General features: G+C 34.1%; 1 protein-coding gene and 3 pseudogenes across 2 annotated transcripts; 1 reads left to right on the forward strand and 3 right to left on the reverse strand.

Annotated features, from left to right (window-relative positions):
- Positions 1-15585: 15585 nt before the first annotated feature.
- On the reverse strand, positions 15586-90901 carry LOC143405656 (UDP-glucuronosyltransferase 2B31-like; annotated as a pseudogene).
- On the reverse strand, positions 22009-22770 carry LOC143406378 (UDP-glucuronosyltransferase 2B31 pseudogene; annotated as a pseudogene).
- Positions 90902-91757: 856 nt separating the features above from the next.
- On the reverse strand, positions 91758-92502 carry LOC143405657 (UDP-glucuronosyltransferase 2B31 pseudogene; annotated as a pseudogene).
- Positions 92503-103537: 11035 nt separating this feature from the next.
- Positions 103538-124266, forward strand: LOC143406336 (sulfotransferase 1B1-like). 2 transcript variants are annotated; one of them, XM_076865060.1, is made up of 8 exons: positions 103538-103726; positions 107781-107967; positions 108238-108366; positions 112239-112336; positions 117014-117140; positions 117811-117905; positions 118850-119030; positions 122148-124266. In XM_076865060.1, exons 2-8 carry the CDS (start codon positions 107820-107822, stop codon positions 122258-122260), a joined length of 891 nt encoding a protein of 296 aa, XP_076721175.1. In that variant the 5' UTR covers positions 103538-103726; positions 107781-107819; the 3' UTR covers positions 122261-124266. The 2 variants fall into 2 exon arrangements, with proteins under 2 accessions (XP_076721175.1, XP_076721174.1); XM_076865059.1 differs by having other exon boundaries at positions 107784-107967.
- The last annotated feature ends 17176 nt before the right edge of the window (positions 124267-141442 follow it).

Here is a 141442-nt window from a genome sequence, read left to right on the forward strand (position 1 = left end):
CTTCATCACTGAGCAACAGCCTTATCCCCTTTTTAATTTTGATATTGCCCCACTAAGCTGCCCAGGATGGACTCAAATTGGAAATCCTGCCAGCCTTTCTGAGTAGCCGGGATTTATAGGTGTGTGCCACCACACCTGGCTTCATCGTGTTTTTAAAAATGGTTCTATCTAACCTTAGAGTTTCCAGTTAAAAAGGGAATGAAAATATGAACCAATACATATTTTGAAAGTATGTTTAATAAGCATGTCAGTCAATTTATGTTAAATTTAGCAAGTGTACTAAGTACTTCCAATGGGACATTTTTGGGGAGATTATAGATACAAAAGAATCTCTACCTTTAAAGATTAATTTTCATATGGAGATATATATTTATGGACAATTGTGACCATGAATTTGGATGGTGAAGCAGGATTGATTGGAGAAATCAATGGGATTTTAAAGATGCTGAAGATAAAAAAGGGGTAATGGGACTGGGAAAGGAGTGTAGATGAAAGTGAAATTAAACTGTTAGGACCAGATTGCCTGAAATTATTTGCTGTGATTTTACTTCCCTTTACGTAAAGTGATGCCTTGGAAAATTTCAAAAGCAATACCTGTTGAGATTTTGATAGTAATACACATTGTCTTGAACAAATACTAAAAAGTACAAAAAAAAGTCATAGTCTCACTTTCCATTCTAATTTACATAGGTAACCGATGTGATGGTTTCCCCTTAGATTTCTTTCTAAGCTTATATAATCATTTTATGCGTATATATAAAAAGTTATAATCTCACTTTCCATTCTAATTTACATAGGTAACCGGTGTGATGGTTTCCCCTTAGATTTCTTTCTAAACTTATATAATCATTGTATGCATATATAGTTATGTTTGTGATACATATGGCATATACAGTCATATACCACATTGGGATACTTTGGTCAATGATGAACTGCATATATGACTCTGGTCTTAAGGTTATATCACCTGGCAAAGTTGTAGTCATCTTAGTTCATGTAAATACTCTTCATGATGGATCACACCATGAAGAAATTGCCTGATTGCTTTTTTTTAATCTATTATAAGCAACACATGAAAATGAATATATTTCTACACAAAGATTTTTTCCACTCACATCTCTTTGTATCAAAATGTCTTCATTCATACAATGATTCTAGGGCAGTTAGAGAATTTTCCTGTCAGAACAGTGCTAAAATAGATAATCTTGTACATGTATTTTTATGCTTACACTTTTTGTCAGGGAGAGATCTAGAAATGTGGTTTGGTCATTTTGCATTTTGACAGAATATTGTCAGATTGTCTTCCAAATAGTCATACAATTTACTAGCAGTCTGTGAGCCTTGGTAGTTTACTATGTATAGTCTTTATCAGCATGGGAAGTTATAAACCACTTAAATTCCTGCCAACCTGACAGAAGCATAATGCTTTTTGTATTTATTTGCATTTCCCTGATTTATAAATTTGAGTATTTTTCCCACAAATTTAACCATTGATATTTCTTTTTTTTCTGATAATTGCCTTTTTCTCATTCTTTGCTCACTTTTTATAATTTGTATGTATGAATGACTGATATGGATATTGATTATTGGTTTGCAATATGTGCTGTCAATGTTCTCTACTAATGTATGGATTGTCTTTTTATTTGTTTATGATATCCATGTAAAAGTTTGCCTCTGCTGGAAGCAGTGGTCCATACTTGTAATCTCAGCAACTGGGGATGTTGAGGCAGGAAGATTGCAAGTTTGAGGATAGCTTCAGTAATTCAGCAAGGACCTAAGCAACTTAGCTAGACCCTGTCTCAAAATTGAAAAAGAAGTTTTTTTAAAAAAAGCCGAATATGTAGCCCAATGGTAAAAGCACTCTTGGGTTAAATCCCCAATACCCTCCCACCAGAAGTTTGAATCTTTAATGCAAATATGTAAATTGTTATGGTTTTTTAGGATTTGTACTATTTTCAAGATTCTGAAAAGTGTTCTATGGATATTTTAAAATTTAAAGTGTATTAACATTTAAATGTGAAATCCAGTATGAAACTTGTTTTTATGATGATCTGACATAGGGATCTTATTGAATGTACCCTAACTACATCTATAAATATGGCAATTATGTCTCTATAAATGATTTTAGATGCCCCCCCTGCTTTTTACATATGCAGTTTCTCATGTGGGTTTAATTTGGATGTTAGTCTGTTCATTGATGTGCACATCTGTTTCTATACCATCGCTACAGTATATTAATAGCTATAGTTTATTAGGATGCTCTTCAGTTTCAATGTTTTTCTTATTTTTTTGTGAATGTAATTCTATAATAGCATGTGTAATTCTTTTGTGTCTCTTGAAAATACTTTTATTTTTAAATAAATGCATTGAGCTCATAGAATTATTTAGAGAGAGTAACTTAAATGTCAAGATTACTAATCCAGGTAATTGGTATATCTTTCCAATTTTTCACATCTTTATGTTCTCAAGGAAATCTTTTTTTAACTTTTATTCTATATAATTCATACATTTTTGTAGTTATTTTTATTTGCTCATAGTTTCTGTTATTTAGTGAATTTTTGTAATATTTTAGGTTTTTTTCTAAAACTTAGGAAATTTTTTCATTTTTTAAAACCACATATATTTAAAGGCATGCAACAGAATGTTTTGGTATGTATGTATATATAGTGAAAGGATTAGTAAAGCCAATTAACATTCATCATCTCACATAATTACCTTTTCTCTGTGTGATTAGAGTTCCTCAAAATCTTAGAAAATTTTCTGTATACAATAAAATACTCACTATGGTCCTCATGCTGTACTTTAGATCTCTAGACTATATAACTTCAATTTTGTACTCTCTGACGTACATCTTATTTCCCATCAACCCCCCCCACCCCCGCCACCACCTCCAGTGACCACTATTCTATTGTGTTTCTATGTATTAGACTTGTTCTTTAGATTTCTTACATAACAGATCATGCAGTGTTTTTGTGTCTGGCTTATTTCCTTTAGTGTGTCTTTCATGTTTTATCCATGTCACAAATGACAGGATTGCCCTCTTTTAAAGAGTAATGCTCCATTCTGTTTGTGTGTAACAATTTATCCAGTCCTTTGTCAACCAACATTTAAGATGTTTCCATACCTTGGCTATTATGAGTAATATTGCAGTGAGCATGGAAGTTCACATATCTCTACAAGGTGCTGATTTTATTTCTTTTGGTTATATAGTGAGAAAGGGAGTAATTCTATTTTTAATTTTTTCAGGAAACTTCATGATCTTTTACATTATGCTTGTACCAAATTACATTCCAGCAGTGCATTACACACCTTCACAAACTCTTGATATCTTTTGCCTTTTAGATAGTAGCTATGTAACAGGTGGTATCACATTTTGGGTTTTGATTTCCCTGATGATTAGTGAGGTTCTGCACCTTTTCATGTACCTGTTGGTCTTATTTATGTTGTCTTTGGAGAATTTAGGTCCTTTGCCCACCCTCTTTTTTTTTTTTTTTAATTGGATCATGATTGTGAGTTCCTTATATATTTTGGATATTAACTCTTATCAGGTTTTAATTTTCTTCTGTCCTATAGGCCACCTTTTCCTTTTGTTAATTGTTTATTTTGCTGTAATATAATGCCACTTGTTTATTTTTACTTTTGTGGCCTGTGCTTTGGTGTTTTATCTAAAACATTGTGAAGATCATTGTCAAGGAGATTTTCTCCTATGTTTTCCTCTTGGAGAAGTGTTTTTTTTTTTTTTTTTCCTGCATTTATTTTTTTGGGTAAGTAATTATTAGTGTAAAATTTAACTGGTTTTAGTGTGTTGATATTGTATTCTGCAACTTTATTGAATTACTTGAGCTTTCCTGTGTGTGTTTTTTTTATATTTAGGATCATCTCATCTGCAAATAGGAACAGTATTTTCCTTTATGATTTTAGATGCCTTTATTTATTTTTTCCTTGTCATTCTGCTCTTGTTAATACTTCCAGTACCATGTAAATAGAAGCAATGAGGGTAGGCATTCTTGCCTTGCATTGAATCTTAGAGGAAAACCTTTCAGTTTTTTCATTTATGATGATGTTAGCTATGACCTTTTCATATATGGCCTTTATAGGAACTTTCCACCTTATATCAATTTGTTGAAAGATTTTTATCTTGAGAAATTGTGAACTTTGTTCTCTGCATCTAGGGGATGAGCATGTGGTTTGTATCATTCATTTTGTAAATATAGTATATCATATTGACTAATTTGCCAGGCATTAAATCTTATTTGCTTATACTATAATTTTTTGGCATGTTGAATTTGTTAATATTTTGGGGGTTAGGGTTATGGTGGCTCATAAAATGAATTTGGATTATTTCTTCTACCTTTTTTTTTTTTTTTTTTGAGAGCGAGTTTAAGAACTGTTGGTATTAATTATTTTGATGTTTGGTTAAACCTAGCCATTAAATCATCTAATCTTGGGCATTTCCTTGTTGAGATTTTTAATTACTACTTCAGTCTCTTTGTGGTTTATTCAGACTTTCTGTTTCTTCTCATTTCATTCTTGTTTATTTTCTAGAAATTTATTTCCTCTAGTTTATCCAATTTATTGACATATGTTATTCATAATAGTCTTTAATGATCCTTAGTAATATCTCCACTTTTGTTTCTGATTCTATTTGTGCATTCTCTTTCCTTTAAGTCTCAGTCTTAACTAAATTTCAATTTTATTTGTCCAAAATCTAACTCTTTTGTTAATTTTTTTCCTGCAGTTTTCCTGTTTTCCTTTTGATTTCTTTGTTCTGATTTTTACTGTTTTCTTTCTTCTGCTAAATTTCATTTTATCCCTCCCCTCTCCCATTCTCCTTCCTCTAGTAGAATCTGTTAGTTTATATTTGATTAGTTCTTTATGCTGTCCTATCCTTCCTTCCCCCCTTTATTTTACTCTACCTTCTGCATATGAGATAAAACATTTCTTGGTTTGGCTTATTTGACTGAGCATTCTTTATTTCCATCCCATTTACTGGCAAATGCCATAATTTCATTGCTTTTTTTTTTTTAATGAATGAGTAGAACTCATTTTATGTGTGTGTATGTGTGTGTATGTGTGTGTGTAACTGCAATTTCTTAATTCATTCTTCCATTGATGGGTATCTGGGTTGATTCCATAGTTTAGCTGTTGTAAATTGTGCTGCTGTAAACATTGATGTGGCTATTTCACTGTAGTATACTGATTTTAGATCTTTTGGGAAAATACCCAAAGAGTGGGATAGCTGGTGGTTCCATGCTAATTTTTCTGAGGATTCTTCATACTGCTTTCCAGAGTGGTGGTATTAGTCTGCAGTCCCACCAACAGTGTACAAGTGTACCTTTTCCCCCACAACCTCATCAGCATTTATTGTTTGTCTTCTTGATCTTTGCCATTCTGACTGGAGATGAAATCTTTGTGTAGTTTTGATTTGCATTTCCCTGATTTCCAGAGATATTTGACATATTTTCATGTATCTGTTGGCCATTTGTGTTTTTTCTTTTGAGAAGTTTGTTTAGTACTTTTGCCCATTCACTGATGGGATGATTTGATTTATTGGTCTTAAGTTTTTTGAGTTTTTTCTGTATTCTGAATATCAGTCCCCTGTCAGAGGAGTAGCTGGCCAAGATTTTCTCCAATTCTGTAGGTTTACCTCTTCACGCTTTTCACTGCTTCCTTTGCCGTGCAGAAACTTTTTAGTTTGATGGCACTTATTGATTCTTGGTTTTATTTCTTGTGTTTTGGAGGTCTTATTAAGGAAGTTGGTGCCAACACCTAAATAATGAAATGTTGATCCTGTTTTCCTCCTGAAGTTGTAAAGTTTCTGGTCTAATTCCTAAGTCTTTGATCCACTTCAATTTGAGTTTTGTGCAGATTGACAGAAAGGAGTCTAATTTCATTTTTCTACATATAGCTATTCAATTTTTCCAGCACCATTTGTTAAAGAGGTGATATTTTCTCCAAGATTTATTTTTGGCACCTTTGTCAAATATCAAATGGCTATATCTATGTAGATTTGTCTCTGTGTCTTCTGTTCCTTTGGCCTTCATGTCTATTTAGATGTCAGTGCTTTTTGTAATTATGCTCTGTAGCATAATTTCAGATCAGGTATTGTGGGATGCCTCCTGTGTTGATTTTCTTGCTTAGTATTACTTTGGCTATGCTGGGTCTCTTGTTGTTTCAAATGAATTTAAGAATTGTCTTTTGACTGATTGTTTGTAATCCTGTAAAGAATGTTATTGGTATTTGATAGGGATTTCATTGAATCTGTATATTGCTTTTGGTGGTATGGGCATTTTGAAAATATTGATTCTGCCTAACTAAGAACATGGGATGTCATTCATTATTCCCTCAAACTAATATGTATATATCCAGTTGCTTATTTTAAAACATAATAATAAGTTGATCACTCATGAATTATTATTTTTTGTTGTTTTGTTTTCTTTCTTGGGGATTGAACCCAGGGCCTCACATATGCTAAGAAGGGCTTTACCACTGAGAAATTTTATTTTTGAGAGAGTTCATTACATTACCAAGGCTGGTCATGAACTTGTGAACCTCCTGCTTATAGATCACCAAACCTGGCTCATGTATTTTTTTTTTCTGTTTTATAGTTTACTATTCATTTGTTGGTGGTGACATGATTGCATGTTTAAAGTTTAATGAAAAAAAAGTAATAGTGTATTTCTTTCTTGTATATTATTATCTATATTATATTTTGGATATTATGCCTTTTATTTTATTATTAGTTTCATTAATGATTATTGCTAAAATGAATTTTGTCATAAGAAGAGTTCTTTTTTCTTTTTTCCATAGTTTTTTTTTATTGCTGCATTATAGTTGCACATAATGGTGGGATTTGTTGTTATATATTTATACATGCATACAATATAACTATATATAGGCTAATGTCATTCTCTAGTATTCTTTTTTTCTCAAGTTCTAAAAAAAGATTTCCAGCTTACAAAAACAACTAATTAAGTCTTTGTTCCATCCAGTTGTTTAAACATATATCTTGTCAAGCAAAAAAAACCTTGCTCTTGGTTTCTTTTATTCTTGGTGATTTACAAACTTTATTTTGAATTCAAAGGCTATTAAAGACAAGAGTTTGAGATCTTTTGGACATATAAAATACTTTCTGTAGCATAGGATCTCACACAATATTAGGGGCTTTTTTTTTTTTTTGCGTGTGTGTGTGGGGGGGGGTTGGTTGGGGGTACTGGGAAAGGAACCAAGGGAAACTTACTATGGAACTACATCCCCAGTCCTTTTTTTGTTTTTAATTTTGAGATAGTATCTTACTAAATTGCACAGGTTTGCCTTAAACTTGCTATCTTCCCTGCCTTAGTGTCCTGACTTGCTGGAATTGTAGGCATGCATCACCATACCCAGTCGATATTTGTTTCTTGATTCCACTTTCAATTCATTTTTTCTGTGTGGTATAAGATCCTAGGTGTTGAAGTAGTTGGAACTCCTATGAGGAGATAAGGTTAAGCAATGAGACCTCTTATATGTCACAGAAAGAGGGACATCTACAATACAAGGTAATGTCTACATTATAATTCAGAGGAACTCAACTTGGCTGGGTCCCACTTGTCGGTCTTAATTAAAGAGAAATAGTCTCTTCTTTAAATTTGTCTTATTAATCAATTACAGTGGTACATTTAATGAAGTACTCCAGCATATTCAAAAACTATGTAAAAATATCTTTTGTCTTTCTACTTAAATATTTTATTGGGTTGTATAGTTTTGGGTAGGTAGCTAGTTAGGACCATTCAGAATTTCTGAAATAATATTTCCATGGAAAAGTGTTTTGTATATTATGAAGGGTGAACTGTAAATTTCCATGCTGCACAAAGAGCTTGACTAAACCCTATGCTAAGATGCATGACCAAAGTTTAGCCCTAAAGGTGACCTCAGTTGCCATGCTGAATATTTGTTCAAATGAGATTCAACCCAAAATATACAATGTCCAACCCACACTCGTCAAGCCATTTCAGTAAATTTTTACTTACCACTTCCGAAATTTTCCGTTTCAAAAATCCTGAAGAAACTTTTTGGTCTCCCCTCTTCACTTAACTATTGTCTCATTTTGCTTCCTGTTTGTTCTCCCTTTAAAAACCTCAGTGGCCGTTGTCTTAATTGGAGTGGAATTCAGTTTATACAGGAGTCTCTGCTGCTACAAGAATCAGAATAAGATTTTTCATGCCATTTTTAAGTAGTGTCATGCTCTGCTTTGCTTTGACAGGAACATGTTACACTCTCATTTTATTGAAATAGTGTTTCTGAAAACACAGTAAAAACATCAGATTTACGATCGTCTCAGATCAATAGGCTAAGTAAGGCTATCACTAAGGCTCCAGTGAGTCTCATAAGTTACGAAATTACACTTCAGGATTAAAGTAGATTTATTTGAGGATTTTTTAAAACTTTGTTTTAATTAGTTACATATGACAGTACAATGACCTTGACATCATACATTTGAATCAGATGGGATATAATTTCTCATTTTTCTGAGTGTACAGGTTGCAGAATTACATTGGTCATGCAGTCACGTATATACACAGTAATAATGTCTATTTCATTCTACTATCCTTCCTTTCCCCCCATCCCCTGCCTTCCCCTCCTATCACTCCTCTCTATGTTGCTTAATGTTGAACCAAGAGTGAAACATTTGGGAAATCAAGAGGGCACATGTCTTGGAAAGCTTGAAAGATAATCTTTTCACCCTTTGAAAGTTGGTTGAATTAAGTGGAAAGGTCTTACCTATTAAGTCTAGTGACCTCAGTTCTATTTTATATTTTCTTGTCTTCACAAACTTTTGAATCAAACAACCATTTATAAAAAGAAGTTACAATCACAACTTCAGTCCACAGCAACATTGTCACATAGACTTTTTTGGCTGTAGGTTGCTGGTTGTAGCTGTTTGCCTCCTTTGTCAATTCAGAAGACTTAGATCAAGGGCCTTTAAAAATCAAATGAGATACACACTATAAGACACTAAAAGGGGCAAGTTTTTTTTTTTCTAGAAAACATACATATAAAACTGCATTACAATTGCTTTCATATTTCAGAGAAGGAAGCGCCTAAGACCACTGTGAGGAAAGTGAAGGCTACATGGAAGAGGTAATATGTGACATGAGACTTGAACAATGAATACAAGATTAGTAGATGAAAAAAATGGACAAGCGTATACTGGTAAAAGCAACGTGCAAACAAAAAAAATGCTTCATGTTAAACTGCATTCTTTTAAAGAAATAATGAAGTCACTGAGTATTATAGTAGTGTGTACAGGGAAGTGGAATAGGATGGTGCCAGAATCAGAGGAAGGATAAAAGCTGTTCCATAGTGTCAAGTGTTATGACTTCATGATAAAGATTGTGAATTTTTTTCCCCATAGAAAATAAGAGTCACAGATAACAAAAAGGGACATCTATTTTTCAGTGGCATTTGAAATACCCCTACAGTACATAGAAGGGGTAGGTATAAGGTTTCAGAACAAGGAGATAGACATTCCAGGAAGTTTTTGGAGAATTCTTTGTGATAAGTAACTACATTTAAAATAAGGAATTTGAACTCTGGTCCTAGGGAATGTAAATGTGTATAAAGAACACTAACTCTTATAGTTTATATTTCCCCCATTGAATTAGAAAAATAATTATAAAACGTTTAAATATTCTTTTTGAGGGCTGGGGATGTGGCTCAAGCGGTAGCGCGCTCGCCTGGCATGCGTGCGGCCCGGGTTTGATCCTCAGCACTACATACAAAGATGTTGTGTCCGCGGAAAACTAAAAAAAAAATAAGTATTTAAAAAAAAAGATTCTTTTTGAATTTTCTATTAGTAAATATTCAACAAATATCTTTCTCTTGAACTATTATCAGTCCGATGGTGTTATGTTTTCAGAATTTCTAGAGAATTACAAAGAATAATTTTGGGGAATCTGCTTGTAAAGCAGAGTATTGGGTCCTAAGGTATCTGTTATCTTGCCACCAAATCTTTGATATGACCAGTTAAAGAAAATATCTTATTATTTGAGTTGAATTTCAAGTTATAGTATGTTAGAATTCTAAAGATATTAAGAGGGGAAAGAGAGGTACTAGGGTCAGTACAAGATATAGTCCATGCTTGTATAAGTATGTCAAAATGGATTCTACTGTTGTATAACTAAAAAGAACCAGTTTTAAAAAAAAGAGATCACATAGTGAATGCACTTAGTATGACAGATAAGGGAATGAGTTTAAGATTTTTACAAGAACTAATGAAATTGATATAAATGGAAATATTCATAGTTCTTATATGGATTGAAACCAGGGGCACTTAACCTAGAGCCACATCCTTAGCTCTTTTTATTTTTTATTTTGAGAGACAGGGTTTTACTAATTTCCTTAAGGCCTTGCTAAATTGCTGAGTCTGACCTTTAACTTGCAATCCTCCTTTTTCATCTTTCCTAGTTGCTGGGATTACAGTTGTGTGCCACCATATCCAGCTCTCTATTTTTATATGTAATCATGGTGTGGAATACAATCTTAAAACTTCATGAATAGAACCGTACGCAAATGAGATTATCAATGAAAATTTTGAATATTCAAGAAATTGTTAGCCAATCATTTTAACTTCAATGCAAAAAAACTAAACAAAAATTCCAATGGTTTACACATTCATTTTGCTGTATATATCTATTTTGTGGGGTAGCTCTCATTTTCCAAATTAAAAATAACTTGCTTATTTTTTCTGAGTGACGGGAGAGAGTTTACTTGTGCCTGCTTGTTCATAAGTTAATTTATTATTTTTAAAATTTTAATTTACAAATAAACTATTAGACAATAGGCCACCTGTGAGAACAAAATTAATTCTGTTTAAAAATAACTTATTTTTAGAAACAAATTACTAAACGGTAATTCTAAGAAAAACTGTGAAAGTGACAATTTTTGATATAAATATAGTGTATTAATATAATTTTTTGGTTTATAAATCCTTGAAATGTAAAATAGAGCCCATTTTAAAATTTATAAATAATACAGCTATTGGAAAAAAATCCAATATTATCTTGATGCTAAATTTTATTCAACTGACATTTAACAATTAATGATGTATTACATAGGATTAACAGTAATAATAAGCATGGTTCCTTATTGCCAAGATTTTTTTTCTGTATTTTTTCCCCTGGTACTGGAATGGAATCTAAGTCCTTGAGCATGCTAGGCAAGCACTCAATCACTGAGCGGCATTCCCAGCCCTCACCAAGACTTTTCTATTCCAAGTACCAAAGTGAGGTACTGATGATTTTGGAATTCCCAAGCATTCCTATTAAACTGGAGGATCACTTATGAGTGATCAATTTATATTTTTATTATGTGAGTGTTAAACTATCTTCAAATCTAAACAAAAATTGGCATATGTAATTAGGAGGGGGTATCGTAAAGAAAACTGAAAAATAGCAAATACCTAAAGACTTCAGGTGTAGGTATCATTAAAAAATAAGTTATCACTATATTTAACAGTGAGGAGCATCTGATCTTCCCATGCCACACTTCTATAAGACTTCTTATTTTCTCTCCTTCCTTAATAGGGGAACATGTAAATCTGATGGGTTAGAAAGAGTCCTATAGATCCACATTTTACCATGTACAGGGTCTATCTTACAGGCAGAATCCTGTCTCCACCATTTCTCTTACATCATTCAGTTTTAGACATTGGCAGGTCCAAGTCCAGCTTTCTCTAAAGCTAACTGACTGGGCAGGACCTAAACTCAAGAATCTCTAAATAAGCTTCTGAACAGCAAAATGTAAGTAATGTAAAAGTGGCTAGGATTACTGATCAATCCTAAAGAGCATGATATAATTCAGTATAATTTTCAACATTATTGGGCCAGTGTTACAGTCAGATTTTTGGGTACTGTGACTAAAAGACCCAACCAGAACAATTTTAGGAAAGGAGAAGTTTATTTGATGGCTCACAGTTTCAGAGGTCTTAGTCCATAGAAGGCTGGCTCCATTCCTCAGGGCTTGAGGTGAGGCAGAACATCATGGCAGAAGAGAGTGGCAGAGGGAAGTGGCTCATATAATGATAAAGGAAGCAGGCAGAGGTCTCTACTTGCCAGATAAAAATATGTACCCCAAAGCCACAACCCCAATTCCCACCTCCTCCAGCCACATCTTACCACTTCAGTTACCACCTAGTTAATCCCTATTAATTCACTGATCCAGTTAAACCTCTCACAACCCAATCATTTCTTCTCTGAAACTTCTTGCATTGTTTCACATGTGAGCTTTTGGGGGAATCTCACATTCAAACTGTAATAGCCCGTATAATTACTCACCAAACTTAATGCTTTTCTAATAAGTTTCTAAAGTATACAGTGCTATTATCATAGCATGATAATCCTGTAGGGGAAAGGGCAAATGTCAGGGCAGGTTCTTGTTATTTTTGTATCGGCTTGCAATACCTGTATCCTACCAACTTCACACTGCACCTACAGTTATACTTCTTTTTGAGAGTGATGTTAATGACAAAGTCATTATCAACCAAAACCACTCTTATTTTGACATGTGTCATGTTGTAGGAGTCTCTGTATTTTTTTTAGAGTGACTTCTGAGATAATATTAGAGCTATCATAACAGTTCACCTTTTACTCTGGAAATTTCTATAACCAGACTCTATAGAGGGTAACACTATTAAGGTACTTTGTCTTGAAACTTGGGCACTGAATGGTGCATTGACCCTTTCTTCTGACATGTTACTGTTGACCCCAGAGAAATCTGGACAAAATCATTTTCTATGAAGAAAGAATTTGCTCTTCACAAAACAGCCAAGCAAACACTATTGAAAGGATTTGCCTTCCAACTTCTCTATTCTTCCCCTTCAGCTGTCTTTCTCCACACATTCCCTGGCAGCCACCATTATAATTTCTATGAATTTTACTAGTCTAGATGCCTCAGGTAGGGGGAATCAAATATCTGTTACTGACTTAGTTCTTTTACTGCAACATTTTCAAGTTTCATCTGTATTGTACCAAGTGTCAAAATTTCTTGCCTGTTCAAGATAGGTAACATTTCATTGAAAAAATACATATATAGTATGAATATTATATAGTATGTATATGTCATGTTTTGTTTGTTGATTTATCTGTAGACAGTTTTTTTTACAAATTTTTTTAGTTGTCAATATTTATTTATACGTGGTGCTGAAAATCAAAATGCCTTACACATTCTAGGCAAGTTCTCTACCATTGTACTGTGACCCCAGTGCTGTAGAGACTTTTGTTGCTTCTGCCTCTGGCTTTTGTTATTATTACTAGAATATGACTGTACAAATATCCTTCAAGACCTTAATTTCAATTCTTAAGGGTATCAATTTAGAAGTATATTGCTAGCTTAAATGGTAATTCTATTTTCATTTTCTTGAATGACATCCATATTGTTTTCATTTTTTCCTATTTTTTGATATGCCTAATGAATTCCTTTGGACAGAAATGTATGAAATTGACTTCTTCACTGTGTATTTGTGGAAATGTTTGTGTGTATGGACAAGCTAGAAAAGAAATAGCATTATTATATAGCATTTGTATGTGGGAGATACTGTTAGAAAATGTTGTACTCACATTCTTCATTTATGATATTAACTGCCAATATACATTCTTGGAAAGGGGTCCCATAGCAGGAATTTCTCTCTCTTTAATTCTCTGTAATTATTGTTCTACTAAATCACTTGGTATCACTCAGAATACTTGCTGATGATTATTTTAGTTTAGTCATTAGTTTTCTTTTCTTTCTTTCTTTTTTTTTTTTTTTGGTACCAGGGATTTAACCCAGAGATACTTAACCACTGAGCCACATCCCCAGCCCTTTTTTATTAGAGACAGGGTTTCACTAAATTGCTGAGGCTGGGTTTGAACTCTCAGTCATCCTGCCTTGTCCTCCTAAGTTGCTGCTGGGATCACACGATGTGCCACTGATCCTGACTATTAGTATTTTCTTTCCTTCACTATGAACACTAAGTAAAAGTTAGTTATGATTGAAATGACTTTATACTTGTTTTGCTTAATTATATAATCCTTTGTACTTATGTCATGAAAAAGGATTAAATGTTTCCATATAAGTGTTATGGAAGGTAATGGGACAATATGCTATTGAGGAAAGAAAAGAAAATTTGACATTTTCATTTAAAATATGTGTTATAGAGTAATAATCATTTTGAACTACCACAAGCTTACTGAATTTTACAACATACTTGTGAGGTAGCTAAGTGACATTGTCTTGTTTTGAAAAAGTAAACACGTGTGCATATAAATTGGGAAGGAATGGAAATTCAGTTAAGTGTTCTTACTATTTCTACTACCAGTTCTACATTATCACAACCATAAATGAGAGCTTACATCTATTTCCAAAGACTGAATATGAGAATAAGTGTAAGCAGATCTTTCTGTTTAACTGGTTAAGAGGAAAAGAGAATGAACTTGTGAAACCAAAGACATTCCCAAATAGTTCACTGTTATGGTAGGAAGCAGGTAGGAAATAATATACTTCTCATCAACAAACCTTCCCTAGAAGTTACTTCAGCAGGAAGAAGATAAAAATCTTATCAGGTCCTGAAGAAGAGAATTGATGCTAAGGCTGGATGTATAAGCAGCACTTTAGTCTGCCAAAAACAAAGAGAAGGGTGAATCTTGACATATGATTTTTAGTATTGAATACCTTGTTCAGAAAAAATTAACACTACAAAATTCTACACCCAAATGAAGGTAAGGCAAACTGAGTATTTGGCAAATCTATGTTGATACTATAACTAGACCTTTGGAAGTTCTTGTATCCATGAATAACTTGTGAACCACAGTCTAGCTCAGTAAATTAATATTGTATAACCTGTGAATTCCAGCAGTAATTTTTAATAGGCACTTATATATCATTTTTATTTTTCACCATCTTCCTTTGTTCTGAAATATTTCTCTTTTTAAAATTTTTTTATTTGTTTTAATTAGTTATACATGAGAGTAGAATGCATTTATGCACTTTGATATATCATACATAGATGGGATATAATTTCTCATTTTTCTGAGTGTACATGTTGCAGAATCATATTGGTCATGCAGTCACATATATACATAAAGTAATAATGTCTGTTTCATTCTACTATCTTTCCTATCCTTACATCCCCTCCCCTTCACTCCCATCACTTCCCTCTACCTAATCTAAGGTAAGGCTATTCTTCCCTAGTGTTCCCTGCCTTATTATGAATTAGCATCTGCATATTAGAGAAAACATTCAGCCTTTGGTTTTGTGTGATTGACTTATTTCACTTAGCATGATGTTCTCCAACTCCAATCAATTACTGGCTAATGCCATAATTTTATTCTTTGTTAAAGCTGAATAATATTCCATTGAGTATGTATACGGCGTTTTCTTTTCCCATTCATCTATTGAGGGACAATAAACAAGTGGTATATCACTGAAAACTAAGCTGTGCCTTGATTAGGTAAGTTGTGAAAAGTAGTTTTGTCACCAGAAGAAAGAGCCTTGTTGACAATCTCTTCTTGTGAAAATGAACTGGAGGAGGCTTATCTGTCAGGACCCCAGCTTTGGGTCTAGGTAAAACTATGCTCTTTTTTTCTTCTTTCCTGTTTTAGCTAACTTCTGGCAACAAAACAGACAACATTTAGTGATGATGAACATCACAGCTGCCACATAGGCCAGCAGGAACCCAAGCACATCCAAAGAGTAGTACTGGAACCAGGAAAGGTCATGAGCAGCAACCGGAGGTGTTAGCTCCTTTGTGGCGCATGACAAACTCAATCCAGAAGACAGCTCGGTCCAGAGGCTTCACTGGCTGATCATGGTGAATTCTTAAGAGCCTCATAGCATTTTCTTTATGTCTAAAGGACAAACCATAAGACACCAATATTTAAAGCAAGTTAATTTGCATAAGTATGTTAAGTCTATGAAAAATTTTTAGAAATTTTCATAAAACTGAATGAAAAGAAGTGCCATAGAATAGCCATAGAAGGGCCAGTTTGGTGACACAAGCCTGTATCCCAGCTATTTGGGAGGCTGAGGCAGAATAACAAGTTCAAGGCTAAGCCTGGGCAACTTAGTAAGACATTGTCTCAAAATAAAATAAAAAGGGTTGAGGATATAGCTCAGTGGTAGAGCACTTGCCATGAACAAAGGCCTGAGTTAAATTCCCAGTACCACACATGCAAGGAATAGTCATATATTTTTGTGAGTTTTTGGTTAGATTTTTGTAGAAAGTTTAGTTTTTAATTTGGAATTTTCTTATTGACAAATATTCTCCGAAATAAAAATGGAAGGCTGATTGAGAAAATAAATCTCTTGCAGCAAAGAAAATGATAATAATTCATTCTAAGCACTATAAATAAGACAGTGCAATTGAGATGATCATCTTGAAGTCTTTTAAGAGCAATTGTGTCGTAGTGTGTGAAATGACTTTCAACCAATCTCTGTTTTCACTCTTTTTTTAAGAGAGAGAGAGAGAATTTTTTAATATTTATTTTTTAATTTTCTCTCTCTCTCTCTCTCTCTCTTAAAAAAAAAAAGAAGAGTGAAAACAGAGACTGGTTGAAAAGTCATTTCACACACTCCTTATATTTTACTTTGAGAAAGGGTCTCTTTAAATTGCTGAGGCTTGCCTTGAGCTCACAATCCTCTCTCACAAATCACTGAAATTATATGCATGAAATAATATGCATGGCCAGCTGCAAAAGCTTGATTGAGACTTGAAATCTTTTATCTCTTTACTCATAGCCTTTCTATGTAATTAAATTAAGCATATCTTATAAAAGTATATTGTGGGTTTTAAACATCCAGTCTGAAAACCTTTTATCTCTTAATGATGTAGTTAATAATTAATGTAGATACTGATATATTCATATTTAAATGTACCACCTTATTTCACATTTTCTTTACCATTTTTCCAACTTGCATTATGTTTATTTTTTTCTTATCTGCTTTTAAAGAATTTTTAACATTCAAATGTTCTACAAATTTCTTTTTTGATAATACATTGTCAAGGTATTCCTATAGGTGATACTTAAATAATGAGTATTGGTAGTCATAATCAATGCTGACTTGATACTAGAAAGCTAAGCACTATACATTTTACAGAACTATTTTTGTTGGATCAAGGGAAAATTTTACTATAACAGATATTTTATAAAAATTGAAATTATTTGTTTTCCAAGTGCATCATTAAGAAAGTGATGAACTCATCTATTCAGAATATAAGAAAATACATGCAAATCAAATATCTCATGATGAACGTGTCTCCATAATAAAGACTAACTTAAGAGGACAAATAACCTAATTAAGAAAGGATTTAAAGACTAGAATTATTATTTCTACAAAGAACAAACATGAATATCTAGTATGCATGTGAATAACCATTCATTTTAATCAACCTGTGAAATGCAAATCAAGATCACAGTGAGATACCACTTCATAACCACTAGGATGGATATAATAAAAAGAAGTCACATGGGCCAGGCATGGTGGTGCACGCCTGTAATCCCACTGGCTCTGAAGGCTGACACAAGAGGATTATGAATTTAAAACCAGCCTCAGCAGCGGTGAGGCACTAAGCAACTCAGTGGTGAGACCCTGACTCTAAATAAAATACAAAATAGAGCTGGAGATGTGGCTCAGTGGCCAGGTGCCTCTGACTTCAACCCCCAGTACCTTCCCCCGCCAAAAAAAAGACAGATGATGGCAACTTTTAGCAGTGATGTGGAAAAATTGGAACTCTCCAACACAGCTGTTAGAAATTAAAAATCCTGCCACTTGTTTGGCAATTAGATTGGCATTTAAATATTAACATGAAGTTCTTATGTGAGGGAGTAATGCCACACCTTGGCAATAAACAAAAGAAATAAAATTTTTTTTCATTGGCATTTCAGATAGAACTATTGTAGATCACAGGATAGGTGTAAAATTGTAGAAATAGGCAATAACGGACAATCTAGGAAGTGACTAAAAAATTCTCTGTGAGAGGTCATTACCCCTGAAATATAGATTCTTGGACTATGACCACAAAGAATGCGAATTTGTATAATAAAATGCCCCCAAATTTTCTTTATTTGTTTTCCCTCTAGGACTAAAAAGAAAATTTTTAAAAAATGGGTTATTTTGAATTTTTCTTAATAAATTTTTATAAGTTTATTTTCTGTTGAACTATTATCTTTCTGATTGGCTATTACTCATGTTTTTGAGATTTGTTCTCCTGAGTCTTACCAAGAAGATTATTCTAGGGAATCCACTTGTAAATTCAAATATTAGGTCCTAAGGTAGCTGGTTTCTTGCCATCAAATCTCCATATGACTTATTAGGGTATAGCAAACCTCTTATAAGTTGAGTTAAATTTCAAATTATAGGATGTTAGAATTTTAAAGAGATGAAGAAAAAAATCACATACTTAAATACATATTCTATGAAAGATAAAGAAATGAGATCAAGAGACAATAAATAATGTGATCTATTGAAATGGGGATGTAAATAGTACATAATTTTCCTGTATTTTTATATTTAATCAAGGTCATATAAATAGTAGCTTTATATAAGGAGAAGCTTAGATAAATGAGTTTATCAATATCAAATACAAATATTTAAGAAATTGATAATTATAATCTAGAGGATAATATGTAAAAAATTTCTAATGACTTACATTTATTTTGTTTTAGAAATATATATTTGATACTAGTTCTCATATGCTAAATTTAATATTAACTTTTGTCTTGATATGTGAAGTTTATCTATAACCACTTTTTTCATAGGTTATTAGTATTTGGACCTTGTAGGGTCACAGTTTTAATGCACAGGATCCCATCTGCATCTATTCTCTTATACCTTCCTTCTTGAGAAATTAATAGGGCCACATCCACTGGAGCAGACTGGTTTGTTTCCTCTCAGTCTCCTTGGTTTGGTGGATACCTAGACTCAGGGTTGGTGATCCCTGGACTTCCTTTCTGTACCTAGCATCATAAAGAGATCATGAGTAGGCCCCTTCCAACATATAGGGGGAGAATCGAGGCCAGTATTACATAGGATAATGATGCTGTATGATGCTATTCAGACTTTTCATTACCTGCCATTGCTATGACACTGAGGAAGTTACTGTCTAATATTTAACTCCATGCTGATTATGTCTGTAGTGTGTACTGTGTCCTCAGAAATTCTGCAAGTTAATGGAGGAAATGATAGGGCAGAATTTGGAGATTACTGTGTATCTACCTGCAAAACTCTTTTAATACCAAGTTCATATTGCATCTGTAAAATATATTTCTTTCTGAGCACAATGTTAATGCCAAATGTTGTTAATCAAGAATATGCTTCATGCAATTTTAGAATTTTCTGTGTATATTTTGTTTTAAAGGTGATTTCTGAAAAAAATTTGCACTATCAAGACAGTTAACCTTTCACGTTGAAAAGTGATTCTATAATAAGAACATTTACAGAGCTTAAGATAATTAAATAACTACTTATTCAGTAGTTCTCTACCATTAGGGCACTTTATCTAACCTCTTGTGGAATCTGGGCAAGGGTGATGCAATCACACTGGCCCTTTCTTCAGTCATGTTATTGACCACTGACACCACAACACCATTCTCTCCAGAGCTCTGGACGAAGTCTTCCATTTCCTATAAAGGAAAGAATTTGTTCCATCACAACAGAGCAAAGGCAGAACACAGACTATTGTAAGGTTTGGTACAACTATTTAAGGAGAGAAATCAAGTATTAACAGCAGTTATGTTTGGCTCTTTTAAAATTAAGTTAAATATACATAATGTAATAAATAGTTATAACCATTTCTAAAGGTTTAAACTTCTGTAGTATTCTACATGCATATATTTCACATTCTTTTGCAAACATTTTTTATTTTTTACAAAGGAAATTTGTATAAGTTAAGGACTCCTGGTTTCTTTTTCCTCTGGTCCATTGTCTACCATATTTCTACTTTCTGCTCCTATGAAATTGATTAGTCAGGTATTTATATCAGTGGATTTATAGTAATTTATTTTTTGACAGACTTATATTAGTGTAATTTTTTTAATATTGTAGCATGTGTCCCAATTCCTCAAAGTTGTTAAGGCTTAGTGATATTTTTATGTACATTTTCTTTATCAATAAACCCTTTAAGGAATACCTAGGTTGTTTCTACCTCTTCACTTCCAGGAATAGTTTTATGATTGTCCTTGGTTCAATACCTTGTCGAGGTCCTTCAATCAATTCTTCTACAATCTATCTAGAAGTGGAATTGGTAAATCATTAATTTATTTTTAATTCAGTATTGGGGTGTGTGTGTGATGAGCCATCCATGGGTTGTGTGTGGGTCACTGAGCATCAAAGCCTAGTGGATAGAAACATCTAGTGTCTGGGAATGACCAGTGGACATTTTCTCTGGTTAATTGCCCAAGGACAGTCTGTCCTGCTTTGGCATGGTCCACACAGCACCTGAGATGGGTGTGGCCTGCCAATATGTCAATCAACCTGCTGACTGGAAGACATTACAAAGCAAGACTCCTCCCTGAAAACCTTATTTCTGCCTTTGATATACTCCCTTAAATAAACCAGTGTATCCATCTTTCTTTTGTCCAGTTCCAGTACCCAGTAGACTAGATCTATCAGGGTTCTGCTTAATGTAAATATATTTCTGACTATTTGTGTTTGTTCTTCACTAATTATTTGAGACGTTAAGTTTTCTAGTGGCTTATACCCTCCTCATCAGGGTATAAGAAGAACCCCCTAATGAGATACTGGCTGTCACTCCCATTATGTGTGTGTGTGTGTGTGTGTGTGTGTGTGTATGTTTCCAGAATTTGAATCTAGGGCCTTATGCACGCCAGTCAAGTGCTTTTCCAATGAGCTACATCCCCAGCCTGTTGTCTTTTTTAAAAAAAACTGAATCACTTAGTTTTGTTGGAGACAGATTTCTTATATGAAATACATTCCCTTTATTATGTATATATGCAAGTGTATGCATATTTCTGTGTGTGTGTGTTCAAACATGAAATGAAATAGTCATTACAGACTAGTGAGAATGTTTTTCTCCTTGACCAAATGCTTGTTGTTCTTTCTGAAATTGCATCCCCTACAGGAGCTAGCTTTTGTGCCTCTTCTTTGCAGTTAGTATTTGGGTATTCTTCTTTGTATTGTCAAATTGAGAATCCTCTAAATTTGAGTCTTGTTAAATTAGTTTAACTAGAATCTGCCAACGTTGATATCTAATACTGTGTATCTAATATAAGATATTATCAGGTCTCTCAAACTCCTCCTAACTTAGATATCACACTGGCCTGCCTTTAGCAACTATCTTGTTAGGTCAGTGTGGTCAGAATCCTGGCAGCCCTTTATGTTTCCTCTTTATAACTTTCTATCCACTGACCCTTACCTTACACCTTTTCTCTAAATATATCCTTTGCCTTGTATTCAGAGTTGAACTTAGTTTATCTTTCTACAAAATCCAGTTGCAATGGTGCCTACACTTAGTGTTCAGAACCTAATGAAATCTGCCTTACTGCCTTTAATGTCAAAGTGACAAAATAATTGAATTTATAAATGAGGGAACTAACATAAAGATATGGAGACAGTTTCCTCAAAACTACATAGATGCTTATTCTAGGAATCTGTGGAGGTTCTTAACCTACATTCTACACTCATGAAGATATTTAGTGACATTTATAATTATTGCTTTTGAAAATGAAATAATATGGATAAAATAAATGATAATAAATGTGTTGACTGCCTAGGGAAGTCCTTAGTGGCTTTTTTTTTTGTGTGTGTGTATGTGTGTGTGTGTGTGTGTGTGTGTGTGTGTGTGTGTGTTTGGCTTCCTGTTATGTCCAAAGATTTTAAACTGAATCAACAATTTAAGCTTTTCCATAGTGTTTTGGCTTTGATGTATTATTGTGATAAAATATTTTTATTTTATCACCATACTTTCAAAAGATTAACTTCTCTGATTTCATATTCCTTCAGGCTCACCCTCAAAGACATGGCAAATTTTGGAATTTATATTGCTTTTAGAAAATAGGGCTTACCTAAAGCTTCACTGTAAAACTGATTCCACTTCTTCTCATTAAATGTTGGAACCAAAAATCAAAATAAAGCACATACAGCATGTTTTTTATCCACTCCATGAATGTCATTTGATCACTTAATTCTGACATAAGAACAGGCACATAGGAAGGAGGGAATGAAAGTCCTGCACTATGTTTTTCATACATGTAGCCAAAAAATGAATGGTAATTCGTGTACACTCGCTTTTTTTTCTTCTTTTAAGTAGCTCAGCTAGCAGCTCGCCACAGGGACCAAATGCATCTGCAAGAATGACATCGAACTTGGATCCACGTAGTTTTGTCATAAGATTCTTGTTGAAAACTACATCTTTACAGAGTGTCTCAAAGTATTCAGAATATTCCCATATTATTTCTTGCAACAGTGAAAAGTGTGTCCAAATTGATTCTTTTGGCAGCTCATAAATCAGTTTTCTTATTGCTTCAATGTAAAAATCCTCCAAGTCATTTCTAGACATTGCTGTGGGGTAAGACTCAAATTTAATAGCAGATCCTTCTTCAACATTAAAAGAAAAGGAAGCTGAGGATTTCAGAACAGTCACCTCATAAGCCCTCTGGACTAGTTCATCCAATATTGTCTTTATATTGATCACTGGCTGTATTCCATTGGCCACACAAGCACCTTTCCACAACTTCCAGAACCAAAGTGACTACTCAGCTGTAACAGAAGCAAAACTACAGTCATTTTCGTAGACATCCTGGTGAGATGCAAGGCTTCCTTTCACACTGGATTCCCTCTGCTCTTGCTGATATCCAAGCAGAAATCATTAGTTAAAATGTAACTTGTACACACCTAAGTAAATACATACACTAACAGACAGAGTGTCTGACTGCCAAGTGGGAAAAGCAGATGGTAGATGACCTCATGTCCCTGTGTAGATATGCCATGATTCCTTTCTGAGTGCTTTCCTGTAGTTAAGAGTTGATGGCCTTACACATATGTGTCACTTATGTTATAGTTGAGGTGTTAGAATAATGTAAGAACAGTGGCATGTGACATGTTACTTTTGTTTGCAGCTTCTTTGTACAGAAGCAGAAATGTAGTCATGATCCTGGTGAATCAGCATTTGGGGATAACTTCCTTCAATGGATTTTTTTTTTTTTTTTGGTGTGGTGGCAATCTTGTTTTCACATAAATCACATATCATACAATTCAGCAATAAGCATAAAGCTCAGTGGTTCACAGTACTATCTCTGAATTGTAAACCCACACTGAAATCAAGATTCAAGCATTTTAGCGTCCTGGAAATAAGCCCTATGCCTCTACCCATTCTCTTTTTCCAGTCCTAGGAACCTCTAATATACTTTTTGTCTCTCTATAGCACTTTGAAGGGACTAGTATCAAAGCTATCTAGGTACAGATTATGAACCATTTACCATTATGTTATACTGACTCCATTTCTTGGTAATAGTTACTTTCAATGTTACATTTTTTGACTCCCCTTTATATACCTCTGTATTAACTGAAAGAGTATTTCATTAGTATAATTAAAAATATGTCAATTTAATGTCCAGGTATCTATCACTGTTTAACAAATTACCCTCAAATGTAGAGGACTAGAACAGCAACTTTTTTGTTGTCTTCTTTCATAGTTTGGTTTGTTGACTGGGCTCAGCAAGGTGGTTCTTACACAGGCTTTCTTAGGTGCATATAGTCCTGTGGTGGCAGGGATGTAATCGTGGAAGATCATTCATTTACTCATCTGGTGATTGTCAAGAAAAAGTCAAACTGATGGTGGGTTGGAACAAGTGGGACAACTCTCTCTTTCTCCATAAAGGGTCATTTATCGTGGGGGGCATCTGTTCTGACTCAGATTCTATAGAGAATGGAGGATTGAATAAGAGAGAAAGGCACAAACAGAAAAAGAGCACAGGGACAGAAACTAAAGACAAAGAGAACACGTGTTGTCTTTTCTAATAGTCTTCAAAAATAAAGTATGTTACTTCTACTATATTCTCTTTGTTGAGGGAGCTACAAGCCTTGCTAAAATTCAGCCAGAAAGTTCACTGAGAGGGGACATGGTTTGTTGAGGTTGTCAGAGTATAATCATATGTCAAGTCACCACAATTTTTTGAAGTCACTAACAAAGGTCACTAGTTACTATAAAATGCATTAAATATTGATATTAGAAACAAAGTAATTTCACAAAAATTGTGTGAATTTAGAGTTTTACAGGTAGAGAAATTTAATGATATATTTATTCATAGATTTTTTGTAATATTTTATTTGTTTTTTTAGATATATATGGCAGTAGATTGTATTTTTAATGTATGGTATATAACATTCTAATAAAGACCCAATTATTGTCATTGTACATGATGTGGATACATGTATTCATATATGAACATAGGAAAGCTGTGTCTGATTCATTCTATTGTATTTCCTATTTGCATCCTCCTCCCTCCTCTTTATTCCAATGAACTTCTATTCTTCCCTCCCCCAGCTTGTTGCGTTTTAGCATCTGTATGTTAGAACATTTGGCCTTTAGTTTGTGGGGATTTATTTATTTCATTTAGGATGATAGTTGCAGTTCCACCCATATACTGGCAAATGCATAATTCCATTCTTCTTTATGGCTGAGTAATATTTCATTATGTGTATGTGCCATATTTTTTTGTATCCATTCATGCGTTGAAATGCACTTAGGTTGGTTCCCTAGCTTTGCTATTGTTAGTGAGCTGCTATAAACATTGATGTGGCCGAATCTCTGCAGTATGATGATTTTAAGTCCTTTGTGTATATACAAAGAGTGGGATAACTGCATTAAATGGTGGTTCCATTCCAAGTTTTGTAAGGAATATCCATACTGCTTTCCAGAGTTTTTGCACCAATTTGCAGTTCCATTCACAATGTATGAGTGAAACTTTTCTTCTATATTTTTGCCAGCATTTATTCTTACTTGTATTCTTGATAATTGCCACTCTGACTGAAGTGAGATGGAATCTCAGTGTAGTTTTGTTTCTAATTTCTAGAGATGTTGAACATTTTTTTATATATTTGTTGACCAATGTATTTCTTCTTCTGTGAAGTGTCTGTTTAGTTCCTTTGTCCATTTATTAATTGGGTTTTTTGTTTTTTTGGTGTTATTTTTTTTTTTTTTGTATATTCTGGAAAAAAAATGAAATGTGGAGTGATTATCTTGGCATTTTTAAAGAATTGTGTCTTCTTGGTGAAATGCCTTCTGATCAGTCCCTTCCACTTCTCTTCTACCCCCTACGTTCTAATTTCTACCTAGTAGACAGAAGTAATTTTTAATATGTGTATCCAATTATGTTACTATCTTTCTTAAAATTTCCATCTGGCTTCTTACCGCCATTAGAATAAAATCCAAACCCATTCTGGGGCTTGAAGTTTCTAATTGGTCAGACAACGGCAATGTTTTCTGCTTCATTTTGTCCTTGCTGATTCTGTCTAGGAGCATTTGTCTTCCTCCCTTTCCCTGATGACACCAAGTGTATTCTCACCTGTACACCTTCATACTTTAAGTTCTCCCTATCCCTTTCCTTGGGCATCCTTCCCTGCAGCACCACAAGTCTTGCTCACTTGTCTTGATTGAGGTCTTGGCTTAAGCATCACTTCTCTGAGGTGTGTTTCCAGGTCATATTAGCATGGGAGCCCTAGGCATTCCTTCTATTAGTTTGTGTTTATTTTTTGTATTTGTTTCCAAATATTTTAAAATACAAAAAATATTATATTTTGTATGATAAACCCTAAATTTAAGTATAAAATACATAAAAATTTCACATATCCTAAGTGACCAGCTGGACATTTCACAATTAGCTTGGTAAATATGGCGGACCAAGGACAGCAATGTATCTACCAACAGGATCATGATACAGAATATCCCTTCTTCCCAGAAGCACCCCTGCTCATGAGTACCTTTAGTCACTACTACCTTCCCCAAATTAATTATGATCTTGACTTTTAACACATAGCTTAGTTTTATATGGCTATATATTGTCATCATATGGTATATTCTCAATTGGGCCTGTATTTTGGGTAGGAGCTGTGGTGTAACTCTATTGCTACATTTTATTTATAAAACTATTATGAGTTATCTCATTGTTTTATATATAACAGACATTTGAGTAGATAACTTTTTTGCCACTTGTAATAATTTTGTCATAAAACATTCTTGTAAATTTCTTTCTTCTTTTTTAGTTAACATTCTTAAATATTTCTTTTGGATATGTACATTTGAGTTTAACTAGTGAAATGAAAGTTCTCATTAAGATGTTTGTTGACTCTGAATTACTTAGAAGGATATTTCTTAACTTCCATATTTTAGAAATTCTAAACATTATCTCTTGTGTCCACTATCTTCTTCTTGGTAATGTAGTTTTAAAGTGATATTCTGCTTAGAGATAATACTGCCAGTAGCAATAATGAATGCTGAATTATGATAGCCATGATATCTGGATACTACACATTCCACAATATTTTTTTTTTTTTGCTTTGGAGAATGGAAAAGGTTAATTTTTAAAAAAATTATTTTATCAAATACCATGCAGGACATTTTAATGTGCTTGAAAAGATATCATAAAGATTTTTATATCAATTCATTTAGAATGGTAGAAAATATTTACAAATCATACATCTGCTAAGAGGCTTATATCCATAGTCTATAGAGAATCACTACAATCAATAATAAAAAGACAATCCTATTAAAAATGTGTAAAAAATGTGAATTCATATTTTTCTCAAGATACTCTATTAATTGTCAATAAGAACTTGAAAGAATTTGCTAAAGCCATATTGGAAATTCAAATCAAGGCTACAATAAGCCATAATCTCCTGTCCACTAGAAAGGTTATGATAAAAAAGAGTAGATGATAATGTGTTAGCAATTATGTAGAAAAATTACAACCCCCTTATATTGCTGATTGCAATGAAAAGTTTGTAACTGCTTTGGAAAAAATTTTGGTATACCTTATACCCATAAAGTTCCCATATGTGTACAAAATGGACTCAGAGATTCCATTTGTATTATGTACCCAGAAGAAATGAAAAGATATGATCACACACACACACTATATATATATATATATATATATATATATATATATATATATATATATATATATATATATATATATTACCAAAATTGGGAGCAACAAAGACATCCAGAATGTATCACATTAATAAATGGCATGTGATATATCCAATCATAAAATATTATTCAGGGAGAATAGAAATCAAATTCTTATGTATGGTACAACATAGATGAAATAAAAATATGCTAGTAAAAGTAAGTAAGTATAAAGAAAATAATGGGATTGGTATGTTTTGATGAAATATCCAGAAGAGGATAATTGATAGAGATAAAACATAAATGATGATTGTCTAGGACTAATTTCAATGCAAATTCACATGTCTTTTGGTGATAAAGTTTCCTAAAATTATAGTGCTATGAAAGTTTCATAATTCTTTAAACATAGTAAATATATTTGAATTTGAGTTTTCTAATTTAAAAAGGCAAATTTTATATATGTGTGTTCTATATCATTAATGAACTCTGATAAAATAATTATAATAATAAAATAAAGATTTGAGTCAAAATTTAGTTCCAGAAATTTTATTTATATAATTAAGACATTTGTCATATTTATTCAAATTCATTATTCTTTCTTCATGTAGATTCCATCATATTTTAAAAATTACATCCTTATTGCAAATAGCTTGTATATATGGCAAACATTTTATGTATGCCTAGAAAAATTACACTAATTGATTACCCATGTAAATGATGAGGTCAATGCAACTTTGAAATAGTTACTATAGTTGAAGTAGACAACAGTTCTGAAACACTAAATTTCATCTGTTTGGTTGCAAATACAAACAGATTTCACATGGCTTAAATCACTTAAATTCTAGAAATTAGCCTCTAGAAATTGTCTGAAATTCATACTCCTTGATGAATAGACAATCCTTCTATTAATAATACCTAATGACAAAGTTGCTATACTCATGAAGGATTATTAATTTCACGCTTAAGGTCTTGAGAAGATCTGCACTTGGCCATGTCCAATCTAATAGCTTCTCGCTTGGCCTTCACATAAGCAATGTTATCAGATAATATGCAAACAAAAGAATGCCCACCATAGGGATCCCATGGTAGGTCACCTCACAGATGTAATTGGTTCAACTGTGAATTATAAAAGTTTTTGTTTTTGGATGACCTAGGACTGAGTGAATGTCAACAAAATTATTAATTAAAAGTCTTAGAAATGAAATGAGAAATGTGAGTAAAAGGGACTAAAAGGGCAATGCATTTTAGATAATAGATTATTTTGGGTATGATTCCACTTTGACATTTCTATCATGTCTCATAGGATGAAGCACCTTCATCTACTGGAGAAGTAAATGAAAGCTACATGGAAGGAGAGGTACATGACTTGAGACTTGAAACATGAACACAAGATTTTAAGTGGAGAAAATAAATGAAAAATTGGGAGTTAAAAAAGCAGCATGTGCCAATAAAAAATAAGTTAAGGAGGGCATGTCAAGACATTTTCTTACAAAGAAGTAGTGAAATCATTGAATTTAGTATGTAGCGCGCCCCAAGCAGCAGGGAGTGGTGGTGGTGGGGTGCTTGATTAGGAGGAAGGTGAGGATACACTTCATATGAAATATGTTAGTTATCACTTCATGATAAAGATTCAGGTTTTATGTTCATAGAAAATGAAGAAACACTGATAATAAGAGCTATTTTTTATTATTTTAAAATACTTTTAAAATACTTTAAAATACTTCTTTTAAAATACTTATTTTAAAGTATTTTAAAATACTTCTTCAGCAGAGGAAAGTGAAAGTTGTAGAAATATCAGACAGAAAATCTAAAAGTTGATGGAAAAATTCTTGGAGAGAGAATTACTTCTGAAATAAAAATACTTAAATTCTGGCCTAAAAAATATGACTGAGCATAACAAAATGACATCTTTTTTTGAATTTTTTAATATTTATTTTTTAGTTTTCGGTGGACACAATTGTATTTTTATGTGGCAAGCACACTACCACTTGAGTCACATCCCCAGCCCACAAGATGACATCTTTTTATAATTGACCCTTTCCCTCATCCTTAGTACTAAAAGAAAATATAAAGAAGTTAGGTTTCAAACCCTGGGGCACTTTACCTGAGTGACATCTTCAGCCCTTTTCATTTTTCATTTCCACAGGGTTTCACTAAATTGCCTGGGTTGACCTGAATTTATAATCCAGAATTGTTGGGAATACAAGTATGAACTATCATGCCAGACTTCATATGAGTGTTTTAAATAACAAGTGTTCAATAAACATTTTTTTTCCTGTTGAACTATTATCATCCTGACTGGCTGTTCAAGTTTTCAGTATTTATTCTCGATAGTCTTACCAAGAAGTTCATTCTGGGGAATTTCCTTGTATAGCTAAGTGTAGGTTCTTATTGTATTTGAGTTCTTGCCATCAAATTTCCATAGAACCTATTAGGTAAAGACAAAACCCATTCTATGACTTATAATTTAGAGAATATTTGAGTTCTAAAAACATTGAGAGATCATGAGGTTTAACACCTGACACATAGAAAAGAGGACAGGAGTTTTTGAATCATAAGAATTACTAAGACTGAAGTAAATAGAATATTTACATGTCATGAATGTCTCCATAATCAGTTGAGTACTTAATATAATCTATTCATATATAGTAATTAAAAATGTGATGATTAATGACAAATTCAAGTGCTTAAGAAATTGCTGTCAAAATGATTGCTGTGGATAAAGGTAATAAATTACTATTAAGGTATATATTTATTTTATGTATTTTATTGTAACTCTCATTTTCTAAATTTAATAAGACTTGTTAATTCCTTTCTGAGTGGTATGGGAAGGAGTTTACTTATATCTACTTGTTCATTTAGTTGCTTATTATAATTTGTCTTCTTTTGATATACAAAACAAGTAATGCTCTTAGATATTTGTGAGAAGTAAATGAATGCTAATTAGGAAGTACATATAATTTGTTTTGGTTTCCAAATTATTAAGCACTAATCAAAAGAAACACTTCAACTGGTAATGGTGAGTCATAACCTACACTTTTATTACTCTAGTTGAAAATTCCTTAAGTGTTGAAAAGAAGAAATCATTGATAATTTGTAAATAAACACACACTATTTAAAAAAGTAAAAAATTGTGATGTTGCTAAATTTGTTTAATTGTTAGCAACTTGAATATATACCACAAAATCATGATAGTGGTTAGGAAGAAGGTCCAAGTTATTTTCATGTCCAGAGTTTACTGTACTCTTCTTTTTATTCTTGAATTTTTAGTGGTGCAGGATAATTATCAATAATAGTGGGATTTGTTGTTACATATTCATACAGATACAAACATAAATTTGGTTAATTTTATTCCCTAGTATCTCCTCTATCCCTTCCTTCCTTTCTCCCACAAGCCCCCTTCCTCTTTTCTTCTTGTCTCCCTTTTATCTTTCCTGAGATCCTCCTCCCCTTTTTCTTTTTATCTCTAAATTTATACATATGAAAGAAACATACATATATGACCCTTGACTTCATGAGTCTGCCTTATCTTGCTTTTAATATAATGCTTTCAATGTCTATTTCCCTATAAATAACATAATTTTTGCTCTTCTTTATGGCTGAATAAAGCTACACACACACACACACACACACACACACGTAATATTTTCTTTATCCATTCATCTGTTGATGGCCATCTGGGCTGGTTCCATATCTTGGCTAATGAAAATTATGCTGCTATAAACATTGATGTGGCTATATCACTATAATATGCCAACTTTCCTTCTTTTGAATCAATATCCAGAAGTGGGTCATATGATGGTTCCATTCCTAGTTTTTGAAGAATCTCCATACTGCTTTCCAGAGTGCTTGCACTAATTTGTAGTTCCATCAAAAATGCATAAGTGTATGTTTTCCCCCACAACCTCACCAGCATTTATTATTGTGCATATTCTTGATCATTGCTGTTCTGACTGAAGTGAGATGCAGTCTTATTGTAGTTTTGATTTGCATTTCATATGTTTGATGAATGTGTATTTTTTATTTTGAGAGAAGTCTGTTCAGTTCTTTTGCCAATTCATTGTTTTGATTATTTGGGTGTTTTTTTTCTTTTTTGGTACTAAACTATTTCAATTCTTTATCTATTCAGGATATTATTTCCCTGTAAGAAGAGTAACTAGGAAAGACTTTCTCTTATTCTGTAGACTCTCTCTTCATGCTCTTGGTCATTTCCTTTGTTGCAAAGAAAATTTTAATTTGATGACATCCCATTTATTGATTCTTGGTTTTATCTCTTGAGCTTTAGGGGTCTTACTAAGGAACTTGATGGCTGCAACAATATGGAGTTAGAGGGTTGATCCTGTTTTCTTTTAGCAATTGCAAAGTTTCTAGTTTAATTCCTACGTCTTTGATTCACTTTGATTTGACTTTTGTGGAATGTGAGAGGGCTCTATTTTCATTTTTCTACATATGCATATGTACTTTCCCAGCATCATTTGTTAAAAAGGCCATCTTCATCCAACATATATTTTTGGCACATTTGTCAAGAATCATGACATATATGGGTTTGTTTCTGTGTCTTTTATTCTCTTCCATTGGTGCCAATGCCATGCTATTTTTTTTAAAACTATAGCTCTATAGTATAATTTGATCAGGCAATATGATGTATTCAGCATTGCTCTTTTTTGCTCAGGATTACTTTGGCTATTCCAAATGAATTTTAAGACTGCTTTTTCTAGTTCTTTGAAGATTGTCATTGGTATTTTGATGTGATTGCCTTGAATCTGTACATTGCTTTTGGCAGTATGTCCATTTTGACAATATTAATTCTGCCTATTCAAGAATATAGGAAGTCTCTTTGTCTTCTAAGGTCTTCTTTAATTTCCTTCTTTAGTGTCCTATACTTTTTATTGTAGAGATATTTTACCTCAGTTTTTTTTATTGCAGAGATATTTTACCTCATGTTAGATTAATTTATAAGTATTTTTTTAATGTCACTGTTAAAGGGATGATTTTCCTGAATTTTCTTTCTCAGCAGAATTGCTGTTGGAATAAAGGAAAGCTATTAATTTATGAATATCTATCTTTTATCCTACCACTTTGCTGAATTCATTTGTCAGTTCTGGAAGTTTTCTGGTGGAATTTTTTTTTGTATCTTCTAGATATATGTCATGTCATCAGTAAATAGAGATATTCTTTTTTAATATTTCTTTAATGTTCTTCTTTTGCCTGATTGCTATAGGTAAAGTTTCAAGAACTATATTATTTTTTATTGGTTGTTCAAAACATTACAAAGCTCTTGACATATCATATTTCATACATTTGATTCAAGTGGGTTATGAACTCCCATTTTTACCCTGTATACAGACTGCAGAATCACATCGATTACACATCCACGTTTTTACATATTGCCATACTAGTGACTGTTGTATTCTGCTATCTTTCCTATCCTCTACTATCCCCCCTCCCCTCCCCTCCCATCTTCTATCTCTACCCCATCTACTGTAATTCATTTCTCTCCCTTGATTTTTTTCCCTTTCCCCTCACATCCTCTTATATGTAATTTTGTATAACAATGAGGGTCACCTTCCATTTCCATGCAATTTCCCTTCTCTCACTCTTTCCCTCCCACCTCTCGTCCCTGTTTAATGTTACTCTTTTTCTCATGCTTCAAGAACTATATTAAATAAAATTGGTGAGAGTGGACATCTTTTTCTTATTTCTGATTTTAGAGGAAATGCTTTTAGTTTTTGTCCATTCAGTGTGATATTGGCTTTCAGTTTATCATCTATAGCCTTCATAATGTTGAGGTAATTTCCTTATATCCCTAGTTTTTCCAGCATTTGAAAAAAATATTGTTTTAATTGTTGATGAATCTTTATTTTGTTTATATGGCATGCTGAGAATTGAACCCAGTGCCTCACACATGCTAGGCATGCATTCTACCGCTGAGTCAGACAACCCCACACCCCTTCCAGCATTTTTAACATGAGTGGATGCTAGATTTTATCAAAGGCCTTTTTTCTGCATCTATTGAGATAACCACATGATTCTTGTCCATAATTCCATATATGTAGCAAAATATATTTATTGATTTACATAAATTGAGGTAACTTGGAACTCATGGGATGAAACCCACTTGGTCAATTGTATTTTATCTTCTTGATGTATTTTTGAGTATGGTTTGCATACTACAGTGATACAGCCACATTAGTGGTTTATAACAGTTCAGTTAACAATAACACACACATAAAATACACACATATTCGTTATATTTAGATAAACATGAGACCAGAGTGTATTTTGATATTATACATACAAGGAGTATAAATTATTCTAATAAGGATTTTGTTCTTGTGGTTGTACATGATGTGGGGTTTCACTGGTTGTGTATTCATATATGAAATAGGAAAGTTATATCCAATTCATTCTACTGTCTTTCCTATTCCCCTCCTCCCTCCCTTGACTTCATTGCCTTTTATCTAATCCAATGAACTTTTATTCTTCCCTCCCTGATCCTTGTTGTGTCTTAACATCTACATATTGGAGAGAACATTCAGTCTTTGGCTTATGGAGATTGGCTTATTTCACTTAGTTTGATAGTCTCTAGTTCCATCCATTTACTGGCAAATGCCATTATTTCATTTTTCTTTATGGCTGAGTAATATTCCACTGTGTATATGTAATAGGTTTTCTTTATCCTTTCTTCTGTTGGAGGACACCTAGATTGGTTCCAGAGCTAAGTTATTGTGAACTGAACTGTTATAAACCATTGATGTGCCTGCATCACTGTAATATGATGATTTTAAGCTTTTGGTTATAAAGCAAGGAGCGGGATAGCTGGGTCAAATGGTGGCTCCATTCCAAGTTTTCTGAGGAATATCCGTACCGCTTTCCAGAGTGATTGCACCAATTTGCAGTCACACCAACAATGTTAGTATACCTTTTTTTCCCCTCATCCTCATCAACATTTATTGTTACTTGTATTCTTAATAATTGCCTTTCTAATTGGAGTGAGATGGAATCTCAGTGCAGTTTTAATTTGTATTTCTGTAATTGCTAGAGATGATGAACATTTTTTCATATGTTTGTTGATTGTATTTCTTCTTCTGTAAAGTGTTTATTCAGTTCCTTTAATTGTTGGGTTATTTGTTTTCTTGGTGTTAAGTTTTTGGTTTTCTTATATAAACTGATGATGAATGCTCTATTTATTGAGATGCAGGTGGCATAGATTTTTTTTCTCCCATTCTGTAGGCTCTTTATTCATGTTCTTGATTATTTCCTTTTCTGTAAAGATTTTTAGTTTGATACCACCCATTTATTGATTCCCAATTTTACTTTTTGTGTTTTAGTAGTCTCGGTTAGGAATTTGGTTCCTAAGCCAACATGATAAAGAGTTGGGCCTAACTTTTTTTCTATTAGGTTCAGGGTCTCTGGTCTAATGCCTAAACTCTTGATTCACTTTGAGTTGAGTTTTGTGCAGGGTGAGAGATAGGGGTCAATTTCATTCTGCTACATATGGATTTCCAGTTTTCTGAGCACCGCCTATTGAAGAGAATATCTTTTCCCCAAGGTTTATGGCACCATTGTCTAGTATGAGATAACTATATTTATGTGGGTTTGTTTCTGTGTCTTCTGTACTGTTCTATTAGTCTTCATGTCTATTTTGGTGCCAATACCAAGTTATTTCTATTATTATATCTCTGTAATATAATTTAATGTCTGGTATTGTGATGCCTCCTGCTTCACATTTCTTGCTAAGGATTGCTTTGGCTATTCTGGGCCTCTTAGTTTGCCAAAGAATTTCATGAATGCTTTCTTCTTTCTATGAAGAATGTCTTTGGAATTTTAATTTAAATCTGTATAGCACTTTTGGTAGTATGGGCATATTAACAACATTAATTCTGTCTATCCAAGAGCATAGGGGATCTTTCCATCATCTAAGGTCTTCAATTCTGATTTTAATTATTTCCTGTCTTCTACTGCTTTTGGTGTTGATTTGGTCTTTTTCTAGGGCTTTATGATGTAAAGTTAGGTTATTTATTTGGTGAATTTTTATTCCTTTAATGAATGAGCTGAATTTTCCTCTTAGAACTGCGTTTATAATATCCTCAAGATTTTGATATGTTGTGTCACTATTCTCAGTTACCTCTAAGTATTTTTTTTTTTAAATTTCATCATGAATTTCTTCAACTACCCATTGGTCATTCAATACCACATTATTTAGTCTCTGTGTTAGAGTAGCTTCTATTTTTATTTTATCATTTATTTCTAATTCATTCTATTATGATCTGATAAAATCCTTGGTATTATCTTTTTTTTTTTTTTTGTATTTGCTAAGAGTGGTATTGTGGCTTAAGGTATGGTCTGTTTTAGAGAAGCATCCATATGCTTCTTAGAAGAAATTATACTCAGTCATTGATGGATGAAATAGTCAATATATTTCTGTTAAGTCTAAACTATTGATTATATTTTTTTACTTTCATAGCTTCTTTATTTAGTTTTTGTTTGGAAGATCTCCCAAGTGATAAGAGGGACTTGTTAAAGTCACCTAGTATTACTGTTTTTTGGTGTATTTGATTCTTGAAATTTTGAAGTGTTTTTTTATATGTATGTCAGTGCTCCATTGTTTGGGGCATAAATATTTATGATTGTTATGTCTTGTTGATGTATGATTCCCTTATGCAGTATGAGTAGCCTTCTTTATCCCTTCTGATTAACTTTGGTTTGAAGTCTACTTTATCTGATATGAGGATAAGGATCCCTGCTTGTTTACAAGATCCATTTGAATGGTATGTGTTTTTTCCCATCTTTTAATCTTCAGTCTGTAGATGTCTTTGCCTATGAGGTGAGTTTCTTGGAGATGGCATATTGTCGAGTCTTCTTTTTTAATCTAATCTTCCAGTCTGTGTCTTTTGATTGATGATTTTAGTAAATTTACATTCAATAATATAATTAAGAAATGATTTTTATTTCCTGCCATTTTGTTTAATTACTGGTTTTTCATTTGAATTAGTTTCTCCTTTGATTTCCTATTATTTTTGTGGACTCTCTCCCTTTGCTGGTTTTTGCTTTTATTTTTCATTTATTCTTCATAAAATATTTTATTAACTATGTTTTTAGTGAAGGCTTTCTAGTTATGAGTTCTTTTAACTTTTATGTATCATGGAAAGTTTTTGTTTTATCATCAATTTTGAAGCCTAATTTTGCTGGGTACAGTATTCTTGGCTGGCATCCATCTTTTTCAAAACTTGGTATATATTATTCTAAGACTTCCTATCTTTGAGAGTCTGGAATGACAAATCAGCTGAGATCCAAATTGGGTTTTCTATAAATATGACCTGTAATTTTTCTCTGACAGTCTGTAAAATTCTACCCTTATTCTGTATGTTAGGCATTTTTATAATAATGTACCTTGGTGTAGGTTTGTTGTAATTTTCTGCTTGTGGTCCTGCATTTGATTTTCTGTTTCATTCTTAAGATTTATGAAATTTTAAGGTATTATTTTATTGAAAATGTTGTAAATTTTGTTGGTTCATATCTCTGAGCCTTCAACTATTCCAATAAATCTTAAATTTGTTCTTTTCATTATCACATAATTTTTGGAAGTTCTGTTCATAGTCTCTTAATATCTTTTGTCCATGGCCAACTTTATTTTCAAGATTACATATTTTGTCTTCATTACCTGAAAATCAGTCTTCCAAGTAGTCTAGTCTGCTGGTGATGTTTTCCAATAAATTTTTACTTAGGTTCATTGATTATTTTTTATTTTATTTTATTTTAAAAATTTTCTGTCTCTTTATTGAAGTGATATTTTGCTTCCTGTATTTTCTACCTTACATCATCTTTTACCTCCCCGATCAGTTTAACTATGAACATTCTAAACTCTTTCTCTGACATTTCTTGCACTGTGGTGTTGACAGATTCTGTTATTGAAGTATCTGGATTGGTTTGGGGGCAATTTGTTCCCTTGCTTATTCATGTTGTTTGTGTGTCTACCCATCTAACCATTGGTTTTGAGGTAGCAAGTTTCTACCCTGTGGACTTACTGTGTCCCTGAAAGTTTCCAGTACCTTATAGTTTAGGGAGAGACAGGTTAATATCAACAACCAATACAAACAATTTACACCATTAAATCAAATGGGTCTTGCTATGAAAGCTATAATGTTGATTTTTAAAATAATCATAAATGATATGATCAGTTATTGCCCATGGTAAAAACAGTAAGTTCACAAATGTGTTTACAATTTCAAGGGGTGAACAGGGATAGAACAGAATTGATATAGGATGTGATGATTATGAGGGTAGAGAAAAAAAAGATGTAAAAAATTAAAAGGAGAGTGTTATGGTTTGAATATGAGGTGTCCCCCATTGTCTCATTGTGTGAGACAATGCAAGAAGGTTCAAAGGAGAGATGACTGGGTTGTAAGAGTCTTAACTCAATTAGTGAAATTATCCCCTCATAAGGGTTAACCAAGGGTAGAGATAGGGTGTTGCTGGAGGAGGTGGGACTTTGGAGTGTGGCTTTGGGGTCTATATATTTTGTATCTGAAGAGTTGAGTCAGTCTCTCTGCTTTCTGATAAAGATGTAAGCCTCTTCCCTCTGCCACTTCCCTCTGCCATGATGTTCTGTCTCACCTTGAGCCCAGAGGAATGAAGATGACTGTCTTTGTATTGAGACTTCTGAAAACTGTGAGCCTTCAAATAAACCTTTCCTCCTCTAGGATTCTTCTGTTCAGGTTGGTCCTTTAGTTGCAACAGTGAAAATTCTGTCCAAAATAAAGAGTGAAAGAGATGTCAGTAGAGATTGGCTGTTAGTGAGGAAACGAGAGAAAGAGAGTTGAGAGAAACAGATAAGTAAGAGAAAAGACATATAAAATAAAAAATAATAGAAATTTAAAAAATGAAAGAATATAAGAGCAAAATAGATATCTACTAATTAAACATCTTTGTCCTTAAATACTGATTTATGAAAATTAACTGCCTTCAAAAATGCTAGAATTGAGAATAAATAAAAAGATATAAATCTGAGTAAGTATCCACTTAAACATAGAGTTCATTAAGAACAAAGAATAAGAGATGGGGGTGGATAGGAAAAGGTTTATATATTCACGAGATGAATAGGGCAAACTCAGAGAAAATGTAAGATGTGTTAATGAGGGTGGAGTAGAAAAAATAGAAATAAAAAAATTAAAGAAAGAGTGGCAGAGAGAACAATAGAGTTTGGCTGTTAGCAAGAAAAAAGGCAAAAAGAGAAACAGAATTGTGAAAGAGAGAATAACAAATCAATCTAAAATACACTAATTAAAATCTTAACCCTCAAAAAACAGCATGAAAACATAATTACCTTCAAGAAATGCTAAGAATATTAGAGCAGAAACAAATAAATAACTGTCCATCATGCCGCTAGAAAATCCTATTGCTATTTTATTGGTTTAGTCAGGCCTTATCTCCATCAGGACTCAACTCACTGTTCTGTGTCTGTGAATTTTTTCTACTCCATGGGTGAGAATGTGGGGAACTTCCCGAGATTTTATTGCATTTAATGAATGATGACTGTATTACAGAGTGAAGGATTAAAAACAAAGAGCTACTATTAAAGAGGACTGATTAAAAAGACTGGGACACAATACAACATTATTGGTAAAAAGCAATAGGTAAAGAAAAAAGAAAAAAGGGCACTGGTGTTTCTATTAGTACCATTTGAAGAGTTGGTGAAGTGGATCATTTGACCAACAGGGAGCCTACATGTGGCAAAATCTACTCTTTGTCTCCTAAATGTTCTGAAGAAAGAGACTAATTACTTATTTTACAAATCATTGATTTCAGTGACAATTTCCCCAGAGATATGAAAAAATCATGTTTCTTACTAGAGAGATTGTGATCTTGACTAAAGAAATTTGCAAGCAGGGTGTTGGTTTCTTTTTTCTTCTAGTCCCTTTAGATTTACCAAAGCAAGGAAGAGAGCACCTCCTCTTTGTCATGAGAGTTAGTCTCATCCTAACCCTGAATAAGGGTTTGGGGGTTGGTCTACCCAAGTGTGATGATACTTTAAAGAAAGACCTAATATTTACCAATGATTTTTTTTTAATTTAAAGAAGATGGAGGAAAATCTTAAAATAATGTTTTAAAATGCCTAGAAATTAACACACTGACAGAATATTTTAACATTCACAACTATCCTTACAGGTGTATGTCTTCATCATTTTCTTACTAAGCTCATCTATTAAGTAAGAAAGTTTATAAGTGTGAAACAATCATTCAAGATGACTAGATACTAATATTTTTCTTCCCATTCTGTTCAATCCTAGGATCCTTTATATCTTGATACTTTTTATTCTCATTGAAAAGAAAAAGATAGTCTCACTATCCCAGTTGATACTGAACATTTCTTCACCTATCCAATTTGCTGTTGTATTTTGTGTTATTATTTGCTTGTATTGTTTATTTAGGAAATATGATTGATAACAAAACATGGCTAACAGCAGTCTTATAAAACTCATTTCTTCTATTTTTCTCATCTTCTGTGTTCTTATGTTTGGGAAAGAGTTTATATTTACTTTTTCAGTTTGAAAAACAAGTAATCTTTCTATACTTTTAATGTTGACCTTTAAATTTTGCAGCACTTATTCAAATATTATTTTATTTTATCGATATTAAAAGTAATTTGATAGCTAGACAAATAGCATGGTATAAGTACATTCTTATCTTCCCCTTCTGTGTTTTTTACATCTTTATGTAGAGATTTTTAACCTAAACAATAAATAAAGACTCTATAAAAAATAGTATTTGAAAGTAAGCAGAGAATAATCCAATGTGAAATATGAACAACATGGAAAGCATATTAAAATATGCATAAAAATCATAGGGTAAAGGGAAAACTTTAAAGGCAAAATGAGGAGGATTATGAAACTTATTGTGAAACCATAATTCCAGCATCCTCAATGAGCAGTAACAAGGTTACACCATCCAAGGTTGAACAGTCATTGGACAGATATTCTTGCAGAAGTATTTTTTTTCTTTTTAAAAATCGTATGTAATTTCTTTAAATCAGAGCATTATAGCTATACATAGAATTTGTGTTCATTTTCACAAAATCATACATTCATGTAATTTGATTTACTCCATTTCAGTCCCTGTTCCTCACTTTCCCTCCTCTCCTCCTGTACTTTATTCTCCTTTCTCCACTCTCCTACTTTTTCTTTCACTTATTTAGTTTCGATTGGTGCTTTCCTTATATGTATAAAGCAAAAGTATGTTGTGGTAGCCTTTGCTCAAGATTATGGTTCTGCAATATTTGTCATAGTTGTTACTATCAGGCAAAGGTGCATGACATTACCTGTTTCATAACTTCCCGGCTTTTGTTATAGTTGGTCATGACATGAACAACTCCATTTTGATTTTGACAGCTTTCACAAGTTTTTTTAAATCTTTTATGCAATTTATTATTATTATTATTAAGATTAATGCTGCTACAATAATTAAACAAACTTATTTTATTGATGTTTTTCTCATTTTGGCTTCTTGTATCTTTCTTCTCCCCTTTAGATTTAATTTTCTTCTCATTGAAATTGCACTATGATTTAAAATATGAGGTAAGGGAAGGGGTAATTCTTTTCATATTTTATATGTCTACATTTTTTCTGTACCTTGAAATGTTATCTTTGTGTACATATCTTGTGTTGATAGTCACTTTTCTACAGCACTTTGAAATATTATTCTGTTGTTTTGCAACTCTTAATGTTGTTGCTGAAAAGTCTGTTGACAATTCAATTGCTGATATTTGGAAGATAAATGTTGTGTTTCTATGGTGGCTTTCATGATGTTACCTTTGATGGAGGGGCTATTATATAATTTCGCTGTGATTTCACCCCTAGAGTCTCTTTTGGAGTCTATCTGAAAGATTTAGTATGCACATTTTCAGTGCTCTCCAGAATGAATCTTTAGTAAATTCTTAACTAAGAGAAGGAGGTTGGTATTTATTTATTTTTCCTTGAGATGTATTTATAGGACTCTCTAGTTGACACTGTTATTTCAATCCATACCATTCTTATAATGCAGACCTTATATTTTCTTAGTAATCTGTGTCCCATCAGTATTCAGTTGATCTCTATCCCTTCTCATGACATCTGGGAGAATGGTGATAGATTTTGAAATAATTATCTATCAGTACATTACTGACAGAAATACTCCTAGCATGTATTTTTGATACAGAGTTTCTGAGGTCAACATCTTTTCCCAGAGTATGTGAAAGTAGGTAATCCCATTGGTAATAAGCTCTATTTCAGACGAGACATAAGTATGGGTTGTGTGTTTCAACCTTACCTTTTCAAGCACAGGATTACACAATATTATTTTCATTAAAGCTAGACTTTATCCATCTTTCTTTGACAAAATCATTGCTGAGACAAGTAGTAGTTCTCAAGGGTTTTTGTGAAGTCAATAAATTGGGGAATGTGGTGTTTTTGTGTTCTCTAGTGTAGTTGAGTCTGAGCTTCCCACTCTACTTATATTCAGGTACCACATTTGGATGAAAGGTCATGTACTCAATGACTTTACATGTGTAAGAGAAGCCCTGCTCCCAAATGTGCCAAGAACTGCATTAGCATTTTTTAAATATTCCTGTTTGACATCAACTGTCTGCCCGTGAACCAATTCTATGAGTACTTAGATGTTAAATTCATCTTTTAATAATTTTTTTTTAGAATTGTGCACATAGGAAAGTTTTGCTGATTTTCAATGCAGCCAAGTAAAAGAGTTATTTTTAAAAGTGGACATTATATGCAATAGGGCTAGAATTTCAAAATAACAATTCAGTAGAAAAACTTGCTTTCTCATTTCCTATGGAAAATGCTTGAATTTCACCCCATTCCCTATCCCAAGTCCTGTTTAGGGAAGCCAGCAAAGTGCTGGGTGTTGTTTTAGAGAAGGGAGAATAAAAAAAATCTATGAAAAATATTTGCCAGTATTTGAGTCTACCAACCACTCTGCTCTCTTGTACTTCTTACAATATCAATATGAACCCGCAGCAGACAATGTGAATGGCTCCGTAGTACCTCAGTTCTCCATGAATGGGGCTCAGAGCCTGGAGATCATCTGAGAGCACTGGGAGGAGTCTGTCAGCCTGCTGTTCTACCTATTGGACATGGAGGTCCAGTACTAGCTTTACTACCACAGGGCTCTGAGATGCTCATGAACTACTACAACGCAGGCTACCACATCACATGTGTCAGAGAAGGTCAGCTCTGCCCTGAGAACTTACTCCCCAATGTGCCAAGAACTGCATTAGCATTCTTTCATTTTCCTGCCTGACATCAACTGCCTTCCCATGAACTGATTCATGAGTTCCTAGGAAGTCTGTCATCTGGCTCAACCTTGTTAACACCAAGGCAGATATGATCATTCCTGTGCTCCAGCTGCATTACTGCTCTTCATCAGTCAGCAGAGGAGTCGCTATCAGTGCAGGATGTGGGACTCACATTCAGGTACCACATTTGGATGAAAGATCACATACTCAACAACTTCACAAAGTAGTGAACTTCTATCACCCCTTACTGGGTTGAGTGGAAGGCTGATTTTGAGTGGCACATTGTTAGGTGTGACTGTTGAGTTTGATTGAAGTTTTGTGAGCTTTGGCTGAACAGAAGTGCTCACGTAATGGGACTAGGTGTGTAGGAGCATTCACTGTGCTGCTCTACACCTACCTGGTCCACAGGCCTTTTGCCCCAGCTTCAAATTTACTAAGTTCTCTTCTATAAGCAATATGGCATCTGTTTCAGAATGCTGAAGAAGATTTGATAGGCCATGTCTCACCTCTACAACTTTGTCTCCCTTAGCTACCTCAGTGAGGCAGAAAACAATAACTAATCCCCCAAACCCACCAATGAAAAGAGACCTACTGCAAGGGAAGAGCCACCTGCTGTAGGGGGCCCAGCCTTCAAACTCAATGTTGAGCAATACTTCTTTGGTCTGTTTTTATTTGTCCCTTTGGGTCAGGAAATCTGCCCTCTTTACAAAGATTGTGGACAAAGATCCAGCCAGCCTCTGTCTGTCTCAAGACCCAGCATTCCCAGAATATTGAAAATAGCCCACTCATATAGTCTTTTCAAAATGGGAATAGAGGACTGAGAGAGCGAGAAAAGGAAGTTATTATCTTACTACAAAGCCATAAAACCAAGGCAGATCTTTAGGATGTGCCTATTGCTTTTCCTGTCATAGTTGGAGAAAAGCAGTGTCTGAGTGCTCAGTTAGTACACTCAGGAAATAAAAGCAAAACATTCTCTTCTGAAGATAAAAAAAACAAACAAACAACAAAACCTCTTGTTTCAATGATATCATCACAGTTATGGGGCATGATCTTGTCTCATGTTTCACATGCTGGCATTATGGGATTTGTTCTCTAATTACTCTGGGATTCAGTGCCTGTTTTTTTGTGGACATTGCATTTGAGGCTGAACAATTTGTTTTTTATATCTTGTATCTGAGGGGAGATGGGTCAAATATTTTTCTCAGTAGTTTAAATTTTAGTTATTGTTTGTAGAATAGAGTAAAAGAATACGTGTTGGCTCTCTCGTTGCGTTACAATAATGAGAGAGAATGTTATTCAATTATGTTTAAAGTAGTAAGGAAGTGATTTATCTATTAATATCATATTATGAAGGAGAGTTATGTAAACTTATTAAGGAGATTTAGTTCCTAGGAAGAAAAAAACCCTATATTTGGGTTATTCTAAAAGGGAAAGAATATATCCATGCTGTGGAATTGAGATTAAGTTTTTTAAGCCAGAGAAACTAAATCTTTCCCTTCTTTCCTTGGGCAAGGTTCAATATTTATGTGTTCTTAACTACATATTCCTTTTTCATCCTTAATCAAATACCTCCAACGTGGAATCAGATATCTCATCTATTTCAAAAGAAGTGTTGTTTGCATCAAATTCTAAAATTTTAGAAGGCCATATTTTATGTTTAAAATTCAAAAAATAACTTAGACTTTCTCTATTTGTAACTTAGAATATTACATAATTGCCTACCTATCAAATAAACACATTTTTTTCTGTCTTATTTTTTTCATTATCTTAGATTTATTTTTTACTGTGTCCCTCTACTCAAATCAAATATGTGAATAGAAAATTTATTCCAGATTGAAAAATACTTTAAAAAGAGAAAGATATCTTATTATTATTTTTGGCAATAAGGAAATTTCACAGTCAGTAATCAAGCAAACTAAAATACTTAACTGTGCAATGTTTTAATAAAATATAGAATTTATTTAATGACCAATTAAAATCTACATTTAAACTCTGAAAATAACAGCATAATTTATGCCTAAAAGATCTTTTTTTGGCATTGGACCATTATTTGTACTTTTGCTCTTAAGGCATTATTGGTAATGAAACTGCACTTACCCCTTCCTATTCTGCAGATGATAGGTTAGAAGCTTTATCTTATAAGTTATGGAAGTTTGTTGCTAAGACAATGAATTTTTGTAGAATACATTCATTTTAACTAAGAAAAATTCCTTTGTTTTAATAATCTTAAGAAAAAGTATAATACTATTCTTTCATTCTGTTTTTGTTTTCCTTGACTATGACAGATATACATAGTAGAAATTTAATAATGAAAGAATCTGTGTTAGATGGGATGAACTGAATTTTTAAACTTATTAAAATATCAATATTTAGTTCCCCATTTGATTTCCATTAGGTCAGAAGGTGTCCTTTGCTTCTGTTCACATTGCCTATATGTGTGTGTGTGTGTGTGTGTGTGTGTGTGTGTGTGTGTGTGTGTATTTTTTTTTTTTTTGCCCCCTGTGGTACTGGGATTGAACCTAGAGCCTGTGCATGTGAGGCAAGCAATCTACCAACTGAGGTATATCCCCAGCCCTGCAGATATTCCCAATGAGTGTTCCACTCACAAAAAATCCTAACAACTTTCCCTAAGTCATACATTTTATAAAGTAATGACTTTTGTTACATAATACAAATAAGTGACATCCCATGTTTTTTATTTTTTAACCAAAACCCTTTATGCCTTATCCCTTCCTTTATTCAGAAAAATATCTTTAAACCTATTTTGAATATATCAAGATATTATTTTAGTCTAAAAATTCTTCCAAGACTTCTTGTTTTGCCTTCATAGAATAACAGTGGGATATCAAATACTTTCATATTTGTAGAAAATATAGCCACATAAACTATAAATCGCAAATTTTAGTGCTACAGATTTAAACACAGCATTCGTCATAAAGAAAGAAAGTTATGAATGTTAGTAATCACACATCCTGGATTTTCCATAACATCTTTAATTTCAGACATTTTCTATTCTTGTCTTCACTTATTCAGAGGTAGGTAACTTTTAGACCAATGTAGCAGCATTTTTATTCAGAAAATAGCACTGCACTGAAAATTCTTGAAATAAATCTGGATAAAAATGTCACTGTGGGCATTAAAATATTAAATATTGTTCACTTATAGCACTCAGTCAACAGAATTCAAATGAACTTGTTGAAATGTATATTTCATGCAAGACACTTGATGTGTGAATAAAGTAATGATCCTTTTATTGATAAATAAATACTATAATCTTGTGATTTTTATAACCAACTATTTCTCAAATCTCAACTCTTCATACTAATTATCAAGAGCTCCAATGTAGGGAGAGGAAATCTTAATTTACTGAAATTAGCAGAAATAGCCGTTGAATCATTTAGCAAGTCATGTTCCTGAACTCTATTAAAAAATGCAGCAATTTTACTTTGAGTATCTCACACTTACCTAGGAAAAATGATATGAAAGTTGCTCAGATGTCATCTGAAGTACAGTCTCATGTCACTTGTTAAAAGTTTAATGAACATATAACAAATAGATATCTGTGGTTAAGATATATAAAGTTAAGATTATAGGTGATTGCTTAAAGTAACTGTCCTGTGATTTTAAAATGAAGGATGTATACTCACTTTTCTTGTGACATTATTCAGAAAATTATAACATACTGATGGATAATATTTAATAGACTCATAATAGTGAATTTCATGATTTTATAAGATTTGTAATATATTTAATGAATACAGTGACAAAAGATGATCGTGTGTGTGTGTGTGTGTGTGTGTGTGTGTGTGTGTATACATATGAAGAAACTACTAGGTAATATCTTGGGCTATTTATAGCCCAAAGAGAACCCCAAGAAAACCTAGATAATTCTGCTTAACTATAAAATCCTACCATATTCTGACCCTAAATCAATGTGTTACAAAGTAGAATTGAAATTGAATAAATTAAGGAATATTTTACAGGTTATAATAGCAAAGTAACAGAGAGAAGGTTGGAAACTTTCTTTTGTTCTGATCTTCAACCCTAATTTCTAATGTAATTGGTAAAAAGTAGTGCAAACAGGAAAATGAAAGGGATTTAAAAATGAAATTCTGGAAAAACAAAGCATGATTGAAGAAGAAGAGAGAAGAAGAAGTAGGGTTTTTTTTTTTTTTTTAAATTCTTGATATCTCTGGTGGAAAGAAAGACTCCTGAATGTTTTGCACAGGTGAGGGGTGACAGCAGTGCATTATCCTGTTTTCTCTGCTTTGACCCTTGTGATTTTCAGTGTACTCAGCCTGGCTCATAAAGTTACAACTCTTCAGGAAAGATTCAAAATGATACCAAGAATAGCAAATGTGCCTCCCAGCTGTATGGGCAGAGTTCTGACTCATTGTTCTATGTTTATTTTCTAGTTAAAGTTCTTTATTATGTTAATATACACCCTGCAAATAACACAGAGTTATTTGCAGGGTGTATATTAAGCAACTATGTCTCTTATAATACTGTACTACAGTCAGGTGATGTGAAATTAATCCTAAACTCAGTTCTTCATTTCTTAAAAAATAAACAAATCTTAATCCTGGATCTCAAGACACTTAATATAAACTTTGGAAAAGTCAATAGCTATAATGTATAGTATCACATTAATTTTAATAAAACCCAAATTAAATCATAATTATTGTACCTTCAAAAGAAAAAAAAAGTTGCATTTTATTTCCTCCAAGTAAAAAAAAGGTTTTTATTTATTATTTGTTTGTTTATCTCTTGTGGTTCAGGGGCCTCCTGCATGGTATGCAAGTGCTCTCTCACTGGGCTATACCCAGCCCAAGTTATTATTTATTTTATATTTCAAATAGTTAAAACCAACTATTTCAAACTGGTTACTCCTTGTTGTGTTCACCTCATCCACTCATGAAAATAAAAATCCTCAAAAGTATTAAGAATATAACTTCTTATAGAGAAATAAACAAATACAGTTATCTGCTAAAGCAATTTGGGTAAAAATCTAGAAGTTAGAGAGGTAAGACAGTAGGAAAATATTCTAAAGACTTGTTCAATTGTGAAGTTATAATTTCTAAAGATTTTTAAAAAATAGTTACATTGTATTTTATTTACTAATAGTTGTACGTAGACCTTCACTCAGTGTAAGACCTAAACTACTAATACTTGCTTCTTTCCTCACCCTAGAATGAGAAGCAGGTGTCAGGCGCTCAAGCCCTCCAATGGAGAACAAGAAGGGGCTGCCTGCCTTGAATTTTGTAAATCAGACACATTAGAGCACAATTCTTGATATCTCTGGTTGTGCACAAAGTACAGTCACACCATTTGTGTCTTGTGACTATTAATATCTCCCACAAAGTCTCTCATTAATCAAAATCTTTACTGAGTACATTCTAAGGGCCAGAGCTAGTCCTACAGTACCTCAGGTATGGTTGTGCATGTTGTGCACTTTATAATTCCAGAGGTACTTTCATGCTACTACATATATCTTTCCTAGGTGTGATTTTGAAAGACAATGTGTTTATGAAAAAGAAAGGCACAGGTATTGCCATCAAAGCACTTTGAAAAATGTTGACCAAGTGAGTTCCTTTGATCCACACACATCTAAGGAAGGAAGAGTCAAGTTCCACTTATCTGTTTTTGGTATTTGCATTGGTTTCCCAATGTCAAGAAGTTTTCTTTGGGTTGGACATGGTGGCACATGCCTGTAATCCCACTGGTTTGGGATTACACTGAGGAAGGAGGATTTCAAGCTCAAAGCCAGCCTCAGAAATTTAGTAAGGCCTTAAGCAACTTAGTGAGATCCTATCTCAAAATAAAACATAAAAAGGGCTGGTCATGTGACTCAGTGGTTAAGTGCCCCTGGGTTTAATCCCTGATACCAAAAAAGAAGGAAGAAAAAAGGAAGAAGAGAGAAGAAGAAGTAGGGTTTTTTAAAAATATGTACATTATTTTATCCAATAATGTTTCTTCACTGTTCTTCATTAAAGAAGACTGAGGCATACAAGGATGTCACTAATCAGATGAGGGACTTCTGCAGTTCTGAAAAGGGATGTGAGGAAAAGCATTCTAGAGACACCTGTGATTGTAACTAGACTTCTGAGAGGGTAGAGGATTCATCTCCATCCAAATCCCTGCCTTCCCAGGTAGATGAGCTATGATGACAGAAGAAATCTCAAAAATGTGACTCCCCATTATTTCTATCACAAGAGGGAAAAGATTACCCTATATTCAGTAAATTTCACAGAAGGAAATAGTTGCACAAGAGCCTGGCTTCTTTGAACTCACACATTCACAAGAAGAGTAAGTACAAATACACACACACACACACACACATACATACACACAGTCATGCAGAAACTTCACATTGTGATTTGAAAATATGCCCCTTAATCAGAAAAATAAACCAAATGTACTCAAAATGTAAATGCCAATTATGAAATAAATCGCAATCTGAGGAAAAACTATCATTGATTTCCTTAAGTATAGCAAAAATAGCATTTCCCTCTCCAAGGTTTCTTCCTATTTTATATCCTTGTTTTCTGCTCTTTTTTTTTTTTTTTTTTTTTTTTTTAGAGAGAGTGAGAGGGAGAGAGAGAGAATTTTTTTAATATTTATTTTTTAGTCTCGGCGTACACAACATCTTTGTTTGTATGTGGTGCTGAGGATCGAACCCGGGCCGCACGCATGCCAGGCGAGAGCGCTACCACTTGAGCCACATCCCCAGCCCCTGTTTTCTGCTCTTTAAAATATTTAGAGCATCCATTCATTATTAGTAGATTATGTACTCAGGGTATTATATAAAAATGATGCAAAAATCATGGGGTGAAAATTATGCACTGTGATAATTAAGATTATATGTGGCTAAATTTCCGAGCCCTTTCCTCACTAATGCATATACAACAAGCAAGCATGCGTTGGGATTTCTTAATGCTTTTATAAAATTATATTCTTAAGTCGAATACAATTTTATAAAAGCATTAAGGCATAGTTCCTTTCTTACAAAAATGTGTTTTCTTATAAGAAAAAGAAGAAAAATTAAAATTTCTTCTGAATATCAGGCTGTTTTACGAAGGCTAAATTGCATGTAACATTATATGAAAAAAAATAAAAGTAGTGACTTTGGAGAATATTTGTTCCATTAATAGAAGAAAAAATAGAAATATCTTTAATGTTCACATAGCTGTCACAATAACAACATATATATTTCAATAGTAAAATAAGAATAGACTAATAGCTTTCTCAATCGCCACTAAAAAAATAATTTTTAGGATAATAGAAGTTGATCAAGCGTGAATGTAACTAAAAAAAATGCCACCTCAAACAACGTGATGAAAAGAAAACTTTTAAGTTTATGCAACACCACAATATTTGCCTTTAAATATTGATCACATGGATAAAGGTAGTGTAACACGGGTTTGTGTGAGTGCTTGAGGGTTCTTGTCTCATGCACCTGAAGGTGAAATACACAGTTGACACAGGGTGAGAATTCAGAAGCAGATTGTTTTAGAAGCAAGCAATGCAAGCTCCCACAGCATGGGTGGGGGTCCCAAAGAGGGTACTATTGGTGATGAAGAATTAACCTTTCATTGGAGAGACCCCCTGGGTTGTTCTCTTTCTCTGACTCATTTAAATGTGTACAATTTTAATTTGTTATTCTCACAATGGGATGGTTTAATATGTTTGTTAATCTGAGTTTGTCCTGTACTTTTTCCTTAAAATGAAAGAATTGCTTGGGTTTGAAACAACTCTCTGGGGTTGACAAATGTTCAGGTAGTAAGGGAAACCTAGGGCAACAACAGAAAGACCAGGCATCCAACCATGAATGGGGCTTCCCAATTAGGCCGACAGAAACGACGACGACAAAAAGATTTAGCTTAGAGTTTTATGTTTTTTTAAATATATACTTTATTTTATTTATTTATTTTTATGTGTTGCTGAGGATTGAACCCAGTGCCTCACATGTGCTAGGCACATGCTTTTCCACTGAACTTCAGCTCCAGTCACTTTCCTAGGATTTTAATCCAGAGTAGTGGGATCCCATTCTCTAACTTTTCCATTTCAATCTCTTACCTCAGTATATTGATATTCTGCTGATGTTAATTTAAATTGGTATAAACTTCTCAAAGTATATACCCTTTGGTTTAACAATTTTGCTTCTAAAAAAATATTCCAAAGTAAGTACTAGTTTTTCGTAATAGCAAAATTCAGCTTAAATCCAGTGTGTATATTACAATGTTATTATTATTATTATTATTATTATTATTATTATTATTATTTATTTTTGGTTTCAAAAGTATCTACGAAGATTTTGGAAAAGATATTCTGAAAATCTCCAAATAATTCAGAATCTGTTGAGAACATATTTTAAAATCAGAACACCGTTGAAAATTTTCCTTAAGAATCTGTAAATAGTGGGCTGGGGTTGTACCTCAGTGGAAGAGCATTTACCTAGCTTGTGTAAAGCTCTGGATTTGATTCCCATCACCATATATAAATAAATAAAATAAAGGTTCATTGACAACTAAAAAAAATGAATATATTTTTAAAAATCTGTAAATAAAATTGATGGTGTAAAAGAGCGTGCTAGTTTCTTTTACAGCTTCCTGACTTCCTGGGCCTCATAAGTTTAGCCATCCAACAGTGGCTTAGTGCTTGTCATTGTAGGTAAATCTGAGTTGAATGCCATTAACCAAAGCATTAATTTCAGCAAGTGGACTAAAGGAAAAGTTATTGGTACTTAAGTAGTGGAGGACAAAAGTATGTTTCTGGTCCCCAATTTTCCCTTTTCGTACACAGTACTAGGTTCTAGTTTACTCCTCCTGTGTTTATATGAGTCAGCATTAAAAAAAAAAAACCTGAGCAGTTATGGAAATGAATAGGGTGACAATAAGCATTATGAAACCATCTCTATTTCTGCTCTCCAAATAAATGTTCATCTTCAGTGTATGTTTGATACACTTGACCTTTCCATCATATTGGAAACTCATGTTTTGTCTAGATGAAAACGTACATGTACATCACAACCACTTTTCATCATGATTAAAATTATTAGAAGACATTCCTAGTAGCGAGGCAAAACATTCTGATCTACTGACTCTTCGTGTGCTTTCTGGTTGTGTTTCCTCAGACCTTTTGCAGCCTGTGGGGGAGTTCAAATCTAAGCAAACTTGGTCTGAGTTGAATTCTAGTCACCACCCTCCTCCATTTCCTTTTCTGGGCTTTGTGGTTCTGCCAGCTCTGGAGACAGAAGGGCCTTCCTGTTTGTGTGTGTGTAGTTCAAACTCATCATTTCGTAACTGCCTGTGGAGTTGCCGACTGCTATCACTGACTGCTGTGCTTGGACTTGTTTATTTTCCGGAGAGATGGCTACATTGAAGATAAAAATTGCTTTGAAGATTTTGAACTATATCTACAGAGCATTGTACTGGTTAGAAAAGTTTCTGTTTCGAGCAGTTTCCTAATTTCAATGTTCTTTGCATATTCTAATTTTTCCCATGGGAAACCCAACTCTGTTGTTTATGCTGTGAAGAATATTTCAAGTTTTCAATGTTCACTTATTTCTCTGGGTTCAGTGGAATACTTCTGAAGTATTGCCAGGAGTGGGGGATATTCTCTTGAGACCTCAAGGCTCTTCAGGATAAATAAATCCTCTTTAAGGCCTCATCTTTCTTCCCTTATCTTCTACACTCACACAGGGTGTCAGTCCTTAGTGTGGTTGTCTGTGGGCTAAGGGCAAATTGCTAAGGCTGGGAACTGAAGGATTATGCTGGGGCAAATTACAGAATGAGGTAAGACTTCAAATCCAGATTCCTCAGAAAACTTGGAATGGAATCATCATTTGACCCATTTATCTCACTCCTTGGCATATACCCAAGAGAGTTAAAATCAGCATACTATAGTGACGTGGCCACATCTATGTTCAAAGCAGTTCCATTCATAACAATTGAGCTATGGAACCAAACTAGGTGCCATTCAACAGATGAAAGGGTAAAAAAAAATGTGGTACTTGACACACAATTGAATATTGCTCAGCCAAAGGAAAGTATGAAATGAAAAAGTGATTGAGCCCAAATAATCTGAGACAAGGAGTCAAGGATCATTGGTATGAAGCAGGGTTAGGATTTGAGGAATGCTGGGTAGGGCTGCCAGAGAGGGAATAGTTGTTCAGCTAGGAGATGAGGGTAGACTCTGGCCTTCAGACTTACTCTGGAGCCTGAATGGGGATTACTGTGATGTCTTTGTGTCTTCTTAGCATGAATATTTGTGGATATAAAGGGTTCATTTAAAGATACTCATATGGCAGAATGATTGTAAGATAGAGAAGGGAAAGAAATACTACAGGGAAGCTGAGGGAGAGACCTGGAAAATATCTTCCCATATCTATGGGAAGACTTCATAAAAATAACAGAAGCAAGTTTATTTCATGGACATTTAGGAAGAGCGACTTATGGAAAATGACAGTTTCTCACTTCTCTGTGCTGGGTAAATTGACTGTAGCCATATTAGAAGTATAATAAAATCCCTGTGGAATTTTATACATCTCTAATTAATGTTTTCAGATAACATACAAGAAACTCAATTAAATTGAAAATTCAGAAAAGGGACCATTATTACATAGGAGATATTTATACTAATAAGATTGTTTTTTTTATATATAAAATTAAAATTTAACTGGGCATCAATCCTATTTTTATTGTCATAAGAAAGTTCTTCTTAATGCTAATCATGTACTGTTCACTCTGCTCTACTGGATATCCCTTGGTGAAGAAAACCAGTCACCTGCTCTGCTGAAATCTCCATTTTATTTTGTGTGTTTTGGGGTGAGGATGAAAAGAAGGTATGGGAACAGATAGTAAACAAGGAAGTAAACAAACATAAATACGTATCATATAAAACATGTGAACAGAGTGTCATAATGGCAAATGAGAGACTTTTTTTTTCATTTTTTGTTGCATTTATTTGAGCTTTTAATGCAGAAAATAATTGCAGAGAAAAGACAAATTCTTATCCCTCTTAGGTGCCTAGGAAGGTTATGCAAGCTTTCCAAAAGTATATATTTCTCTGTTACTATGCATGTCTGTTGCAGTTTGCATTTATAAATTATTTTATAATTATTTAGTCAACTCTGGTAATAACCTTCTAAATTAAAACTCAGCCTCAGTAATGGATATTTTGAACCCACTTGCCAAGTCAATGAACAGAAAATGAGTGAAGACCTCTGGTTGGAAAAGAACTTTTCTTTGTGTTTCTAGCAAGTAAGCTGTCATCACATTTAATTGAGATTTGAGAAATGGGTAGCAAAACAGCAGAGTATGATGGCATTTGCAATTTCATTGAAGCCAAGTGAATTTTTGCCTAGAATGTTCAGACCAGCATCCATTTCTTCTTTCTTTTTAAAAACAGCACTTAATGATGTCTAGGTATCCATCTTTCCTCTTTGCAGGCATGAACCCCAGCCCCAAGGTCGTCCTCATTGGAATATGGGTGATTCTTTAATCTTGCCAGTAGTTGAGTCAGACATGGGCATGTGATCTATGTCTCATTATAATGATACATTGTTTCTTGGAGATGAGCCTGTTTGGCTGTCTAGATTATTCTAAGGTATCCAAGACCGAGGTTCAACCAAGAGATTTTATTGGGAGGGATGCCTGAAGGGGAAGAAAAGGAGAGGCAGAAAGCAGAGAGAGGAGAGATGGAGGGCAGAGAGGGAGAGGGAGAGGAAGAGCACAGAAGAGAGCGTGAGAAAGAGCAGAGAGAGGAGAGAAAGAAGAGGAAGAAAACAGAGTGAGCTTGCAAGCTTCGGCTAAAATGAGAGACTTTTAACATATATAAGAAATGATTGCAGCTGGGCATGGTTCCATGCCTGTAATCCTATCAGCACTCCAGGCTGAGGCAGGAGGATACAGAGTTTAAAGCCAACCTCAGCAAAAATGAGGCACCAGGTAACTCAGTGAGACACTGTCTCTAAATAAAATACAAAATTAGGCTGGGAATGTGGCTCAGTGGTCAAGTGCCCCTGAGTTCAATCCCCAGTGTATCACCCCCCACCAAAAAAGAATTCATTGAAAAGAAGAGAAACAATTATTGTTTTCAGTGTGTAAGTCAAGTGCAATTTTGTGTGGGTAAACCTTCCTATACAGAAGGTAGAAAGATTATGTGGAATTAGAAGACAATTTAGAGGTTATGTTGGATATAAGAAATATTGTGAAAAACAAAGTAAGGATGCATAGGATTTTAAGATTTATTAGATAAGAGAGCTGAAGGAGGAGATATGTTAAAACTTCAAATTACTAAAGTGGGCATTTCTATCCCTTAATTTGGAGAAGGGGAAATGAAGCATGGACATTCAGATGTTTTTGAAATATCTCACAATGAATAAGTGATAGTATATATTTCAACACAGGAAAGATAGTTTCAAATCAAACACTCAACTATTACATAAAACTGCTTCTTGGAATACAGAGAAATACCTGTAATTGGTACAGCATTTAAACATTTAGCTACATGATATGCTGCTCAAAACGTCTTGAAAAATTGGCTGGGAAGATGAGGACATCTGTGTTCCTTGGAGACTTTAATATCTCTAAATACCAAACTAAAATTCCCTAGGTACAGAACAATTAGAGAAAAATCCATCACCTCATCTTCTGAAGATACATCTACCAACTGACCGTCTTTCTAAGTCTTTCTGGGAGAACAACTACAAGGTAGACTATACACTGTAAGCGGATTTTAAAGTGTGACCTTGTCTCTTTACCCATTTACATAGTAAGAAAATGGCCAGATGTTTAAATGACTTGTGACCATGAGCACTGAGCTACATGGAGAATTGTTTCAATTAAAAAAATTAGTGTAAGTTTCCTTACTTAAGTTATTATTTGTATGATAAAATTCTTCAGTGAACATTTATTTGTATCTGCATATTTCCTTTGGGGTAAGCTTTAAATTCCAAATTGAATTCTTCAATAGCTATAGTGTTATTCAGATCATCTATAGCATCTTACCTGACTTTTGCTAGTTTGTTATCTGTGAGGAAATTTTCCAAGTTGTTGAATTTATGAAGAGTTATTCACATAATATATACCTATATTATTCTTATAGTGGTTTTAGGAGTTGTTATGATACCCATTGTTTTGTTCTTTATCTTAGTTGTTTGTATCTCCTCTCTTTTGTCTTTGTTGTTGCTGGAATGTTTTCAATTTTATTTTTAAAAAGCAAGATTTTTGTTTCTCATATTTCTACTTTTATTTTCATGGATTTGTGCTCTTATCTTTATTATTGCTGTCCTTATTGTTTGGATTTAATTACTCTTCCTTTTCTAATTTCTTCATATAAGAAAGATTTGATGCCTCTCCTCTGTTTCTAGAGTAAACAATCAATGCACTGATTTCCTCTCAGAATTGCTTTGGTTGCGTCTGACAAATTTTGATATGTTGTACTTTGATATCAACTCAGTACTATGAATGTTTTTATTTCATTTGAAATGTACTTATTTACTGTAGGATTACTTCAAAGTGTGCTGTTTAATTTCCAATTATTTAAGGATTTTCATGTTGTCTTGTTATTAATGCTTTCTAGTTTGATTCCATTTTTATCAAGGGCTATATATTATATAATTTTTATTCTCTAAAATATATTTTATCTCTACCTTTGTGAATGTTCCATGGGTACTTGAGAAGAATGTGCATTTTTCTTTGATGGTTGAAATGGTCTATAAATTTTGGTTAGATCCTGTTGCCTGATAACATTATTCAGTTCTTAATACTTGCTTGTTTTCTACTGGTTGATGGTTTGGTCAGTTGGTGAGGGTGGACTCTAAATGCCCCCAACTATAACTTTTGAGTTGTTTTTTGTTGATTTCAGCTTCACCAGATTTTGTTTCATGCATTTGGAAGCTATATGTTTTGTGTTTGGGTGTTAGGATTGCATTATCTCCTTAGTGGGTTAAAACATTTGTCATTATGCAATGTCCTTTCTTGTTCCTTGTAATTTTTTGTACTGCATTTTACTTTGTCTCATATTCACACTGCCACTCCTAGTATTTACTGATGAATCTTTGCATGGGATGTTTTTCTCTATTCATTTACTTTCAACTTATTGTCACATTGAAGTGAGTTTCTTGTAAATATCATATGATTGAATCTTGTTTTTTAAAAACCCACCCAGCCAATTTGTCTTTAAATTCATATATTTATATTATATACATTGAAAATATTATTGACATTTTAAAACTGAAACCTGTCAATTTTTTTTTCTTTGCTTTTTGTTGTTTATCATATCTTTGTTTCTGCATTTTTTCCATTTCCATCACCAGAACTTTTTTTTTAAGGGTGTCATTTTTCACTTGCTTATAATGTTTTTGAGTTTTTTTTGTCATTTTTTTTGTTTTGTTTTTACATATGGTTTTCTCAATGACTGCTCTAGATATCTAGCATACAAACATGTATAACTTATAACAAATTATTGTTTTCAACATTTTTCTACTTCAAATAAAATGTAGACGTTTACCTCAATTTTACTTCCTATACCCTCCCTGTGTTAAACAAAATGGTCTGAAGTGTTTCCCGGACATGAATAAAGTGCCTCATCAGATGCTCTTTTAACCTTTGCTTCAATTATAAAATATAAAGAAGAATTTTGCCAAGTCAAAGATATCTTATTATGATTACTTCTCTTTTACCCATTTTCTTGCTCTTTTTTTCTTTTTGAAGATTCAATTCTTCTGTGGTCATTTTCTTTCTGAGCTTCCGTTAGCCATTCCTTAAGATAGGTCTGCAAGTAACAATTTTTTTTTCTATCTTTTCTTTCTTATCTGATAATGTCTTTATTTCCCTTCCTTGCTAGAAGTAGAGTTTTAACTGCATACAGATTTGCAGTTGACAATATTTTGCTTTCTGTACTTGCCACTTCTTTTTGACTTTCATGATTTTGAAGGAAAAATTGATTGCCATTCACATCAATGATCTTTAATATGCAATGTAGTATCTCTCTAGCTGGTTTTAAGATTTTTATTTGCCCTTATATTTTAGAAGTTTATTAACAAGGTTGTCTTGGTCTGACTTTATTTGGTTTTTCCTTTTTGGAGTTCATTTGGCTTCTTGGATCTATAGATATATTGATGCTAACACTCATGTATATATATAACACTTAATATACATGATTGTTAGCATTTTGTGGCTGTGACCAAAATACCTGACAAGAACAACTTAGAAGAAGAAAATTTTATTTTGGGCTCCTAGTTTCAGCGGTTGTTCCATGGTGGATTGTCTCCATTGCTCTCTGCCCAAGGTGAGGTAGAACATTGTGGAGGAAAGGCATGGGGGAGGAGCACTGCTCTATTCATATTGGGCAGAAAATAGAGAAAGAGAGGGGATGGAACCACAGGGAATTGAACCCCTCCAGCCATGCCCCACTTACCTACAGTTACCACCTAGTTAGTCCATTCAAAGTAGGGTGGATTGATTAATTTCAGCTTCCACAATCCAATCATTTTACCTCTGGATTTTCCTGCATTAACACAGAAGTTTTCGGGGGATACCTCATATACAAACCATAACAACATGTGAGATTTTAGTTATTAATTCTCCAAATCATTTTTCTGTTTATTTCTTTCTCCTAGTATTCTGAAGTTCTGAATATATGATTGTGAGATCTTTCATTATCATTTCACAGATCTCTAATATTCTGTTCATTTCTCTTCATCCTTTTCCTCTGTATTATTTACATTCAGTAACTTCTATTGATGCATGGATTATTGATTCTTATCCTTAGTTTATGACACAAACATCCATTCTGACTCCCACACTCTTAAGCTTGCTCTTAAAGGCACACATTCCTACCAGAATTCAGTTTCAGAAGTGTTTGATATCTTTTGAAACCATAAAAAACCTGCCACCAAATTAATTTTTCAAAAACATTTTTATCTCTATTTCTCTTTTAGTCTCCAAATAAAACATAGTTATATTAACCTCATTCTTTTTTTTTTTGACTTTTGAAAAGTTGACTTTTATAATGGAGTTACAATGAAATTAGCATAGTATCATGCATAACATACACTGAACACAAAAGAGAAGTTAATACAATATTTGCAAATATCAGTGGCAGGGGCTGTGGTGTTCTAATGTTGTTGTGTGTGCGTGTGCATGTATGTGTGTTTTCAACCTAACTGATGTACCATAAGGTAAGGACAGTGGTAACAAATATTTGGCAATGATGTGAATATTCCCTTATCTGCCACAAGTTTCAATTAATCAATCAAGAAGTCAATGAACAGCTTCAAGATCTTTCCATCACAGCACAAGGGCTCGATCTTTGTGTAAGTGTCCATCAAGACATTTAGTGAAGTGTAAAATTAGTTTTCAAAAATAAATAAAACAAATATGCAGTTGCCAAGAGAAGTCCTCGCCTAGTATTTCACTGTAAAACTGATTCCCTTTCTTCTCATTAAATGATTTGAACCAAAATTCAAAATAAAGCATATATAGCATATTTTTTTCACTTCCATGAATGTCATTTGATCACATAGTTCTGAAAATATATAACAGGAGCATAGAAAGGAGAAAAGAGATATCTCTAACCATACTTTTCTGTTACGGTTTGGGTGTGAGGTGTCCCCCAAAAGCTCACATGTGAGACAATGCGAGCAGTTTCAGAGGAGAAATGATTGGGTTGCAAGAATCTTAATCCAATCATTAATTTAATCCCCTAATAGGGATTGAGTGATAACTGATGTGGTATGGTGTGGCTAAAGGAGGTGGGACTTGGGGAGTGGCTGTGTGTATGTATTTGTATCTGGCCAGTGAAGTCTTTCTCTGCTTTCTGATCACTATGATGTAAGCTGCTTCCCTGGGGCACCCTCTCCCACCATGATTTTCAGTCTCATCTCAATCCCTGAGGAATATAGCTAGCTTTCTATGGACTAAGACATCTGAATCTGTGAACCCTCAAATAAACTTCCTTCTCTAAGTTGTTCTGGTCAGATCATTTAGTCACAGCAGCAAAACAGCTGACTAAAACATTTCCAATGTGTAACCAGGAGAAAAATGAAAAGTTTACACAAATGGTTTTTGAAGTATTTCAGCCAGCAAATCACCACAGGGACAAATGGCATCTGAAGGAACAACATCAAACACTGATTCTTGTAATCTTGCCATAAGTTTCTTGTTCGAAACTGCATCTCTATATATGTTTCTATATAATAATAAAATTGAATGATAATTTCTTGGAATATTGAATAATATTTTCAAAATATTTTTTGGCATCTCATAATCCATTGAACCAAGTAATTGAGTATAAAGATTATATACATTTTTTCTGGAAGATGATGAAGGATAGCTCTTAAATTTAATGGCAAATGATTTGTCACCATCCACAAAAATGGAACCTGAAGGTTTTAAAACAGTAACCACATGCCCACTCTGTGTGAGCTCCTTCAGTGTTGTCTTAAACTTGATCCAGTGGCTGAATTGCACTGACCACATCAGCACCTTTTCACAGTTTCCAGAACCAAAGTATTACTCAGGTGTAGCAGTAGCCGAACTGCAGTCATTTTCATTGACATCCTGGTGAAATGAAAGGCTTCCTTTCACATTGAATTCCCTCTGCTCTTGCTGATATCCATGAAGAAATCATTACTTAGTTAAAATGTAATTTATGCATATCAAAGTAAATATGTAAGCAAACATTTAGACTTTCTAGATGCCAAGTAGAAAAATCAAAGGTTAGGTGATATGGTATTTGTGTATGTGTAATGGATCTCATGATTATAAAGGCTTTCCCACCGTTAAGAATTGATGATCCTTCATTTGCAATACACCTGTCTTATGTTAAGACTTTTAGAACACTGTGAAGATGGTGGCAAGTTAAGTGACTTATGCCTGTAGATTATTTGATTGGAAGTAAGGTAAATATATTGTTGAATCAACATTTCTTAGGTATCATTGTTTAACAGATTGCCCCCCCCGCCCCCGTAAAATCTTGGTTTGCATATAATTCACATGAGATAAAACTCTCCATTTTTAAGTATATATTTCAATTGTTCAATCTCAGAGAAGAATCTCAGAATTGTAAACCTCAGTTAACATTCAGTGTTGAAGCATTTTAGCAATCCAAATTCTCCCAGTACCTCTAACCATTCTACATCCTTTATTCCTTGGTAATATCTAATCAATTCCTCCTGTCTGTAGATACGCTAATTCTGAGGGCATTTTATATAACATTTGAGTTTTAATGATTGATTTCAACATTTTCAAATAATTGTTAAGGGTTTTGGTGATTGATATCAATACTTGCAATTATGTCTTGAAGGTTCATCCATGTGGCAGCATGTTTCAGGACTTCATCCTTTCCATGCTGTGACAGGGCATGAGCTGTGCCACTCAGCTAAGGCAGCCATGGAAGTCCTTTTTCATCCTGATTTTTGTGGTCATTCCAGAAAGATTTTATACTTGTTGCTAAGTGTAACAGGCATAAGTTGGTTTATTGAAGGGACAGGAAAAGAGAAAAGGGGACACTTTCAAGGGAGTGTCCCTCTCAGGAGAAGCATAGTCTGCCTTTCTTACCCTCCAGTTTTTGTGAGTACCAGGGAGTTTTCCAAAAGGGTCTGAACGGGTTCACCTTTGACTTTTGAAAGATAGCAGGATGACATCTGACTTTTAAGTTTCCACTGTGCAGGGAAATTCCAAGGTAATTCTAGGTCACATTGAACCATGCTGACCTGTTCTAATTACAAACTGTTTCTAAACAGTGGATGGTAATATTGTTCTTCCTAAGTTTTGTAAGCATGTCTTTGTAAGGGTCGTAAAAGTCTACTTCTCTATTGTAAGCAATAATAACCAGCATGGTTTCAGCACCATAATGAAAATTACAAATAACCAGGATAGGATCAAACCTCAAATAGATCAATAAACTTTTCTTTTTTTTTTTCCCCCCTACAGTGCAGTCAATAATCAGGCAAGACAGGGCTAATTTTCTGGTTATGGAAATGGCCTGTGGGTTACAGAAGTCTGAGTTCTACAGTTTACAATGAGGGTGGATTAATCATTGGAGACTGTGGACGTATTGGTTTGGACAGTTGAAACCAAATTTAAAGACAGGTAGTTAGGTAAATTAGGTCAGACTGAGAAAATGGAGTCTGATTTGAGTCTGGGAAATTGGAAACAGCCCCTGGGAGAATGCAATGTTTGTGTCTCTAAAGCCCTTTGATACTACCTCTCCCAAAAATGTTGTTAATGAAGCAACTCCTGAGCTGACAGGGAGCTACCAATCAATGCCTCCTGAGCTGCTGCTCCCTTCCTGCCTACCACTCCACCTTGGCCCTTCCAGCCCACTGCTCATCCCTGGCCATTCCACTGACATCCCCAGTCACTGTGCAGGATGAGGGGAAATGAATAAGATAGGGAGAAGAATGCAGGAGAACAAGGGAAACTTTAGACATATAAAAGGGACAGTGAAGCCAGAATTAGGCAGTCAGTATAGATAGGTAAATCGAGTCAGGGAGGATCAAGGAGGCCAATTTTGAGTGAATCCTGCAAGTTAGAGACTGTTCCCTGAGGGACTGAAATGTTAATTCCTTCAGAGCTCTTTCTCCACCCTTATCAAGAACCCCCCCCCCCCCAACCTGTTGCTAAGGTAACCTGTTCCAGGAATTTTCCCTCCCTACAGGAAGCTATAAGGTTGTTATTGTGTCCTTGGCTGTTCTTTCCCCCTTTCCCCCTTCAGCCCACTTGATTCACACCTTTGGGTCCTCCCACCAGGCATTCCTGGGCCTAGTCACATACACAAGAAGGAAAAAGATAAGGGGGGAAAGGCAGGAGAACAAAGGAAGCCTAGAGCATATAAAAAGAGCAGAATACCTCCCTTCTTAGGATATCAGGATGCTATGGCCCCCTTCTCCCTCCCAGGAGAAGTCTATGTTACCCCCTTTTAAAATAAACCCTGCTTTATATGCTTGACTCGGTGTGCTTCTCTAATGTTCAAACTTCAACATTTCAGGGAGCAGAACTCATCACCAGTACCTGGTGGTATCAACAGGACTTCCTCATCCCACAGATTCTGCCTTTGCATTCTTTTCTTGCACCTGGGAGAAGTCTGTTGTACTTTAATAAAGCTTCTTACTTTCTACTCTTTGCTTGCCTTGGTGTGCTTCTCTGGTATTATACATCAACACATGAGGAAGTAGGACTCATCAAGGTAACTTGTACTCAGTGGTATAGGAAACTAGTTATGCAAGTTAAAATTTTAACTCAGGAATGCACTTGTAAAAATTTGAAACTCATTATTACTTGGAGAGTTAGAAGCTCAGATCCTGAGGCATAAATACTCAAATCCTGCCCATTGCCTTTCTTCTTCTTCATCTGGGATTCCTTGTTTCCCAGAACTTCAGTATTTGCTTTTCTTCTTTTAGAACTCATGAGCAATAGAAAAGTGTAAAAGGTCAGGGCCCAGATTTTCAGTATTTGCTCCTTCCTTTAGGGCCCATTGTTTTTGGGAAAGAATTTACTGGGAAAGTTTTAATGTTTGGCTCATTTCTCCTCCCTCCTCCTGAGCCACACTATCTTTCCATTTTTTTTCCTGGGGGATGTCTTGTAGGAATATTATTTTCCATAACTTTCCCAAGTTGGCCTAAAATCAATAAAAAAACATAGACTGGCAGAGTGGATTAAAAATCAAGACCCAACAATATGCTGGTCCAGGAGACTTACCTCATAGGCAAGGACATCCACAGACTGAAGGTAAAAGAATGGAAAAAAACATATCACTCACATGAACTGTACAAATAAGCAGGAGTTTACAGCCTCATTTAAGATAAAGTGGACTTCAAGCCAAAATTAGTCCGAAGGGACAAAGAAGGCCATTTCATAATTTTTAAGGGAATTATATATCCATAGAAAATAACAATTGTAAATATTTATGCCCCAAAATGGAGCATCTATGTACACCCAACAAAAGAAAAGAAAAGAAAAGAAAAGAAAACAAAAAACCTTTTCAATTTCAGGAATCAAATAGAGCACAACAAAATCATACAGGGTGACTTTAATATACCTCTCTCACCACTGGATAGATCCTCAAAACAAAAACTAAACAATGTAACAATAGAAGCAAGTAATATAATCAAAATTTGGACTGAATGGACATATACAGAGTATTTCATTCATCAATGAGCAAATATACATTCTTTTCAGCAACCCATAGACCCTTCTCTAAAATAGTCCATATCAATGCCACAAAGCCACTCTAAGCATATACAAAAAATAGAGGTACTACCATACATTTTATCAGATTATAATTGAATGAAATTAGAATTCAATGATAAAATAAAACATAGAGTCTACTCCAATGCCTGGAGACTAAATAATGCACTATTAAATGGCAAATGGATAGCAGAAGAAATCAAGGAAGAAATTAAAAAAAAACCTTAGAGTTATATAAGTAAACTGATAAACATATCAAAATTTCTGGGACACTATGAATGCAGTGTCAAGCAGAAAGTTCATTGCATTGAGATCACTCATTAAAGGAGAGAACATCAATGAATAAATGAACTAATATTATAACTTCACATCCGAGATAAAGAAGAACAATCACACCAAAAGCAGTAGAAGGCACAAAATAATTAAAATCAAACTAACATCAATGAAACTGACACGGAAAAAGCAATTCAAAAAATTAACAAAACAAAATTTGATTCTTTGAATAAAAAATAAAATTGATAAAAACTTAGCCATGCTAACAAAGAAAAGAAGAGAGAAAACTCAAAATACTAAAATTCCTGATGAAAAAGGAAATAACACAATGGACTCTATTGAAATACACAAGATAATTAGAAACTATTTTAATTATTTATACTCCAGTAAAATAGAAAATCTCAAAGACATCAACAAATTTCTAGAGACATGTGACCTATCCCACCTGACTGAGGAGGCCATGCATAATTTAAACAGATCAATTTCAAGCAATGGGATAGAAGATGCCATCAAAAGCCTACCAACCAAGAAAAGATGAGGACTAGACAGATTCTTAACTGAGTTCTATAAGATCTTCAAAGAAAAATCAACACCAATACTCCTCAAATTATTCCATGCAATTGAAAAGGAGAGAACACTTCCAACTCATTCTAGGAGGTTAGTATCACCCTGATACCAAAAGCAGACAAAGACACATTAAGGAAAGAAAACTTTAGATTAATATCCCTGATGAACATAGAAATAAAAAATTCTCAAAAAATTCTGGCAAATCACATACAAAAAAAAAATATTAAAAAAATAGTGCTCCACCATCAAGTGGGGTTCATTCCAGGGATGCAAAGTTGGTTCAATATATGGAAATCAATATATGTCATTCATCACATCAATAGACTTAAAGAAAAGAATCATATGATCATCTCAATAGATGCAGAAAATGCAGTTGACACAACACATCCCCCCTTTATACTCAAAATACTAGAAAAATTAGGGATAGTAGAAACATGCTTTAACAATATGAAGGCTATCTATGCTAAACCTAAGGCCAACATCATTCTAAATGGAGAAACATTGAAAGTATTTCCTATAAAAACTGGAACAAGAAAGGAATGTCGTCTTTCAATATTTCTATTCATCTAGTCTTGAAATCTCTAGCCACAGCCGTTAAAAAATAAAATAAATCAAAAAAATATGAATAGGAAAAGAAGAACCCACATTATCACTATCTACCAATGACATGATTCTATATTTAGAAGATTCAAAAAATTCCACTGGAAAACTTCTAGAATTAATAAATGAATTCAGCTAAGTAGCAGTACTTAAAATCAAGACCCATAAACTGAACATGTTTCTATAAATCAGTGATGAATCAACTGCAAAGAAATTAGGAATATTAGCCCATTTAGTATAGCCCCTCTCTCTCTCTCTCTATATATATATATATATATACACACACACACACACACACACACACACACACACTTGGAATTCAATCAACAAGAGAGGTGAAAGACCTCTGCAATAAAAACTACAGAACACTAAGGAAAGGAATTGAAGAAGCCTTTAGAAGATGGAAAGATCTCCCATGCTCTTGGTTAGGCAGAATTAATATTGCCAAATTGCCATGCTACCAGAAATTTTATACAGATTTAATTCAATTCCTATTAAAATTACAATGGCATTCTCTATAGAAATAGAAAAAGCAATTGTGAAATTTATTTGGAAAAATAAGAGAGCCAGAATAGCAAAAGCAATCCTTAGCAAGAAGAGCAAAGTGGGAGGCATCACAATACCAGATCTTAAACTATACTACAAAGCCATAGTAACAAGAACAGCATGGTATTGGCACCAAAACAGACACATAGACCAATGGTATAATAGAAGACACAGAGACAAACCCATAGATACAGTTATCTCATATTAGACAAAAGCATCAAAAACATTCATAGCAGAAAAAATATCCTTTTCAATAAATGGTTCTGGTAAAACTGGAAATCTGTATGTAACAAAATGAAATCAAACCACTATCTCGCATCTGCACAAAACTCAACTCAAAGTGCATCAAAGACTCAAGCATTAAAATAGAGATTGGGTAGCTAATAGAAGAAAATGTAGGCCCAAATATTTACCAATATGGCTTAGGAACTGACTTCCTTAACAAGCCTCCTTAAACCCAAGAAGTAAAATCAAGTGTCAATAAATGGGATGAATTCAAACCAAAAGCTTCTTGTCAGCAAAGGAAACAATCAATAATGTGAAGAGGGAGCCTAAGATTGGTATAGAAAATTTTTACCAAATACATCTCTGTCGGAGACCAGCTCCAACAGGGGGTCTCAGGAGACGAACGGATGGTGAGGAGTTGGCGAAAGAGGGGTGGAGAAACAACACAGACACCAAAGTGCAGGTGTTGATCCCAATCTTTACTTGTGAAGTTGATCATATATACTTTTCATTTTGGCAGGCTCACAGTACTTTGTGGTTACAAAACAGGAATCATTATTCAAAGAAACAAAATATTACCTAGCTACAATCAGAATAGAAGAATGTATCTTGGCTTATGCATAAGCAAACATTTGTACTTTCAGTTCGTGTTTTGCTTTGAGCTGTTTCTGCTTAGTTAACTTTTAATAATAATTACAAATGTCTCAAACTATTGGCCTATACCTTGACTATTCTTTCTTTACTTACTGACTGGAACCGGTGCCATGGTTATGGCAAGTGGTTGACTTGTTATTAATTTTAATCAAACAAGAGTAAGAGCACAAACCATTGTGCACAGGAACAAGTTGCCCAGTACTAAGCACTAATCTGTCTTCTTAACATTAATTTTTCTTCTCTAGATTTTAATTTAATTTCTCAAAAACTTCCTTGACAGGAATACAGGGAGTTTTTCATTAGACATTAACAATTTACTCTCCACAGCTGAATCATTGCATTTAGAGCAAACAGATCCATTCTTTAGAAGTAGTTGCATTAATTGGGAAAGTCATGTTTTTTCCGTCATACTCAATGGTCATATGAGAAGTCACAACTATACTTATTAAAGGAATACAAAAACAAATTAGCCCATTCCCAGAAACATACTGCGCTCCTCCAGAGGATGGACGCCTTGCGCCATCCACCTCAGTAGGGCCTTGCCATTGCCTGAGTCAGGGGAGGGGTGCAGCACATCTCAGTTAAAGTATTAACCTACAGGATATATAAAGAACTCAATAAACTCAACACCAAAAAACCCAAATAACACAATCAATAAATGTGCTAAGGAACTGAACAGACACTTCACAGAAGAAGATATACAATCAATTAACAAATGTATGAAAAAATCTTGAACATCTCTAGAAATTAGAGAAAGGCAAATCAAAACCAAGATTTTCTCTCACAGTTAGAATGGCAATTATCAATAATACATGCAACAAAAATGTTGGTGAGGATGTGGGGAAAAAGGTATGCCCATACATTGCTGGTGGGAGTGCAAATTGGTGCAACCATTATGAAAGCAGAGTGAAAGTTCCTCAGAAAACTTGGAATGGAACCACTATTTGACTCATATTTCCCACTCCACAGTTTATAAACATAGGACTTAAAATCAGCATACTACAGTGACACAACCACATCAATGCTTGTTGTGCCTCAATTCACAAAAGCTAAACCCTGGACCCAACCTGATGTCCTTCAACAGATGAATGGATAAAGAAAATGTGGTATATATACACAACAAAATAATACTCAGCCTTAAAGAATAATGAAATTATGGCATTTTATGGTAAATGGATGCAGCTGGAGAATACCATGCTATGTGAAACAAGCCCATCTCATATACCAAAGGCTGAATGTTTTCTCTAATATGTAGATGATAATCATGATAGAGGGGGTTGTTAGGGAAGAATAGAGTTACTTTGGATTGAGCAGCAGGGAGTGAAGGGAGGGGAGGGTGTGTGTAAAATGAATCAAACTGTATTACCCTATATGCATATGGGACTACACATCTGGTGTAATTCTACATTGTATACAACTAGAAGAATGAGAAGCTGTTCCTCATTTATGTATGATGTGTCAAACTGTGTTCTACTGTCATGCGTAACTAAGTAACAATTAACTACTGTCATGCATAACTAAGTAACAATTAAAAAATTAAAAATTAAAGAGCTCAAGCAGTCTATAAAAGGATAGAAGCAGCAGTAATGGTTGGCAAGGATGTGGGGAAAATGTACACTCATACATTGCTGGTGGGAGTGCAAATTAATGCAATCATCATGAAATAGTGTGCAAACTTCTCAGAAAACTTGGAATGGAACCACCATTTGACCCAGCTATTCCCCTTCTAGGTTTATACCCAAAGGAATGAAAATCAGCATACAACAGTGATGCAGCCACATCATATTTTTTTTTTTTTGTAGTAGCTCAACTCACAATAGCCAAACTATGGAACTAACCTAGATGCCCTTCAACAGATAAATGTATAATAAAAATGTTGTATATATAGACAATGGAATATTACTCAGCCTTAAATAAGGATGAAATTATAGAATTAGCTGGTAAATGGATGGTGCTGGAGAATATTAGATATGGAAAATCACAACCCCCCAAAGTAGTGAGACCCAGGAAAAGGAGATTGAAAAGGAAAGCCATACATTGATTCTTTCCCAATACATTTTTTTCCTGATGATAAAACAAAACCTGAGGAAGAGGTATCCATCAAAACTGGAAAGGCAAACTCTGGGAAAAGGCCAAAGCATTAATCCTTCTGTAAACAAATACTTTCCAGATACCAACCACTGACCCCAGGCCCTCCATCAGGTCCAGTATGATAAATCCCAGAAACTGACCACTGGTCCTAGACTCCCTCCCATTTCTCCCCATAAAACAGACCCCAAATCCTAAGTACTAAAACTGACCCCTTCACTAATGGATAGAACAAATTCCAAATTCCTGGGTGCCCAAAGAAAATTGAAATGCTCACTAGACCACCTTTCAGAATAACTTATATAAGCCCAGTCCTTTTTTTGTTTGTTTGTTTTGGAGTTTATTTTCCAGTGGAAAGTGGGTCCCGCCATAGTGTAATTTTGTCCCTGCATCCCCTGCTCCTGTGTGAAATTTCATTCCTGAATAAAGTGCTGAGCTGATTTGTGAAGTTTGCTTTCATCTGGGTCTTTTTGTGTTAACAGAGAATATCATGCTAAGTTAAATAAGCCAATCCCAAACAATCAAAGGCACAATATTTTCTCTGTTATGTGTATGTGAATTCACAAAAAGGAGGGAGCTTGGAAAAAAATAAAGGTAATTTAAAATAGGCAGAATGGCACTTATCAAGAATATAAAGAAGAATAAGTGTTGGCAACGATATAGGGAGAAAGGCACACTCATACATTGGTGGTGGAACTACAAAGTGGTGCAACCGATCTGGAAAGCAGCATGAAGATTCTTTAGAAAACTTGGAATTAACCCAGCTAATCCACTCTTGGTCTACACTCAAAGGACTTAAAATCAGCATACTATAGTAAATCAGTCATATTAATGTTTATAGCAGCTCAATTTGCAATAGTTAAACTTTGGAAGCAAACTAGGTGCCCTTCAATGATGAATGAATAAAGAAACTGTGGTACACATACCCAATGGATTATTGCTCAGCACTAAAAGAGAATAAAATTATGGCATTTGCAGGTAAATGGATGGAGTTGGAGAATATCATGCTAAGCCACATAAGCCAATCCCCCAAAACTAAAGTCTGAATGTTCTTTCTGATAAGGGCATGCTGATCCATGGTGGGGGGTAAGAATAATGGAGGAGCTTTGATTGGGCAAAGGGGAGGGTGGGAAGGGGAGGGGCCTTGGGGGCACCCCCCACTCTCTCTTTTGCAATGGATATCATTACCCTAGGTACATGTATGACTGCACATATGGTGCAACACTACATCGTGTACAACCAGAGAAATGAAAATTTGTGCTGCAATTGTGTACAATGAAGAAAAATGCATTCTGCTACTATATGTTAGTTGTAGAGCAGGCTGAACAAATGCTAGCTGAAGGGTGGGCTGAACACTCGACCCCCATCCATCTGATTCCTTATTGCTTGTTTGCCTCAAGTCTGAACACTCAATCCCACTCAAGACTGAATCTCAACCCCACTCAAGGCTGAACACTCGACCCCCACCGGTCTGGTGCAACAGAAACTCAATTCGAACCCCTGCTTGGTCTGCCTGAAAGCAGAAGATCACACCCTTAGCAACTACTGTGTGATCCAATCATTGTATGCCAACAAGGCAGCTTGCAAATCCAGAGACGCTGTTAGATTTAAGCAGCATAGCATAAGGGATATAAGACCTTCTCCTACCGGAACTCTCTCTCTTACTCTCTCTCACCCTCCACTCTCTTTTTCTCTTTGTTCCTTGTCAATGAGACACCACCGCAATATAGATCTCTTGGTTGCTCCGAGTGTTGTGGTCACTTTCCATTCAATATGTACCTAATTAGAATAAACTAATTAATCATTTAAAAACCATATTAATAAAAAGAATAAAAGGGATGATAAACGCTGAAGAGAATGTGGTTTTTTCAATTAGTACAACTGCTGTGGAAATCAGTATGCAGTTTACTCAAAAAGCTAGGCATAGAACCATCAAATGGCCCAGCTATATACTACTTCTTGGTACCTACCCTAAAGAATTAAAGTCATTTTTTTACAGTGATAAATTCATACCCATGTTTATAGCAGCACAATTCACAACAGCCAAACTATAGAACCAGCTGAGTTGTCTATCAATGAATGAATGGGTAAAGAAAATATAGTATATTTACCTAATGGAGTTTTATTCAGCCACAAAAAAAAAAAAAATGAAATTACATCATTTGTGTGAAAATGGATGGAACTAGAAACATTTTTATTAAACAAAAACAGTCATACTCAGAAGATCAGGGTTTTATGTTTTCTCTCATATATGCACACTAGAGAAGAAAAGGAAAGATGGGTTCAGACCTCATAAAAATCAAAGGGAGATAAGGAGATGAAAGGGACCACATGGTAGGAGGTGGGCAGGGAGTGAAAAAGTGCTGGGGGTAATATTGGCCAAATTATATTTTTATATTGTGTATTTTTATGCATTTACAAATATGTCACATTAATTCCTGTCAGTTTTTACAATTATAATGCACCAATAAAGAAGTGGGAAGAAAGATCTAAAAAAATTTAGTTTTAATATTTATTTTGAATTAATAGCTTAAGGCAGAGAATATTTCATATGAGGCTTGGATTGTGGTCTTCATACCAAAAAAGATAGTTAACTCTTGTAGTTTGGATGTGAGGTGTACTCCAAAAGCTCACTTGAGAGACAATGAGATGGTTCAGACAGAAAATGATTGGGTTGTGAGTACCTTAAGCCAATCAGTGAATTAATGACCTGATGGGATTAATTGAGTGGTAATTGGAGGCAGGTAGGTTGTGGCTAGAGGATGCAGGTCATTAGGGGCATGGCTTTGGGGAATATATTTTGTATCTGGCAAGTGGAATCTTGCTCTGTGCATCGTGATCATCATATGAACTGCTTCTCTCCAGCACACTCTTCTGCCACATGTTCTACTCACTTGTAGCCTCAAGGGATGCAGCCAGGTTTCTATGGAATAAAATCTCTGAAACTGTGAGCCTTCAAATAAACTTTTCCTTTTCTACAATTGTTTTGGTGGGTCTTTTATTCACAGTGGTGAAAAAGCTGACTAAAATCATAACTATTCCTCAATTTGGGCCCTTTTGATCATAAAAATGTTTTGTGATATTTTCCTTAAAGGAGAGACTTTGTACTACTTGTGTTTTTATTTATCTATTTTCCACACAATTTATATAATTTTTGTATTGCTTTCAGTGTTAGTGATTATTATAATAGATAACATGCTGAGTTTTGAAGGAAAAGTAAGATGATTTTATTTTCAGTCATTCCAAATGATTTAGATCCTTTACTAGTGTTATGGGTGGGATAAGGCAATTAACTACTGAGAAAAGAGGAAAATTAGACAAGTTCATCATAATTACAGATTATAGAATAGTAAACATAACTGCAACTGTCTACCAAAACTCATTACATTTCACAAAATAATTGTAACAAATATAGGTAACATTGTGTCCTATTTGAAGAGAGAGCAAAATTCAGCAAGTCTTTCCTGTTCCTGTTCTCTATTACCACAACCTAAAATTGAGATCTAGTATCTATTTTCAAAGTATGGTTATGAGAATGGGTAACCAGTTAAATTTATCTGAAGGATTAAGAGAAAATAATGATGAACTAATGAAACCAAATATTTTCTTCAATAGCTCAACTGTGGAAAGCAGATAGCAATCATTGTGTTTCTAATTCCACATACATTCTATTGGGAAGTGACTTAGCTAGAAGAAGGCAAATATCCTTCCAGATGCTCAGGAGAAAATTGATGCTGAAGCTAGATATAAGGTAAAAGACCACAGCAATACTGGTCTCTGAAACCCAAAAAGAAGAGTTAGTTAGGCTTTTTACACAATTATAATTATTGAGTGCTTTATTCAAGAAAGTTCAATATACAAAATTCTGCACCAAAATGAAGCTAAAGAAGGCTGAGAATTTGAGAAACCATATTGATACTATGAGTGAATTCTTATGGTCTTATCTTGATGAATAATCAAAATTAAGCTCATCAAGTTTATTGGTATGACTAATAAATTACACTATTAAGTTTCCACATAGGTTCATATAATTTATTCTTCCCCAATGTTTGATTTTTCTTTGACCTGAAATATTTATACTCTTTAACCAGGAATTAAGTCTCTGGAACAGAAACTGTGAGTTAATTATGATAGGTTGTGAAAAGTTCTCACAACAGTAGCGACTCTAGCATTGTAACAGCTTTTTGCTGGAGTATACTGGGAGATGCCCTTCTGTCAGAACTCCTAGTTTCAGGCTGAATATACTATTCCCCTTTTATTTTCTGTTTTAGCTAACTGGCAACAAAACAGATAGTGTTTAGTGATGATGAATGTCACAGTTGCCACACAGGCCAGCAGAAACTCAACCATATCCAAAGGGTAGTACTGAAAGTATGAGAGGTCCTGGGGAGCAACCCAAAGCTTCTTTGTGGTGCCCAACAAACTAGATCCAGAAGACGGCTCAACTGGCTGTTCATGGTGAATTCTTAATAATCTCATAACATTCTCTTTAGCTCTAAAGGAAAATCATAAGATAGCAATTTTTGAAGCAAGTTAATTGGCCTAACTTTTCAAGTCTCTACAAGGTTCTTTGAAAGTTTTAGAAAAGTGGGTCAAATAAGTGCCATAGGACAGCCTTAAAAGAATTGTTTTTTCTTGAACTGTTGTCTTGAAAAACTTGGCTTCTAAGTTGGAGGTTTATTTATTTCTTTACTTCCATTTCAAGTTCAAATATTATTAAAACAAAAATGGTGGTTGCAAAGAATGGATTTAAAGTAGTACAATCTTTTAAGTTGAAAATTTCTGGGGGATAAATATTTTCCAACGTTAAAATGGTAGGTCAAATGGAAAACTTATTTTTTTTTCTATTAGACCTAGTGGTAGTAAGCCATTCTCAGTGTAGTAAGTGGAACAGTTATATGCTATTTGAAAATGATCATCTTGATGTTGTATTGGTGGGTGAAATGGCTTCTAACAATTCTATTTTTGGTCTTCTTTTCTACCTTATGCTGTGTATTTCCACTCAGTAACCTGAATGATCCTTTTTGATTAAACACATGCTAGCTTCTGATACTAGTGTGATAAAAGTTTTCATATGGCTCCTTATGTAGTTAGATTAATATCCAAATGAGGTTATTATAGTTAAATATTTTCATTTGTTTCCTCTCTTAAATCCTGTGTGCCTGCACAATATTTTCTTTTTGTGATTTCAACCTTTTCAAATTTACTAAAAGGTTTTATGTCATAAATATACATTCATCACTTAGGTTATATTCATTAGGTTCTACCAATCTTATGTGCACTTGTATTCATTAATTTTTAAAATAATTTCTGTCTTATTAAAAAAATATTCAAAAATTATTTTATCATGTCAATTGTTTCTGTGTATTTTTTCTTTTTGTTACTTTAGACTTGTTTACTTTGAGAATTATTTAGTAGATGCATAAAACTGAAAATGCTATACATTGGAAAGACATAAAATAATATTAAAAATATTAATATTTAATTTTAGTTGTTATTTTGGATGATAATTATGATATTATTAGAGGTAAAATTGCTTATTTTGATTATGGGTTAAGTAGGAGTTTCTTACCTTTTCACTCATAGCCTTCTTGTATACTTAAATGCAGAATGTCTTATAAACAAGGTAAATAATTAGTTTTTAAAAATATGGTCTTACATTCTTTGATAATAATTCCAGTTTTTGTAATTAATGTAAACTTTAGTACCTTCACAGTTTAATTCACCATTTTATTTTATATTCATTTCCTGTCTTTCTCACATGCATTACATTTCTATGCTATTTTTTTTACCTTTAAAGTACTTTTCCATTGAATTTTATTACTCTTTTTTTTGCTCATACATTGTTAAAGTATTCCTTTGGGTGATGACTTCCTTATACAGTAAAATCATTGATAGTAATGATGAATGTTGACTTGAATGTAGATGTGTATGGCACTATGCATTTTACCTTGTCACTTCCATTAGAATTTTGGAAATTTTGGTAATTAAAGAAATATTTAACTAAAATTAAACACTTCAATGCTTCAAAGTGCACAGTGAAGAAATTGATATATCCATCTGTAGTAGGTGGATCTTTCATTCTGTAATGGAAAAAAATATTTTCAAATTAAGTATCTTATAATGGACTTGTGTCCATAATACATACAGACTCCTTGCAATGGAAACATTAGAAGACAGACAACATATTTATTAATGAGTTTAAGAATTGGAATAGACATTTCTCCAAAGAATAAATACACATACCACATAAACACAAGAAAACATGCTCATAATCTTTAACTATAGATAAATGAAAATTAAGATCACAAGGAAGTGATACCATTTTATAACTACTAGCATAACTATAATGAGGAGCCCATATGATAGCAAGTTTTAGCAATGATATAGAGAAATACAAACACTACTATAATGCTGGTGAGAAAGTAAAATGCTGCCACTAGTTTGGAAAACTGATTGGGATTTACTCATTGACATGAAGTTTACACGTGAGGCTGTAATTCTACTCCTCCAAACTATATAGGAGAAATGAAAATGTATGTTTACTCAACTGTATTATATAATATACAAATATATTGATTATATAAGAATATATATATTCTTGTTAATAACAGTCAAAATTGAAAACAACCAAATGTCTGTGATGAAATGAATGGATGAGTAAAATGTAGTATTTCCATACAAAGAACATTATTCAGCAAAAAAACAGAAATCAAGTAATTATATATGGATAATGTGGACAAAATAAAAAAAAAACATGCTAAGTAAAATAACCTGATTGCAGTCTACTAAATATTGTACAACTAGATTTTCTTGAAATATGCATTAAATAATTATCTATAGACACTTAAATTAAATTAGTGGTTGTGGAGAGGTGAGGTTAAGGAAGATTTTTTTTTTTATATAAAGAATATGAGGTCTCTTATTTGGTGACAAATTTTCTTAAATTATTTTTTGATGAGGCACTTTTCACTATGTAAAAATACTTAAACAACTTGACTTTAACAATTTAAACATATAAAACTTAAGCCATGGAAACTATGTCTCAAATAATCTGTTATAGTTATCATTTATCATTTCATCTATAAAACATTAATATCCAGAACATATGAGGAAGTCTATAGTCTCTTTAGGAAAAAAAGATTGCTTAAAAATGAATAAATGATCTGAATTTACATTTTTCAAGAAACAGAAATGGGCAAATAGTATATGAAAACATCCTCCTCATCACTAATCCCGAAAGAAATGCGAAGATGCCTGGGTCCAGCTTCAGCAGGGGGTCCCGGGGTCCTGAAAAAAGGGTGGGGGGAGAGGAAAAAACAGGTCGCAAGTTACAAGCAGCCTCCAGAAAAAATCTGCTGTCTCTAGAGGGGGCCTTTACTTTTATACCTTTTTTACAGGTGTTTTTTTTTTTTTTTTTTTTTTTTCAGGTAGTTAATGGATCGCTTCAAAGCCTGAAACTTCTTTGATTTACATAATTTTCAAGAGTTACAATCTTTTTTGACATACATTGATTACTTAAGATATTGAGTGCATTGTTTAAAATATTTTCCTGTAACCTTAGCCAATCATGATTAAGCTTTTACGTGTTTACCTCAATCACTAGACTACATGTCTCCCAACCTATTATTCACTTTAAACTTTAAAGCCTACCTATACTTATTTCGTCAACCTTTAACTTTAAAGCATACTTATGATTATTGGTAAGCTTTCTTACTTCTAAACTAAAATCCCAGTAAAACACACTTAAAATAATGAAAGTCTATTACTTAAAAAGCCTCCTACTCTGAAGTGCCTCTAAAATATATCTATGTTAATTTTATATTATTTTATTTTTAATTTCCAAGGTAATTTCCTCTTTTTCATATGACCTACTTAACTGCTTTCTTACAGAGTTTCCTTAATCCTTGGTCAAAACACACCAATTCTTATGTCTTTGTAATCTTTAACTAAAGAAAAGGCTTTGCACCTCAACCCATTTGTCATTTATATTAACTATGTGTTTTCCATTCTCATCATGAATTCCTGTGTAAGGCAAAGGAGGGTTTGTTAGTGGGGGGAATATATGTTGCACAGGTTGTGGCTTTAGAACAGGGGGCTTACTGTAAACTGTTAAGCTTTTCTCAGGAACTTTGATTTGCAATCTTTGTCCCTTGAATTTCTTGAGGAATAACACTATTGTTTATATCCTGAGAGATATTGAAACACACCTTGTGGCATGTCTTAATTGTATCCTTAGTCTCATTCTGGGAATTTTCCTGCAATCTCAGGCAATATGTACTTTTATTATCGATTGACATATGCCCTATTATCCATATCATAAGTATCATAAACAAAACACTGAACATTCCCCATGGTTCTGGTTTCCAGATGGTGTGGCCCTGCCGCAGCATCCCCCACACTGTGACCCTGTCAGACAGTGGGTGCAGGAACACCTTCACCACAAATGAAAACAACAACCACAAGAGATAATCTAACCACAGTTAAGAGGGCAGTAGTCAAAAAGACAAAAAATGACAAATGTTGGTGAGGATGCAAAGTTAGAGGCACCTTTATGGCACTGCCATAATGTAAATTATTATAGTTGTACCTAATGTGGGATTTGTTGTTACATATTCATTCATGCACACAATACTACAATTTAATTTGGCTAATATCATTCCCCAGTATTTCCCCCTTTCCTCCCCTGTAAGAAGAGTACTATAAATTATTTTCCATCTTGGAAAAACAACTAATTAAGTCTTTGTTCCATCCAGTTTTTTTTTTTTTTAAAGAGAGAGAGAGAGAGAGAGAGAGAGAGAGAGAGAGAGAGAGAATTTTAATATTTATTTTTTTAGTTTTCGGCAGACACAACATCTTTGTTTGTATGTGGTGCTGAGGATGGAACCCGGGCTGCACGCATGCCAGGTGAGCACGCTACCACTTGAGCCACATCCCCAGCCCCATCCAGTTGTTTAAATATATATCTTGACAAGCAAAAGAACTGCTCTTAACTTGGTTTCTTTCTCTTTTTTAAATCATTTAAAAAATTTCTTTTAATTGGTTATACATGACAGTAGAATGCATTTATGCACTTTGACATATCCTACATAGATGGGATATAATTTCTCATTTTTCTGAGTGTACATGTTTCAGAGTCATATTCATCATGTGGTCACATATATGCATACAGTAATCCTGTCTGTTTCATTCTACTGTCTTTCCTATTCCCACATCCCCTCCTCTTCCCTCCTATCACTTCCCTCTACTTAATCTAATGTAATGCTATTCTTCCCAAGTGCTCCCACCCCTTATTGTGAATTAGCATCTGCATATTAGAGAAAACACTTGGCCTTTGGTTTTGTGGGATTGATTTATTTCGCTTAGCATGATATTCTCCAACTCCATTCATTTACTAGCAAATGACATGATTTCATTCTTCTTTAAAGCTGAGTAATATTCCATTGAGTACATATACCACATTTTCTTTTCATGGTGGTTTACAAACTTTATTGTGAATTCAAAGACTATAATTATCTCTCTTTAAAGATAAGATTTTGGGACCTTCTGGACATATAAAATACTTTCTATATCATAGGATAGGTAGGATCTTATTGTATTTCCATACAATATTTAGGTGCTTTTTTTCCTTGGTACGAAACCAAAGAACACTTTACTACTGAACTACATCTCCAGTCCTTTCTTTTCTTTTTTCTTTTTTAATTTTGAGACAGTATCTTATTAAGTTGCACAGGTTGGCTTTAAACTTGCTCTCTTCCTGCCTTAGTGTCCTAAGTTGCTGGAATTACAGGCATGCACCACCATACCCAGTCAATATTTGTTTCTTGATTCCACCTTCAATTCATTTTTCTATGTGATATAAGAAAAGAATTGATAAAATATTGTGTTTCTATTTTTCATATCAATATTCTAGCTGTTAAAATAGTTGGAACTCCTATGAGGAAATAAAATTAAGAAAGTAGAGATCTTATATGTTCCAGAAAGAGCAACATCTACAATACAAGGTAACTTCTACATTATAATTCAGAGGAACTCAACTCAACTTGACTGGGTCACACTTGTCAATCTTAATTAAAGAGAAAGAGTCTCTTCTTTAAATTTGTCTTACTAATCAATTACAATGGTACTTTTAATAAAGGAAGTACTCCAGCATACTTAAAAACTATGTAAAAATATCTTTTGTCTTTCTACTTAAATATTTTATTGAGTTGCGTAGTTTTAGGTAGGTAGCTAGTTAAGATCATTCAGAACTTCTGAAACAATATTTCCATGAAAAAGTGTTTTGTATATTATGAGGGGTGAACTGTAAATTTCTTTTTAAAAAAAATTTTTTATTTGTTGATGGACATTTATTTTATTTATACGTGGTGCTGAGAATCAAACCCTGTGCCTCATGCATGCTAGGCAAGCGTGCTACCACTGAACCACAACCCCAGCTGGAACTGTAAATTTCCATGCTGCACAAAGAGCTTGACTAAACCCTGTGCTAAGATGCATGACCAAAGTTTAGCCATAAAGGTGACCACAGCTGCCATGCTAAATATTTGTCCAAGAAAATGGGATTCAACTCAAAATATAAAATGTCCAACCCACACTAGTCAAGCTATTTCAGTAAATTTTTCACTTACCCATTCTGCAATTTTCCATTTCAAAAAATCCCCAAGAACCTTTTTGGTCTCCCCCCTTTTCACTTACTTATTGTCTCATTTTGCTTCCTAGTTGTTCTCCCTTTGAAAACCTCAGTTACCTTTATGATAATTGGAGTGGAATTCAGTTAATACAGGAGTGTCTCCTGCTACAAGAATCAGAATAACATTTTCATGCCATTTTTAAGTAGTGTCATGCTCTGCTTTTCTTTGACAAGAACATATGTTATACTCACTTGCATTTTATTGAAATAGTGTTTCTGAAAGCATACAGTAAAAACATCAGATTTATGATCATCTCAGATCAACAGGCTAAGGCTCCAGTGAGTCTCATTTGAGTTATGAAATTACACATGTCAGAATTAAAGTAGATTTATTTGAAGATTTTTGAAATTAGATTTTTGCATTGCTTAATGTTGAACCAAGAGTTAAACATTTGGAAAATCAAGAAGGCACATGTTTTGGAAAACATAAGTGATGATCTTGTCATCCTTTGGTAGTTGATTGAATTATGTTAGTGACCTCAGTTCTATTTCCTCTTTCTCTATTTTTCTGTCTTCACAAATTTTTGAATCAAACAAACAACCATTTATAAAAAGAAGTTACAATCACAACCTCAGTTCACAGCAACATTGTCAAATAGGCTTTTTGGCTGTACATTGCTGGTTGTAGCTGGTCGCTTCCTTTGTCAATTCAGAAGACTTTTAGATCAAGGGCCTTTAGAAATAAAATGAGAAATGAACACTATTAGGCACTAAAAGAGGCAACTTTTTGTTTCCTAGAAAGCATACAATTTATATGAAACTGCATTACAATTGCTTTCATGTTTCAGAGAAGGAAGCACCTAAGACCATTTCGAGGAAAGTGAAGGCTACACGGAAGAGGTAATGTGCGACATGAGACTTGAACAAGGAATACAAGATTGGTAGATGGAAAAAATGGACGAGTATATACTGATAAAAGCAGAAACGTGCAAAAAAAAAGGGGGGGGGGAGGGATTCATGTTAAAATGCATTCTTTTTAAAAATATTTTATTTTTTAGTTATAGTCGAACACAAACTTTATTTTATTTGTTTACTTTTATGTGGTGCTGAGGATCAAACCCAGGGCCTCACACATGCTAGGTGAGCGCTCTACTGCTGAGCCCCAGCCCCAGCCCCAAATGCATTCTTTTAAAGAAATAGCAAAGTCTCTGAATATTATAGTAGTGTGTACAGGGAAGTGGGGTGAAGTGGTGCCCAAATCAAAGGAAGGAAAAAAGCTTTTCCATGGTGTCAAATGTTATGACTTCATGATAAAGATTGTGAATTTTTTCCCCATAGAAAATAGAGTCACAGATAACAAAAAGGGGCATCTATTTTTCAGTGGCATTTGAAATACCCCTACAGTAGATAGAAGGGGTAGGTATAAGGTTGCAGAACAAGGAGATAGACACTACAGGAAGTTTTTGGAGAATTCTCTGTACTAAGTAACTACATTTAAAATAAAGAAATTGGACCTTGGTCCTAGGGAATGTAAATGTGTATTAAAAATCCTAACTCTTATAGTTTATCTTTCCTCTGTCAAACAAGAAAATAATTATAAAACATTTAAATGTTCTTTTTGAATTTTTTATTAGTAAATATTCAACAAACCATAAGACACGAATATTTAAAGCAAGTTAGTTTGCATAAGTATATTAAGTCTATGAAAGGTTTTTAGAAATGTTCATAAAACTGAATCTAAACAAGTGCCATAGAATAGTCACAGAAGGGCCAGTTTGGTAGCACAGGCCTGTATCCTAGCTATCTGGGAGGCTGAGGCTAAGCCTGGGCAAATTAGTAAGACATTGTCTTAAAATAAAACAAAAAGGGCTGAGGATGTAGCTTAGTGGTAGAACACTTTCCTGCCATGAATAGGCCCGAATTCGAAGAAAGCCATAGACTGTGTGTTTTTTTGTTAGATCATTGTAGAATGTTTAGCTTTTAATTTGGAATTTTCTTATTGACAAATATTTTCCGAAATGAAAATGGAAGGCTGACTGAGGAAATAAATCTTTTGCAGCAGAGAAAATGATAATAATTCAGTCTAAGCACTATAAATAACATAGTTAAATACAAATGAGATGATCATCTTGAAGTCTCTGAAGAGAAATTGTCGTAGTGTGTGAAATGACTTTCAGTCTCTGTTTTCACTCTTCTTTACTGCCCTCTACTGTCTGATTTCCACCTAGTAGTCATGCCAGACTGTGACAGCTCCTGCTCAAACATTTTCCCTTATCATCATACCTAGAATCATATCCAGATATATTCTTTGGACTATTGGACCACAAAAGGTCACATACGGGAAACATTTTCTCCTATTATTCTTCTTGTGCATATTCTGTTACAGGAATATTGTTTTCTTTTAGCTTTTCATGAAGTCATCAAACATGTTCTCATCTTGGCACCTTGAACATTCTGTTCCCTCTCCTCTCCTACAGCATACTTCCCCGAAACTTCCCAAAGTTTTGTTTCTTCTACCTTTTAATTGATGCATTTGTCTAAACATTATCTCTCAGAAAGGATAGCACCTCTAGGCAGCTCCTCTGTGTTGTGTGTTTATGTGACCTGTATCCCTAGAATTTTAAAATACATTATATTTTTTAAAATAAGAATTTAAATGTGAAATATAACAGAAATGCTGGAAATTTTAAGGTGCCATTGTATATACTAGTCAGACCATGATTTTGGATTTCACATCTGCTCAAAGTACTCCTTCTTTTTGGACTTGTTTACCATTATTATTCCTTTCCCTAGAGTAAGCACTTTTCTTTTCTTTTTTTAAATTTTTGTAGTTGTAGATGGACAGTATACATTTATTTTATTTGTTTATTTTTACGTGGTGCTGAGGATCGAACCCAGTGCCTCACTTGTCCTAGGCAAGCGCTCCGCCACTGAACTATAGCCCTAGCCCCAAGTAATCACTTTTCTGACTGCTAATACCATAGATTAGTTCTGCTTGTTTATATATGGGAATAGTATTGTACATGCTCATTTGTGTCTATATTTTGTGTGGCAGTTGTTTAATTCCATTGGTGTATAATATTCCATTATATGTCATTGCTACAGATTTTCTCTTCATGTTATGATTGATGGATATTTGGGTTGTTAAATTTCACCAATGCTTATATATATTTTTGTATATACATTGTTTTTCATATTCATATAGTTCTATTGCTTATATGCTTGGGAGTGGTATTGCTGAGATAGAAATGGAAGTATGGTTGTGATTTCTTTGTGGAATCTAAATTATTTAGAAGTATATTACTTAATTTGCCAAACTTAGAGGTTTATTGAGTTAACTTTTCTCTTTACATTTTTGTTTTCTAATTTAATTCCAATATGGCTGGTAAATATATTTGAATTCTAATCATTTCTAATTTACTAAATCAGTTTTATGACATATTCACACATATCAGGTTACATTTATTAATTATGTTCTTCAAGTATGAATATTATATTCCATTATGTTCTGTGTTATCAATAAAGGTTTTTAAAAGACCTACCATTATGACTATAGATCTGTGCATCTACATATATTGTTATTTAATATTTTATTAGTAGGTTCAATTTATATTGAATGACTCATAAATTAAGAAATATTCTTTTTATATTTAGTCAGTTTTGTCTATTCTATTGAAATTAATATAGCTACAACAGCTTATTTATATTTTGTGGTACTGATTATTGAACTCAGAGGTGCTCTACCACCTATCCTTTTATATTTTACTTCGAGACAGGGTCTCTTTAAGTGGCTGAAGCTTGCCTTGAGCTCACAATCCTTTGTCTCACAAATCACTAAAATTAGAGGCATGTACCACCATGGCCAGGTGCAAAAGCTTGATTGAGACTTGAAATCTTTTATCTCTTTACTTATAGCCTTTCTATGAAATTAAATTAAGCAAATTTTATAAAAAAAGTGTATCATGGGGTTTAAAAATCCAGTCTGATTATCTTTATCTTTTAATGATGTCATTAATAATTAATGCTGATTTGATATATTCATATTTAAATATACCACTTTATTTCATATTTTCTTTACCATTTTTCCATCTTGCATTGTTTATTTTTATTTGTTCTCATCTGCTTTTAATTTACTATTACCATTCAAAATTTCTACAAATTTCTTTTTTGACAATACATTGTCAAAGTATCCCTATAGGTGATACCCTCCTTAAATAATAAGTATTGGTAGTCATAATCAATACTGACTTGATGGTAGAAATCTAAGCACTACACATATTATGGAACAATTTTTGTTGTAACAAGGGGAAATTTGATTATAAAATATATTTTATCAAAATTGGAAGTATTTGTTTTCCAGAGTGCACCATTACAAAAATGATGAAGTCATCTATTCAGAATGGAAGAAAATACATGTAAATCAAATATCTCATGATGGAGATGTCTTCATCATAAAGACTATAAACAGTGTGATATTAAGAAGACAAGTAACCTAATTAAGAAAGGATTTAAAGACTAGGATAATTATTTCTACAAAGAGTAAACATGAATATCTAGTATGCATATGAACAACCATTCATCATTTTAATCAACCTGTGAAATACAAATCAAGATCACAATGAGATGCCACTTCATAACCACTAGGATGGGTGTAATAAAAAGAAGATGGGCCAGGCACTGAGGCACATGGCTGTAATTCCAGCAGCTCAGGAGGCTGAGCCAGGAGGATTTTGAGTTCAAAGCCAGCCTCAGCAACTGCGAGATGCTAAGCAACTTAGTGATCTCTAAAGGGCTGGGGATGTGATTCAGTGGCTGGGTGGCCCTGAGTTCAATCCCTGGTATCAAAAGAAAAAAGAAAAATATGATGACAAGTTTTAGCTGTGATGTGGAAAAACTGGAAATCTCCTACACTGCTGCTAGAATTTAAAATCCTGCCACTTGTTTGGCAATCAGTGAAGTGTAAATCAAACAACAATCAATTCACAAGATTGATTTCACAACTCTTTTGTAGGTTTCTACTCAAACTTTGAAAAACACCAATCTTCAACATGCCAAAAGAGTAGCAACAGCAGCAGCAGCAGCAGCAACAACAACAACAACAATGAAAGATAATCTCATTGGATAGAATGGTCATAATAAAAAAGACAAAAAATAACAAATGCTGGAGAAGTAGAAGAGGATGGAGGCCTCTTATAGTCCTTGGACAGGAATACAAATTTGTACAGCCACGATGGAGAAGAGAACATGGAATTTCCCCAAATATCTGAAAATAGAACTACCATAGGATTCAGCTTTCGCATTACTGTATACTAACACAATGGAAACGAAATCAGTTTATCAAAGAGGTCCCTGAACTTCCATGTTTACCTGCAGCAATATTCACAATAGTCAAGCTATAAAATCTACTGAAGTGTTCTTATTCAATGATGGCTGAAGCAAACATGGTATATATCCACACACAGCTGGCTTTTAAAATAATGAAATAATTGTCATTTTCACTAACAAGGATGGAAGTGGAAGCCGTTATGCTAAATCATATCAACTGGCACCAAAAGAAAAGTACTGCATTTTCTTATTCACATGTGGAATCTAAAAAGTTGATTTAATAGAAGTAGAGTGTAGAAGAGTAGTAACTAGAGGCCAGGAAGTATAGGAGCAAGAGAGTCTGCTACTCTTCTGAAGTGCAGTAGGTAACTATTGTTTACAATTTCTGATGCATCTTATAAAGAATTAGAAGAATTTTACAGTTCTTAGCAGAGAAGTTATGAATGTTTAAGAAGATGGAAATAAAAATTTCCCTGATTAGGTCATTCCGTATTGTATACATATATCAAATTATTTTGCTATACCAAATAAGTATATATAATTTTTAAAAAGTTTGGTAGTTTTGGAAATTTTAGGTATCAAATGGAAGTATCTTATTTTTTCAACTGCATTGTCCTTCTCTTGTCATATTAGTATAAACTGTGTTTTTTATATTTAGCTTTACAGTAAAAATTTTTTAGTATCACATTATTTTACTAATAATTAGTACTACTAATTAAGTAAATTTTAAGATAATTTGCAATGTAAAAATGATTGGTTGAGAATAAAAGCACATTTCAGAGAATTAAATAATTTTAGTTATTAATATTAGACTCAAAAGAATAAATCTTTTCTCATTGTCAAGGTACCTAATTGTAAATATTACTTTACTGAAAAAAGTGTTATACTTATCAAGGTTCATTAATGACTGTATTCAATGCATTGAGTAAATCTATACTTGTCATTGTAATAAAATCCAATCTAAGAGCTGCTCCTTTGGCCTTTATGTGCATGACATTATCAGGTTGATCCACAAACAAGGGAATGCCAACCAGAGGTATCCCATGATGGATGGCATCATAGATGCCATTGGTTTCACCATGAGTTATGAAATCTTTGGTTTTTGGATGACCTAGGATTGGAACAAATCAAGAAAAATTATTTATGTCAGAAGAAAAAGTGTCAAATATGTAATATAAAGCACTAAAGATAGTTTTCTAGGTAGTAGATTATTATAACTATGAATCTATATTGCAATTACTTTCAAATCTTGGGGCAAGAGGTACCTATGTCCACTGGCGAGGCAAGTGAAGACTACATGAAAGAGGTGGTATGTTACGTGAGATCTGAAAAATGAAAACAAGGTCGTCACCTGGACAAACTAAAGGATCACATGCTGGGTAGGACAACCAACCTGTGCAAACATAAGAGGGGACCTGGGTTTATGTGTTCAATTAAAACAACAATGACGTCCCTGAGCATGCTATGAAGGGTGTTCAGTGCAGCAGGGAGTGGGTTGTTGGTGGTTATGAAATCAGAGGTAGGATTGGCTATACTTCATTAGGAAGTACAACTTCATGATTAAGATTTTAAACTTGGTTGAGAAGTATTTTTCAGTAGAAAAAGAGGATGATCAGAATGTTGTGCCAGAAACTACCTCTGAAGGCTGTACCTTCCAAGTTCAGGAAAGGACTCCTGGGATTTTAACTTCTAGGCCACACCACTGAGACATAAAGTTTATTGTGTAGTTTGCTTGGAATAATATTTCTCTGCTAAGAACGCTTTGTAAATGTGGTTTGTTATTGTAGTACTTTTTACCACAAAACTGTACTTGAACAGTACTAATCTGTATGAAGTGTGTCTTCCACATGGGTTTTGAATTTCTATGTGGAATTTCATATCATACAGTGTCCTGTAAATAAAGATTAAATTCTACCCTTTTTTCTTTACTTAAATTGTTGTTTTTTTTTTTTAAATTGTGGTTTTTGTTTCTTTGTTGTTGTTTTTGTTTTTGTCGTGGAACATGCAGCCAGTTGCCATAAAAGAGTGAGGACTATTTTTTATTGGCATTTCAGATAATACTATTGTAGGTCAAAGGTTAGTTGTAAAATTGTAGAAATAGAAGATAAGGGACAATCAAGGAAGTGACTAAAAATTCTCTGTGAGAGGTAATTATCCCTGAAATAAAGATAGTTGGATGACCATAAAGAATGCGAATTTGTGTAATAAAATGCCCACAGTTGCTCTGTATTCCTCCCCCCCCCCCCAGGACTAAAAGAAAATTTTTAAAAATTGGATTACTTTGAATTTTTCTTAAATTTTCATAATTTTGTTCAACTTAATTATTATCTTTCTGATTGGCTGTTACTCATGTTTTTGAGATTTGTTCTCCTGAGTCTTTCCAAGAAGGTTATTCTGGGGAATCCACTTGCAAAGTCAAGTATTGGGTCCTAAGGTATCTGGTTTCTTGCTATCAAATCTCCATATGACCTGTTAGGGTAAAGCAAACCTCTTATTAGTTGAGTTAAATTACAAGTTATAGAATGTTAGAATTTTAAAGAGATGAAGAAAGAAATCACATTCTTAAATACCAAATGAAAGATAAATAAATGACATCAAGAGAAAAATAAATAATGAGAACTATTGAAATGGAGATGTAAAGGGAGGACATAATTTTCTTGTACTTATTTTTATATTTAATCAAGGTCTTACAAATAGTAGCTTCATATAAGTAGTAGATTAGACAAATGAGTTTATCAAATACTAATATTTAAGAAATTAATAACTATAAACTAGAGCATAATTTGTAAAAAATTACATATTTATTTTGTTTTAGAAATCTGTATTTTATACTAGTTCTCATCTGCTAAATTTAATATTAACATTTTCTTGATATGTGAAGATTATTTATAACCACTTTTTCCACAGGTTATTAGTGTTTGATCGTTGTATGGCCACAGTTTCTAAATTCATGATCAGATCTCCATCTTTTCTCTTATGTCTTCCTTCTTGAGAAATTAATAGGGCCATGTCCACCAGGACAAAATAAGTCTCCTTGGTTTGGTGGATACCTGGACTCAGGGTTGGTGAGCCCTGGACTTCCTTTCTCTAACTAACATAGGCCCCGTCCAACATTTAGGGGAATAATCAAGGCCAGGATTACATAGGATGATGATGTATGTATGATGCTCTTCAGACTTTTTATTACCTGCAAGTGATAGGACACTGATGAACTTACTGTCTAATATTTAACTCTATGCTGATTATGTCTGTTGTGTGTAGTGTCCTCAGAAATTCTGCAAGTAAAAGGAGGAAATGATAGGGCAGAATTTGGAGATTACTGGGTATCTACCTGCAAAACTCTTTTAATACCAAGTTCATATTGCATCTGTAAAATATATTTCTTTCTGAGCACAATGTTAATGCCAAAATGTTGTTAATCAAGTATACCCTTCATGCAATTTTAGAACTTGCTGTATTTTTGTTTTAAAGGTGATTTCTGAGAAAAATTTGCACTATCATGACAGTTAACCTTTCACAGTGAAAATTTCTATAATCAGAACATTTACAGAGTTTAAGATAACTAAATAGGTACTTATTCAATAGTTCTCCACCATTAGGGCACTTTGTCTAACCTTTTGTGGAATCTGGGCGAGGGCTGATGCAATCACATTGGCCCTTTCTTCGGACATGTTATTGACCATTGACCCCAGAGAAAACACCACAACACCATTCTCTCCAGAGCTCTAGACAAAGTCTTCCATTTCATATAAAGGAAAGAATTTGTTCCATCACAACAGAGCAAAGGCAGAACACAGACTATTGTAAGGTTTGGTACAACTATTTAAGGAGAGAAATCAAGTATTAACAGGAGTTGTTTGGCTCTTTTAAAATTAAGTTAAATATACATAATGTGATAAATAGTTATAACCATTTCTAAAGGTTTAAACTTCTGTAGTATTACAGATGCATGTATTTCACATTCTTATGCAAACAATGTCCAGAATATTTTTGTTTTTCACACAGGAAATCCAACTTTGTGCTCTGACAACTCTCTCTGCTTTCTTTCTTGTTGGTATGATTTTAGTACAGACAGTTTGGATCTTTAATGCTACTTAGGGAAACTTTAGATATCCCCAAGCCTGTTCCTTGGTGACCTCTCCCTTTCCATCTCCTGTTTCTTCTTCCTTTAACGTGTCATTGTTCCCCTCAGGTCCCTTGCACCCTTTGCTATGTCTCCTTCTAGGTCCTACCTCCTCCCTCTGCCTGTGCCCAGAGCTGCACTCTTCATGTCCCTCTTTAGCGCCTCTGTTCCTGCATTGACAGTCACTTGTTCCTCTGTCTCAAGCAAGGGCTCTCAAGGAACTCAGGATCCTCCAAAAGCAACTACTTGAGGTTGAAAGGAAAACAGCTAATTAGACATAAACTGAATATGTTGTCCACTTAGGTGGGCTTCAAAGTCACTCAGAGGGCCACAAGATGTCTTGTCTCCCTCACCTAAAATGCAACCTCCCTTAAAATCCTTCTTCACAGATTATTTTAGTGCCATGAAACTTTAACCCAAGTTGAACATAAAATTTTTCCTTGTTGTATTTTTGTCAGAAACACATTTAACTGAAACATTATGTGGAGATAATAACAGTGAGTTTTGTTTTGCCTGATTTGTGGCTAAAATTTTAGAATGAAAGTTAGAGGCTCTCTGTGTCTGCATGTTTATTCATTTATGTGTATGTATGCGTGTATGTTACATGTTACATATATATGATAATCTATTTCAACTCACTGTGAGATAAATGAGCACTTACATAAATTAAACGTACCTAAGATTAACAGAAATGTAGAAAAACCCAAATTCTTTCAATATCACATGACTTAGTAAATCTTTGGTAAATGTGACTAGTTTGATGTTATTGGTTTACTAAAAAAAGATGTTTTTCTCATTTACCAGCATAATATGAGCTAAATATTTATTTGCCCTGGGTTTACTAGTCACCTATGGTTACAAATATTTAACAAGGAAATAACTTGAGATGAGGGCTAGTATAGTATTGTTGCTGTTATAGTATGTCTTTCTAAAACCAGTTACCAAAGTTTTTTTGTTTATTTGATACCTTAGTGATATACTAAGTTAAATTAATCATAGATGTTTATTAGATATGTAGCCCATTTCTAAATAAGACTAACCACTGAAACACTTAAGTATGCATTTATTTAATTTTTACATGTGGATTTTAAGCTTAATTATATTTGGGTCTGTTAAGAAACATAAGAAATTATTGAATGACAAAACAGTCCTGTAAGAAAACATGTGTCACAAAAACATTTCTTGTCAAATGGACATTAGTCAGGTCTTTAACTTCTGCAGTTTCATAAACCTGTTAACCCTAGATGAAGCAGACTTGGGAATGGATGATCTGATAAAGGACAATTATAGTATTTTGTGATGTTCTTGTTTGAGATTTTGCTGGAATTTGATGTTTTAGTTTCATGATTCAAGGAATCCCTTTTTCTTTTGTCTTATGGTATTTTTCTATATAACAAATTTGTAGTTTACACTTTTGCTAATGGAAATGAAACATTTATTGATTTCTCTTGTTTTAATCTCTGCACAATTTGGAAACAACATTATAAGTGCTCTTTGCATTGAAGTCGATCTCTGATGCCTAACTTGGCTTACCAGGCTTCCCAGCTTCAGAAAACTTTTAGAATTCTAATCTGAGATTCCTTTTGAAAAGATCTGGCAAGGCAAACCCCAAAGTCATTATGGTCAATTTCCATTTTTGCTTCACTTCTGAAAATAATCTGACCAATCCAATGAAACAAAGCACATTTTATCAGGAAGTATTACCTTACTTTATTTATCATTGTTCAGAAATGGAGTTGAGTAGTTGTAGGTAAATTTTATGTTTCAATGGAATACCATGATACACCATTTGTGTTATTTTAACCTGTAAATTGCACTGGGCCATGTTGTGTTTATCCTTACTGAATTTTCAATTCTAGGTTCCTCACCGAACTAAAGTGTCCATTGTTTCTGCTATCTTTCTGTCATGGACCACTGGGAATGACACCCTGACTTCCCAGATGTTTTTTTTTGGTAACTTTCTAAAGAATTCCCACCAGTTGAAGCTGGCTGGTTTCATGCTTTGCTCTAAGAAATCATCAAGACTGTGATGTTGATGTCTGTGCCATCACTAAAAGCACTTAAACTGAACGCCAGGAAACTTGTCAGTTGTGATGTTGGAGTGCCATGCCCTGTCTTCAGGAAGAATCTTGTGATACCATTTTGGCCAGAATTTCCTTGACTTCTGAAGTTTGTTCTTAGTGATCTTTTATCCGCTGACTCTCACCCAGCACTTAGCCTGCTCTTCATCCTTCTTGTTCTCTTTCTGGACCTCTTCTCTTACCCCTTTTATTGACAGTGTCATTTCCCCTTAACAAAAATGGAGAAATCTTTTAAAAAATATAATTGAACTGCCCAGAACTTCCATTACTCTTTGGTGTGCTTTGGGAATTGAATATCCACAGATAGTTTCAAAGATTGACTTTAAAAACAGATATTTGGATTTAAAATGTTCAATGAGATCAGAAAATGCGATGTTACTGCCAATAAAAGGGTAGACAAAAAGAGTCTCTCAGGTACTGAGGATATAACTCAGTTGGTAGAGTGCTTGTCTTGCTTGCACAAAGCCCTAGGTTTGGTCCCCGGAACCACACACACACACACACACACACACACACACACACACACACAATCTCTTTTAAGTGATCCTTTTTTAGTGAAAAAAAAATCCTTGCTATGTATTAGAATCATTAAAGTGTGGTATTTGCTAAAAATACATGAGATTCTTAAGGTTTTTCACAAGCCATATTATCCTACATACTTATATATTTTTTTAACAATTATAAGCTAAATGCAGACTACACATACATGTAGCTCAAATTAATAAATATTCCTGAAATATATTAAATTATGCTCTTTGTTAATTGTGAAGTTTATATTTCTCCATCTCTTTCTTCCAGTCAGCTAAGGTGTGGAGACCCGTGTTCTCTGAGGGAGTTTTCCTGAGATTCTCCTATAGCCTTTTAGGTATAGATGGACACAACACAATGCCTTTATTTTTATGTGGTGCTGAGGATCGAGCCCTGGTCCTTCCCGTGCTAGGCGAGCGCTCTACCTCTGAGCCACAATCCCAGCCCCTAAAGTTAATCTTTTAAAAGATTAACTTATATGATTTCATATTCCTTCAGGCTCACTTTCAAAGACATGGCAAATTTTGGAATTTACATTGCTATTAGAAAATAGGGCTTACCTAAAACTCCACTGTAAAACTGATTCCACTTCTTCTCATTAAATGTTTGGAACCAAAAATCAAAATAAAACACATGCAACATGTCTTTGCTCCATGAATGTCATTTGGTCACTTAATTCTGACAAAACAGGCACATAGGAAGGAGGGAATGAAAGTCCTGCACTATATTTTTCATGTGTGTAGCCAGACAATAAGTGAAGAGTGTATACGAATGGTATTTAAAGTAGCTCAGCTAGCAGCTAGCCACAGGGACCAAATGCATCTGCAAGAATGACATCAAACTTGGATCCACGTAGTTTTGTCATAAGATTCTTGTTGAAAACTACTTCGTTACAGAGTGTCTCAAAGTACTCAGAATATTCCCATACCATTTCTTGCAACAGTGAAAAGTGTGTCCAAATTGATTTTTTTTGATAGCTCATAAATCACCTTCCTGATTGTTTCAATGAAATAAACCTCTAAGTCATTTCTAGATATTGTTGTAGGGTAATCTCAAATTTAATAGCAGATCCTTCTTTAACATAATGAAAAATGGAAGCTGAGGGTTTCAGAACAATCACCTCATAACCCCTCTGGACTAGTTCATCCAATATTGTCTTTATATTGATCCAACGGCTGTATTCCATTGGCCACACAAGCACCTTCCCACAACTTCCAGAACCAAAGTGACTACTCTGCTGTAACAGGAACAGAACTGCAGTCATTTTCGTAGACATCCTGGTGAGATGCAAGGCTTCCTTTCACACTGGATTCCCTCTGCTCTTGCTGATATCCAAGCAGAAATCATTAGTTAAAATATAACTTGTACACACCTAAGTAAATACATACACTAACAGACAGAGTGTCTGACTGCCAAGTGGGAAAAGCAGATGGTAGATGACCTCATGTCCCTGTGTAGATGTGCCATGATTCCTCTCTGAGTGCTTTCCTGTAGTTAAGAGTTGATGGCCTTACACGTATGTGTCACTTATGTTATAGTTGACATGTTAGAATAATGTAAGAACAGTGGCATGTGACATGTTACTTTTGTTTGCAGCTTCTTTGTACAGAAGCAGAAATGTAGTCATGATCCTGGTGAATCAGCATTTGGGGATGACTTCCTTCAATGGATTTTGTTTGTTTGTTTGTTTGTTTTTTGGTGTGGTGGCAGTCTTGTTTTTACATAAATCACATATCATACAATTCAGCAATAAGTACAATGCTCAGTGATCCACAGGACTCTCACTGAATTGTAGACTCACCATTGAAATCAAGATTAGAGAATTTTAGCATCCTGAAAATAAGCCCTGTGCCTCACCATTCTCCTTTTTCCAGTCCTAGGAACCTCTAATATACTCTCTCTCTCTCTCTCTCTCTCTCTCTCTCTCTCTCTCTCATTCAAGGAAGAGAATTTATTTCTCACAGCTCTGGAGGCTGGGAAGTCCAGGATCAAGGAGTTGGCCTTGGAGGGCTGGGCCTCTTGCCATGTCCTCACCTGACAGCAGAGCAGAAGGGAGGATTGGGTCTGGGAAGCACAGCTTAGGACCTTCAGGAGGATGGAGCTATCAGGACCTGAACACCCCCACCAGCCCCCATTCCAACACTGCTGCACCCAACATGAGTTTCCAGCACTTGATTTTGGGGGGACACTTTGTAGGGACTAGTATCAAAGCCATCTAGGTACAGAATATGAACCATTTACCACTATGTTATACTGACTCCATTTCCTGGGCAATAGCTACTTTCAAAGTGTTACATTCTTAGTCTCCCCTTTATATATTAACTGAAAATGTGTTACATTAGTGTAAGTAAAGATATGTCAATAATGTTCCAGTTATCTATCACTGTTTAACAAATTGCCCTCAAGTGTAAAGAACTAGAAGAGCAACATTTGTTTTGGTATCCTCTTTCATAATTTGGTGTTGACTGGGCTCAGCAAGGTGGTACTTACACAGGCTTTCTTAGGTGGATATGGTCCTGTGGCGGCAGAGATATAATCATGGAAGGTCACTCATTCATTTATCTGGTGATTGTCAAGAAAAAGTCAAATTGATGGTGGGTTGGACAATTCTCTTGCTCCACTAAAGGGTCATTTATCCTGGGGGCATCTGTTCTGACTCAGATTCTATAGAGAGTGGAGGACTGAATAAGAGAGAATGAAAGAGACAGAAAAAGGATACTGGGATAGAAACTAAAGATAGATGAGAGAGAGAGAGAGAGAGAGAGAATGAATATGAATATGTGTTGTCTTTTCTAATAGTCTTTTAAAATAAACTATGTTACTTCTACTGCATTCTCTTTGTTGAGGGATCTACAAGACTTGCTGAAATTCAGCAGGAAAGTTCACTGAGAGGGGACATGGTTTGTTAAGGTTGTCAGAATATTTGTAGTCATATGTCAAGCTATCACAGATTTTTGAAGTCACTAACAAAGACTGTTAAGTTACTATAAAGTGCATTAAATACTGATATTAAAAGCCAAGTAATTTCACAAAAATGTGTGAATTTAGATTTTTACAGTTAGATAAATTTAATGATATATTTATTTATAGATTTATTTGTAATTTTTTATTTGTTCTTTTTAATATATACATGACAGTAGAATGTATTTAACATTCATGAAGTATAACTTATTCTAACTAGGATCTCATCATTGTGGTTGTACATGATGTGGAGTTTCACTGGTCATGTATTCATGTATGAACATAGGAAAGCTGTGTCTGATTCATTCTATTGCCTTTCCTATTCCCATCCCACCTCCCTCTCATTCATTCCAATGAACTTATATTCTTCCATCCCCCAGCTTGTTGTGTGTTAGCATCTGTATGTTAGAACATTTGGCCTTTGGTTTGTGGGGATTGGCTTATTTCACTTAGGATGATAATCTCTAGTACCATCCGTTTACTGGCAAATGCCACAATTCCTTTCTTCTTTATGGCTGAGTAATATTTTATTGTGTCTATGTACCATGTTTTTTTATCCATTCTGTAGATTTTTTTCTGACAATGCAAATATATAGGGAAGAGTTTCCCTAGTGAGCAAGCTCCGGCAGGGGGGTACCTGGTGCCCTGTTTCCCACAATTGCAATGTCCAGCAGTTTCCCCCTGAAGCTATTAAAATAACTATCCAGTTTCTATGGTGATGTCCTTGGAGAGAAAGAGCTGCATGTTTGTATTAACTTGGACCTTATTTCAGTTAGCTAGCACATGGGGTTAGAGAAATACTAAGCTAGAATGTAGACATGGAATGGGAGCTATGTAATTTTTGAGATAATAAACACAGCTGCTGGGAGGAGCGGCCACTTTTTCTTCTTGCTTCTGTGCTGAGTGTGTGTGTGTCTCTCTTTTGTTTGCTTCTTTACAAGTTTCTTTACAAGAATATTCTTTATACCATTTATCTGTTGAAGGGAACTTATGTTGGTTCCCTAGCTTTGTGATTGTTAGTTGAGCTGCTATAAACTTTGAAGTGGCTGCATCACTGCAGTATGCTGATTTTAAGTCATTTGGGAGTACGCTGAAGAGTGCAATAACTGGGTCAAATGGTGGTTCCATTCCAGGTTTTCTGAGGATTCTCCATATTCCTTTCTGGAATGGTTGTACCAATTTGCAGTTTCACCACCAATGTATGAGTGAAACTTTCTTCCATATCCTTGCCAACATTTATTGTTATTTGTATTCTTGATAAAGGCCATTCTGACTGGAGATGGAATCTCAGTGTACTTTTAAATTGTCTGTCTCTAATTTCTAGAAATGTTTAACATTTTTTGTATGTTTGTTGACTAATTGTATTTCTTCTGTGAAGTGTCTGTTCAGTTCCTTTGCCCATTTATTAATTGAGTTATTTGGTTTTTTGGTATTAAAATTTTTTGAGTTTTTTGTATCCTGGAGATTAATGCTCTATCTGACACAGAGAGAAACCCACATAAATACAGTTATCTCATACTAGACAAAGGTGCTAAAAACTTACATTGGATAAAAGATAGCTTCTTTAACAAGTGGTGCTGGGAAAACTGGAAATACATATGTAGCAGAATGAAACTGAACACCTATCTCTCATCCTGCACAAAACTCAACTCAAAGTACATCAAGGACCTAGACATTAGACCAGAGACCCTGTGCCTACTAGAAGAATATGTAGGCCCAATTCTCCATCATGTCAGCTTAGGAACCAAATTCCTCAAAATGATCAGTGCACCTTTATACTTTTAATCCTCCCTATCCCTTTCCTTGGGCACCACGAGTCTTGCTCACATGTCATGATTGAGGTCTTGGCTTATGGGTCACCTCTCTGAGGTTTATTCCAGGTCATATTAGCATGGGAACCCTAGGCATTTCTTCTATTGGTTTGTGTTTATTTTTTATATTTGTTTTCTAGTATTTTAAAATGCATAAATATCATATTTTGTGAAAAAAGCCCCAGATTTAAATACAAAATGCACAAAAAATGCACATATCCTAAGTGATTAGCTGGACATTTCACATTACCTTGGTAAATATGGTGAACCAAGGACACCATTGTACTCACTAACAGGATCATGATGCAAAATATCCCTAGAAGCACCCCTGCTCATGAGTACTTTTTGTTACTACTACTTTCCCCAAATTAATTATGATCTTGACTTCTAACACATAGCTTAGTTTAATTTGTTTATATATTGTCATCATATAACATCTTCTCAATTATGCCTGTCTTTTGTGTAGGAGCTCTGATTTAATTTTATTGCTATATTCTATTTATGAAAATACTATTTGTTATCTCATTGTTTTATGTATAATAGATATTTGAGTAGGTAACAGTGTTTTTTTCTGTCATTGGTAGTAATTCTGTTATAAAACATTCTTGTAAGTAGTTTTTACTTAACATACTTAAATGTTTCTTTTGGGTATGTACATATGAGTTGAACTACTGAGACAAAAGTTCTTATTAAAATGTTGGTTGAGGGGCTGGAGTTGTGGCTCAGTGGTAGAGCTCTTGCCTAGCATGTGAGAGGCAGTGGGTTCAATTCTCAACACTGCATACAGTTAAGTGCATAAAATAAAGATCCATGAGCATCTAAAAAATTTTAAAAAATTTTCATTGACTCTGAATTAATTAGAAGGGCATTCCTTATCTTTCATATTTTAGATATTCTAAAAGTTATCCCTTGGGTCCCACTATATTATTCTTGGTAATGTAGTTTAATGTGATACTCTGCTTAAGGAATAGTGCTGGTGGTAGCAATAATGAATGCTGAATTATGATAGTGATATTATGTGCATACTACACATTCCACACATTATTTTGCTTTGGAGAATTGAAAATGTTAATTAATTAATTAATTATTTTTTTGGCAATCTAATTTTCTGCTTTTATTTTAAAAAATGTGAACCATACAATTATATTTACTTTATTTTGGGGAGCATTTACTTTATCATACAACATATTGTTAAAAATATTGCCATGTCTATACTGAGAAACATAAACAGATCTTAAACAAGATCCAGCAGCATACTTAGTTTAAATACTTGCTCTGCCCATTAAAAAAAAAAAGATTTAAAATACAGGACTTATGTGATTCTTTTTTTTATTGGTTGTTCAAAACATTACAAAGCTCTTGACATATCATATTTCATACATTTGATTCAAGTGGATTATGAACTCCCATTTTTACCCCGTATACAGATTGCAGAATCACATCGGTTACACATCCACTAGTTACTATATTTGAAGTAGACAATAATCTTGAAATACTAAAATTTCATCTGTTCAGTTGAAAATAGAAACAGATTTCACATGGGTTTTATCATATTATTTCAAAATTAGCCTCTGGAAATGGTCTGCAATTCATACTTACCAATGAGAAGATAACACTTCTATTAATTACCTAATGACAAATTTGCTATATTCATGAGGAGTCATTAATAATCATGCTCAAAGCCTTGAGACAATCTGCACTGTTTTTAAGTCCAATCTAATAGTTGCTTTCTTGACTTCCACATGAGCAATGTTATCAGGTTGATCTGCAAACAAAGGAATGCCCACCATAGGGATCCCATGGTAGAACACCTCACAGATGTCATTGGTTCAACAGTGAGTTATAAAAGCTTTTGTTTTTGGACAACCTAGGATTGAGTGAACAAAACTATCAATTAGAAGTTTTAGAAATGAAACGAGAAATATTAGTAAAAGGCACTAAAGTGGGACTGGAGTTGTGGCTCAGTGGTCGAGTGCTCACCTAGCATGCATGAGCCACTAGGTTCGATCATCCTCAGCACAATATAAAAATAAAATAAAGATATTGTGTCCACCTAAAACTAAAAAAAATAAATAAATAAATATAAAACAAGGCACTAAAGGGAGTAATGTATTTTAGGTAACAAATTATTGTATCCATGACCCCACTTTGAAATTTCTATCATATATCATAGGATGAAGCAACTAAGTCCACTGGAGAGGTAAATGAAAGCTACATGGAAGAGGGGGTGCATGACTTGAGACTTGAAAAATGAACACAGAATTGATAGATAGAGAAAAAAAATGAAAAAGTTTTGGGTTAAAGTATCAGCATGTACCAATAAAAAATAAGTCCAGGAGGACTTATTTTAAGACATTTTCTCACAAAGAAGTGAAGTCATTGAGTTTGGTATGTAGTGTGTCCAAGGCAGCAGAAAAGTGGTGGTGGTGGGGTGCTTGACTGTGAGAAAGGTGAAGGTACACTTCATATAAAATATGTCAACACTTCATGATAAAGATTCAGATTTTATGTCCATAGAAAATGAAGAAAAATGGTAATAAAAGCTATTTTTATTGGCATTTAATATACTTCTTCAGTAGAGGAAAGTGAAAATTGTAGAGATACCAGACAGAAAATCCAAGAGTTGATAGAAAAATCCTTAGAGAGAGAATTATATTTGGAAAAAAAAAATGCATTCTGGCCCTAAAACAGCATGACTGAGAATAACAAAATGACACCTTTTATAATTTATCCTTTCCCCATCCTCAATACTGGAAGGAAAGTATGAAGAAGTTAGGTTTCAAACCCAGGAGCACTTTACCACTGAGTGACATCTCAAGACCCTTTTATTTTTCATTTTGAGACAGGATTTCACTAAATTGCCTGAGCTGGCCTTGAATTGTTGGGATTGCAAACTATCCTGCCAGGTTTCCACATGAGTGTTTTAAATAACAAGTGTGCAACTTTTTTTTTTTTTCCTGTTGAACTATTATCTTGACTTGCTATTCAAGTTTTCAGCATTTATTCTCCAGAATCTTACCAAAAAGTTCATTCTGGGGAATTCCCTTGTATAGCTAAGTGTAGGGTCTTAAGTTACCTGGTTTCTTGCCATCAAATTTCCATAGAACCTGTTCAATAAAGAGAACATTTATTCTATGACTTGTACTTTAAAGTTAGAGGATTTTTAGAATTCTAAAAAATCTGAGAGATCGTGAAGTTCAACACCTGAAACATAGAAAAGAGGACAAGAGTTTTTGAATAATAAGAATTACAAAGACTGAAGTAAATACAATATCTGTAGTTCATGAATATCTTCATATTCAGTTGAATACTTAATGTAATCTATGTTCATATATAGTAATTTAGAAAAATGCAATGATTAATGAAAAATTCTAGTGCTTAAGAAATTGTTTGGCAGTCAATATGATTGTAGTGTGAATAAAGGTAATAAATTTCTACTGTTACATGTTTATTTAATTTTATGTATTTTATTCTAACTCTCATTTTCTAAATTTAATAAGACCTTGTTTATTCCTTTCTGAGTTGTATGGGAAGGAGTTTACTTACATGCACTTGATCATTTTTTGCTTATTATAGTTTTGTTTCTCTTGATATGCAAAAAAATAAAATAATGCAATTAGATATTTGTGAAAAATAATTGAATCCTAACTAGGAAGTACATATAATTTGTTTTGGATTCCAAATTATTAAGTACTATTCAAAAGAAACATTTTAACCACTAATTGTGAAACTTAACCTAGACTTTTATTACTCTATTTGAAAATTCCCTAAGTGTTGAAAAGAAGAAACCATGGATAATTTGTAAATAAACACACACTATTGAAAAAAAGTTCAAAATTGTGATGTTGCTACATTTGTTTAATTGTCTGTTAACAACTTGAACATATACTACAAAATCATGACAGTGGTTAGTAAGAAGATCTCATTAGTTCCAAGTTAATTTCATGTCCATGATCATAATACTTTGAAATTTACTGCACTCACTTTCTTATTCTTTCTTTTTTAAATGCCTAATATTTCTTATTGAAAATTTTTTAAATAGATGAACACAATGCCTTTATTTTATTTATTTATGTTTATGTGATACTGAGAATCAAACTTATGCTAGGCATGTGCTCTACCACTGAGCCTTAACCCCAGTCCCTTTATTCTTAATTTTTTTAGTGGTGCAGGATAATTATTAATAATAGTGGGATTTGTTGTTTTGGCCCCTAGAAAAATCCTATTGTTATTTTACTGGTTTAGTCAGGCCTTATCTCCATCAGGACTGTTCTGTGTCTGTGAATTATTTCTATTGAGTGGGTATAAATCTTGGGAACTCACAAGATTTTATTGCCTTTAATGAATGATAATTGTATTCCACAGTGAGGGATTTAAATAAAGAGCTACTATTAAAGAGGAATGATTGAGGCTGGGGTTGTGGCTCAGCGGTAGAGCACTCACCTAGCACATACGGGGCATTGGGTTCAATCCTCAGCACCACATAAAAATAAAATAAAAGTATTGTGTCCAACTACTACAAAACAAAGTATTTTTTTTAAGAGGAATGATTAAAAAAAAAAAAAAACGGCACAAATTACAATGTATTTTGTTTGAGTTTGTCTCTGTGACTTCTATTCTGTGCCATTGGTCTACATGCCTTTTTGGTGCCAATACCATGCCATTTTTTTTGTTATTATAGCTCTGTAGTATAGTTTAAGGTCTGATATTGTGTTTTCTCCTCCTTCACTTTTCTTACTGAGGATTATGGGTCTCTTAATACATTTCATGATTGCTTTTTATACTTCCATGAGTAATGTTGTTGGAATTTTAATAGGAATTGCATTAAATATATATAACGCTTTTGGTAGTACAACCATTTTGACAATATTAATTCTGCCTGTCTAGGAGCATGGGAGATCTTTCCATCTTCAATTTATTTCTTTAGTGTTCTCCAATTTTATTCAATTTATTTCTTTAGTGTTCTCCAATTTTCATCTCTTTTGTTAGATTGATTCCATATTATTTTATTTATTTATTTAAGGTTATTGTGAATGGGGTAGTTTTCCTAATCTTTCTCAGTGGATTCATCACTGATGTATAGGAATGCATTTGATTTATAGGTGTTGATTTTATATCCTGATACTTTACTGAATTCATTTATTCATTCTAGAAGTTCTGGTAGAATTTTTTTGATCCTGTAGATATAGAATAATGTCATCAGCAAATAGTGATAGTTTGAGTTCTTGTTTACCTATTTGTATCCCTTTAATTTCTTTCTTCTGTCTAATTACTCTGGCTAGAGTTTCAAGGATGATGTTGAATAGAAGTGGTGAAAAAGAACATCCCTTGTCTTGTTCCAGTTTTTAGAGGGAATGCTTTCAATTTTTCTCCATTTAGAATGATGCTGACTTTGGGTTTAGCACATATAGCTTTTACAATGTTGAGGTATGTTGCTACTATCCCTAGTTTTTCTAGTGTTTTGAAGATGAAGATGTGCTGTATTTTGTCAAATGCTTTTTCTGCATCTATTGAGATGATCATATTATTCTTGTTTTAAGTTTTTTAATATGATGAATTAAGTTTATTGATTTCTGTATGTTGAACCAACACTGCCTTCCTGGGATGAACCCACTTGATTATGGTGCACTATCTTTTTAATATGTTTTGTATGCAATTTGCCAGAATTTTATTGAGAATCTTTGCTTCTATGTTCATCAGAGATATTAGTCTGAAGTTTGCTTTCCTTAATGAATCTGTCTGGTTTTGGTATCCGGGTGATATTGGCCTCATAGAATGAGTTTGGAAGGGTTCCTTCCTTTGCTAGTTCATTGAATACTTTAAGGAGCATTGGGATTAATTCTTCTTTGAAAGTCTTGTAGAACTCAGCTGAGAATTCATTTGGTCCTGGGCTTTTCTTAGTTGGTAGGCTTTTGATGGTGTTTTCTATTTCATTACTTGAAATTGATCTGCTTAAATCATGTATGACCTCCTTATTCAGTTTGAGTAGGTCATATGTCTCTAGAAATTTGTCAGTGTCTTTGATGTTTTCTCTTTTATTGGAGTATAAATTTTCAAAAGAGTTTCTAATTATCTTCTGTATTTCAGAAATGTCTGTTGTGGCATTTCCTTCTTCATCTCATATTTTACTAATTTGAGTTTTCTCTCTTTTTCTCTTTGTTAACATGGTCAGGGGATTATCTATTTAATTTATTTGCTCAAAAAACTAACCTTTCATTGGAGAGTCCTCCTTGATTGTTCTCTTTCTCTGACTCATTTAAATGTGTACAATTTTAATTTGTTATTCTCACAATGGGATGGTTTAATATGTTTGTTAATCTGAGTTTGTCCTGTACTTTTTCCTTAAAATGAAAGAATTGCTTGGGTTTGAAACAACTCTCAGGGTTGACAAATGTTCAGGTAGTAAGGGAAACCTAGGGCAACAACAGAAAGACCAGGCATCCAAGCATGAGTGGGCCTCCCAGGCTCACAGAAACAAAAACAAAAACAAAACAAAACAAAAACAAACCAAGATTCATCCTAGGGATTTTTTTTTAAAAAAATATACCTTTATTTTATTTATTTATTTTTATGTGGTGCTGAGGATCGAACCCAGTGCCTCACAGGTGTTAGGCAAGTGCTCTACCACTGAGCTACAGTCTCAGCCCCTTGCCTAGGGTTTTAATCTAGGATAGTGGGATTCCATTCTCAGACCTCCACATGTCAATCTCATGCCTCAGTATGTTGATACTCTGCTGATATTAATTTAAATTGGTACAAACTTCTCAAAGTATATACTTGAGATTCTGAATTATCTGTTGGGAACATATGCTAAAATCACAATGCCCTTGAAAAATTTCCTTAAGAATCTGTAAATAAAATTGCTGGTGTAAAAGAATGTTTTGGTTTCTTTCACAGTTTCCTGACTTTCTTGGGCTACACAAGTTTAGGTACTCAGCAATGGCTTAGTGCTTGTCATTGTGGCTAAATTTGAGTTGAATGCAATTAACCAAAGGATTCATTTCAGCAAGTGGAATAAAGAAAATCTCATGGGTACTTAAGTGGTGGAGGAAAAAGGTATATTTCTGAGCCCCCCATTTTTCCCCTTCATGTACACTATCAGCTTCTAGTTTACTCCTTACCTATTTATGAGTCAGTCAGCATTAAAAAAAGAAAAAAAAAAAGGCTGAGAGGTTGTTGAAATGATTAGAGTGACAAAAAGTATTATGAAACCATCTCTGTTTCTACTCTCCAAATAAGTGTTCATCTTCGGTGTATCTTTGTTATACTTGATCTTTCCATCATATTGGAAACTCATGTTTTGTCTAGATGAAAACATACATGTACATCAAAACCACTTTTCATCATGGTTGAAATTATTGGAAAATATTCTTAGTAACGAGGCAAAATATTTGGACCCACTGACTCTTCATGTGCTTTCCTCTGCATTTCCTTCAGACCCTTTGCAGCTTGTGAGGGAATTCAGTTCTAAGCAAACTTGGCCTGAGCTCACTTCTGGTCACCACCCTCCTCTATTTCCTTTTCCGGGCTTCCTGTTTCTGCCAGCTGTGGAGACAGCAGGGCCGCTCTGCGTGTGTGTGTGTGTGTGTGTGTGTGTGTGTGTGTGTGCAGTTCAAACTGGTCGCTAGTAACTGCTGGTGGAATCGGAGAATGCTATCACTTTTGACTGCAGTGCTGGCTTCTGTCCTTACACTTGTTTACTTTCTGGAGAGGAGGCTACATTGAAAGGTAAAGTTTTCTTTTTAATCTCTTAAAGATTTTGTCCAATATCTACTGAGCATTATGCTAGTTAGAATAATTTCTGTTTTGAGCAGTTTCCTAATTTGATTGTTCTTTGCATAATTCTAATTTTTTTCCCCATGGGAAACTCAGTTCTGTTGTTTATGTCATGAAGAATCTTTCAAGTTTTCAATGTTCACATATTTTTCTGGGTTCAGTGGAATGCTTCTGAAGCATTGCCAGGATTGGGGATCTTCTCTTGAGAAATCAAGGCACTTCAGGATAAAGAAATCCTCTTTAAGGCCTCATCTTTCTTTTCTTTTCCTGTTTTCTACACACACACACACACACACACACGCGCGCACACACACACACACACACACACACATATCACTCTGAAGCACATTCCAGAATACAGACTGTGTTGTTTACTACATTTATTCCAGGAGCTGAAACTGGATGTGGACCTGATAGAGTCGAATTTTGTTACTGTGGAATGAATTAAAGAATGTGTGTTTTTATTAAGAGTCATTTAGTTTTTTTAAATTTTAGCTTTAAAATTTTTTTTTTCTTTGTTTTAATTAGTTCTACATGACAGTAGAATGCATGTATGCACTTTGATATATCATACATAGATGACATGTAATTTCTCATTTTTCTGAGGGTACATGTTGTAGAATCATAGTCACATATATACAAACAGTAATAATGTCTGTTTCATTTTCATACTGTCTTTCCTATTCCCCACATTTCCTCCTCTCCTTCCCCATCATTTCCCTCTACGAAATCTAGGTGCTGCTATTCTTCCCTACTGCCCCCCCCCACCATCATATTAGTATCTGCATGTTAGAGAAAACATTTGGCCTTTGGTTTTGTGGGATTGGCTTTCTTTGCTTAGCATGATATTCTCCAACTCCAACCATTTACTGGCAAATGCCATGATTTCACTCTTCTTTAAAGCTGAGTAATTTTCCATTGCATGTATATACCACATTTTCTTTATTCATTCATCTATTGAGGGACACCTCAATAGGTTGGTTCCATAGTCTAATTGTTGTGAATTGAGCTGCTATAAACATTGATGTGGCTGCATCACTATAGTATGCTAATTTTAAGTCGTTTGTGTATAAACCAAGGTGTGGGATAGCTGGCTCAGTTTTCTGTTTTCCATAGTGGTTGCACTAATTTGAAGTACCATTAGCAATGAATGACTGTACCTTTTTCATATCATCCTCACCAACATTTATTGTTGCCTGTATTCTTCATGATTGCCATTCTGACAGGAGTGAGATGAAATCTTAGAGTAGTTTTGATTTGCATTTCTGTAATTGCTAGAGATGTTGAACACTTTTTCATATGTTTGCTGATAAATTGTATTTCTTCTTCTGTGAAGTGTCTGTTCAGTTCCGTAGCCCATTTATTGATTGGTTATTTGTTTTTTTTTTTTTTGTTTTGTTTTAATTTTTTTGAGTTCTTTATATGTCCTAGAGATCAATGCTTTATCAGAGGTGCATGTGGTACGATTTTCTCACAATCTGTAGGTTCTCTCCTCACGTTATTAATTATTTGCTTTGTTGAGAAAAAACTTTTTAATTTGAATCCATCCCATTTATTAATTCTTGATTTTACTTCTTACACTTTAGGAGTCTTGTTAAGGAAGTCAGATTCCAGGCCAACAAGGTGAAAATTTGGGCCTATTTTTTTTCTTCTATTAGGCACAGGCTCTTTGTTCTAGTGTCTAAGTCTTTGGTCCACTTTGAGTTGATTTTTGAGCAGGGTGAGAGATAGAGGTTTAATTTCATTTTGCTGTGTATGGATTTTCAGTTTTGCCAGCATCATTTGTTGAATGGTGCCCTCTCACATATTAAGGGCAGAATGATTATTTGAACATCATGCTAAAATTCATGCTATCTTTTCTCTAGTGGATGTTTTTGCTATTCCTGTCTAGTATGAGATAACTGTATTTATGTGTGTTTGTTTCTGTGTCCTCTATTCTGTAACATTGGTCAACAAGTCTATTTTGGTGCCAATACCAAGTCATTTTTGTTACTATAGCTCTGTGGTATAGTTGAAGTTCTGGTATTATGATGCCTTCTGCTTCACTTTTCTTGCTAAGGATTGCTTTAGCTATTCTGGGTTTCTTAAGAGTCATTTAGTTTTAATGGCAAATGACTCCATTTCTCCTAAGAGGGACATTGTTTTTTTTTCTTTTAATCCATTCATCTTCCTTAATTTGATTTTAGACATTTTAATTTCCAGCCTATGGCTCAACTTGAACAGAAAGATTTCATATGTCATGGAGACTATAATTTGTCACCACAAAGATTGCCTGTCACTGTTCTGTGGGTTTAAAAGGTTTTTTAAAACTATATATATTTTTTTAATTTTTAGTGACAACCCTCTTTCTGCCCATCTGGTCAATGACACTAGTCATCTTAGGTTTTCCATCCCTCCCCTCTGTGTGGTCCTCCCCCTACAATTCTGAACTCACCAACAGCCAATCATTAGGATAAGTGATGCTAACTCAGGTCTAATCCCCTGGAGCTTCCTGATTTGGCCACACCCACTTCCCACATGTGACTGGTATGTGTCAGAACTGGCCCCCTTGCTGTGTTTTGTTACTGATTCCATCTTTCTCTGGCAACATTCTTTGAGCATAAACAGCCTGAACTTTTAGTCAGAGAGGAATTTCTTCATTGAAGAAAAATGCCCTTACAAGTTGTGAACACCCTATTTGAATGAGAGACTTGAGACAACTTTTAACTCCAGGTTGTGCCCATAGTCAGTGTGCAGAATGATTAAGTGTACAGTAAAAATCCATTCTTGGGTTGCCACTCCTTTTCTGTGTCTTTGGGAAAATACTCTAAAGCTCTGTTTCTTTACCTCATCTACAGTATGAAAGATGTATATTCAGAGTGGGTAAGAATTAGGAAAGACCAAATGGGGTGGCACAGGCCTATAATTCCAGCAGCTCTGGAGACTGAGGCAGGAAGATCATGAGTTCAAAGCCAGCCTCAGCAAAAATGAGGCACTGGGCAACTCAATGAGATCCTGTCTCTAAATCAAGTACAAAATAGGACTGGGAATGTGGCTCGCTGGTCTAGTGCCCTTGAGTTCAAACCGTGGTTCAAAGAAAAAAAAAATAGAAAAAATTGCATGTTACCAAAATCAATGCAATTTATTTTCTAGAAGCCATTGAATTCTTTGTGATAAATCATTTATACACACCCTATATCACTGAAGACTAAGTTAAAGGTGATTTAAAGTTTCCTCTCAAATATTAAGGAGAAAATGATTATTTGAATATTATGCTAAAATTCAAAAATCTGATTCTAGATTGGTACATGAGAGTCCATATTTACAACAAACTCTCAGATGAGACCAATAGCACATTATGATTGTACATGGACTGCAGTTTGAATAATAGTTGTTAGTTAATTTGATAAATGTAAAATAGTACTACAAAAGAAAATAAAAATTAGAAATAATGGCTAATATTATCCAAGTTTAATAAAAACCATAGCTCAGAGTTCCATCAAACTCAGTATAGCTGCAGTGTATACTTGTAAACACACACACACACACAAAATGATGCCAAGAAACACCATAATTAGATTGCTCAAAACCAGTATAAGGTAAACAATCCTAGAAGTAGACAGAGAAAACACATGCATTTTCTACAGAGAAAGGGTAAAAATTAGAATAAACTTCCTTTAAGGAAAAATAATTTCCTGATAATTATTAGGAAAGATTTGATTTGGGTAAATCCTGATTTTTTAGCCTATTTCTGTGAAACATGATTTTAATTGAAAATAAGATGTGTGCTCCTATTTGTTTCCAAAGTTTCTGTTAAAGACCTTTGTTCTCTGTCACTGAGCAATTTGCTACTGTTGCAACTTGTATGTTTATGCTTACAAAAATGCCCTTTGCCTTTAGAACTTTGTGGACTCCATGTGTTAAAGGCCAATTTTGCTTTCTGTTATATTGCACTGTGTAAAGGATGATATTTTTCACTCAGATTCTGATTTCTAATCTCTTTATTTCTCTATGATTTTACTGTCAGTAGGAAGTCTATTAAGTATTTGTACAATCTGCTATAAAAATGACCTCCCAAAGTGATGTCCTGAGAAAAAATCTGAAGACAGTCCATGGCTGCCCCATGATCTATGCTTTTGCACACAACTGGGAAAGGATTGAACAGTTCCGCAGCAGGCCAGATGACATTGTGATAGCCACTTACCCCAAATCAGGTGAGTTCTGCAGCCTGACTGATGCAGGTCTGACTTCAACTTTCATTTTCTGGAATCAACTTTTCTGTAAAATATCATCCTAAGTGAAGTTAACATTCCTATCCCTCAGTGCCACTATCTCTTTCCAGTGTATTACAATGAACATTGTGGTATAGAAATGGAAACTCAGGATTACGTTTCTAATAGATTATAGTAAGATGGCAGGCTTTCACTTTTTTTTACTACAATTAGGTGCTTACTATAAAAATAATTCCTTTTTTTCCCCTACAGGTACCACTTGGATTAGTGAAATCTTGGACATGGTTCTAAATGGTGGAGATGTTGAAAAATGTAAGCGAGATGTTATTACTACTAAAGTTCCCATGCTGGAAATGGCTGTTCCTGGATTAAATATATCAGGTAAATTTGTCACCTGGTAATTGTAATTTTGTAGTATTATTTACATAGATGTGTATTATTATATTCGTGATGGCCACTCAAAGAAATTTATAGATTTGGCAGCATGAAATGAAAGTTTGCAAGCAATAGTATTACCAAGTCATATAAAGAACTGTTGCTTACTCTATTGCATGTCCAGGTATGATACAAAAGATGAAAGAGTTCAATAGTACAAAGCAGTTAAAAATTTGGTTAATAATATGAATAGCATTCCTCATGCTTCATTGACTTTTATTGTACAGAATTTGTCACAATGAAACAATCATTTCAAACTTGGAACACTCTTGTAATTTAAGAAATAGGCAAAGAAGCACCAACTCTGTTTTAAGAACAGAATTTATTAATAAAATTTGTTTTTCATTTCACAAATATTTATTGAGTACTTCTTAAGAACTTCACTGTGCTATTAGTCAGTTACAAAATGATTATTAACTTATATATTTATACCCGGGAAGCTTACAAATGTATTTTGACAATGAAATTGTGAATACATTAATACCATTTCAATATTATTAGTTTTATAAAATATCAGATGCTAGGAAAGAGAATAATAGGAGAGTTTCCTTTAGGTTGGATGTTAGGGGCAGTTGTTGGAATTAAAACTCAAAACTATGCACACAGTTGGAAAAAGCACATTCTAAGAAGTCAAAGCATTAGGCATAGGGGTCTATTTTTTTTTTTTTTTTGGAGTGGAAGGGTACCAGGGATTGAACTCAGGGACATTCAACCACTAAGCTACATCCCCAGCCCTATTTTGTGTATTATTTAGGGACAGGGTCTTACTGAGTTGCTTAATGCCTAATTTTGCTGAGGCTGGCTTTGAACTCACAGTCTTTTTGCCTTATTAGCCTTCTGTGCCATACAGGAATATGCCACCTCATCAGGCTGGCATAAGCACCTTGATGTAGAAATTACCCTGGTGTAGGACACAGACTAAAAAATGACCACTGAAAGAGGGGGCATGTAAAGCAGAGATTAAGCAAGGATAAATTATGTGAGGCTTGTGATTCTTAATGTGATCTCTTCAATTTTATTCTAAACAGTGCAAAAGAAGAATTTTAAGCAAGGAAGAGATATAAAGCTGTGTTATTTTTATTATTTAAAATGTAATTATTCCACTGACTTCTGAGAGAGATGGATTTGAAGATTCCAAACAAGATACATGTTGTATTTATTGTATTGATGAAGTGTATAAGAAATATAAGGGAAATGTAATAATTAAGGGTGATTCCCATAGTTTTATTAAAATCAATCAAGTGGACTATGGAACCATTTTCTACTATGGAAAATATTTGGACAGAAATACATCTGGGTGTAAGACAATTAATAATCAGCTTTGAAATGGTAGGTTTGAGATGGCACTGAAAAATTTAAATAATGAATTAAAATCATAGTATTTGGAACATGTTAAAATATATGCATTAGGGCCACAGCATAACTAGCATGGAAAGTCATGGTATTGCCCAAGGAAAAATAGCAGGAAAACATGAGAAGAACAGAACTCTGTGGAAACCACCAAGATGTGGAGGCTTGGTAGGGAAATAGGAGTTGCCAAAAGACATGGAAAAGAAAGTGTCATTTACCTAGGAGGGAGGGAAAGAGCATGGAGACCTATAGGCATGATTGAAGGGTAGCTGAAAGGAAGTTTGTCTCTTGAGTGCTTCTGGAAACCAGAGATAAGAAGATGGATGGTGGTAAACCTTCCTGTTAATGTCAAGAGCAGAATCCAAACCCTCTCCCATGGAGGATGTATCCCTCAGCAGATAGGCTGGACTAATAACTTTCATAGGCAGGCAGGGATCAACTGAAAAGGTATCAGTCCTTACTGTGGTTGTAGGCTAAGGGCAAACTGATAAGGCTGAAAACTGAAGGATTATGTTGAGGCAAGTTCCACAATGAGGTAAGACTTCAAATCCAGATTCCTCAGAAAATTTGAAATTTGGAATGGAATCATCATTTGACCCATTTATCCCACTCTTCAGCATATACCCAAAGGACTTAAAATCAGCATACTATAGTGATTGGCCACATCTATGTTCACTGCACCTCCATTTACAACAGCTAAGCTATGGAACCAAACTAGGTGCCATTCAACAGATGAATGGGTAAAGAAAATGTAGTACATCATACACAATGGAATATTGCTCAGCCAAAGGAAAGTGTGAAATGAAAAAGTGATTGATCCAAAATAATCTGAGACAAAGAGTCAAGGATCATTGGTATGAAGCAGGGTTAGGATTTGAGGAATGCTGGGTAGGGCTGCCAGAGAGGGAATAGTTGTTCAGCTAGGAGATGAGGATAGACTCTGGCCTTCAGACTTACTCTGGAGCCTGAATGGGGATTGCTGTGATGTCTTTGTGTCTTCTTAGCATGAATATTTGTGGATATAAAGGGTTCATTTAAAGATACTCATATGGCAGAATGATTGTAAGATAGAGAAGGGAAAGAAATACTACAGGGAAGCTGAGGGAGAGACCTGGAAAAACAGATATGGGAAGACTTCATAAAAATAACAGAAGCAAGTTCATTTCATGGACATTTGGGAAAAAGTGAATTATGGAAAATTACAATTTCTCATTTCTCTGTGATTGGTAAAGTGACTGCAGCCACATTAGAAATATGATAAAATCCCTAGTGGAATTTTATACATCTCTAATTAATGTTTTCAGATAACATACAAGAAACTCAATTAAATTGAAAATTCAGAAAAGTAACCATTGTTGTATGGGAGATATTTATGCTAACAAGATCTATTTTTTAATATAAAATTAAAATTTAACTGGACATCTTGCTTCTGCCAATCCTATTTTTATTGACATAAGAAGGTTCTTCTTAATGCTAATCATGTGCTGTCCACTCTGCTCTACTGGACATCCCTGGGTGAAGAATATGAGTTACTTTCCTGTTCTGCTGGAATATTCATTGTATTGAGTGTGTTTGGGGGTGAGGATGGGTAGGAGGTATGGCAAAAGTAACTAAGAAAGTAAACAAACTTAAATATGTATCATATAGAACATGCGAAGAGAGTGTCATAATGGCAACTGAGAGACTTTTAACATATATAAGAAATTGTTGCAGCCTGCTGCAGTGTCACACACCTATAATCCCAGTGGCACAAGAGGCTGAGGCAGGAGGACCGAGAGTTCAAAGGCAGCCTCAGCAAAAGCAAGGCACCTAGGCAACTCAGTGAGACCCTGTCTCTAAATAAAATACAAAATTGGGCTGGTGATGTGGCTCAGTGATCCAGTGCTCCTGAGTTCAATCCCCGGCATCTCCTTCCCCCACAATAAAGCAATCATTGCAAAGGACAGAAACAATTATTGTTTTCAATATGTAATCAGATACAATTTTATGTGGGTAGACCTTTCTATGCAAAAGGTGAAAATATTATGTAGAATTAGAAGTTAATTTAAATGTTAGATTGGATATAAATAATATTGTGAAAAACAAAGGAAGGATGCATAATACCTTAACATTTATTGAGTAAAAGAGCTGAAAAAGGAGAGAGGATAAAACTTCAAATTACTAAAGTGGGCATTTCTATCCCCCGATTTGGAGAAAGGAGAAATGAAGGAAGGAGACTCAAATATTTTTGAAATATCTCATAATGAATAAGTAATAGTATTTCAACACAGGAAGGATAGTCTCAAATTGAACACTCAACTATTACACAACACTCCCCCTTGGAATACAGAAAAATGCCTGTAATTGGTACAGCATTTAATTACATGATATGCTGCTCAAAACGTCTTGAAATATTGGTTGGGAAGATGAGAAAATACAGGCTCCTTGGAGACTCTAATATTTCTAAATGCCGAACTAAAATTCCCCAGGTATAGAACACTTAGAGAAGAATCCATCACCTCGTCTGGTGAAGACACATCTACCAACTGACCTTCTTCCTAAGTCTTTCTGGGAGAACAACTGCAAGGTAGATGCTATACTGAAAGCTGATTTTAAAATGTGACCCTGTCTCTTTACCATGCACATAGTAAGAAAATGGCCACATGTTTAACTGATTTGTGACCATGAGCACTGAGCTACATGAGGAATTGTTTAAATTTTTAAAAATTAGTGTAAGCTTCCATGTTTAAGTTATCTAAACTTTAGTAGCAACAGAATCCTCACCTAAGGACAGTGTTACTACTTTCATTCCTCTGGATAATGTGGTCTTCTACAAAAACTTAACATAAGAGTGCTGGTTCTTAATTGTATGGTAAAATTCTTCAGTGAACATTTACTTGTGCCTTCATGTTTGCTTTGCAGTAGGTTTTAAATTCCAAATTAAATTCTTCAATAACTATAATGCTGTTCAGGTTATCTATTTTATCTACCTGCTAGTTTGCTAGTTTGTTATCTGTGAGAAATTTTCCAAGTTGTTGAACTTATTAATGAAAAATTATTCATATAATATATACCTATATTATTCTTATAATGATTTTAGGATTTGTTATACTACCCATTGTTTTGTTCTTTATCTTAGTTGTTTGGATCTTCTTTCTTTTATCTTTGTTGTTCTTGCTAGAGGGTTGTCAATTTTATTTCTAAAAATAGATTTTTGTTTCCATTATATTTCTACTTTTATTTTCATGAATTTGTTCTTTTATCTTTATTATTGCTCTCCTGCTTGTTTGTATTTAATTACCCTTCCTTTTCTAATTTATTCACATAAACATGTGGATTATTAATTTGGTGCCTTCCTTCTAGAGTTAGAATTTAGTGCAGTAATTTCCTCTCAGAATTGCTTTGGTTACATCTCACAAATTTTGATATGCTGTACTTTGATTTTCATTCAGTACTATGAATGTTTTTTTTTTTTTTTGAATTTTTTTAATATTTATTTTTTAGTTCTCGGCGTACGGCGTACACAACATCTTTGTTTGTATGTGGTGCTGAGGATCGAACCCGGGCCGCACGCATGCCAGGCAAGCGCGCTACCGCTTGAGCCACATCCCCAGCCCGCTATGAATGTTTTTATTCCATTTTTTAACTATAGGATTATTTGAAAGTGTGTTCTTTAATTTCCAAGTGTTTAAACATTTTCATGTTGCAATTTGGTTATTGCTTTCTAGTTTGATTCCATTTTCATCAAAGACCATACATTATATAATTTTTAGTTTTTAAAGTATCTTATATTTCATCTCTATTTTTGTGAATGTTCCATGGGAATTTGAGAAGAATGTGCACTTTTCTTTTTTGGTTGAAACATTCTATAAATTTTGGTTAGACCCCATCGCTTGATAATATTATTCAATTCTTTGTCTTTGCTTGTTTTCTACCGGTTGGTGGTTTGGTCAGCTGGTGAGGGTAGAGTATAAATGCCCCCAACTATAAATTTTGACTTTTCTATTGCTGATTTTGGCTTTACTAGGTTTTGCTCTGTGTGTTCTGAAGTTATATTTTTTGTGCTTGGGCATTAGGATTGCATGATCTCCCCAGTGGGTTCATTCTTTTGTCATTATGCAATGTCCTTTCTTGTCCCTAGTAATTTTTTTCTACTGAATTTTACCTCATCTAATACTCACACAGACACTCCTAGTTTTTCTTTCTGCCAATTTGTCTTTAAATTCATATACCATTTACCTTGAAAAAAATTGACATTTTAAAACTGAAATCTGTCATGTTTTTTCTTTGTTTTTTGTTGTCATAGCTTTGTTTCTGCATTTTTCCATTCTTACTTTACCAGAACATTTTTAAGAGGGTCATTTTCACTTACTTTTAATGTTTTTGAGTTTTTTGTTCTTTTTTTGTTTTGTTTTTATTTATGGTTTTCTCAGCGACTGCTCTAGATGTTACTATAAACATATAAGCATACATAACTTATCATAGACTATTGTTGTGAACATTTTCTTACTTCAATTTTATTTCCTATACCCTCTCCATGTGTTAAACAAAATGGTCTGAACTGTTTTCCTGGACATGAATAAATTGCCTCAACAGATGTTCTTTTAACCTTTGATTCAATTATAAAATATGAAGAAAAAGCTTGCCAAGTCAAAGACATTCTGTTTACTTCTCTTTAACCCATTTTCTTGCTCTTTTTTTTCTTTCTGAAGATTCCATTCTTCTGTGGTTATTTTCTTTCTCTTCAGAGCTTCCATTAGCCCTTCCTTAAGATAGGTCTGCAAGTAACAGCTTTTTTTTTTTTTCATACCCCTTATCTGATAATGTCTTATTTCCCTTCCTGTTGGAAGTACAGTTGTACCTGCATGCAGATATACAGTTGACAATATTTTGCTTTCTGTACTTGAAAAGTATCTTGCCACTTCTTTATGGCCTTCATGATTTTGAATGAGAAATTATTTGCCATTCACATTAATGATCCTTAAAAGGCAATGTGGTATCTCTCTGGCTGGTTTTCAGGTTTTTATTTGCCCTTATATTTAGAAGTTTATTATCAAAGTTGTCTTGGTCTGATTTTATTTGGTTTCTCCTTTTTGGAGTTAATTTGGCTTCTTGGATCTATAGATTTATTTATTTTAATATACATGAGTGTTAGCTGTGACATTTTGTTGCCGTGACCAAAATACCTGAAAAGAGCAACTTAGAGGTAGAAGAGATATTTTGGGCTCATGGGTTTCAAAGGATGTTCCATGGTGGACTGACTCCATTGCTCTTGGCCCAAAGTGGGGTAGTACATCATGGAGGAAGGGCGTGGTGGAAGAGCACTGCTCTATTTATGGTGACCAAGAAACAGAGAAAGAGAGAGGAAGGAACCACAGGGAAGAGTGCATGCTCCAGTGACCCATCTCTTCTAGCCATGCCCCACCTGCATACAGTTACCACCTAGTTAGTCCATTCAAAGTAGGATGGACTGATTAATTTCAGCTCTCACAATCCAATCATTTCACCTCTGGATTTTTTTTTGTATTAACACAGAAACTTTTGGGGGACACCTCATATACAAACCATAGCAATTTGGGAGGTTTTAGTCATTAATTCTCAAAAATATATTTTTTTTTCAGTTTTTGTTCTTCCTCCTATTATTCTGGAATTCTGAATATATGACTGTGAGATAATTCATTATGGTTCCACAGATCCCTAAAATTCTGTTCATTGCTCTTCAGTCTTTTTTCTCTGTGTTGTTTACATCAAGTTACTTCTATTGATGTATCTTAAGGTTTGCTAATTGTGTCCAGTAAGCTGTTTTTATTTCAGTTATGGTAGATTTTAGGTCTATTATTTCCATGTATATAAATCTTTTCATGTATAACACATCTTTCCTATCTATGTTTTCATTTGTTTAAAGAAAAAAATTAATTGAGTGCTATAATATCTTTATGAAGTTGATTTAGAATCCTGTTTAGATAACTCAGAATTCAATTCATCTCAGTATTGGTGTCTATTGTCTTTCTACATTAAAACTGTAATTTTACTGGTATTTAGAAAGATCATTTCTATTTATATCCTGGATATTTTGACTATGTTTTTAGGATTAATTTTAGTAGTTATCCACCCTGTTGAGGTTTACCATATAGATTTTTACTGTATTTTGGGGACTTTGTTCCTATAGGAGTTTATTTTCGTAAGTCTGTGCAATATTTTTCTTGTTGTGTTGACATTCTGGGATGGTTGGTGATCTTGCTTTGTCCCTGCTCATGCCTTATGCAGAGGCGTGTAGTACCTTCTGGGACCACTGGCTAGTGCTGACTGACCCACTAAAGGAGGACAGAGCCTTGATGTCTGGGTCTCCTTGTGCCACCTGGTGGAGGGCATGAACAAACAGAGCTTTGCTGCTGTGGTACATGGAACTACCCATGGGGGCCTCGACTGTGGATCAGAAGCTGGGAAAACCCGGGGCATCAGGTCATGTAGATGGGTCCAAGTATAGAATAGAGTTTGGGATTTTCCGCTATGTCTTATTGGGCTTCTTATTTTCTGATCTTTTGTCTAGAAATTAGGTTTTGTTTTATTTGGTTTATGCTTGCTAAAGGTTCCAGGTCACAAAGCTCCTTGTTGTCCAGTTCAAGAGCATATAGGAGATAAAAAGAAAATCCAGAGGGAGCTTACTGTATTAGTTTCCTCAGGTTATTCTGTTCCAGAGTTCCTATATCACTGTGTTAAGTTTTTAGGGCTTTAGTGATCCTTACAGGAGAAAAGCAGGGGCGAGTGGATCTGTGTCTTCCAGTTTTTTGAACTGATTGCCCCGAAAAACTCATTTTAATGCCTGTCCTTGCTTTCTGTTTCCTCCTTAACCTTTATCTTTTTCAACCTGTTGTATGCTTCCAGATGCTTAAGCGGTAGAAACAAGGTCACCAAAGACTCACAATTTTCTTATTTTCAATTTGCTTGTTATTCTCTGTTCTCCCTCAAGATGTCGCTGTTTATTCACGGATCCCAGAGTCAGAGGCGCCAGAAACTGACAAGGCTTTTTCCAAAGCACTCAGAACTTTCTGCTTCTTATCTCATAAAAAACATTGCTCTACCAGAAAAATCACTTAAATTAATTCTATATTTGAAGTGTTGATGAAGAAGCATTATGGTTCACAGTTTCTAGGAGGAAAAAGCACTCTGCCATTTTAATTATCTATGAGTGTTTGTTTGTTTGTTTGTTTGTTTTCTTTTGTGAATAACTTTCATTTTATTTTCTTTTTCCTCTCTCCTGCAGATGATTTATGTTGCTCGAAATGCCAAGGATGTTGCAGTATCATTTTACCATTTTGACTTAATGAATAATTTACACCCTCTTCCTGGAACATGGGAAGAATATCTGGAGAAATTCATGACTGGAAATGGTTAAGTGATCTTTAGCTTAAAATTCATATATATATATATGAATTTTATATATATATATATATATATATATATATATATATATATATATATATATATATATATATATAATTTTAAACAGTACTGTTAGCCAGTACTGTTATGGATTTTCATTTCAAAACTTATTTTTTTAAACAAATATTTCAAACTCAGCACAAATACATTCAAATTCCATTTTAGAAAATTAGTCAACTGATCTGATATCAATCACTAGCATAATGAAAGTATTTTAGAATCCTTTCTTAGTTGCTAGAAATCTGTTCTCAGTCTGTGCTCACAATAGACATTGCTTAACTTGCTCAAATCATTAGTTAGCTCTGTCACACCTGCATTTGTAATAGATATTGATAGAAAAAATTTATATGAGAATAGTTTCCTTTCATGTGAGACTGAATATAATTTATTGGCAGTCATTGTATTTTTATCTGAAATGTTTCCTTTGTATTTCATATTTAAAGAAAATTATTTGCTTGCACATCCATAAATGGCTAATTTTACCTCTTTAAATTGATCTTATATTCTCAATTCCCATGATTACTAAATTCAACAAAATGTCTTTACAATTTAACTTATTGTTCAGAAAAAAAGTGATTTGATGGATGTTATGGAAATGGACTTTTTCTCTGGTTTTAGTGGCCTATGGTTCTTGGTTTAATCACGTTAAGAGCTGGTGGAAGAAAAAGGAAGAACATCCAATACTTTTCTTGTACTATGAAGATATGAAAGAGGTAAAAGTGGTGGATATTTATAATGGATAATATCTTTGCCCTGTCCTAGGGTAAAACGATTAATCTTTATTTTTGAAACTAGTCTCAAGTCCAAAATAATATCACTGCTTTCTTATCCTCCATGTCTGCTTATCTGAATCTTGATAGAGTCATTAACAATTTTCTAATTGAGAAATCAATGAGGTATATTCATTCCTCTCATTCCTTAACCACTGTGTTTCTTTGAGCATCCTTTCCTTTTGAAATTGTCTCCTAAATTTTCCCAGGTTTCCTACTCATGATCATCCTCTGTATACTGTCCATTGACGCAGTTGTTTTTCTTTTTGAAATGTTTGCGATCACGTCCAGGCTCACTTTTCCCATGGATATTTATGTCACTGTCCAACACAATGCATTTTGGTTAATTTTAACTCATCTTTCTCAACTTCAGCTTGAGTTCCCCCAAATCTTCTAGATATATCCATGGAGGTTTATTTGCTTTTAATGAAGTTACACAGGTGAGTTTTCATCATTAGCAACTGAGAATGACCCACTTTTCATATTTTGTTCATTTTATTCTTAATAGTTACTGAATAATTTAGTTCTTGCTATCTTTGCACCTTATAGTCTTGTCTGTTTTTTATACTTTTTTGAGGTGCTTGAATTGAGCCCTTGCCTCAAGCATGCTAGGCAAACACACTACTACTGATCCCTGGAGTTTTCTATTTTTTTTAAAAAATATATTTTATGCCCAAACATGTTCTGTTAGTTTTCAAGGCAAATTTCAAATCTTCAATAATTTTAATTACTTTAAAAAATTATGGAGAATGAACCCAACTAATTATAAATTTCCTTCAACATTTGGGGTCAACCCAGAAGAAAATTATAAATTTGTGTTTTTTTACATTATGATAGTCATTTATACTCTCATCATTTCCTTGGATGTGTGTTTTACCCACTGATAGAATCCAAAGGAGGAAATCAAGAAGATTACTAGATTTCTAGAGAAGAACCTAAATGATGAGGTCTTGGATAAGATCATCCATCACACCTCATTTGAAGCAATGAAGGACAATCCTCTGGTGAATTACACACACCTGCCCACTGCAGTAATGGATCACAGCAAATCTCCTTTCATGCGCAAAGGTAAACACTTTGCTCATTTTAACTTCCTGTTTTACTTTCTCTGGAGGATTAGCTCTGTGATCTCTCCTGCATTATTTAATTTGTTTAGGGTTTGATTATTCACCTGTAAAAAATAGGACTCTAATAATACCTAGCACCAAAAGGTGCTCAATTTGCATCAACATTATTAAATGAAGTAATGTGTATAAAGCTGTTTGTAAAATACAATAAATGTCTGAGGAGTATTTCCCCTGTTATTTACTGTTCTGCTACATAGACGTGGTTTTGGAGAATTGTGGTGAAAATACAATGTCTTCATTGTTCTTTAATTCTTTGTCTAAATTGGCATAGGCCCCTTTCTCCTCCTCAGTATTATATAAATTTTACTCAGTACCGTACTCTGTTCTTTACAGCCTCCACATCATTTAGAAAACAGTGGTCATTTATTTCACTAAGAATTTTCACCAAAAGGAAGGCTTTTTTTTTTTTTTTTTTTAATCCTATGGGAAATTGCTGCTTCTTACAGATACTATCTGAATTACAGGAAACAGAAACAAAGTCCAGATTTAACATAGGAGAATATAAAATTTGGTGTTAAAATACAATTTTACCACATTTATGAAAATTGTGGGCTGGGTGCATGCTTGTAATTCTAGCAGCTTGGGTGGCTGAGGCAGGAGGATCATGAGTTCAAAGCCTACCTCAACAAAAGTGAGGCCCTAAGCAACTCAGTGAGAACCTGTCTCTAATAAATTACAAAAAGAAAAAAGAAAATTGTGTATATTGTGACTTATAATAGGAAACATGTAAAATGTGTTACTTTTAATAAAAACACACTTAACAAATTATCTCAAATCTGAGAATTTATCCATCTAATCATTATATCACCATATAATTTCAGTATTCTTTCTTGTGTGAGTGAGTGGAGAAGAATTTCAGATAATATTCTTGGAAGCAAGCATAACTGTATGAATGTGTTCTGCACATGAACACATGAATGAAAACCATCAATTTGAAATGAGTTATTTAATGAGTTCTTTTCTAAAGAGTTTTTGATAACACTAAAACATAAAATATACTAAATGTTTTCAAATTAAGCCTTCCCCCCCCAAATACTGCATATAACATCTTAAAAATTACCTCTAGTAAAAGAGAGAAAGGCAGACTTTTCTTTATAAACATTATATTACAATTGGAGCAAAAAATATATATAATGTATTTTTTCACTCCCAGAAGAAAATTTAAAAACTCTTTTAAAGCAAATTCTCAATGATAGATCACTGAATGTAATTTCCAAGAGATTTTTGTTACTTCCAATCAGATAAAAATTGATGTCATCTTATGACATCTACTAAGATGTACATGTAGAGGAAACAACCTTTCATCTGGATTATTTAACTTCTCCAGTTCAACAGAAAGAGTACATGCTTTTCTAATAATGAGGTCAGTTTTTGCATCTCCTCTGGTGGTGATAAAGAAAAAAACATTTGTGGTAGATAGATCTAATGTATATCCAGGCTATGCATTTGCCAAAATCTATGATACTGAATGCACTAATTCACCTGCCAAAGTTCTGCCTTCATCATTGACAAAATGGGAAAAATATGAACACTTATCTAATAAGCTTTTATGGCAGTATTGTGGAAAATCAAATGCAAGCATTTAAGGTATTTTATAAACATAATACATGAAGAAGTAATAAATAATATGTGTCTAAATAGTTCAAGATTCATCTGTTCATTCCTTCACTCATTCTTGTATTTACTCAATAATTCACATATACGATATGCTCTTTCTGCATACCTACATGCAACACATACTTAGGCCATTCAAGAATAAGTGACAAATACATTTTCTTCAAAAAGCTAACAATGGAATATAAGAATCATATAAATGAATGCTGGAAAAGGATCAATGTGAAATAGGTCACAGGAACCTTGCACAGCCAGATTGGAAAAATATCTTCATGGGAAAAATTAATGTCCTCATTTAGTGGCACAATAGTCAGCATAAAGCGGGGGACAGATGATGTCCAATGTCTATTCCTGTGTCCCAACTAACAACAACAAAAAAATCTGGCCTTTGGCTAGCATTTACTTTATTTAAAAAATTGTTACAAAGTGTTTATATATATTATATAATTGATGCACATTTCAGAAGATCACCAGAATGCTTCATGTATAACTTTTTATTTCTTAAATTTGTGTTCTTTTGTGTTTTTAATGACATCCTTGCTGATGCACTACCCCATATGTGTTTGTGTAAATCTTCATGTGCATTACAAAGAGCTATCACCATTTGGTAAACATAAAATAAATTATAATAACCAGAAAGACAACCTTGTTTAGGAGTATATTTTTCATTGAGAATACCTGCAAGTTTTATAAAGGTATCATGAATTAACATAGTTCATAATTCAATATTTCATAAAATGGAAAATGCATTTTCCTCGTAGAATATTAGCAGCACATTAACAGTTTATTTATTTTAAAAATGAATTTTTATAATCATCCAAGTATTAGAGCTTAAATGTACATTTATGTCCTCCAAATTTTATTGTAAAAAAGATGTTCAGGGATGTTATATGTGTGATTTTTATAGTACTATTCTTACCCAACTTGAAAATCAAGTGCAAACCTGGTGAATTTTGGGGAAAACAAGTGTCTTCCAGGTAACATTATATTTTTATTTATGAATGCTAGAAAACTATACATCCACATTCTGTTTCATGGTTCTTTGGGCTAATTATTGTTCTTTGTACATTTTCCCAAAGTAACTCAGGAAATATAATAAGTCCTGACAATTGATCCAGAGGATTCAGTGATAACCCCATGACCCAGAACTTTCAGAAAAAAATAAAAGAATATCTCTTGGGAAAAAAAAATTGCGCTTCCATGAATTTATATACAAAAATTAGTCCTTCTAACTTTTTAAAATTTAGATTGTTTGTTTAGTTATAAGCCACATTTACAAATGAGAGGAAATTTCCAACTTTTTTAGTAAATGACACTTTAAAGTTTTCATACACAAGCAAGACTTTCCTTAAGGCTTCTAATTGTTCTTTTGGTGTATGTTAGGTTTTCCTTCATAATGGATATATTTTTATCTTTCATATGTTTCCTTGTTTTTTATTTTTAGGGATTACTGGTGACTGGAAAAATTACTTCACAGTGGCCCAAAATGAGAAATTTGATGCCCTTTATAAAAAAGAAATGTCTGGAACTACACTTCGATTTTGCATAGAGATTTAAAGTGCTGAACTGTAACTTGAAGAAAGAAGAGATGACCTACGGTTTTTAGAAATGGGGCAGTTATGACTTGGCTGAACAATCAAATGATTATAGGAAGGAAAGATCTTGATTTTAAAACTTTGGATTTTTCAGTATCATTAATCAGGCTTCAGTTTGTTCCACTGGTCTCTGAGATTCCTAAATCCCTAAAGCCAAGGCCCGTCATTCCCTTTTTTGTAGGCCAATGCTGCCTTTTCCTAGATTAGACCAGATAAGACAGTATTTACCCTCCTCAGTCTCCTATATCTTATGACTTAGTTAAGTTCATTTCCCTGTTACTGTGGTCTCAGAAATGCTGTTTTTTCAAACTAACACTATATTTTCTGCCTCTGCTGGTTTCCTTTGCTGAATTATTTACCCAGGACACTGTGTTCCACTATTTACTGTTCCACTATTCTTGAAGTCACAGCTCATCTTTCTCTATTTCTATAACACACAGTTCATTTTCCAGATCTAGTGAAAATATTTTTTTCTATACCTTTTTCATGTCCAGGTCTCAAAAGGGCAAAGACCTACCTTATTCTCTCTAAGGTCTTCCCTGGGGACTGGAGCGTGTCTCTGAGAGACTGCTGTGAGGGCCAGGACCTGCTTCCTGTGGAGAGTCCTCTTCTCTTGCAGACCCTTTTCAATTTCTACAAATCACACATGGCCATGCTCTGGTCACTTTCATCTTCTCCAAATAGATTTAGATTCCCTAAGAGCACCCAAGATAGGGTTATAAATGCTGCTGAAAAATTTCCAGTCTGCTGTCCAAGAAGATTAGTCTGAGTCTCACTCTGCCCTCCTGACCCAGTATCCCTCCTATCTACTATTCCACACTATGGCTACGTGCTCCAACTCTTTGATAGACGTCTCCTGGGAACATTTATATTTCAACTCTGGTTCTTCCATGCATGTAGCTGTGCCTCTATCCATGTGTAGCAAGAACTTCTACCTGAAGTTCATATCAGCATGTGCCAAATTAAATCCAAATCCACAGTTCCCAAACTGAAGCTCCTTAGAGTGCTCCCGGGCTGGTCCCTTTTATGTTCAGGAGTTGGAACTTCAAATGCATTTCAGACTCCCTGAGGCATAATACAGATATCAGTGGGTTGTAGTTTTGCAAATATATGCTGTCAGTCTGGAATAGTTGGAAACACTCTTTCAGCCTGTAACTACACTCCTTTTTAATCCCAGCAGAAGAGTGATACAGAATCAAATCTATATTTCAAATCTATAAGTGATTGCCTCTGCTTCTGGAAATATTTGCTTCTATACATTTACAGTGTATGCTATAAATCAAATCAGGGTACAAAACGTGTTCATGTGCTTTATAAACATATTTTTAGGGAGTTAATCCTGTGATTTTAGGGATATTTTGAACTAATTCCAGCTAATACTGGTGTTAAGAAGGAAGTAAAATAAGCCAATCATGTGTCTATTTGCTTTGTTATCTTTGCTAACACTAAGATAATGTGGCCTAACACATATGGGTTTCTGCTACTATTGTCTGCTATTGAGAAAAAATCTCTGATCTAGACTTTAATCTTTGCAATAGATGGGCTGCACTAGTTGTCTTCACTAGCAGGATGCAATAATTTCCCCATTCCCTAGTTTTTCTTTTTAGGAAGAAGTTTCTAACTGGACTTGGTTCAACAATAACAAAATACAGTAAGATTAATCTATTCTCCAGGTATTTTTTTATGCACTAAATGTAGAGTGGAAAACAAAATCTAGATTTTCCTTTCTTTTTCTGTGGGTTATTGCCTCTTATTTATTCCTTAATCTATGATTCAAACATCCATTATGATTTCCTCACTTTAAAGCTCACTCTGAATGCCACACATACCTAGTAGAATTCAGTTTTGGAACTGCTCTATATGTTTTGAAACCATAAAAAAAACTGCCATCAAATTAATTTTTCAAAAATAAATTTTATCTCTATTTCTCTTTTAATTGCCAAATAAAACACAGTTACATTAACTTCATTCTCATGTTGTTGTTGTTGTGTTTTGGTTTGTTTGTTTGTTTGTTTGTTTTAACCTAACTGATACACCATGAAGTAAGGACAGTGCTAACAAACATCTGTCAATGATGTGAATATTCCTTTATCTGCCACAAGTCTCATTATTCAATCAAGACGTTAATAAACATCTTAATAAACTTCACAGCACAGATATATATTCCCTTTCACTCTACCATGTTCTAACTTGTCTTACCCACACCATTTACTCCCTTTCCACCCTGGCCTTATTTTTCATTTGGTAAAGTTACACCCTTTGAGGATTTTTAGGTTTGAGTACTATGTCCCATTTCACCCATCAATTGACACAACACTCTCCTCCATATTTCACAGTGATTTTCATATACAGACAAGAAGGTAGTACAACCTATTTCAAATACTTGATGTTAAAGAGATGTGAAAGTCAATTATTTTGCTAGAGTTTTTCAGAAAACTCACCAAAGGCAAGAAGGAAAAATAGGCCTAGAAATCACTAGTTTTTGGCAAGCTATCTGCACAAATATCTCATTATGCTTGGACTTGTTATATATAAATAAAATTTCTTTGTTATTAAAATGCTACCTTAAGCAGCAATCTTTTTTAAGCTGCCACTTATCTAATACAATGTTAATTATTGTTATTTGCCATACGAAATTCATTGATGACTATTTGGTGGCTCTGTGTGCCATTGACTTTTTGTAACTTTTTGTGATATCTAATGCTTGATTTTAGAGGTTAATTTAATTTTCTACCTTCAAAATATAAGTAGTTAAATGTCTTAGTAGAAAGTGAAGCATCAAAATTCACAGCTTCTATCTCACTAGTTAATAAATTGGCATATTGTTTTTTGTGCCTGGAAATGGGGGCTAAATGAGAAAAGGAAGCAATAGAGAAAAGAAGATAAGAGCACAGACTAGAGTAAAAGAGTCTTTTTGGCATCTGGTCTGTGCCACTTCCTAACCATGAAACTTGGGACCTTAAGACTATAACTTAACTTTCTTATTGACTCAATTCCTTATCTATATAATGTACACAGTGGGAAATTCTAAAAAGGATGACAAGAAACATTCAATAAAATAATCAGAATGGTACTTCTTATATATTGGTATGCCCACTTATTATTAGATGCCATTAAGAAATTTGGTTTTATAAATCTTGAAATTTTGTTTATCTAAATAGGCTTGAAGCATCGATTTTTTATTTCACACAGATGGCTTCAAAATGACAGATATTTTACATATTAGTGAGAGGAAAAGAGTTCTCTGATTTCATTACGTCTAATGATTGTTCTTTTATTGTTTATTCCCAAGTTTAATTTTCCACATGTGTTAGCTATTACTGTGTAAGGGATTATTGTCCAATAATAGTATTTTAAATGGAAGCCAATGATCATCATTCAAAGGAAAAGCATAAGAAAGTTGTGTAGATTGTAATACCTCTGCAAATAATGTTTTGAATGTAATGATACAACCTTTGAAAAAATATAAATAAAAGTTAGATATAATCAAGCAATCATTCCACATGGGTGGATTAAAATTTCTTAGTGGAAATTTGATTATGTTGGGAAGACTATACTTTGCATCTATGAATATGTATATTCACATTTACCTATAATTTTCTTAATAACTATAGAAGGGGAAAATAAAAGGAAATATATGGCAATTGTATAATTTAAAATTTGAAACAATGATATATGGGTTGATATAAAATTACTATACCTTGTATCTCATTGCCATTTCAATTAGAATTTATCAGATGTTAGACAATTTTGTAGAAGAATTAGTACACCTATTTTTAAAGTATTCAAAGTGACACAACTGGGATACAAATCTAAGTCTGTTTGATTCCAACTGTCATTCTTAACCATTATATGACAATACATAGAATTATATATAAGAAGTTCCTATGGATATTAGGAACATCATCATAGAAACAATTAGGTAATGGTGGTCAATGTTACAATGTAAAAGTTCCAAGTTGTATTTATTCTCAGAGCACCAGTTTTGCACAGATGCAGCCTGAGAGCCTGTGTTTAGCCTGCCACCAGCACCGGCTTCATGAAAGAAGGTTGGAGTAGTGAGAAACCGCTAGGGAGTTTTGAATTAAAGAGACAAGCCTCTAATTACCTTTAAACCAGCTCCATGAAGGCTCCTCCTAGCTCCAGCCTCAAGCCACCTATTATGGTATCGAGGTTTACTGAAGAGGCCAGGGAGAGAGAGAGAGAGAGAGAGAGAGAGAGAGAGAGAGAGAGAGAGAGAGAGAGAGAGAGAACACACCAGGGAGTGGGCTTTTATTGGAGAACAAAAAATTCTGGGGAAAATCCCATCCAATGAAGATTAAGGGGGGCAGCATCCCAAGGTCAGGGGCGACAATTGGGTCTTTGCGGTAGTGGCCAGACACGCCTCTGCATGGACAAGCCCTGGGACCTGGAGAAGGGTGGGGAAAGCTCTGACACAGCTGTGTCCAAGCGCCTCTCACCCAGCCAGGGAGGTAACTCAAATCACGTGCGAGGATGGCCTCCCACACCTGTGATTAAATTTCTAGTGTTTTTTATAAACTATAATTGAACATAATTGGTACTTGTTTATAGTTTTAAATAGTAATGATAATAGCATTTTAAAGACTTTTGTAGGTTAATTAATTTTCCAGTATTGATTTTTAAATTTCCCAATTAGAAAGAAATGTCTCTGGTAAAATGCACCAGTCTCAGCAAATGATTAGTAAGATAATTTTTGGAATGCAGCTTACTTTTAAGATGAGCACTGACTCTACTGTCCTGTTCTCTCCTATTGAGGGCTTGAAGAAAACTAGTTGTACAAATTTTATGGAAAAACTTCTCATGCAAGTTGGAATATGAAAAAAAGAGGAGAGAAAACAAAAATTCTCACAACTTATACTCTCTATATCCCCTACTTTGCTCTAATCTTATTAGCAGGGGAACCAAAAATGCAATGCATATTAGAAGCTTTAGAAAAGAAAAAAATATCCTTATGGTTCTCTCTAGAGACTCTGATTAAGAAAGTGTGTAGAATTTGGCCCCAGATTATGTATGTTATATAAACATCAAAGGTGAATCAATGCTTGTATTATCTATTGATTTTTCCTATTGACAAATTTGAACTACTCATGTTTTCCAAGGAGCAGCTCTATAGGCAGATAGATAATAGATACTTTCAAAACAGTTATCAAGGCATCCCTTTTGCACTGATTGAAATCATATTTATAAATAAAAGTGAAAAATAAAATGAACAAATGAAATTTAAAACTAATGGTTTAATATAATTTGAAATGAAAAAGTACATTCAGCAAATTACACAGCTCAACATGAGCCTTTGTTCAAATTTGCACTGTTACAAGTAGGAGAAATAGAAACTTTCCCAGTATAGTTTTCTCAGTCACTTTTATTTTTGGGGTACTGAGGATTGAACCCAAGGTGCTTAACTATTGATTCACATCCTCAGCCCTTTTTATTTTTGTATTTTTAGACACTGTCTTCCCAAGTTGCTTAGGGAACTTAGAGATATTGCAGAGGTTGGTGTTGAACTTATTGTCCTTCAGCCTCAGCCTTCTAAGTCACTGTGATTACAGGTGTGTGACACAATACCTGGCTTAAAAGTGTCACTTTTGAATCATGATACTGTTGTACATAAATGTGTGTTTTTTCTTGTATTCTGGGACTCTGTTCTCTCAATAGGTTACTCCCTAAATACTAGGAAAAGGAGGAAATGAGGAACTCTCTGAACTTTACTGCTTGATTCAGGGTTCCGATTAACAGATATTCAATTATATTATGTTAATTGATGTTCAGATAGCCTCAGAAAACAATATATACAATGACATTTGAAAGAGAAGCAATGGTCAGCTTCAAAAATAAAACACTAATGGTCAGCTTCATCTAAGTTAAGGCTCTTCCTCTTAACATACTCCATGTTTAGATAGTTTCTATTTAAAAGATAGATTTTTGTTGTAAAGACTATTGTGATCTCAAAATAAAAATGGCTATAATACAAAAATTAAAAAAAGATCTGCATAAATTACAAAGAATATTTAGAAATGAAATTAAAAAGAAAATTAAAGTAAAATCTATAAAGGACCTATTAAGGATTTTATTTGCAATTTACTTGTTAAACGTAAATTTTAATGGAGGCTAAATAGATATCAAAGATGTATTTTTGCTGCTATAAAAATCATGTTTTTTGGTTCAAAGCTATCATATAAACTATATATGATTTTGTTATTGTTAAATTTGTTTTTTTATTTTCCTTGTAGAACTTTATAATTGTTACCTGCTGATGTGGAAGTACTACTTCTAACAGAATAATCTGAGTTAATTTATGATAATCAGCCATCACCTACAGAACAGACAGGATATGGTGCTTACTTTGAGTACTCACAGTGACCCCCAAAATGGAAGGGGTGACCATAAAATCATATATATTAAAGTTAAAACTCATTACTTACCCTTAAGACTGGTGTAACTGGCCTGCTCCATGTTTAACCCCAAAACCTGGACACAAAAGAGAAGGAGGTAAAAAGGCTAAGAGGAAAGCAGCCAATATTTTGGACCTTGTCTTCTAAGATCATCCCGGATCCAGGGAATGATGGAATCTCACTAAGGGCCCTGAAACTCTGTTGAGTCACCTGATCTCCCAATCAGTGGAATTGAAAGGACTCTAGAAAAAAGGAAGGAAATCACTGAACATTCTGCAAGAGGGAGGGGAATTGAGGAAGGAAATATCTGTGATCCTTCCAAGGGAAGTGTGATCAGTAAGACCCTGACCTGAACTGGCAGTTGGTACACCTGATATAGGAAAAGCTAATAATGGAGTCAAGAGGCTTCTCACAAGCTCCCCAAAGTGATTCCTGTGGAATCTCAGCCAAACTTAACCACAGATAGGACCATGGTTGATTTTTTTTTTACCAATTTGGTGTTAAACACTGTTATGGTTTAGACATTAGATGCTCCCCAAAAGCTCATATATAAGACAATTTGAGAAAGTTTAGAGATGAAACGGTGGTTTATAAGAGGTTTACCATAATCAATGCATTAATCCCTGGTAGAGATTAACTGAGTAGTGACTATAGGTAGGTAGGGTGTGGCTAGAGGAGGTCTGTCTCTGGGGATGTGCTTTTGGGGCTTATATATTGTGAACTGAGATTAGTCTCTCTTTCTGCTTCCTGGTGTGATATTCCCAGCCACTTTGCTCCACCACAACCTTCTGCCATGATGTTCTGCTTCACCTCAGGCTCTGAGCAATGGCGTTAGCACTCTATGGTCTGAGACCTTTGAATCTGTGGGACCCAAATTAAACTTTTCTTCTTTAAAGATTATTTTTGTCAGGTACTTTGGTTGCAGCAGTGAAAATGCCTGGCAGAAAAAACACCTGGCAGAAAAGTGCAACAAAATTTACTCATACTATTATGAGAATAGAACTTGAGATGTGAATTTGTGTCAGCCCTGACTAATTCTACCAAGAGAGCTCTAATGAACACAGTTAAAGGATTCCTCCACTAACCACAAAAAAGTAACACTAATTTTTAAAAGAAATATTTTATTGAATGAGATAGCTCAAGCAGATAACTGTGCCATGTTGTTTGTCTTTTTCTAACATCTCTGCTAATATATTTAAAGACTTAAATAACTGACCTCCATGTACAAATAAATGGTAACTTGCTTAACTGTTAATGAGTTACTTATCTGTGTAAAAAAAAAACAAAAACAAAACTATTGATTGCTTTTTTTTTACTAAATGTTTACAAAAATAATATCTTCGTTATGTTGTTTATTTTATCTTAACTGTCTTGTTTATTTTTATGTTTACATGATCCTGACCCTATGCATATCTCACTGAGTCACCCACCAACTGCCATGATGGACCTCTGAATTGCTCTGATGCTAAATACCCTTAACATTCCATGCCCTACTGGACATAAAGTGACTTCAGGTCATTCTTAATTGCACCCTCTCTTGGCAAGTACCAGCCAGAACAAATCAATGCCCAAATAGTCTAAAAGAATTTAGGGACACAAAGTTCTTGATACAGAGATTGATAAATAGCTGACATACATGAGAACTGGGGATGTGAGTTTAAGGGAATAATTCCATAAATTGGGTCTATTGTGCTGACTTCTACATACATTCTTTTAGAAAATGATTTACTTTCAATCCTGCCGGGTAGAATATGTTACATTTGTCAGCAAACAATCTGTTATCTGCAGGACAAATGCAGGTATAAAATGCTGATAAGAACTCAAGTTACCCTGGAGTGGTGGACATTTATGACCTTCACACAGATCAGTTTGCAGAGCTTATCAAGAAAAGAATAATTCCCCATAACCATAAAAATCTGTAAGAGCCAGTTCCAAATAGAATAAGCCAGCATGGGCCAAAGTGAACTGAGTTTTCCTGAAAGTTTACCATACACAGCAGGGATTTGAAAGTCTGATGTAATCCTGCTCAGTCAAGTCAAGAAGTAGACTTGAGTGTCCTCTCTGGAAACTTCCCAGTACACCAGTAAACAGGAGGGGAGACTGGGCAGCCCTCCCTCTCCTCTCTGAGAGAACTCATCTTTCCCTTGAAAGTGTCCACTGTAAGTGGCATGTCTGAATATTTTCTGGTATGATCACAGGAACTGGTGAGGAAGGACCACCATGCCTCAGCTCCTTAGTAGGCTCTTTCCTTGTAACACTTTTATCTTTGATATTGCAGATTAAATCCATAACTATAAATATTTGGAGGTTCAAAAACTGCATCATGTCTCAGTAAAGGAACAAGCTCAATATATAGAGGGATAAACACTGAGAACAAAATTAAAAAAAAAAAAAGAAAAATGCCCTGGAACTATTGGGAGACATAAAAGAAAACCTTTAAAAATCATATTGAATACATTTCAGAACTTACAAGGATAATGGGCTCTTGACACTACTCAACTACTGAGAAGTTACAGTGACTGAGAGAATGCCTCAGGAAGAAAGAAGTCACTGAATTTTTGTCAGAGTGTGCTGTGACATTTAACTTAGTCACTTGCCCAATCCTATTCTTTGGCTTGGCTCTGGAAATGACAGACTACATTCTTGGTGCAGACTGTTTGTTTCAAAAGGAATAATATGAATCTTGGTCTTCCAGCTTTGTGATGTGTGTTTTAATATGTTTGGCAGTTCCTAAAGAAATTCCCAAACCCATAGCTTTGTTTTGCTTTCCTTAAAGCTACCCCATGACAGAGGTTGTTTTTTTGAGGGGAGGGGTTACTTAGAAAAAGCATTTTAAAGTAAATGTATCACAGTAGCCTAAGGCAAAGCATAAAAGTCCTGAGCAAATAATGGTCAGACCATGAGTCTGGCAGTGAGAATGTTGGGGAAAGAGATACTTAAGAGATGAAATTATAAAAAATATGAAATTACAAAAGCTTTTGCATATCTTGAGGAATCTGGAAAGTTATGTGCATTTCCACAAATAGGTACATGCTCAAAATCCCCTTACTAAACTCTAGTTTTTAACCTCTGAAGTAGTCCAATATTTTTCTGTATTATTAGACTATAAGGAAGCAGGGATTAAGGTAGAAAAATTTGCAAATGGTCTGGAGAATCTTTAAGTAAGTTCTGCATCAAAGAGTCAATTTGCAAAAGCTGTGAGAGTACTTCTTTATCTCAAGGAATTTGAGAATATTTCCACCAATTTAATAATTAAGGAGTAAGGAAAAAAATAGGTACTTCTGTGATCACAAATCAAAATGAATACTTTTATACAAAAATAATCTAGAAATGTTACTAAACAACAATAGTAATGTGCATCAAACAGCAGCAACAAACAATGAGGAAAATATCAAATATGATTTCCATACTGATCACATTATGGTATTGGAAATGTCCATTTTACAACAAAAATCACAAGAAGACAACATAGTACATGCATAGAAGAAGAAAAGAATTTAGTACACATTATCCATAAAGAAGGCCAGATATTGAAATTACTGGACAAAGCAATTTAAGTTAAATGTATAAATCATGTTCAAAGAAGTGTAGGAAAACATGGACAAAGAGTTAAAGAAATCCAGAAGAACAATATCTCATCAAAAGTATTTCAAAAAGAGACAAAAACTCTCAGAGGGAGTTGAACACAAATTTTGGGATGGAAAACATATGGAACGTATAGTATTCCAAGGCAATAGATATAGAGATAGACAACTGACAAAGACACAGAGTAGGAGAGGGAGAGAAAGTAGAATGTCCATAGTACTATCAGATACTTTAATCAAATAGTTTTGAGAGACGAGAAAGACTTTAGATATTGACATAGAACCAATCTGTTAAGAATAAGTAACTTTAAAAATATATGCTCATGATTATTCTGGGTTCTTCAGAGAAATGAATGTTCATAATGATGGAATGGGTAACAACTGAGAGAGCTGTGAAGTCCCATCATCTGCCCTCTGCAACCTGGATACTCTAGAAGTCTAGTGGTGTAGTTCACAGTCCTGAGATCCAGAAATTTGATGGTGTCAAAACATTGAATTTAACTTCCTGCCTGAACTGGGAACAACTTTCCCCTAAAGGAAATCTAAAGTACTAAATCCTCCAACCTGACAGGTACCAATAAAGCTGGGAACAATCCCAGGCCTTTGTAACTATTTTGGGACCTGTCTAGCGCAGACTAACTAAATGTGCATAGGTGTATTTCCTACTTTTTGTTACATTTTCCCCCTCTTCAGGTAAACTAAATCTGAATATGTAGAACACCTGGCTTTTGTTTCTGTAAATTGTAACCTCTTTTGTGGGAATTGAGGAGAGAAACAATCCAGCCTCTTTTTACAGTTTGATCAAACTGCATAAAATTCATTTTTCCTTTTGTCATTTTTGCCTATTTTGTATACAGCTGGCAAATGGCCAAATTAAGCCAGCCAAGATAAGCAGGGTCCCTAGGCTAAGCAAGTAACTGTCAATTTCAGTTGAGTTATGAAGGCCTGAGATTCAGGAATGTCCTCACTAACAAACATAAAATAATGTTGAATCAATTGTACGAGAGTTCCAAGATCTGGTGAAGAGGACCCATAATATTAGTTATCCTTAGTCAATCCCTGCCAACTTGCCTTTCACTGTATGGGCATAAACTATATTCTTATCCTAATAAAGGGAAAAAACAAGGTCATAATTACACTTACCATGATAGAACTAAGTTGTGTAAAGCAAAATTCACATTTAACCCTCCCACAAATAGGAAGTAAAGTCTGATTGTTTACTCTTCTCCTTGATAGCTTTTAACATAAATGCTGTGAGGTAAAAAGAATGATACATGAATACAATAGTATACAATCAGGATACTTCATGTTACATGGCCAGAAATGGGAAGGAAAAAAATATTAGGGAGAGAAATAAAGAGAGGGAGAGGCATGCACAAATATTTTCAGAACATTAAGAAGGGAGAAATATTTATGATAATTGCAGTATTATTTTCTTTAAGTGGTCTTTGATCATAGGTAATTTTCTAACTATATTTTCCCTTTATGTATTTCCTTTGCTTTCGGCAGACTCCTCATCTAGTTGTCATTCTTTACTTCATAAGAGCGACTTAAAATGTCATTTCTAGGGCCTGGGGATGTGGCTCAAGTGGTAGTGCGCTCGCCTAGTATGCGCAGGGCGCTGAGTTTGATCCTCAGCACCACATAAAATTTTTTAAAAAAGTAAAGATGTTGTGTCCACCAAAAACTAAAAAACAAATATTAAAAAATTCTCTCTCTCTCTCTCTAAAAAAAGTCATTTCTATAGAGTCTGAGTCATTATCAATTCTGCCTAAACAGGGTCATAGTAGTGAGCCATTGATTTTTTTTATCTAATATGGCATAGTAATAGTAAGACATCCTCCAAGTATCTAAACATTGTTGTGTTTCCTGATAGAATCATTTGTCCACTTGAAATTAAGCCTTGGGTAAGCACAGATAAGTCTGCTTGAACAGGAAGCAAAAATATTGCTAGTGGATCACTAGGAGTATTAGTAAGTGGTACCACTCTCATTTCAAATGTGTGATTTCTGGTCTGTAAATATGCCAATGGTAGGAACATATTACATATTAGACATTGACTCAGAGACTGTCCAGTCTTCCAAAGAACCTTGCCATAGTCCTGCAAGTTATTGCCATCTAATTGGCAATGTAATTAGTTTAAAAGACAAGTCCCCTTGTCCCAGCAAGTAAACTGCTTTAGGGTAGTGGTAAAAATGTTAACATATTTAACATTAACATATGAACATGGGCCAATTCTCAAACTCCATTTGCTGTGAAATCGGTTTCTTGATTAGAGGTAATACTGTATGGGATAGCATGATGGTGGAGAAGGCCTTCTGTAAGTTTATAGATGGTAGTTTCAGTAGGAACATCTCATACCAGAGAGGCACATCTATTTCCAGACAAAAAGTTTCTGTTCCAAGAAGAACAAAAGGGTGCCCTCTCCGCAATGGGAGCAGTCCAAGAAATCAATCTGTGAGCTGATAGCTTTCAGATCACCACAGGTAGTTGCTATATAAGGAACTCTGTGATTGTCATGGCTGCTTGGAGATTGGGGACTTAATTTTGGTCAGATTAAGTTTGCCCTTGGTGAATGGAAATACATGTGTCTGATTATGATAGATATGTCATTATTTGTCATGAGCCCACTGAATAAGCTACAGTTTTCTAAAGAAAGGGAATGACTAGTTTCTGGAGAACAGGTCATCATCTCCACCTTGTGATCCATCTGGACAAGTTCATTAAGCATTATCTTTAAATTGATCTTATGTTTGTTTCCATTGGTTACACCAGCACCTTTCCACAACTGCCAGAACCAAAGTCACTACTCAGCTGTAGCAGCAGCAGCAGTACTGCAATCATTTTGATAGAATCCTCATGAAATAAATTTTTTCTTTGTCCTGCAGTTAATGTTTCCGCGATTCTTTTGAGTTGAGTAAATGAATGCTAGGAAGATCTATCACACTTATTGCATTCAGATCTATTCTGATAGTATTTTAAATAGGATCATTTTGTAAAGTACATTTAGAATCCTTCATTGCAACCATATAAATATTGTAATTTTGGTCTTGTATCCTGAAAACTTGCTTTTCTCTGTTTTTCTAGATGATTCTTTAAGATATTTTCTAAATTTTGCTGTCTACTAACAGGAAGACTTCATTCTTTCAGATACATTTATCTTTTATTTCATGTTGTTGGCAGTTGCCTTAGTTATAATCATAAAAAATTATGTTGAATAAAAGTGGTAAAATTGGATCTTCTCATCCTCTGCCTTATATTAGAAAGAAGATATTTTTTAGTTCATTCTTTCTCCATCAAGTACAATATAAACCGTAGATGTCCCCCATCAGTTTTAGAAATTACTCTTCTTTGCTTTTTCAGTGCTGAGGATAAAACCAAGAACCTTGAGCATGCTTGGTATATGCTCTGTGGATCTGGACAGTGGTTGGTTACAAAACATGGATATATATATATATAGATGCCAATTAATTGTATACTTTACATTGGTTAAAATGCTGACTTTCATAAATGTGTTTTTTTATTTATATATGACAGTGGAATGCATTACAATTCTTATCACACATATAGAGCACAATTTTTCATATCTGTGGTTGTATACACAGTATATTCACAGCAATTCATTTCTTCATACCTGTACTTTGGATAATAATGATCATCACATTCCACCATCATTAATAACCCTATGCCCCTTCCCTTCCCCTCCAACCCCTCTGGCTTATCTAGAGTTTGTCTATTCCTCCTATGCTCCTGCTCCCTATCTCACTATGAATCAGCCTCCTTATATCAAAGAAAATAAGAAAATATTCGGTATTTGTTTTTGGGGATTGTCTAACTTCACTTAGCATTATCTTCTGTAACTCCATTCATTTACCTGTGATTGCCATGATTTTATTCTCTTTTAGTGCTGAGTAATATTCCATTTTGTTTATATGCCACATTTTTAATCTATTCATCTATTGAAGGACATCTAGGTTGGTTCCACAGTTTAGCTATTGTGAATTGTGCTGCTATAAACATTGATGTGATTGTGTCCCTGTATGATGATGTTTTTAAGTTCTTTGGGTATAGACCAAGGAGAGGGATAGCTGGGTCAAATGGTGGTTCCTTCCCAATTTTTCAAGAAATCTCCATACTTCTTTACATATTGGATGCACCAATTTGCAGTCCCAACAGCAGTGTATGAGTGTATCTTTTCCCCCACATCCTCACCAACACTTTTTGTTGTTTGTATGCATAATAGCTGCCATTCTGACAGGAGTGAGATGAAATCTTAGAGTGGTTTTGATTTGCATTTCTCTAATTGCTAGTGATGATGAACATTTTTTCATCTATTTGTTGATTGATTGTACATCATCTTATGAGAAGTGTCTCTTAAGGTCCTTGGCCCATTTATTGATTATTTGTGATTTGTTTTAATATTTAGTTTTTTGAATTCTTTATATACCCTAGAGACTAGTGCTCTATCTGATGTTTGAGGGGTAAATATTTATTCCCAAGATGTAGGCTCTCTATTTGCCTCACAGATTGTTTCTTTTGCTGAGAAAAAACTTTAGTTTGAGTCCATCCCATTTATTGATTCTTGATTTTTAATTCTTGCGCCAGAGTTGTCTTATTAAGAAAGTTGGTGCCTAATCCCAGATGATGGAGATGATGCCTACTTTTTCTTTTATTAGACACAGGGTCTCTGGTTGTATTCCTAAGTCCTTGATCCATTTTGAGTTAAGTTTTGTGAATGGTGAGAGATAGGGGTTTAATTTTATTACGTTGCATATGGATTTCCAATTTTCTTGGCACCATTTGTTGAAGGGGCTATCTTTTCTCCAATGCATGTTCTTGAAAACTTTGTCTAATATAAGATAATTGTAGTTTAGTGGGTTAGTCTCCATGCCCTCTATTCTGTACCATTGGTCTGCCAGTCTGTTTTCATGCCAATACCATGCTTTTTTTGTTACTATTGCTTCATAATATAGTTTAAGATCTGGTATAGTAATGCCACTTGCTTCACTCTTCCTACTAAAGATTGCTTTAGCTATTCTGGGTCTCTTATTTTCCAGATAAATTTCATGATGACTTTTTCTATTTCCATGAGGAATGTCATTGGAATTTTGATTGGAATTGCATTAAATCCGTATAGTGCTTTTGGAAGTATAGTCATTTGATAATATTAATTCTGCTTATTCAAGAGCAAGGTAGATCTTTTCATCTTCTAAAGTCTTCTTTGATTTCTTTCTTTAGGGTTCTATAATTTTCATTATATAGATCTCTCACCTCTTTTGTTGATTCCCAACCATTTTATCTATCTATCTATCTATCTATCTATCTATTTATTTATTTATTTATCGAAGCTATTGAGAATGGGGTAGTTTTCCTCATTTCCCTTTCTGAGGATGTGTTAGTGATATACAGAAATGCCTTTGGTTTATGGGTGTTGATTTTATATTTTGCTACTTTGCTGAATTCATTTACTAGTTCTAGAAATTTTCTTGTGGAACTTTTAGGGTCTTACAGATACTGAATCATATCATTAGCAGATAGTGCCAATTTGAGTTCTTCTTTTCCTATGTGTATCCCTTTAATTTTTTCATCTGTCTAATTGCTGTGGTCAATGTTTCAAGAACTATGTTAAATAGAAGTGGTGAAAGAGGGCATCCCTGTCATGTTCCAGTTTTTAGAAGGAATGCCTTCAGTTTTCCCATTTCTTTATTTTCTCTTGCTGTTGATTTTTAGTTTCATTCCATTAAAGTCTGGTGAGATGAGGAAAAAGTTTCAAATTTTTGCACAAGTAAAGGCATTCTTTATGACCTACATTTATTCAGTTTGGGGAAAAGTTTCATTAACTGGTACAAAGAGTATGTCTTCTACAGCTAATGGATGTAATAATTCATAGCTATCTATAAAGTCCATTTGATCTGTAGTGTGAATTAATTCTAAAGATTTTTATTTTTGGGGGGGTGATTGATCTCATGAAAGTAGGGCTGTGAATTGACCACTACCATTTTAAGGGGCCTCTTTCTCCCTTTATGTCCAGCAGTGTTTGTTTAAAAAAAATTGTGTGGAACCACATCAGTATGTCTTGTATGTGTTTCTCTCTCTCTCTCTCTCTCTCTCTCTCTCTCTCTCTCTCTCTCTCTCTGTGTTTGTGTGTATGCCATTGTTAAATGCTTTTGATAAATTGTTCTCTTTATCCAAATGTAGTGACTTCTACCTCTTCTGACTGATTTTGGCTTCAAGTGTCCTTTGTCTCAAATGATTAATCACTAATGCTTACTTTTGGATTCCATTTGATTGGGATAAAATTCCAGATAATTTCACTTTGTGTGTTTCTTTGCCTGTGAGGTTAGTTTCTCCAAGGCACCAAACTGTTGGTTCTTACCTTTTAATCCAGTCAGCTGTTGTATATCTTCTAATTTGAAAAACAGAAACTTTTACATGAATGGTATTTTTTCAAATATATATACTAACACTTATAATTTTTTTTGTTTTTCTTTTGATTGTTTCAAATAATATCTCTGTTCATTTCTTTCTCTCTTATTCATTTTAGAGAAATGATGTTTACAGAATTGGGAATGATTTATTTATTTATTCTTTTTTTTGTGGTGCTGGTGACTGAACCCAGAGTTTTGTGCATGTGAGGCAAGCCCTTTACCAACTGAGATATATCTAGCCCAGTAGTGATTTTTATTTGATTTTATTGTTTTTTCTCAAGAATTATTTGTTTATTTTTCCACATTCTTTCTTTATTAAATTTCTGTTACATCTGCATTTTTAATTTATTTTTCTTTTTATTGATGCATTATATTTTCACATAACAGTGGGATCTGTTATAATACATCCATGTGCACACATAATAAAACAATATAGTTTTAACAATTTCATTCCCAGTATCACTGGTTTCCCTCCCTGCCCCTCCTCCAATCCCCTACTTTTATTCTACTGGTCTCCCTTCTATTTTTTTTTATTTGTTCTAATTGATTACACATGACAGTAGAATGCATTTTGATACACTTCACACAAATAGAGCATAGCTTTTCATTCCTCTGGCTGTAGGTGGTGCAGATTACACCACTAGCATAGTAATACATATATATAGGGTAATAATGTCTGCTTCATTCTACCATTCTTCCCATCCTAACTGTCCTACTCCTCCCCTCAGTCCTCTCTGCACAATCCAAAGTTCCTTAATTCTTCTCTACCCCAACCCCCATGGATAAGCATTGCTTATCAGAGAAAACATTTGGCCTTTGGTTTTGGGGGATTGGCTTATTTCACTTAGCATGATGTTTGCTAGTTTCATCCATTTACCTGCAAATGCCATAATTTCATTTTTCTGTAAGGCTGAGTAATATTCCATTTTTACTTATTAATCTGTTGAAGGGTATCTAATTTAGTTCCATAGTTTAGCTATTGTGAGTTGAACTACTATAAACATTGATGTGGCTGCATCACTGTAGTATGCTGACTTTAATTCCTTTGGGCATAAAACAAGGAATGGATAGGTGGGTCAAATGGTGGTTCCATTCCAAGAAAGCAATGTATTCTGTTTACCTGTTAATCCCTCTGCCTGAGTAATTTTCTGTGTATTTCTGTCTCTTTATCTATTATTTATTCTTCTATTCCCTTTGGAACACTAAAGAAGAAGTGAGCTTCCATAATAAATAATCACTTGTTGGAGAGATAAAACTATGCAAAGAAGTTCCAGTTCTTCTAGCAAATCAGCAGTTTGATTCTTGATACCAATTCTCAGGTATGTTGAATGAATGACCTTCAAATGATTATAGCTCTTGCCAACATAAGAGCTGAGACTGAATAATAACTGCATTTGAGAATAATTTGTTATGCTGCAATAGATAATTGCAATCATAATTTGACATATCTTTAATTATACACACAATACTCTTTCTATATATAACATGTAGGTATAAAGATGGAAGACTATACATGTTACATTTTGAAAATAACTGTTAATAAAAAAGGGGAATCAGCATAACATGGTGGTAAATACCCAGATAACATTAATGCTACTTCCTACAAAGCACTAGAGTAGTATGAGGTTGGCGGGGTTACTTAACCTACCTGCTTCACTTTTGATAAATTCACTTTTGATAATTATTACTTATGATAAAATGAAAATGAAAGTAAATGCCTTAACTAAGTCATAACTTCATTTAAAAGAAATGAATTTATTAACATGGTAAACCTTTAAAAATTAGTTATTTTAATATTAAAATTCATCTGGCTCTACAATAATTATTAAGTGGCTAGGAAAACAATCAATTGGAAATTATTTAATAAGTGAACATGTTGAGACACATATGACCCATCATTCTTCAAAAACATTCAAATTCTGTGAAGTCAACAATAAGCAATGAGACTGAAGTAGCTACGATGTCTCCCAAAAAAGAGAAACTCAGAAATGTACTGATTTGTTGTTAACTTTTTCAGATTTGAAAAAAAAAAAATCATCCTTTATAAAAGAAAAGGAACCCTTCCAAATTCATTCGGTAAATTCAGTATTTCCCTGCCACAAAAAAATGTTAGTTTTTTTTTCAATACATCCATGCTGAACAGACTGAGAAATAATTCAGAGAAATCATATTCACATGAGTGTCAAAATAAACTAAATTTAGGAAATAACCAAAGAGTTGAAGTGCCTCTGAAATGGAAATTGTAAAACACTGATGAGAGAAACTGAAGGAGATGTCAGAAGGTAGAAAGACTGCTCACATTCATGAACTTAGAGAACTAATATTGCTAAAATGGCCATAGAACCATAAGACACCCAAAGATTCAATGAACTCTCCATCAACATACCAGTGATATTCTTCACAGAACTAGAAAAGGCATATGAAAGTCTCTGAGTGGTCAAAGAAATTCAGAGACAAAAGAGCAATGCTGGAAGTATTGCAAAATGTGCTACAGAATCTTATTAACAAATATAGCATGGTATTAGCATAAAACCAGATTGTAAACAATGGAATAGAATAGAAAATGCAAAAATAAATCTGCAGGTCTATAGTCAACTGATTCTTGGCAAAGTTTCCAAAAATGTACATTGGAACAAAGATTAAAAAATGGGAAAACAGGACATATACATGTCAATATTAAATCTAGATTTCCTTGTCTCACCCTGTACAAAGTGGTCTC

The sequence above is a fragment of the Callospermophilus lateralis genome, chromosome 8 (genome assembly GCF_048772815.1).
Source record: "Callospermophilus lateralis isolate mCalLat2 chromosome 8, mCalLat2.hap1, whole genome shotgun sequence".
Classification (NCBI taxonomy): Eukaryota; Metazoa; Chordata; class Mammalia; order Rodentia; family Sciuridae; genus Callospermophilus; species Callospermophilus lateralis.

Excerpts from the sequence above, each read along its gene's own strand:
- LOC143406336 (XM_076865060.1), top strand. The coding sequence starts at position 107,820 with ATGACCTCCCAAAGTGATGTCCTGAGAAAAAATCTGAAGACAGTCCAT. Across the intron at positions 107,968-108,237 it reads AGCCACTTACCCCAAATCAG|GTACCACTTGGATTAGTGAA; the intron begins GTGAGTTCTGCA and ends TTTCCCCTACAG. Across the intron at positions 117,906-118,849 it reads ACTATGAAGATATGAAAGAG|AATCCAAAGGAGGAAATCAA; the intron begins GTAAAAGTGGTG and ends ACCCACTGATAG.